The sequence below is a fragment of the Acomys russatus genome, chromosome 31, assembly GCF_903995435.1.
Source record: "Acomys russatus chromosome 31, mAcoRus1.1, whole genome shotgun sequence".
Classification (NCBI taxonomy): domain Eukaryota; kingdom Metazoa; phylum Chordata; class Mammalia; order Rodentia; family Muridae; genus Acomys; species Acomys russatus.
This window is the reverse complement of record NC_067167.1, coordinates 27,115,556-27,259,734: the sequence shown is the minus strand read 5'-3', so window position 1 is coordinate 27,259,734 and position 144,179 is coordinate 27,115,556. Positions and strand designations below refer to the sequence as shown.

Below are 144,179 nucleotides of genomic sequence, written 5' to 3'. Positions count from 1 at the left end.
CCAAGGATAACAACCGAATATGCAATCAGAATAGGCACAAACCCTCATATCAGGGCTTGGAGAAATCACTTGTATTTTTTTTTAATTCTTAAGTGTTCAAGGAACTTGTACAGAAAATATGCCATAATATCAAATTTCTTTTATCAGGGAACAATACTAGGTTGAGTATCTTTAAGGATGTCAAGGTAAGACTAAGGATGGACTATTGGCACAGGGGAAACCGTTGAGTCAGTAAAGTGTTTGTTGTGCAAACATGAGCACCTGAGTTTCTTCCCCAGCACACATGCAAAAGCTGTTCTTAGTGGCATATGCCTGTATTTCCAGTGCTTCACAGCCAAACATAGGAGAATCCCTGAGACTCTCTGACTAGCAAGAGTGAACTTACCTACTTGGCCAGTTCCATACCAGTGAGAGACTTGCCTCCAAAAAACAAGGGTGGGTCGTTCATGAAGAATAACACTCAATATTGATCTCTGGATTTCACAGTCACACACATACATGCTAAACACATACGTGCAAACCCTTGGCTAAAATAAGATCCAGCATGTGCATGTCCCCAGGCAAGATAAATTTGAGTCTTCATGAGGAGAAGGGCAATAAGAACAACTGAACCTTACACACACACACACACACACACACACACACACACACACACACACACACACATGATAATAATAATAGTATATTTCTATATATTCTCTTAATTTTATTTGCTACATTTTGCTAAAGGCAATGAAAGAGAGACTGGAAAAAAAACTCTCATGGCCCTGGCATGCACAACATAAATTAAAGGCAGAATAAGAGTATTATATAGCCTTAAAGTGGTTGTTCACAGTACCTGACTACTAAAATTATTTGCAAATGGACATGTAAACTTAGAAGTGTGTCCTTAAGTTTCTATGCATAGAAACTTAAAGGTATAATATGTGGCTGTAACTATATCATACATAGTTTATAGCAATATAATTTAAAATGCCTGGTGACTGAAACATAACTTACTTTTAATATGGCACCAAGAGCCTTTCTCTCTGTCTAAGAGTCTAATAATGGGCTCAGGAAGTTGATCATATAATAAGTTAGCATTGCATTATTGCTGTGCATTGAATAAGCCTGATTTGAAAAGACATAACCCAATGCTACTTCCTAGTCCTTGATATACTTAAGTAGGAACTTCTCGACTTGTAACTCAGTAGAGTGGACCCATTCAGAATCCTTGTGTATTTAGTATTTAGTGCCATAGACTATAACCCAGTCTTATTGACATTTTTTAAGCACTCAGCTGCTCAAGTGCTCCAATTAATGTATTGACCTATTTGCAGAAAGTTTTCCCAAAGACCTTGGGCTTAACTTGAAGTATTATTGAAAGTACTTCATTAAATATATGCTTTCTGCATGTGTATGCGGTTTTTAATCTTCACATTGCAAAAAAAAAACAATGAAAGTACTCATTGTCTTAATTTAGGTTATATTAAACAAAAGCATATTAATGTGTTTCTGAATGTAATACATTTAACATGCCAGAGTTTATTTCTTGCTCACACACCAGGCTCTTTGCTCTACGTGCGGTCATCCAAGACCAAGTTTTCTCCCATCTTCTGGCTTTATCATTTGGATAAACCTATGTTGGCATTCAGAAATAGAGGGTGATACAAAAAGCCAGACCACACTTGTAGAAGCCATGAATGAGAATGACACATTCCGTTTATTTCACTTGTGTAGCCAACTGTCACTTTAAACCACATAGTATAAATATATTTATTGCGATAACCATTTTGATACAAAAGGAAAGGGTGGAATTTTGAGGAAAATTAAAATGTATCTCACATTTAAACAAAACTGAAACATTATAAAAATCATATTAATGATATTTAAAAAATGAAATTTTAAAAAATCAATACCACCCCTCAAAGATAACTACAGTGACCATGTGATGGTAAAGGACTGCAAATGGGTTTCACCTCCTTTTCCCTCAATGCACAACAGCCATGTGATCTTTTCCTTTGTTGTAAGGATATTATCATTTGTTTTGCAGTTTTCGCTACCCAAAGCCTCTCAGATTCATAGCAGGATAAGAACCTTCATATTCTTCATAACCCATCTCCTGTTATCTCATCATAGAAGTCTTTCTTCGCTACTTTTTTCCCTGTATTTTCTATATTGTGGTAACTGCAATCCCCAAAGTAGAGTAGTAGCACCGCAACGGTTCAGCAATGGACTTTCCGTACAGCAACTCTATCTCATGGGTATTCTTTGTTTTCTAAATTTGCATCTACTGGGTTGAAAGCTTTTTTTCACCAGGAGTTAATATAATATTTTGAGAATAAGTAATAAAGGGATCTTTTATAGGAATTGCATCTTAAGCAACATTTTTTTCTAAGAATATGGACCTTATATTTTTTTTGTCTGGCACCATTTGTCCAGGAAAACAAAACACATTTCTTGGTGTCTGTGTATGTATGGTACAGGAACTGAAAATTATTACAGTTATATTTAGAGATCTTGTACCTCTCTCTCTCAATAACTGTATTAGGAGTTTTGGAGGAGGTGATTTAATTTGCTTTGGTTTGGGGTGTGTTTGTTTGTTTCCTTGTTTGTTTGTATTCATTTTTGTTTTTGTTGTGAGGGGATTATTTCATCTTACAGTTTACAGGTCCATCATGAAGAAAAGTCAGGGTAGGAATTCAAGGCAGGAACCTAGAGGCAGGGAATGAAATTCAAGCCATGAAAGAAAGACCCCCTACTGGTGTCAGGATTTAGTCAGTTAATCACTAATAAAGAAATAATAGTTGAGAGTAGAACAAGAAAATGTTTTATAGGGACTAGACATGAAACACTTAGGGAAGTAACTGAAACTTTGGATTCATTAAAGAGGCATTGGAGGTTCAGAAAAAAAAATCATCAACCTTTAGTGTGAGGAGGCAGGGAGAGCAGCTATGAAAACAGGACCATGGAAGGAGAAGAGTTGGGAAAACTTACCAGGAGCTGGTATCTCTGATCATCCACATCCAAGGAACTTGGGGTGGACCTGCAGCCAGAATGACCCATCCAGAAGCAAGGCCCAGCTAGAAGCCACAGTGTCCACAGCCATTTCATTTGGGTTTGAAGATGGCACTGCTCAGAAAGGACAACAGCAAGAGCCAGAACTGTGGTAGGAGAGAACGGGGCATGGTAGGGTCCAGCAGGCACCTCTGTATCACTCCTCTCAGATAATCATGGCAGCCTTCAGAAAGAGAAGTCTTCCAGATTCTTCTTTTTACCAACGCTAACCTGGAACCATACATAAAATGGGTTGAAAAAGCATAATTAAACTGCCACTACAGAAAATACAAAAGTATACTTATGATTTTTTTATTATTCAATGGAAGTTGGAAATCCTTCCAAGTCCATCCATATAAATCTTCAGTTATTATTTAAGATGTGTAGGATTCACTAGACACCAACTTCCTACCTGATGGCTTCCCATGGGTTTCAAATAAATATTTCACACAGAACACTGAAAAAATAGAAGTTCTTACCCTAATCCTACCCCAAGTACAACTGAACACATTCCCACCATTTAACCTAAAACAGCATTCTAAACTGTAAATAAAATCGAAACTGCAAATTGTAAACTGCTTCATGTCCCATTAGAGCTTTAACATTGGTTCCCATCATACCTAGGAAAAAAAGTTCATATCCTTGCCACAATTTACAAAGGATGTTGTATGCTCCATAGTCCTTTTAACCCTCTCTGCCATTAACTGATAGTCCCTACACTCCATGGCCCTGTATGCTCCATCAACATTGGCCTTCTTTATAGCTTCATACCAAATATTTTCAAGTTGTCATCTGCAGATATTGCTTCTGACCTTTACGGAACTTGCCCTTTTCTTAGTCTTCTCATTTCAGACATTTGGCACCTCCGAGGCAGGCCATCCCTACACATTATATACCATGAACTTCTATATCCACTGGGATTGCATAGTATTTGCTTAAATACTTGGGTGCTTGCTTTGCACTAATAAGTTCCATGAGATCAGGGATGCTGTCATCTAGGCTCCTATCTTAAAGAACATGAATGTACACTGTAAGAATTTATCAAATACATAAACACATCATCCCTCTTGAGCAAAGAAAACCCAGTGCAAAACATTTTGAGTGGGGGCAGGGAATGAAATGAATAATAATCACTTTTCCCAAAAAAGCATATGCTACAATATATTGAGTCAGTGAGTGTTTATTAAATTGTTAACTAAAGCCTGTCTAGAAAACAGTCAAAACGCTTGGCGTGATCTTAATATCAAATGACTGCACGTTTAGATACAGAGACAATTGTACAGGTAGGAAGCAAAGTGGGTGTCAAGTGGCCAGTGGTAGATTCCAGAGAATGGCTATCACACAAAAGTAATAACTGTTTAAAGATTCAAATGTATGTATTTCTCAGGACAGCTATGGAAACATTTATTTTTGCTTCTACCATCATAGCCATGTAATTGCATTTTTAAAGATATAGATGTGAGAAAATCTTTTTTAAAAATGTTAGTCAATTTAAGAACAACAAAGTGAAAAATGTAAATGACTTTCTCAGAGAAAAAATATTTTGGGCAGAGAAAAGGTCTAGTGTTGTGAGCAGAATTGGGCTTATCTGGGTGTTATAATATGGACATTTGGGGAATTATTTGAAAGCTACTCGTGTTTTATAGTTGTAATTTTAGAAAAAGAAGCTCATTGTCTATTTCCAGTTACTGAGATTTGTGAGACCAGTGCCATTTTTCAAAGCTATTAAAATTCTTCCTTTGATGTAACTCTCTGTAGTCAGAAATTCTGAGTTGAGCCGCCACAACACAATACAAATATACCAGTTTGATTTTTTTTTTAAAGCACTGTGTGAATGAGATTCACACATTCATTTATTCTTGTTAGAAGCACTGTGAGGCCAGCAGCTTTGAAAGATTCTGTGCTTGGGGAAAGGTCACAGAAAAGAAAAGTGTGAAAAAGAACCAGCCTAAACATCAACCAATAAAAAATGTATTTAATTATGTTTAAAAGAAATGGCAGGGAGGGTGAAACTTAAGGAAAGCTTATCAGCAAAAGACAATTCTCTATTCTTCTCTCACTCCCTCCTCTACCCACAGCATAACCCCCCCCCACACACACACACACATATACACACACAAAACCTCTGCAAGATATAGTCTTGAAGTCATTCTATATGGTCATATCACCATGGTAACCTACAACTCAAGCTAGGGTATATATCTGTAGAGCAGTAAGAACATTCCTTTACAAAGCAAAGAATGCATGTAGGTCACACACAGTGGGAGAGAATATGACTCAAAAAGAAAAGATTCATTTACCAAGATGGGCAAGCCGGATGTTGCAGGCATGAAACACTTGAACAATAAAACCTGTTGAGCCTCTTATTATAAGAAAGCATACACAATTTTAACCCCAGCTATTAAAACTAGAAGTGTTTCTGATGTAGTAAGAAAGAAAAATAAACAAACAATATAAAAAGCTTAGTTAGAGAGGATGCCTTTCCTAGCTACCTAACACAGAAAGTTGTTTTTTTTTTTTTTTTTTTTCCTCATTTAAAACCAAAGAGGAAGATACTTCACTTGCCCCCCACCAAAAGTACAAAAACTTTTGAATGATGATGGGGGGGTAGGGGTAGGGTACACATGTGTGTGTAAGATTTGTGTGCAAGAGGAGTGAGTACATGCGCATATGTGCTTATGTGTTTGGGGGCCAGAGGTCAGCTTTGAGTGTTGTTCTTTGGCAACCATCAGTCTTGTTTTCTGGGACAGGATCTCTCCCTTGGCCTTGGCATTTCTCCCTAGGCTAGATTGGCTGGCCAGTTAGGCCCACATGGTTCTATCTCCCCAACACGGGGATTACAAGCATGCACCACTGTAGCCAGCTTATTTCCTGGGTGCTGAGAATCAAACTCAGGTGTATATGCTTACACAGACCAACAAAACATCTTCTTAGATGCCATGAACATCTTTTTTTCAGATGTTACATAGAAGGCATTGGTGAAATTTGTTCACACAAAGGAAAGCTGCACTTCACTAAATCTTAAAAAAAAATTTAAAAAAACATGCATCTGTGTGAGAAAATAAGCACAATAACTAAAGCAATACAATTAAAAACTTATATAAAATTTGTTTTTTTTTTTAATTTTTATTAATTTATTCTTGTTACATCTCAATGGTGGTTATCTCATCCCTTGTATCCTCCAATTCTTCCCTCCCTCCCATTTTCCCCTTATTCCTCTCCCCTATGACTGTGACTGAGGGGGATTTCCTCCCCCTGTATATGCTCATAGGGTATCAAGTCTCTTCTTGGCACTCAGAGGAAGGATAAGATTTGTTTTATAGACTTTTATATGTGTTTGCTTTCTTAATCCTTCTGTCAACTTTGACATATACATACTATTTTCTTTTTCTTTTCTTTTTTTTTTTTTCAGTGAAAAAAACCAAAGCACAAATATGTTCACCAAATTCTCCCAGGGCACACTGCTAATATATGTCACACACAGAGTGCAAAGTGACAGATGGGATCCAGAGTTTGTGCTGTCATCTCCTGTCCTGAGACACAACTATGTTACCAGCACATATGATAAAGTATCCCAAGTTGGCCGCTGCTACTGCTGCTGCCATGTTAGTCACCTGTCATCTGTTACAAATGGCTTAGATGATAAGTGTTTATCATTTCTATGGCCAGCAATTGAAGAGTAGCACCATTCTGCCCCACTCAGATTCCTTGTGAAATTGTAATTAGAATCTTAGCTGTAACATCTGTCATTAGAACTTGACTTGGCCTGAGAACTTTGCTTCTGAACTGGCTCCTTGCTTGGTGTTGGCACAGGGCCTCCATTCCCTGATACTAAGGGTCCTGAATAAGACTGTTGGTGTGGCCTTACAAACCTGTGCCTGGCTTTTTCTAAAGTTAGACTTTCTCTGAGGTGTGTTAAAAGAGGGCAACAGCCGAATAATCATGTAGCACCACCTCAGACATTTGTTGAGCACACAAAGTGCCATATGTTTTATGAATACTGTGTGCAAAGATGAGGACCAGTGGGCATTGCCTGGGAGACCATTATCATGGCTGTACTTTGGATTACCTAGGAAAGGGTGGGGCAAGTAAGAATGAATTTAGCAGCCCAGAGATTGGGTGCCTTTTGGATTTTGTGTCCTGGGGTTCTTGCTTGTTAAAAACAATCCCCAACCCTGCCACAAAGAATAAGCACATCTCTCAACACTTTCCTTTACCATTCATACATGTGTGCATTATTTTTATAAAGTCAGTCATTACCTACTAAAGGCTCTACCATGATATTAGGCGGTTATCTTTACATTCTGAACATATTAAGCACATCTTCTAGTCATAAACTTAAAAAGTGTGCTCTTAACATGGGTTTTCCTGAAGTCCGCAACATGCCTCTAAGGAACTAGAACGAAAATAATTTTCAGCACTGGATTCTCACAGGCATGTTCCCTGGATTCTCATTGGGAAGAGAATGCCCATGAAATTCCTAGCACGGATTTTATTTTAGAGACAGGGTTTGATATTATAACCCAGGCTGTCCTGTCAGCCATTCTGATGACACTGAACTTCCAGCAGTGTGTCAGTTAGAAGCAAGGTTTCTCTACCACAGTTCCCCTGGTGACTTCTGCTTGGTGACTTTACTGGTCTTGTCTCTCCAGTTTCAGGTGGTTTGCTCTGTGCATTTGTTTGATTATGATCTAGGAAGAGTGCTTTCTCAAATTGTTCAGGATGGAGTAGTGACTTCTATGCTCTTTTCCAGAACACAATGTGTTACTCATCTAATTTTTCCTGGATGTAAATGCAATGTGGGGGCGGGGGTAGGAGGGTAGAGGGGTGTGTGCATGTGCATGCACACTGCTTAAAATGCAGCACTGAAAAGGAAAGTTTTTAAATTTCACTAGTATGAATTTATCACCCAATGCAACATACTACTTTAAGGACCAACCAAAGATAATTGATTACTGCCAGGTTTGGCTATTTGAATTCTGCTTTAAAATATCATTTATAATATTTTAAGTTATTCCTTAATTCTTAGAAATAAGTAATCTATTTGGAAGTCATCCAATATCTCACTATGAATTAATCTCTCTCCCTCTGCAATCATGTTATTTAATCAAAAATTAATATCCTCCCAGAGTAACTTGTTAAGGATTTACTAATTTTGATTTTCTTTTCTGTGGCATAATTGAACTCAGCAGTCAACCGCTCCTCTCTTCAAGTTTGTGATAACAAAGTATATTTTTTTAATCACACCTTCCCTGGATTTATCATTTTTCAGACTTGCGCTGTTTTTCTTTTAAAATTGCTTTTTTTTTTTTCCTATGGGGATTAAAGCAATTAAAAAGGATAAACGACTCACCATTGGGTAAGTATTCCTGAAGTTTTTCTACTTTTAAATATTACAATGATTTCCCATCTCTTCTAATAGACTTCTGTGGTGGTTAAAAATATTATAATGTGTGTCTTATTTTGAAAATGAAATGTAAGCTTCAGTTTCGTGTTTTGAAGGCTTGGTCTATAGCTAGCAGTCCCAGACTGGGAGGTGGTGGAAACTCTAAGAATTGTCTACAACCTAGAAGCCAAAGGGGGTGCATGTTTTATGGGTGTCTTATCCAGGGTCCCTTCCTGTCTCTCATTCTGGCTACTTGCTGGAAACAATAAAGTAGGCTTCCTCCTCCACATTCTTCTACCTCCATTCTAGAATGCTCACTTCAGGCCTAAAGAGATGGAGCCAGCCAACCATGGTCTCAACCTCTGGAACTATGAACCAAAGCAAACCTCTCTTCCAGTAACTTTGATGGTCTAGTGTCTTGGGCATCTCAGTGCTATGTGCCTTCTTTTTCCTGTTGTTAGCTGTGGTCCATGAGAAATGCCCTTCAAGGATGATATTGATGCTACCCAAAGGTAAAGCAGATATGTAGTGAAAGTCACTTGCAGAATTGCAAAAAGTTTTTTTTAAGATTACAGTCAACTATTTAAGCTCACTACTTAAGGAAGTGTGGAGGGGTCAAGCTTATGTCAATGAAATCGATGGAAGATGTTGATAAGGGTGGAGGCTAGATGATTCCTACAGGGAGTTTACTGCATCACTCTCCCAGTAGATATACATGAGTGAAATGTCATAAAATGACAATAAAAGAGGAGCTACAAAATGAAAAGTTTAATAATTACACAGCAAGGTGCATAGAGGGGTATTTAGGATACAAAGGAAAACCAAGTATACCTGCACATGGTTCATTATAATTAAACCACAACTTGGATGAAATTGGTTTTTAAAAAAAAATAACATGATATGTTAGACCAAGGAACATTTTTCCATATACTACTGTCTTTGTTTTAGGTTTTTTTAAAATTCCTTTTCCAAGACAAGGTTTCTCTGTGTAGCCTTGGCTGTCCTAGACACACTTTGTAGACCAGGGTGGCCTCGAACTCACAGAGATCTCCCTGCCTCTGCCTCTGCTTCCCTGAGTGCTGGGATTAAATGCATGCACCACCACATTTAGCTCTGTCCTTGTTTTATATTATCACTTATATAACAAATAAAATCAAGTTAAACTTATGCATCCTAATCTTCAGTCTTACTGTTAAGCAACAATTAGTAATATAAAGCAACATTCACCTGTTTAGAAAGGACAAGTGACACTAGAGGTACAGCACAGTGGTAGAGTAATAAATAACCTAGTATATGTGAGGCCCTTAGTTCAGTCTCCAGTATTTAAAAAAAAATTTTTTTTGAAAAAAACAAAAGGATTATGGTGAGGTCTTTCACTTAACATCCTCTCCTAGTTGCCAACAAATATGTTTTTATACTTCACCGTCATCTAGAGTTTGTGCTACTGTTGTTGAAGACAGGTGAATGGCCACCCAGACTGAAACTAAACCAGATCTTGCCTGAGTCTAATAGCTCTAATAGGCATAAGGGCCTACTCTGTCTCAAGGGTAAAAAAAATGAGGCACATATCCATGGCCACTGGGGATGCACATCTGTGCCTAGTGCTGAGACAGTTCTACAAATCAGTCTGATTTGAGAATAGTTGGGCCACCCAAAGTTGAGAAGTGGGCAGTAGAGTAAGCCCCTTGGCTGGAGTAGTTGACTGTAAGTTGAGCCATCCCTGCTCTTCATAGCCACAGGGTTATGCACAGTCTCTGCAAAGGATTGAGAATGTCAGGTACCCGAACCTCCCTTTACGGTTCAAGCAGTCTAGGGACTTCTCTGGTGATGTCTGGCCTGTGTCCAGAATCTTAATTTCTACCAGATTCTGGAACACTGCAATGAACCTGTTGTTCCTTTGGGACAGAACTCTGTGCTATCTTCCATAAGTGGCTGGTGGAAACAATCATTCCCTGTCCTATATGCAATTTCAGTAGCTCTGTATGTAGGTATTGACCTTGGGGCATGGCTCTTATAAAAGCCAACTCTTTTATATACATTTTTCTTTATTCTTTAACGGGGTAAGTTCTTTTCTCCTTTATTTTTTGGTTGGGTTTTTGTTGTTCTTACTGGTTTTGGTTTTCCATATTACTTAACTTTTATTTCCTGAAGCTCAAATAACTGCTAGTGGTCGGGGGGAGGGGGTGCTACAAAATGGTATTTCCACTATCCACTATGGAAAACAGACTGGGAGTGTCACATACAAATAAACATTTTTAACATCCGAAGCCAGCAATCACACTTCTTAGTATTTCCCCAAATATAAACATGTTCTCATGATAAAATGCATATGAATATTAACAACAGCATTATGTACAACTGCCAAAACATGGAGGCAACCAACATGCCTTCCAGTAGATGAATAAAAAATCTGTAGTACAGACAGAAAGTGCAATATTACTCATAACTAAAAGTAAATGAGCTAGCAGTCTATGAAAATATACAGAGAATACTTAAATGCGCACAAAGCCAAACAAAATCTGAAAAGGCAATAAGACATGATTCCAAGACTGAAAGATGGACATGACTGCACCAAGGTAAGGTTGAGGATTATTGTAGATAGGAGAGTACAGCTAGCAGCATCTGGGAGAGTCCAAAGCAGGAAGAGAATGTAGTACATTAAACATGACCAGCAGACCCAACCAGCTCATGAGACAAGGAAGAGTGAGTGGGAGAGCAAGAAAGGAAGAGAACAGAGAGAGGAGAGAGTCGGGAGAAGGGACCAAGAGGGCAAAGAGGGCTTATTGGTGAAATGTCAGGGTTATATAGGATTGAGAAGCTAGAAGGGAAAACCATGAGCTGGAGAAGTTTGGGGTGGGGCAGCGATGAGAAGAGCTGAGAGAAGCCAAAGGTACTGAGTTGGACTGAGGGCCACAGACACTTTGATATGCTAATAGGAACCATAGTTAGCCAATGCCCCCAGCTTCTTTTAGACGTGACACAAACTACATGGAATTCTGGGGAAATCAGTAACATAGAGACAATTAAACTATCAGGAGTTATGGAAAAAAGAATGTTGAGCACATTGGGCATAGAAGATTGTAGGACAGTGAAACTATCCTTTATGGTGTGATGGTAGCCACAGGTCATGTTACATGGGCTCAAAGCTATAGGATGTGCAACACAAAGCATGATATGCTAATATAAACTGTGAAGTCCATGTAATTATGTTATGGCTGTGTAGAGTCATTACTTGTAAACTATATACCACTCCAATGGGGCTGTTGACAGTGAAAGAAATGAATGACAGAGGTCAGAGGATAGATAGAAACTCTGTACTTCATAAATTCTTCCATGAATCAAAACTGCTCTGTCAATTAAAAATTTATTAATATATAAAGAAAGAATACTGGGTCAATTGCCAAATGATTTCAATTCATTCTCTACGTGCTCATGTATTTGGGTAACAAAATACTTGAACCTCTAGCATGTAAAGTGTGCATGCATAATATTTCAAATGTAGATCTTCTGAAATATCCATTAAAATATTTTTGATCCCCTATGGTATCAAAGCTCTTACCTAACTAAGCATAAGGTATAAAAGTCATGTATGTCACTGTGCAGGAATATTACTGTTTGTATGATGTTACCCCCAACATGTTTTATTCCAAACAATGAGAACAAACAAAAATATAAACACCATAAATCATTCTAGTAGTTTTCAAATTATTTTTTTCTTTAAATGATTTTCTTTTAAACCTATATAAAAACCTCAATATGCATTATACTGTAAGTACAATTAATATTCTCCATTTGAGATGCAAATGATTGTGTCTAGCCCATATCATTTGAGATATTTTGAGACAGTGATTATTTAATATATAGTCTGAATAAGAGATGAAAAATATTGTAAATCAATTCTCTAACTCTGCTCTTTGGATCAGCAATCTAATAACTTCCAGTATTTCTAACTCTGTGCCTAATTAATCAATTATTCTGGGAATACAGCCATATAATCTGTTTCTTAAAGCCCTTCAGCTTCTTTTGAGCCCTACTAAAGTTTGGGAAATTATATTATGAATATTTTATGTGATAATACATTTAAGGGGCTAGGGAGATGGCTCAGTTTTTTTTTTAATGTTTGCAAATCTTCAGAGGCCCTTAATTAATTTGGTTCCCAGCACCCATGTTGGTCACTTCACAACTACCTGTAACTCGAGTTCAAGGAAATCCAATGCCCTCTTCTAGTCTTTATGAGTATATTCACATACATGCAGACACACAGAATTGCACATAAACACAGAAATAAAAATAAAATATAAAAATACATCCAATATAGTCCAGACACTTATGATAATACTGAGAAGGTTGCAAGAACAAGCATTGAAAAACAGATACAGAAATAAACAGTATGTACAATAAATATGGAGTGCCAGGATGCTTAAATCAAACCACCATGTGATGGCTATTCTTCATTGTCAACTTGTCTGCATCTTGGATTAATTAAATCCACAAAATGGAGTGCACACCTGTAAGATACTTTTTTTTTTTTAACTTTAAAGTAGGAAGATCCACTTCCCATCTAGATCTTTGAGGAGGAAGACATGTCTTTAATCTAGATCTTTTGAGCTGGGTAAACATACTTCAAATCAGAGCGATGCCTTCTGATGAAAGTCTATATTTGGACATATGGAAGAAGGAAGCTTTTGTTCTTTGTCGGCTAGCAAGCCCATTCTTTCACTAGCATTAGAGCCTACTTCTCCAGAATTCCAGAATATACCCAATACCAGATGAGACATCCAGTGTCAAGGAATGAACAACTACTGTATTCTTGGACTTTCTGCACATAACTCCCCATTGTTGGATTAGCTGGACCACAGCCTGTAGTTCCTTCTAGTAAATTCCATTTATTCACTCACACACACACACACACACACACACACACACACACACACACACACTATCAATCATATGTATGTGTGTGCACTTGTACAGAGAGAGAGAATGACAGAGACAGGGAGACAAAAAGAATCCACGTGTTCTATTCCTCTAGAGAACCTGAGTAATACATACCATTACTGTCTTGCAGGTATGTACATCTCAACACCAAAACCAGAGAGAAAACCTAAGAATCAGCAACAAACAGACGTTACACTGTCATGCAAATTTCTCATCAAATTTAGCAAAGAGGGAAGAGGCAAAGGTCTAGCCTATCTCACAAATCTCCTCACTTCATTTGGTTGATAACAGAGTAAAACCAGAAGTAAAGCTGCTATTAGTGGACATTCAGGGAACAACATAAATAAATAAGCATGTAGACATGGTCCATTCTGTTTTGAAATAGCTACAACCATCATTTTTATCCAAAGCTGTATTCAGGGGTAGCTTTTAAAAAAATAATTAAGAAAACAAAGGGTCTAGTAGCAACTGTAAAAATTTTAAAGTAATTATTACCAATGTTGTAAACTGCTATATGGCCACATGGCCAATAAATGAGACAAAGAATATGTGTCTTCTAACTCCTGGGTCAATGCTTATTCCAACATGTTTAATCGCTTGCATATGTCTTCTAAGGATACTAACACCAACACAGCATGATTGAACAAAATGGTACCACACTGGAGACAGGAAAGCAGTGGGAGTGAGTGGTAAACAGGGACAAGCATTGGCCAAAAGAGAGGTTTTAAATAACCATCACAGCCAACTGAAGATACCACGAGTCTAATGCAATTCCATGTATAAGTTAGTGGAAAAGGCTTGTCTGCACTAAGATAAACAGTACCAAATTCCCAGTGACTTAAACAATAAAGCTTTATTTCTTGCTCCATTGAGGGATGGATGTAGGCCTTAATTTCCCTTTTCTTCAATTCAGAACCAGAGCTAATGAAGCAGCTATTAGCTATAACATCACTGCTCATGACAGCAGAGGGAAAGCACACTCTGGAGAATCTCTTACTGCTATCTAAATGATCCACATCACTACTGCTCACACCTCATTGACCCAGATAAGGCATGTGGTCTCACCCAACCATAATACAGTTTGGAGGAACTATTCTATGATATGCATATGAAGTGGAAAGTAAAGCCTATAGTTGGTGAGTGACGTTACTGATGATGACAAAAAGCATCAAAGTTAAATTAGTAAAAAGGGCTTTTTGTTTTGTTTTATTTTTGGTTTGTTTGTTTTTGTTTGTTTGTTTAAGTTGGAATTGAAAGTAAGAGACAACCAGTTAGAATACACTGAGCAATGTTGGTATAAGTCGGTGTCTGCACGTAAGCAGGGATATGAAAAAGTAGAATTAGCCACTCTTCAACAACAACAACAAAAGGAAGCAGATATTAGGGGATGTCATCTTAGAATTTCTATTACCATGAAGAAACACCATAACCATGGCAACTCGGATAAAAGAAAACATTCAGTTGGGGCTGGCTTACAGCTTTGAAGCTTTGGTCCGTTATCCTCATGGCTAGACACATGGAACACGCAGGCAGACATAGTGCTGGAGACGAAGCTCAGAGTGCTACATCTTGAGCTGAAGGTGTCAGAAGGAGACTGAATGCCACACCAGATGTGTATCTTGTGCCACACTGAGCGTAGCTTGAGACTTCAAAGCCCACCTCCACAGTGACATCTTCCTCCACCAAGGCCACACCTCCTGATAGTGCCATTCCCTATGTCCCAAGCATTGAGACACATCATTCTGCCTCAAACCACCACAAGTGGTGAGATAGAGAAAAGGAACCAATTCTTCCTGGAATCTTAAAATCTTTTTTGATCTTGATTATAGTGGGAAACACCCTTTCTGCTCTGTAATGCCATTGGATAACTCAACATCTACCATTTAATTGTCATTTTCCCTTATACTCTTTGGGTTCATTTCCTATTATGTACAGTTATTAGTTTTAATTAAGATAATAACAGTATATCCTTACTATCTTTTTATTAAAGAAACTGAAATATAGATTCTAACACTGTATGTTAAATTGATTTCTTTTAAAACCAGTGGGTTGGAGACTGGGTGGGGTAATGCATATCTTTAATCCCAGCACTCAGAAGGCAGAGGATGGCAGATCTCTGAATTAAAGGCCAGCCTATTCTCCATTGTGAGTTCCAGAACATCCAGGACTTCATAAAGAGCCCTTGTCTCAAAAAGCAAACTCACAAGCCTTGTAGACTTCATTTTACTTCCCCTTTGTATAACACATTGAAATAAAAATTATGGGGGCTGGAGAAATGGCTCAGAGGTCCCGAGTTCAATTCCCAACAACCACATGGTGGCTCACAACCATCTATAATGAGATCAGGTGCCCTCTTCTGGCATACAGGCTCACATGCGGGCAGAATACTGCACAAACAGTAAATAAAATAAATCTTTTTTAAAAATTATTTTGAACTTTAAATAAGTATCACAATGTAGGAAATAGCAGCATGAAAGTATATAAAATTGTTTCTTAATAGCTAAAAATTTGAGTGCCATTAATGTAAGAAAATATTAGTAAAAATAGGATAAGTTTCTGTCTTAAACTGTTTTCTTATGAAAGCAAACAAACAAGCAAAAACTCAAACAAGCAAACTTGTAAAGACATTTAAAAACATAAAATGCTGATTAGCCAATCAACTGGCTTCTAAAGTTTAAAATATTACTTTAAAACTAACAGTGAGAGAACAATTTTATATGTATAATGACATTTAAACAGAAAATTCAAAAATAGAAATCTTTGCGTATTCAAATTGGTTAAGCAAAAGATAAATTTTTCACATTCAGAATGGAATTCCTATTACCTCTCTGAAATAAAATAGAATGCAAAAATAAGTCCTTAATATAATCCTTGAAAGAGTATTTCAGGTTACTGATACATGTCTTTGAACTCATTGAAAAATAGCAATTATGAGAAACAGCTCTTATTGCTAAAGTCATACAAAAGGAAACTATTTTGTATACACTATGAAAAAAAATCAGAGAACTATTGATGAAGGCTGTCAGACAAGCAAAATTGTTAGTTTGGATTCAACATTTCCCAAAGGAGGAAGAAATTTCACCAGAACTGCCAAAAATATGCCAACCACTTCAATGCATGCTTGAATAAACATGAAATAATATTTATATATATTCTAATTAAACATAAGATTTTGTAATAGATTAGAGATTTTATCCAAAACTGTTTTCTATTAGTAAATACTAAAACCTGCCTTTTAAAGAATGTAGCAAGAAAATATGATATTAATCACATAAATGGCATATTTAATGATCCAAAGAGATGCATATAATGCCTGCTATATAATTATGCTTTGATAATTTGTATCCTTCTGTAACCTTGTACTTTTCAGTAGCAAAACATATCTTTCCAGACACAGAATTTAAGCCTTTCCTTTTGTAATTACATATTGCTAAAATATAATAATCTTATTCCTGTTTTCTAGCTCAAGTAGGTCCACACACACAAACAGACAAGCCATAAACATTAGCAAACTGAATTCCTGTCGTGTGTGGTTCTCTGCAATAAGAGGGTATTGATTTGCTTTAAAAATAGTTGAGTGTCTCCTGGGTGCCAGACTTTATTTTAAGCATTTAAAATTCAGCTAGGGACATGGAAGACAAGTTCTCTGATTCATTAAATACTATTAACTAGTAGGAAAATATTTTATGTGGACAAATAAAGTTGTGACGTACATGCTATAAAGAACCATTAAGTCAGGTACTACGGAATAAATACAATGTAATTCCACTTGTGAGCAATCAGATTCCAACAACCTCTTTTAACCTTCCCTCATTACTTCAAGAAAATAACCTTCATTTATAACATTCATTTCTTTCTTTTTTTCCCCCATTTATTAACAGTTTTAATTCTACAAGAGAAGCTTGCATCTGGTGCCATTATTGGGGCTAAAAACGTATTGGAACAGCAGTCCTAAGACCTAGGAAATGCCTATTATTATTATTATTCTGGTAAATGGGTATGATATTAAGCTTCTCCTTTTGTCCTATTATTCATGTATCACTCAACCCCCACTGAGAAGTTTCTTTTAACAGAAGGTGGCAATTAACACAGCAACCCAGAACTAGTCAATGAGCAGAGGATAAAAGACTGTGAAGTCTCAGCCTTAAGTGGGGCATCTACACCACACCTCTTTCCAACAGGCTCAGGGATCATCATAGAAGAAGGATGTAAAGAGTGTAAGAGCCAGAGGCAGTGGTTGACTACAGTGAAACAGTTTTTCCAGAGACAGTGGGGAAGGCTCACAGCACTGTGACAGCACATACAAGACCTTTGTGATCATCAAGGCATACATAACAAAATTCCAGCATGGATGAATAAGGTGGCCATAAAAGCCTACCTGTAGCTAAAGAGCTATTTGTAATTGGTGGCTGATTTTCTTTAGCCATTGGTTTTCTTTAAGGATGTGAGCCCTGAGAGGCCACTGATGCTCCAGTAGACAGACCTAGACCTAGACACATTCAGGCAGCAATAAGTGTATTCTATGAGGGGAAAAAACAGAGCATAACAAAACAAAGGAACAAAAGCTATGACGTTGGGAGGTGGTGGGGAGAATAAAAGAAGCATGAAGGGAAAAAAACTGGGAGTAAACTTGATCAAAGCATGTACAAAAATAATCAAACAATACAAAGATCATTGTTTTAAATAACAAGGCTCATTGGTCTCAATATTCTATGCAGCAGCAATGGTACTTCTTTGAAATCTAACAGAAAAACAATAAACAAGGAAGCCAAGAGAGAAGCCTGGAAATGTGTCTGAGACATTGTGCATTGTGTCAGACTTTCCTATTGCTTTGGTGATTCCTTCACTTCCTAAAGTCATCAGAGGTAGGCTTAAAATTTAATCTTCAGCAGGGCGATGGTGACACACACCTGTCATTCTCAGCACTTGGGAGGCAGAGGCAGGCAGATCTTTGTGAGTTTGAGGCCAGTGTGGTCTACAAAGCGAGTCCAGAACAGCCAAGGCTACACAGAGACACTCTCTCTTGAAACAAACAAACAACAACAACAAAGTAATCTTTTGTTTATACTTATTAAATGCTATCTATAATGGTTATTCTTGATTGTGAACTTGGTAGGAAGAAAATCACCATGGAAACATATTTCCAGGTATATTTGTGAGATTGCTTGAACAGTTCATGGAGAAAATAAGAGTCTATCTGCATGTGGAAAATACCATCCACTTAGGCTTGGATATAAGCCTAAATAAAAAAAAAAAAAAGAGATGAACGTGGCATTTATCTCCCTCTGCTTCTGGACTATAAACACATGTAATCAGTTGCCTCAGACTCCTACCACTGTGATTTCCCTACCATGATAGAATATACTCTAAAATCGTGGGTCAAAATAAACCCTTCCTCAAGTTGTCCTGGTCAAGGAATTATTGAACTTGGGAGTTATAGCCCATGCCACAAACCAAGTTTTATCACCCTTCTTCAACAAGGCAAATTAAAAGAGCCAAGTTAAGCCAGATGTGATGGTGTATGCCTTTAACCCCAGGACTTGAGAGGCACAGGCAGGCAACTCTCTAAGTTCGAGGCTAGCCTGGTCTACAAAGTGAGTTTCAGGACAGCCAGTGCTACACAGAGAAACCCTGTCTAGAAAAACAAAACACAAAACAAACAAACAACAAAGAGCCAAGTTAATAGAGAAAAACAGAAGAAGATTTATACACTTTGGGAAGAGGGACAGAGAGACTCAGAGACTCCACAATGTCCTTCTATGGTGGAGGCCATAAAGTGAGATTAAAGCTTAAATATAGGGGCTAAATTGACAGCTTGGCCATTGAGAAGACTTGTTGCTCTTTCAGAGAAGCCTGGTCCAGTTCTCAGCATCCACTTGGTGTCTTGCAACCATCTATAACTCCAGTTTCAGGGCATTGATGTCCTTTTATTATTACTTCTGCAGGTGTCAGGCATGCACATGGTGCACCTACATACATGCAGGCAAAACATGCACGCACATAAAGTAAGATAAATGAATCTAAAGCTTAAATATAGGGCCAAGGATATGTACACAGGGGAGCAGCCAGGACCAAGGTGTGGCATTGCCCACTACTGATCCAGCACTTGGTATTAGATTCATCATGTAAAGTGATCTGAGTGATCTGTGAGAAAAATCTCTTTCCAGGAGACAATTCTCCCCCTGACCAGAGCCTTTTCCTCCTCCTAATGTGGGATTCTCATGGAAATGTCCACTTGTCTGCTTCCCATTGTTTCAGTAGTCTGATAGAAAGAGAGACATGGTGCATGGTGTCTCTGGAATATCTTCGTTTCTGCCAGGCCAGTTCTAAGGGTGTTTGATGAAGGCAATGAGAAACGTAACTGACATGCTATGTAAGGCAAAGATCTGGACTAAACAATGAGGCCAAGTGAAAAAAATTGTTAGGGCCTTTCTTGTTTTTCTCATAGATGATCTACATTGCCATATTTGAAGTCTCAGAAATAGGGCTAGATTTCCCACAATCCCTGTTGTCATCAACAGTTGTATGGAGCATCAAGTACAAGAGGGGGAAGGGACCTTTTTTTCACCAACTTAAGTGAGATCTCATAAAAGTGGATTCTTGAGATCACTGAAGTGCTGCTAAAAGGCTTTCAGAGAATTGAACTCAACTAATTGAAAAACAACCCAATAGATTTCCCTAGAGGTACACCGGATAGACTTGAAATGTAAAGGGTTGTTGAATTCCTAGAGGTATCATCTTTTGAATGAACTTCAAAATGGAAGTGTTCATGTTAGTGCTAAAAGGCCTAATACTGCCCAATGTCCACAGCAGGACAGAACAATTAGGAAACTGCTTCTAAGACTATACTTCTAAGACCAAAGGGAATATTTGCATAGCAAGTTATTTCTTGTTTAAGTGAATTGATAGTTATTAATAAATATAATTTCAAAGGATATTATACTGCAGGGAGATCTCTTTCATGTATAGCACTCATTACAAATTGCTTATAACAACATTCAATCATCAAACATAAAATATTAAAAGGGAAACCTCTCACTAATTTTTCATTTCTACTCCCTAGCTCTACCATCTTGCCAGAATTATCTAACAGATATAGCCAACTACCTCGAAGAATGTACCAAATATTCCTCTGCAGTTTTCTTTGTGTATAGAAGTGCGGTAAACAGGGTTTAAGAAAATGGGTTCAAAAACCCAAGAATCTCTATAACATAAATATTCACAATTGGTTCCAGTGCTTCCATGAAGTTAGTCCCTGTGCCAACCAGGTCCCATCGGGAAGCCCTGTGCTCAGAAGAAACAGACAAGGTTCTCTGTTAAGCCAGCTCAGAAGGGAGACTGATACTTCATAGAGCCATTACAAGCCCCCAGCACAACTTGTGCGAGCTCCTGTCCTTACACTCAACAACTACAGGTCCAAGGTTTAGATACAAGCTCACTGGTTAAGACAAGAAGAGAAAACATAAAGAGGTGATGGGGGGGGGGGGTTTGATAATTACTAAATTAATTGGGAGAAAAGAAAGTGGAAGAATAAGAAAAGGGATTACAGTGATGTTGTTTAAGCAGCAAGCGAAAGAGTCAGTTCAACCAATAATAATATCAACTTTAAATGCCTTTGATGAATCACAAAATGGGAAGTATGCCCAATGTGACACTCATAAGACCCCAGGGAGTCCCAGAGTCTCTGCATGACTCCGTGTTCTCAGAAAGGTGGATTTTCAAACTACCCAAACAAATAGGTCTCTCGTCTTCTCCAGAACATTCTCTAGAGGCAAATGATTCCATATCTCCTAAAGCAGATTGGCATAAAAATTACATGAGAATAAACCTGACAGTGTTGAGATAATTAATCACGGTGTCATTTTCAAACATATTTTCCAACAAGTAATTTATAATGGATATTTCTACTTATTTTTTATTTTTCTTGTTGTAAGGAGACTACAGGATGCTGTATAAAATTAAAATCTATTGTCTTTCTAGAGGTTTTAGAAGACAATGGAGATAAAGGAATGAGACTCCAAGATGGCGGCAAGCAGCATGGACCGTGTTTAGAAGCTGCAGTAAACGATTCAGGGAATTGCATGGAATTCTTAACCAGGAACACCAAGCTCCCCACCCAACTACAGCAGGAGTATCCACAATTCGAAAGGATCAAAATACAGAAAACCTGCGTAGCCCTGCACACAGGAAAAGCACAGGTGTTCTCGGACCAGAGCGGTAGCGGCAGCAGCTGAGGTTGGCAGCTGGGAACCCTCCAGCAGAGGTGATTATCGTGGTGACCTGTGGGAATTGCTGCAGGAGAGGGGCCTCTGCAATATTTGGGCCCCAGACCCTGGCAGAGCTCGGTGCACGGTTTGGGCCCAGAAACCCTGCCTGACCTCGGAGGGCTATTTGGCCGCTGAGACTCTAGCTGAGCTGAGTGCGCAGTTTGGGTCCTGAGACGCTGACTGAGCTCAGCGCATGGTTTGGGCCACGCAACCCTAGCTGAACTCAGCACGCACTTTGGGCTCTATGACCCTAGCTCAACTCAGCGTGTGGTTCAGGCCCTGAGACCCAAACTGGACTCAGCACGCGGTTCGGGCTCTGAGACCCTATGTGAGCTCAGCGTGTGGTTTGGGCCTAAGACCCTGACTGAGCTCAGCATTAACTGGACTAAGCGCGTGGATTAGGCCCCAAGACCCATTTGAGTCCACAGATACAAACTGGACTCAACGCTCAGGTTCGGTCCAGAACACTAACTGGACTCAGTGTGTATGTGGTCTGGGCCCCGTGACACTAACCTGCACTCTGCGAGCAGTCTGGGTCCTGAAACACTACTGGAAACCACAGACCAGCAGAGCATCAGAGCTCCAGGACTAGGAAAATCTCTGGGAGACAGGGAGTAGAGTGGCCAGCAGACCCCCTCCGCCCGGCCTGTATCAGTTTCAGGAGAGGTCCGGTACCACGAGGGGACCTAGAAGGCCTGATCCAGTGCGCATTCTGAGACTTGATACCCTATGAGCATATACAGGGGGAAGAGGTCCCCCTCAATCACAGTCATAGGTGGAGGGGGAGTAAGGGTAAAGTGACAGGGAGGGAGGAGTGGGAGGATACAAGGGATGGGATAACAATTGAGATGTAATATGAATAATATATATATATATATATATATCAAAAAAGAAAAGGAATGACATACTTCTTCTAATATGGATTCCACTATAGGACTTTTGGTATATTAGCCCTATGTACTATAATATTTTGTGGAAGAGAAGGTGAAAAGTTTGTAATTATCACTGGGAATGGAATGCACAAAGGAAACAAGGCCATCCAGAGACAAAAAAATTTGATATGCATATGAACTCACAGAGACTGCGGTAGCAAGCACTACGCCTATACAGGTCCAAACGAGATGGGGTCCTAATGTCGAGAGAGGAACTGGACATGAGCCGCAATCCCTAAGCCAGAAGCTTTCTCCAACTGATAACTGCTCACAAAGGAAAACTCAGCTTTCTCCAATAAAATCTCATTGGGTATATAAGCCACAGTTGAGGGCAGCCCCAGTGCCCAGCAGTAACCAGCCAACACAAAATGAACTCATTGGTGCTTTGTGGGATGATCTCATAATATTTTGGTTTGGTGCTTTTTTTTTTTTTTTTTTTTCATCCTACATGTCTTTTGTTTATCTGTTATAGTTTTGTGTTTTTCTGGATTCCATGTGTGTGCATTTATGCATGTCTCTCTGTGTATACTTGTTTCTCATGCTTTTCCTTTATTTTCTGCATATTTGCTTTATTTTATTCTTATTTGTTCACTTTTTTTATTTGCCTGTTAGTTTTCTGAAGAGAGAGAGAGAGAGAGAGAGAGAGAGAGAGAGAGAGAGAGAGAGAGAGAGAAAAGGCATAGAGTTAAACGGATGGGGTGGTGGCGAGGCTCAGGGAGGGGAAGAGAGAAGGGAAGGAAAAACATGATCAGAATATACTCTATAAATGTATTTTCAATAAAAATGTATGTGTTTTGTGTGTGAACAGATATATACACATATCTAAACACACATCTACAAACAAGTAAATGTAGTTAGCATTGCCTTTTCATAGGTAAAAGCATCATATCATGAACATTATCTATAAACTTAAACAGTAATAGCCTTTTAGTGGGTTGAGTTCTGACTCCTTCCTCCCACACCCTATGGAAACTGTGAATGTGACCTTACTTGGGAAAACATTCTTTGCATGCATAAATAAACATCTGATCTCCAATAAGAGATCACAGTGAGTGATTGAAATGGCTCCAAATAAAGAACTAAACATCCTTATGCAAGTGAAAAGTGTGTAAAGATGCAGAGCAGTACTCTGAAGATTTCAGGGCTGCACGCAGGACTAACCGCCACCAGAAGTTCCGTGGCGCTGAGCTGACTGCTGATGGGTTTCACAACGAAGAAGCCTGCCAGTATCCCACAGTCAGACTGCTGGACTTCAAGCCTGTGGGAGAACACATTTCTGTTAAACTACTCACATTTGGTTAATCATAACAGTCCCCACGAAAAGTAATATGCAGCATTTTTCAATAACAAAGGAAGATTTCCTTTTTTTTTTTTATTTTTGCTGTTATAAATTATCCTAAAATGCAGACCATTGATATTTAGCCATTCAGTGTGTTTTTTGACATAAACAAATAGGCAGTGATTCTCCTGGATAAATTAGAATCAGGGAGTGAGAAACAAGACAAAGCTTTCAAGACTATCTTTGTTGAGTTTGCACTCCACTAAAAAAAAAAAAAAAAAAAAAAAAAAAGACAAAAAAAATCACCTTCACATGATAAATACATAAATTATAAGTATGCTAGACAATGTTAAGTACTATGAAATAAAGAAAAAGGAACAGAATAATAATAATGAGAGAAATTGGTTTAGAAGAACAGAAGTTCCAATTTAAGTAAGTTGCTTGGGGATACCATATTGAATCCTTGATGTTTGTCTGGGTGAAGATAGATGACAAAGTAATGAAGTGAGCCACATAATTATCCAAAAAAGAACTTTCAAACAAAGGAAAAGTCAGTGTGAAATGCCAAAGAATATGTTTTCACAACAAAGTCTCAGAAATGTAATTAGCAGGTCACACAGTGTGAATATTTTTAAATGTCTTCATAAATCTTTCAGTGCCTGCGATTATGTATATTGAAAGTAAGCATGAACCAGCAAGGGTGGGGTAGACTTATAAGCCCAGTTACATGTGAAACTGAGGGAGGAGATTTGAGGCTCTGGGGCCAACCCATGCAACTCATGAAATTCTGTTTCAAAATAAAGGTTGTTTAAAAGGCCTTAAGAGAGGGCAGTGTTAGAGCACTGGCCTTGCATGTGCTATGATCTCTGTGAAGTCTTTGGTACTGCAAAAGAAGAGAAAGCTCAGGTCAGTAACTGCTTCTCAAATTTCAACATTAATATTATCAGCCTCCTCCCTCATCAACTCAAAGCCAAGTTCATCTATTTGAATTTCCATTTTCTAGAGAGAATGTACCTTTTCATACTTTAGTAATCATTCTTATGTATTCTGTTAATAAATACCCGTGTTGTGAAATGTATGTGTTTTATTCTTAGATTCTGAACTGGGAGAGCCTATCTTATGAATTAGAGAGGTTTATGCTGTGACTTATGATTTGTAACACATTATAAAAATATCTTATCAGTTTTGACCCTGTCTGCTAGGTCTGATGAGTTTTATTTGATGTGCAAAAACATTTGTATGTTCTTGTGCTAAAATACGCCCAATTTTTATTTGATTCACTTTGGTTATTTCTCAGCTCTAGAAAAACATGGATAATCAGACACATATGCAAAGTTACAAACATATATGTATACATGTGTGTGTTCTGCATGTGTGAGAGTTTGTGTGCATGTGTGTGCACTAGTGTGTGATGGCCTGATATTGATATCAGATGTTTTCCTTTATCACTCTCTACCTTATATATTAAAGCAGGGTCTTATGTCAGTTCAGACCTCACTGCTTCAGCCAGTCTAATAAACCAGTTTGCTTCAGGATGCCCACCTCTGCATCCAGGGTTCTAAAATTACAAGTAGGCTGCTATGCCTCCCCAGCACTTACATTATTGTTATTGTTGGGGATAAGTTCTGGTCCCTATGTCTTGTGGTTTGAATAGGAATGCCCCCTATAGACTCATGGGTTTGAATGCTTGGCCCATAGGGAGCGGCACTATTAGGAGGTGTGGCCTTATTGGAGTAGGTGTGGCCTTGGTGGAGGAAGATGTCACTGTGGAGGCGGGCTCAATCTACACCCAGTGTCGCACATAATCTTCTTCTGCTGCCTGAGGATCAGCTCTTTTTCTCGTACTATGTCTGCCTATATGCACCATGCTTCTCACCATGACGATAATGGACTAAACTTCTGAAATGGTAAGCCAGCCCCAATTAACTGTTTTCTTTTACAAGTGTTGCTGTGGTCATAGTGTCTCTTCATAGCTATAGAAACCCTAACCAAGACACCCTATTTGCCTGACAGCAGGTTCTGAGGCCCCCCCAATATATATGTGTGTGTGTGTGTGTGTGTGTGTGTGTGTGTGTGTGTGTGTGTGTGCACGAATGTGTGTATGTGTGTGTATTTGTCTTTTATTTCACATGATTATTTTCAAACGAACATATTTTATAAGAATATTAAGTTTTAATGATTTGTAATTCCATTTGTGTGTGTGTGTGTGTGTGTGTGTGTGTGTGTGTGTGTGTGTGTGTGCGCGCGTATGGGTGTGCACTGGCCTGCATTGAGAATTGAATCTAGGGCTTGACACATGGTAAGCAAATGCTTTAAAACTGAGCTGTGTTTACAGACAAAAAAAACAAAGTAGTAAGTACTGCAGTTAAATTTGTTTATGTTACCAAAGTGAAAATTAAATGCTCATATTATGTAAAATATTTTTAAGTAAAAACATGGACATCTCAGCAGTGGTAATAATTTAAGTATACTTTCTGGTTATTTATTTCAATTTTTTGAAGTTTTTCTATGCTACAAAATGCATTAGTTTAAGAAATTTTAGATGCAAAGTAAATGTTTAAGTCACTAAATATTTTATTGTCCCTATTTAATTTTATGAATATCATCATTTGTAAATTGTATCAATGCATATTGATACATCATGATAGTGCTACATCCTAAAATATGTATACATAGTAATACAGCAGATACTGTATCTTGACAACAAAGCAGAACTAAATCAGGAACAAACATGAAATGGATACAGCAAACTCAGAGCAGTGGGGTGGTCCTGATGGAGCATTAACTTAACACTAGGCTTCATGAGTTAAAAACATCAACACAAGTCTGCCTGTGCTGTCACATAACAAACAAACAGCCCATAGGGTTTCTATGACCTTTGCTTGATTGAATTACTTACTGTCCCTGAGAGGTTCAATGGAGCGTTTCCTACTTCATAGCAGTCTCCACCATTCTAATATTTATAAATAGCAAAAAGCAGCAGGCCACAAATGAAAACAACATTGCAATGACAACGGTTTTCAAAATACCCAGCAATAGCCCATTTATAAATCTTCATTAAATTAACCCCATTTTAGCTTGTGGTGTTCACAGTGTCTTCAAGTTTCCCACAGTGTGTGTATATGAACATGTAATTTACAATCATCTATACATGTTATTCATGAAGGGCTGTTTTCTATGTCGAGTCTCGCATTAGAGCACTGCTCATCTTATGAAATGCATGATAGAAATAATATGTACTTATTATTCTACAATCACATGTAATTTTCCCTGGTTTTGATCTTCAGAAAAAACAACCCCTCATATACGTCATGCTGTTTCAATATCATGTTACTTTTGTTGCATGCATGATCTAAATTTATGCCCCAAATTCCTCCCTTTAAAAACGTCTAGGTTCATCCCTAAATTCAGTAATGTATGAAAGGCATTAAAATATTTAGGCAAGTTTTGGCTGTGTAGGAGAAACTTTGATCAATATAAATACCTAAAGAGTAAATATTTTGAATTCTTCAAATTTATTCCATAAATCAGTAAAATGATACATTTAGAAATTATTTTCAATACTCCACCAGCAAAACAGTGACTTGTCTGCCCTCTGCTGGTGTTATGGAAATAGTTCAACTTTACAAAGCATAATGTATTTGTGGAGTAGTTTATCACGGAAAAATGAGAAACACTTGCAAACACTTTAAATGTTATGCAGTTATTGGAGCTATAATTAAAACTCAAGAAAAAACTAAACATTCATATATTTTTCAGGCTTAAAGCACATCTTAGAATTATAGGCTGCAGAAAGTGAAAAGATATTAGTATGAAATCAAATCAATTGAAAGCATTTAAGCAGCCAGAGGGAGAGACTAAAAGATCCCCAAAAACAGAACATTCTTTTTTGTTGCTGTTCAAAATGAACTTAAATTTTTTACCTGAAATAATCTTTTTTAATTTTTATTAAGTTTTATACATATACATTTATATTACTACACATATATACAATAAACTACCTTCAGCAAGAAGAACCATGACACAATCAGGAATTATATGTGTTACATTCTTAGTGTTTTGGCTATTTGTATTTGGCAACCTTGAAGAAAATAGCTTTCCTATCTATCATATCTCATCATTATCAACTTAAAACATCTATTTAGACCTAAAAACATCTTAACCTCTAAACAACTAAGATTAATTGTAAAACTAAGCTATCTGGTCTTCAACCGCATCAGAAACTTGAGAAAGAATAAAATTGATTACCTGAGTATACCAGGAGTGCAGGTTAATAGCTTTCCAAATGAGAAGATGACAGAGATAGTTTGCTGCCTGAACAGTCATCCAAAACTCTCTATAATGTTGGAGCATCATATTCAGCTTTCTGTCCCAATATATCTGACAGACATATTTGTGAGGCAGGAACTGTTGAGGACTTGCTTACCCTGTCTTGGCAGTCTTGGCAGAGTTTGGCCGTCAACTCTGCCTGCATCCAAGCTTGCCCTTTTATGGGCAGAATTCTGTCTGTGGTAGAAACGAGAACATTTTGCCCAGTATCTCGTTTGCCACGTTTGAATCCATCTCCACAAAGAGGTTCTTTGATGCTCATCTTCTTTGAGGTAGGCTGGGTGTTTCCAGGATTTAACCTGTCTCATTGACAGTGAATCTTTAAAATAATAAAAACATTTTTAAATACCACATTCTGTATGCCTCTGAGATTTTTGAAGACCTCATATAACTATTTTACCTTATCTTGAACAAAACATTGTTTAGTAATTGAAAATAATATGAACTGAAGGAAAGAGTTAAGCAATTGTTAATAACTTATTATGAGATAATTGTTCATATTTTTAGAAGAAACCAGAGACCTCATCCACATACCTCTACAAGATTAAATCTTAGAAGTTTAAAACTGTAAATATAAAATTCATTTAAAGACTAGTAACTGTTTGAAGAATTGCATATCTTTAATAGAGAGTGTCAAAAGTAAAACACTTTTTAAAAAACCACAGAAGAAACAACAGTCACAGTTTACTACAAATGCATTTTTTTTTTTTTTTTTTTTTTTTTGGTATGAGGAACATTCAATAAAGGCTGAAGCAAAAATCAGTGTCAAAAACTGCAAGAGATATATGATATAAAGGCATGAATTCCAGGATATGCAAAGAGTGACAATAAATTGGTGAGAAAATAAAAGTAACTCAATGGAAAAAAAATATTTATTTTAAAGAAATTCCTAAAAAAAAAAAAAAAAAAAAAAAAAAAAAAAGCTAAGCTCAGCATGGTGATGCTCATCTGTAAGCCCAGCACACAGGAAGCTGTGGTAGGAAAACCGCAAGTTCAAAGGTAGCCTAAACTATTCAAGTTTCTCAAGGGGAAATGGGAATGTGGCAGAAGAGAGAAGAGCTAGAAAGAAACGTCCAACCCGTCAATAAGTGTGTAAAAGCTTTCTCCGCTTCATTAGTAATCAAGGAAAATAAAATAAATGTGAATATATAATGAAGGTTATAAATCACTGACAGGCTAGTTAGCTGGAGAGTGTGCTGACCAAAACTGGAAACAATGACATCACATGCACGCTGCTGCAAGAGTAATAATATGTTCTGGCACTAATTATAAGTTATTAACACATGCATGCACGTGCACAATTTTTGGTGATGTACTTCTACTAAGAACTTATCCAACAAAAATTTCAAAGGTGCAGTCCCCAAGGATATGCATATAGCAACACAAATTCAGTGTAGCAAAAATTAGAGAAATTCAAATTTCAAAGAAATATATGATTAAATTTTGGTAGAGTCATCCTATTATGCAATTATTGGTGGAAATATCTAATTAGATATATATGCACTCATCATAAAGAAGCATATATTGCGTGATGAATCATTCAGATGAATCATAATGAATCACTAAGAAATATAGATGATATACCGTTTATATATGACTTTCTCTTTCTTTCTGTGTGTGTGTGTGTGTGTGTGTGTGTGTGTGTGTGTAAGAGAAGCAGCAGGAAATGACTAGTACCTTTATATTAACTGACAAGAAGGTAGGTAGTGTGGAAGTGATTTTCAGCTTTATATTTACTTTTCATTCAAGAAAGTATTAATATGTTAATGACATCATAGCTTAATAAAGGACATGATGCTTGGAGAGTGAAGAGGAAACAGTCATATGCTACATTTTTGAGCATGTGTGGTCCAATCGCTTGGACGGTTTCTTGTACCTCTTCTTACCTGCAAGAGAAATAAAGTTAATCACCCGGCCCTGTGTATCCACGAGCTGCAGGTAGGGGGGCATGACGAGAACAACAGAGCCCTGAGCACACCCTGACATGGGAGAAGGCCCCAGTGGCTTTTGGATTCTGTCATCTTGCCCCGCCCCTACTTAGAGATTACAGATTAGCCATAATGAGCATCTCTCCACATGGCATTTCACATGATTTCCTTGTGGTTGGCTGTGATCACAGGTGCTGGCAACACTGATGGATTCCCAAAATAGTTTCCCAAATTATTCCAGGAAAAAAAAAAAACAGTGTAGTGATTCATTTTTGTTTTTGTTTTCCTTTCTTTCTTTTTTTGTTTTCTTCAGTCTTGGCTCCACACTAGAATCAACTAAGAAACAAACAAAACACCTTGCTTTGGCTGCACTGTCTTGGAGCTGGGGCTAGGTTCCTCTGTGGTGCTGTTTTTAGACAGCTCTCCAGGTGGTCCCGAAGCACAGTGAGGGTTTGGAATCACTGGCATGCCTTAAACCTGTGCTGGAGAGGTGCCCGGAGTCTGCCTGGAGCCTCAGCCAGGACACCTGAGGGGGAAGGCCAGAATAGTAGTACATAGGAGGAAAATGGAGATTTTTATGCTGGTGCTACACGCTCATGGCTGTATCCTTCAACCCCAATTTCACAATTTCTTAAAATGACTTTATTGAGTTAAATGTATGGGGATCTTCCCACTTCAGTATTTGCTTTGGTGAGTTATATAACTTTACGTTGTTGCACAACTCCCTGTATGTCCAGATGTGATGGCTCCCAGCTGCACAGTCCCACACTGTGGCTACCAATGTTACTGTTCTCGAAACCTGACCTCAAGAGTTCACGCCTACACATAGCACAACTCTAGTGACGTCATTATAGTGGTTAGCTTAGGGCGGGGCTTCTCACCCTTCCTAATGCTGTGACCCTTTAATACAGTTCCTCATGATATGGTGACCGCCCCCAACCATTCAATTGTTTCATTACTATCTCATAACTGTGATTTTGAGATTACTATGAATCATAATGTAAATGTTAGTGTTTCCTTATGGTCATAGACAACCCTTGTGAAAGGGCCATTCGACAACCCCCCGACCCCCACCAACAGACGTCACGACCCACAAAGTTGAGAACCACTGCCTTAGGTTATTAAAAGCCCCTAGAACTAAGAACTGGACAAGTCATTGAACAATTTCACTGACTAATGCCTGTACTTTCTCTTCTCTGGCTCTTCAGAGCTTCTCATCCTCCAGACTTGGTCCGCTGCCTTCTCTCTCCTCCTGCTCCCCATCCTTTCTATCCTTACTGCTCTCCAGAACTCATGGCCTGCCACCACTTGCCTATTAGCATTACTCTGTAACTCCCTCCACTACCTTCTCTCTATGTTCCTCTGCTAATGATAAGGATGAGAAATAAAAGACCTTTGAATAGAAGTTTTTTTATCCTAATGGTGCCTCATGAGGGAACAGTGCTGGAGTATAGCTGGCTCAAAAAAAGTCAGTCAGACATTCAAATAGAAGGTGTGGCAAGGGTATACGCCCATCACAATCCATCTGCAACCCGCCTGCATAGCTCTGAGGGATGATTTACATCTGTCTCAAAACTTCTACTAGGCAAAGGCGGATATGCTGCCTTTACACCTTTACATGCAAGGCAATGGAGTTTTCAAGGTCATAGCATTTGCTGAGGATTATCTTGCTTTGGGTGCTATTTTCTAAGACCAGCACAAGAAGCCTGGAAGATCTCTCCAGCTTCTGGAGTATCCTCAGAATGATTATAATGTGTCCAAAGCAGTGATGGTGGCAGTTCTCAGGAAAGGGCCTGCTTTGCTAGATGCTGGCAAAGGGGTCACTCTGTGGAGACCTTCACAGCTTTAGGACTTATCAGACAGGGGCAACGAGGAGTGAAGAAATGACAGACATACAGAAAGGCTGGGGTTAAGTGGGTCATTGGTTCTCACAGAGACTTGCCAAATCGGCCAGAAAAATTGGTGTGTTTGTACATAAAACCAAACAAGGAGTGGAGTTACCTTATCTCAGCGAAGAGATGTCTCTGAAGTGGAGCAGTCCCTGGCTGCGGGATGAGAAAGCCGTGGCTGATACTTTCTGCACACATTGTCAACATCCACACTCAGTCTATGGAAAGGCTTTACCATTGCTATGAGCCTGACTCCCTAACCGGGATGGTGTGTAGGGGTGGCGTGGGGCATGAGGGGTAGGCCTTCTCATTCCCATGGGTCTGAGGCATCAAAATCCTCCATATGGCCCATGTCAATAATACACATCCGCTAAGGGCTTTGTCCACTCTCTACATCACTCTAAGCACTCAGCCGTCCACAGAAACCATTTTAAAATTGTGTTTACAATAATGGCTTAATGAGCTCTCAGCTAGAACTAACAATTCCAATAGCATTCAGCAGAGTACCTTAGAGTAGTTAATGATGTTTAGCAGTATCGAACTCCTGCCTCCCAGCCCCAGGACTAGGTTTGTCTCTCTAGCAGGTTTAGATACCAGTTACTGAATTTGGGGGTCACTATATGTACTCCCAAGAAATCAGAAACCAATTAAAATACCAAATTAACTGTCTTTTCATCATCAGTCATTGGTTGTTCACTCCCTCAATCTCTGCCTGTATCCTTGCACTTCTTGTAAGCAGGAAAACTTGTGGTTTGAAGGTTTTGTGCTTGGGTTGGTGCCCCCTAGCTAAAGGAGGTGGCCTCTTTTGGATCCATATCCCCCACTGCTGGGGGTCTCAGCTTGGGTCACCTCCCTAGATTCTTGGGATCCACGCCCATCCCAGAGATGCCCCCCACCCCGATTTCCATGGTTATTTTTGAAGATCATATTTTTGTAGCATATCTAAGTAACCTTTCATAAACTAAACTAATTAAAGAATCCTATGTGTTTTCTTCCAGAGGTTTTTACAGCTCAAAGATTTATATTTAGGTTTATGGTTGTCTCACGTTTCATACAAAGCAAGATTGATGATCTTATGTTCTGTTTAGTTCTAGCAATGTATGAATACCCCCACTAAATCACTACCGTGTTTTGAAACAGTAATGATTTCCACACTGAACAACCTTGTCAAAAATGGGAAAATTGATCAATGTGTATGATCAGATCTATTTCTGGACATAATAAAATCCCATTTATATTTATGTCTATTTGTGTGTCAGCAGCACACCTTGTTAGATTTCTGCCACTAAGTAGAAGGTTTTGAAGTCAAACTGCTAAATTCTCTAAAAATGTTCCCTTCTTTTTCAAAGTTGTTTTGCCTTCTCCAAATATTTTGCTGTTTAAACTTTTTGTTTCAACAGTAGTTTCTGCTTTAACAGTTTAACAATATCCAAACCCAAAGGGAAAATGGAAATTGAAATAGACATGATATTCAACTTTGATAAACAATAAGAAGAGAGAGACCACAGAATATCTTGAACATTATGCACATGAAACTGGTTCACATGTATCCAGTAGGTTATTTTTTACTCATGGCATCAATGAATGGGAAGCTGGTTTTATTACCTGAAGGGTGACCATTCTTCCTTCTAATACTTTTAATTTTCTAACAATGTCCCTAAATGGAAGATGAATGGGCCTGGATATGTAGCTCAGCTGGCATCATGCTTGCATCGGGTTCTGGATTTGATCCCCAGCATCCCATAAACTGGGTAGATTGGCACATGCCTGTAGTCCCAGCACATAAAGATAGAGGTGGGAAAATCAGGAATTTAAGGTCATCCTTAGCCATGTAGAAAGTTCTGGACCAGCTTGATGGGAAACATAAGATCTTGCCTGGCCACAAAAAAAAAGTCTAATATTTGGTTGCTCTGATGAATAAAATGCTGGCTCTCAGTCCTTGAGGATACTAGAAACTTCTTTTTCATTTGTTCTGTTCAAAGGCTGTACTATATAACAATAAATGCAAAAAGTTAAATCAGTCTCAGATTCATTGAAAGGATTATACTAGATAGTCTTTCTAGGAATAAATTCGGAGTTCCAGGCTTTGGATATATGTTTCTAGGGCAACTTTCCCATGGCATCACAGGACTCAAGTATGATGTCCCAGAACCATTTAAGCTCAAGAACACATTTCAAAAGAGCAGATCCAAAAGAATAAGAATTAGTTTAACAGACTCAAGCATATGAATGAGGCATATATAAATGTAGTTACTGGGGGAGAGAGTATTGCTGTTAGTTTAAATGATTGATGTTTTGTGGATTTTTAAGTACTATATTCCTTGAGATTAAAATTTAGTAGCTTTTTATGACGTTTTCCAACTTACATAGTATATAATTGGCTAATAGTCACTGTATTTTCTAGTTTCCTCCTTTCATGGGTACCCTTTTTCCTTCTAAATACTCTTCCCTCCACACTGTTGGTGTGTGTGTGTGTGTGTGTGTGTGTGTGTGTGTGTGTGTGTGTGTGTGTGTGTGTGTGTTCTAGATTGCACATGTGAGAGGAAAACACAATAATTTCTCTTTCTGAGTTTGGCTGGCTGTAGTTAACACTGTGGAGTGCTAAGGATGCCTTCACTATTCTTATTAATCTATTACTAACATGTTTTAGCAGACTACAGTTTTACAAATAGATCCTTTTTCCAATGATCTGATTCTTCCTTTCAGAACTGAGGAACATGTACATTTATTCAGTCTTACCATTCATGGTAATCCTTTTACAGTATACAGCTGACAAATACCAGTGTGATATCAGAAAGTTATTCTTGTTTCTGCTTGTGTGTTTGTATCATTTCACTTAGCTTTGCTTTAAGTTGCTAGAGCTCTCTGTCAAGAAATAAATGTTTCATTCCACATATGGAACCATTACAGAAGACATGTGCATAGCAAACTCAACTGGAACCTAACATATGACTTCCACGATGCTATTTCCACTACAGACAGGGAACGTCCCTTCTGTGTGCTGTTGAGATGGCTCAGTATGTCAAAGTACTTGCCACCAAGCCTGACAGCCTGACTTTGATTGCCTAGGAGCCACACAGTAAAAGGAAGAATTGCATTTCTAAAAGTTGCCTTCTGACCTCCTCATGCATACTGTAGCATGCAAGCATCCTCTTCACTGCACAGTTACACAATAAATAGCTAAAATACTTGAGGCAAGGAAATGACATTTTTTAAAAGGCCAGAGATTTTAGATTCTTGTGATGATTTTGATGCGAAAGCATATAGCTCAAATTTAAAGATAATACCAAGAAGTCTGGTAAAAACGAGATTTGTCTTTGCATTTCTAGACTTGAGGGCCAGGCACTGTAGCATATCAGCATTTATCTGCAGTTCCAGCAGTTAGGGTCCTAAATAAGCAGCCACTAGGCAAAATGCCTTCGTTCCTGCCACAGACAGAGTTCTGCCTAAAATGGGCAGCTTGGATGCAGGCAGAGTTGAAGGCTGAACTCTGCCTAGCCAGGGTAAGCAAGTCCTCAATAGTTCCTGCCTTGTGGATAAGTCTGGCAGAGACATTGGGCCAGAAGGACAAAGATGATGCTCCAACATTACAGAGTGTTGAGTGACTGCTCAGGCAGTAAACTGTCTTAGTCATTTTTTTCACTTTGGAAGCCGCTAATCTACAATGCTGGTTCCCTTAGGAATTTAAGTCTTATTCCTTCTCAGGTCTCTGCGTGGTGTTGAAGAACAGATAGGTTAGTTCTACAATCAAGTTTAGTTGGTTAGGGGATAAGAACTTTTTAGATCAAGATAAAGGAATTAAGTTAATAGGGATGAAATATAATAGATATTGAATTTCATTCAGAAATTTAGACCCAACAAGACAGGAAAAATGTTTACTTCAAGCTGGACAAATGCAAATAGCCAAGTCACTACGAATGTAACATTTATAGAACTCATGGTTGTCACATGGTTCTCTCTGCTATATATAGTTTTTTATGCATGTGTAATAAAATAAATGTATATGAAAAAATAATAAGCCTTACTTAACATAAAATAAACGGAAGAGAATTTAAAAGTATATTGCTTCCAATTCATTAATAAATCATTATCTGACACATTTAAAAATAAAAAAGAGCATCCTTTCATCTCAGGACAGTATTGCTAACAAAACACAATGAGATAGAGAAGGAATGGTGGAAAGTCCCTGCCCAGTACAGCATCAAGGCTTGATGCTTAAAGTTAAAAAAAAAAATAAATAGTATAACACAGATTATTAATGCAAAGACCACAAGGAATGAAGGGGCAATAATAGGAAGAAGCAAGCCATGAAGGAACTCCTCTAATATAAGAGGTTAATTCCCCTTTGCTTTACACCGAAAGATAAAACAGGGATAGCATAGCCATTTGCGTCAATGTTAGTCTTGTTTTTGCAACGAATGCTCAGCTTGAGAAAATACATTAGCACACTCTAAGCCAAAGGTTGCGCATTTGAATATGTAGCAAGCCAGTTAAAACACCACAAAGAGAATTAGGAGAAAGGCGCTGTAAACACCCAACTGCAATTTAAGCAGCCTCACGCTGGGACTTGAGAGAAGGCAAATTTTATGTTCTCATCTCATTTTAGAGACCAAAACCATACTCTACAATTTCAATCTATATTATGGCCTAGAAATTACAGACCTCAACATAAATTAGGGAATGCATATATTGTTGGATTCTTTTTAAAGTACGATGTATACATATTTAATTTGTCTATTTAAAAAAGCATTAATTCTTTAAGATTTTTTGCACATGTTTTGATTGTGGTCACCCCTCTCCCAGCTCTTCCATATCCACTCCCTTCCCTACCCACCCAAATTTGTATGCTTGTCTTTGCGCTGCCCAAATATTCCTAAACATGTGGTCTTCCCCTGGAGTGTGACTGACTTATTCGGGACTACATTCTAAATCGTCACTCCTTCCAGCAGCTGTAAACAGTCAAATCTAGGGATGGAATTTCATGTGCATCTCCCATCTCTAGGCTGTGGTTTGCTCTAGCTTAGGTTTTACAGATCTTGAGCGTGCTGTCACAACTGCCATAAGGTCATACGTGCAGCTGCCCAGCTGTGTCCAGAGGACACTATTCCCTTGTAATTCACCTCTGGCTCTTACACTCTTTTCTCTGCCTTCACAATGATTGACCATCACCCCTGAGCCTTTGGAAGACGGGGTGCTTTATAAATGTTCCATTTAGGGGTAGGCATTTCATAACCTCTTATTCTCTGCACATTGGCCAATTATGAGTCCCTGTATTAATCATCATCTACTGAAAATAGAAGCTTCTTTGGTGAGAATTGAAAGATGTGTTGATATATTGGTACAATGATAAGCCATTAGGAGTTGGCTCAGTACTATATCCATTGAACCGAAGAATTTAATAGCTACTCCCTACGGCCTGTAACCTGTCCATTCATAGATATTTGTCCTAATAATGGTGCCAGGTATAGGATTTATCTTGGGGAGTGGGACTTAACCAATCAGAAAATGGTTGGTAACTCTCAGAAAGTATCTCAGGCCAATAAAGTTCATTCTCTGTCTCTCTCTGTCTCTATCTGACTCGCTCTGTGTGTGTGTGTGTGTGTGTGTGTGTGTGTGTGTGTGTGTGTGTGTGTGTGTGTGTAAAGTGGTGGAAGAAAATAAAGAAAAAGAAGACATACTTGTTGGGTACCCTCCAGAAATCTAACCAGTTTTCCTTCACACCCTCTCTTTCCTTCTCCTTTGTTCTCCTTCCTGCTCAGATGGGACTCATGAGCCCAGAAACCACACAGTTCTGAGGGAAGAAGCTATCCCCAGTGAAAATGTGACAGCTCTGGGGAAAGGTATTCTAGGACTCAGGAGCCCAGGAACCCCACAGCTCTAAGGTGGAACAGTGTCCCAAGGGAAGGGTATCCTGATACACGCAAGCTGAGGAAGCACACAGTTCTGAGAGGAGGCCTCCTCAGTAGAGTTGTTGCAGCTCCCAAGGCAGGGCATCCCCAACTGAGCTCAGGAGCTCCGGAGCCTCAGAGCTTCTCCTTCTTCAGTGTCTTCTCTTCTTGATGTCTTCTCTTTGCTTTTTGTCTTCAGTTTTTTCTTCTGATGAGAGTCACACCCGGCAGGGCAGTAAATCTCTTAAAAGAGATTTATTGGAGGAATGAATGCAGGAACAGAGGGAAAAATGAGTGGATGGCTGCCTCTGCTCCCCAGAAAATGCATCAGGGAACTGGGCAGACACTGCCTTTATATAGGATTTCTTAGGGGGTGGAGCTTTCTAGGGCAGAGATTTCCAAAGCAAAGATTGGTGTAATTTCAAAATCCTGAACTTGGGGAGCTCAGGGACTGGTGGCTTTTCCTATTCAGGGATTGGTGGGTCTTTGTGGGAAGTTCAGGGATTGGTGGCTTTTCCTGCTCAGTGATTGGTAGATTTTTTTTTTTTTTGTCCAGACTTTTCACCTCAAATGAGCACAATCTGAGATGGATCTTACTGAGGGGCTAGAGATGACCTTTGTGACAGTTACAGAGGTCTGGAAGAGGGGCTGGGCTTCTGGAGCTTCCTCAGGTAAGGGTCTGGTCACTTTCCTGACTTGGGGATTTACAAAGTTTGCCAAGGGAGTCCATGGCAAGGAAGCCTTTCCATGCAGTTTGAATAGCTGGCAGAGACTAGAGAGGAGGTATACTTCCTGTGATGGCAGTAGGCTGAGGCAGGAAAAGTCACCATGGGCAGCTCACCGACAAGGCATTGCTGCTTTGACAAGAGCCACCATTTTGTCTGTTTCTGTCTTGGCAGCCTGGGTAGGGAGGAGGGCTCTGACAGCCCTGGCAGGGTAGGGCTAAAGGCTTTTCAGCTCTTGGGGAGTGGGGCCTGCCCAGCTGTGGGCCCCTTTGATCACCGCCACAGTGGAAGCATTAGGACTACATCCCTCCTTTTGTTTTTTCTTTTCTCTGTATTGGGAACAGAAGCCAGGGATACATGCTGATAACCTTTAATTAAAAAAAAAAAGTTATCAAATGTTGCATTAACGTAAATGTATCTTTTATTTGCCTGAAGTAACTGTTGACTCATAGGCTTACTGCTGAATAAGTGTCCCTTTCTAGCTCTTTCTGAACAATGAGGGGTTGGTTCAGCTTGGCTGTTCTGACTTAAATGCCCCTCCAAGCTGACTGAGTCACTCTGGCTTCCCTTGGCTTCTCACTGGCATGCTCTGTTTGGAAAATCTGCCCTGATCTCTAAGAACTGAACTGTGCCAAACTGAACTCCACTGCACTCACTCCCAACTGACTGCTCAACTCACTCCACTGCACTGAACTGATTGATCTACACTGAACTGCCAGAACTGACTGAACTACACTCAATTCTCTCTCCCTGGGCTGCTCTTCAGTAAACTCTCTTTCTTTTCTGGTCTCCAGAGAGTTTGACCTATCCTATCTCTGACTCATTTTGTCAAATCTTTTGTTAGGGCTCAGGAATAGCGACGCACTGACCACTTGAACACCAGACGCAGATTGACAGAAGTTTATCTGAACACTCAACAAAACCTGACAGGTCAGGGCCGCAGCCTGAATTTGGAGACCAGACTGTGAACCCAGGACATTCCTAAGGCAGGCATTTTGCAGCTTTATTCATAATAGTCAGAATCTGGAAACAACCTAGATGTCCCTCAGCCAAATAGTGGATAAAGAAACTGTGGTTCATTTACACAGTGGAAAACTTACTCAGCTATTTACAAGGAAACCTTGAAATTTTCAGGCAGATGGGTAGAACTAGAAATGGTCATCCTAAGTGAGGTAACCCAGACCCAGAAAGACACACATGGTATATACTCACTTATAACTGGTATTAGCCCCACATAGATGTCCTCTGAGAGACTCCCCCCAGAGGAGGAATGGGACAGATGCTGGAACTGTCAGCTGGAATCTTGGTAGAGTATTGAGAGTGGTATGGAAGGGCGGGGAAATGGAAGAGATCCCATAGGGTTTAGGAGCTGCACCAGGAGATCGTCAAGGACGGCAGATCTGGACCCAGGTGGGCCTGCCCAAACTGTTGCACTAACCAAGGATAATGAATGCAGTGAACCTAAAGCCAACAGACAGCTCATTCTTCATGATTGTGGGGACTCCCTCTGAAATGAACTCTAGTTTCCCCAACTTGATCACTTCTCCCTTGGTAAGGAGGCCCTTTGGGCACACAGATGAAGGGGATGCAGGCTAGACCTGATAGGCTGTGGTTATATGGTGTGGGAGAAGAGCCTCTTCTGTCAGAGGTCTAGGGGAGGGGAATAGGGTGGAAGATGGAGGGAAGGTGGGAATGGGAAGATACAAGCAAGAGGATAACAATTCGCATGTAATATGAATAAATCATAATAAAAAAATTTAAAAACAACATAACCAGGTAACAACCAGATAATCAGGTAGGAAGCAAGGGGGTAGGGCAACAGTGCATCATTTTAATTACATAAACACAATAGTTTACTTTTTTCTTAGAATAATGTACCCAGGTGGCTAACAAAGCATTTTAAGCTGATTGTCTGGGATTTAGAGTAGAGGAATGCTTGGGAGATTTCCAGCTCTCTGGAAGTAAGGAACAGAGCAGGATGGTCCAGTCTTAACTCTAGTGGAACATCATTTCTCTCTAACCCAAGCAGCACATGTGTTTATCATCTATTGTTTTATTCCAGCCAGCAAGCATCGAACCTTCCTGGTTTCCGGCACGTAGGGCCTGAGAATTTGAACTTAGTCTCACCTTATTATCAAAGTGGAGACTCAGGAGTAAAACAGCTTCGTCTGACTTGTCACTTTGTGCCACTCCATGTCCACGTCTCCCCCTCAGGATATCCAGGCCCACTGTGCACTAGACAGGGCTGGAGGGAGGAAAGCTTAACTAAAGTGGGTGTGTGGATGGAAGCAGGATCTTGGTCTGTACAGTGAATGGCCTGGCAAAGAACACAAGCCCTGGAACATCTTTGAGAACTGTTCATTATTGAGGGAAAGGAGTATTCATGGCCCTGGAGAGATGGGCAGGGTCTCTGGGGCAGGGTTTATGTAGCCAAGTACAATTGACCTGGACATGGGGTATTGGAAGATACTCAGGGGCTAGGGGCTGCGAGTAAGAAAAAGCTTATAAGGTCAAAAAAGGAGTGAGACCTGATAACTTAGTAGTGAATTCTTCCTAGGGTTGATAGTGGGTAGCTGACTTGGTGCCAGGTTGGGAGGGAGGAAGCCAATTCCTGCTGTCCTCATGTGCAGTATCCAGGGTTGAAGCTCTCCTCCCTTCTTCCCTAAGCCTGGGCTATTATGGTTTCCACAGCCTTGTCTGCCCTTCAATTAGATGTCACTTTCAAACATGGCTGCTTCCTGTACAAACTCACCTTACCTTCCTTGTTTGGGATTAAAGGTGTGTACTAAGGGTGTGTCTGTATTCCAGCCATAAGGATTAAAGGTGTGTCATTCCAGGCCGATAACACAGCCCTTGAAGGTCTTCCAATGTGCACCCTTGCCGAAGCAGCCATGTTGCTGGCTTAAATTTCCTCTACACATTAGGAAGAGTGTAATAATGTATTACATTTTCATATTCCCCAGATCATTTTGGTTATTCACAGATAGGAACAGTGTAAAAGTAACTTTTATTCCCCTGGCTCATTTGTAGTCTTGGAGGCTCACTGCCTCCTTCTGTTAACCTAGGCCTAGTTCTGGAAGCTTCTAGTCTCCATACAATCTAACCAAGGCCTAGAATGTTTTCAGCCTCTGGGACTTACTGCTTAATGAGCTCACCCTTATTTTTCTTTCTGAGCTCTGGGCTGACTGGTTCAACTCAGCTGTTCTGGCTCAAACTCTTCTCCCAGTTGACTTATTTAATCTGGCTTCTCTCTAGGCCCAGAATTGCTTGGCTTCAAACTAATTCAGCAATCTCTTCTAATCTTTTGGTTTGTTCTAGTTTTCTGGCTTGTTTCATCTTCACCTGAGTTTTCTCTCTGCGGCCTATCTCTCTACTACTGTCCTGGTAAAACTGCCTCCTTTCTCTGAAAAACTGCCTCTTAAGTAGCTTCCCTTTCCTCTCTATTCTTATGAAAGTTGGGTATATCTTATTCTGTCAAATCTTCTCTGATTTGTTACCTTTTTCGCCACTCAGTTAGACATCATTTTCAAACTTGGGGGCTTCTTTCTACCCCCAAGTTTACCTTTGTTAGGGATTAAAGGCATGGTCCGTGCCTGGACCTAAGCTTCTCTTACTTGATACCTGCTCTATACCAGGCTGGCCTTGAACTCATTTCTGTTCGTCTCTGTCTCCTGGATTAAAGACATATTTGTATTGCTGCCAGATCACACAGACCTAGAAGATCTTCGGCTGTCATCTCTTGCCAGACCAGCCATGTTCTGAATTAGCATTCCTCCATAGAACAGAACTGTAGAGCATCCACTTAGCAAAATCATCCAGACACATAATTTAATTTGCTACATCTGTGCTTTCTCTCTCTTAAAGCCTTTGATATTTTTGACATTTAGGTTTTTCCCCTTAGGACACAGATTTTTGTCAGTAAACCAGGCAAACTCATCCAAGACATATTTGGTGTATAATAGCTAATTTATGCTATGTCCTGTTAAATAAAATTATTATTAAAGCAAATAATAACATCTCAAAAAGTTCAAGATGCACAATGTTATAATACTAGGTAATATATAAGACCGAGCTACTCTTCTAGGAACCTTATATAATCCATATCTTATTCAAGATATTATGTGATGTTCATATTATCCCAGATCTACTGTCTCCATCCAACCATTTTGAAAGCCCCATTTGGCTTTATTTTTCTCACATGACAGAAATCTAACCTGAACTGATTAATGCCTTCTATCTCTCTCCAACTACTATAATAATTTATTATAAAACAAGAAAAGTTTGCAGCAATTTCCTAAAATTCCAAGAGTTCTGGATTCTGAACACCCCATGTTCATCCAAAATATTTAAAAGTAACTTATAAGCCACTTTCTTCGTTATGTCAAAGACAAATAAACGGCACAGAGATAAAGTAGATAATCATACAAAATCATATAACTTGTAAGCAGTTAAAATGTGAATTATTTCCATGTAAATATGTACCAAAAATCTAAAAGGCTCTCCCATCCTTTCTCCTTTTCCATGACTCCAACATTTTGAGGGTGGACTGTTAGATACATACATTGACTGTCATTAAAATTAAAAAGCTAGGCTAGGCATGGTGGCACATGTCTTTAATTCCAGCATTTGGGAGGCAGAGGCAAGTGGATTGCTGTGAATTTGAGGCCAGCCTGGTCTACAAAATGAGTCCAGGGCAGCCAAGATAATAACATAAGAGAAACCCTGTCTTGAAAAACAAAAATATAAACAAATTATAAAGCTAGATAAAATTGCTGTTCCTAATGTTGCTAGGTAAGAAATAATGTTGTCCTCTAGAGAGGGAGACAAACTGGTTACTCAGATGATTCAGTGGAGAAATATTAAGTTATCTGAGTGTGTGTGTCTTGCTTATTCTAATAGGACGGCAAATGCTGTGTCATCATGGACAGTCCAAAAACCTGCTGCAAATTACTATATAATAATCAGCTTAAGGTATGAAATTACAGAGCAAGCAAAGCTTTTCAAGGGCTGAAATATATCTGCCTTGATTGAAATTTCACAGATGCAATTTCTAGAGCCATCATCCAGCAGCTTGAGATGGATGTTGGGAAACTGAGTTTCTGTTTCTAACTCAAAAGTAAAATGGCATGTGGCCTTGATTCAGTAACTAAGCAGGATTTTTCCATCACATATTTCCACTCTTAAGATCGAAATCATATTTAAAAATTCAGTTTTCATGAGCCGTACGTGGAATTAACTGGGCATGAGTGCAGTTAATTGAGCTATTTTTAGAAAGGCCTCCAAGTGTCATTGATCGTTTCAGTGTCTAATCCTGAGAGCCGTGTGTCCTAGTTTCACAGCAGCGAATATTTGTCATCTGCAGTAATGTCCCAAGACAGAACTTCAACTCAAAGACTTTCATAGCTGTTAAAATGGTCCGTAACTTCATAATCAGGACTCCAAATACAGAAGCCATAAGTAGTAAAATTAGACACGTGGAAGGTAATAATCGTTGAAGCATTTCTATCACACTCCATACAAATCCTCAGTGATGCTTCAGAATTTCAGTAATTGTTGGGGCAGTAAAACATTGCAAGCAGAGAAATAATTTCAATCAAGAACAATGATCAATGCTCACCTTTTATATATACTGGATTAATGATTTATAGAGCAGTCTATATTCTATGCAACTGAAAGTTCTGTGTAAACAGAGGGATTTTTTGCACATGGCTCATGTGGATACTCCACTTACTAGGCGTAAAACCATTCTTATGAAAGTAAAGAATTTAGTTAATTCTTTTTAGTTATGGGAATAATATACACCATGTAAGAATGTATCAATATCAATCATAATTATTTGTATCACATATTTTTAAGTGACTAATCATGTCTTGCTATAAAGTGTCAGTCTCTATGCTCCGATTCAAGACACTGATTTTCAAATTTGTTTTCATATTATGCTATTAATAAATCATTTAAAAATACAAATTTCCTTTGTAAACATAGTTTGGGCATAAAACATAATAAATCGACAGTAGTTTATCCCTTTTTACTTCAAACAACTTTTGTACAAGTTTATAACTTAATATGCCACATTAACATGGACACTAAATTGTAAACTGATCTGCACTAAAGATTTCAGACCACAGTTCTCAACATACAGGTATAAAATGTAAGGCAAGATAAACGTTAAAGTTTTAACAATGAAATCTTATTTTGGTCTAAAATTGATAGTATAAAAACTAACCTTGAACAGTCATAGGGGAGGGGATTAATGGGAAAATGGGAGGGAGGGAAGAATGGGAGGATACAAGGGATGGAATAAACATTGAGATGTAACAAGAATAAATTAATAAAAAAATTTAAAAAATTAACCTTGAAAACCGAACAGTAATTAACTTACAAAGAATTTCTGAGGTCTTTTTCTAAGAATAGAAAGAGGGAATTTATGGCATCAAAGATATACTTTTATAGATGTGAGGACATCCTACTGAGACTCTAGGTAAGAGAAATATAGGAGATGGGGAAATAGAAGGACCCAGAGGGTCCTAGAACATCTTGACGGGTGGATTGGGGTCCAGGGGGCTCTGCTCAACTATTGCACTAATCAAGGACAATACAATAGTAAACATTGAACCCCTACTCTGATCTACCCAATGGACAGGACATCCTCCACATTTCTATAGTTCTGAGCCACCTGGTGTATTAGAAACTAATACAATCTGTCTTCTAAAAGACCTTGGGCTGAAGGTCATGCTTGGCTTTATTATTTTTTCTTCAGATCTGGCTCCTGACTTACAAGTGAGTACAGTCACTTGGGCTCTGATTGTTAGAGTGCTCATTTAGGGGACTGTGTGGTTACTAATGTTAATAGAAACATTTAAAACAGGTCAAATGCTGTATTCATGAAAACTTGGACCATATCATTTCTAGTGTCTCAGTTACTCTTTTCTTTATGACTACCGTGACACTGTGTGGGAGGTGTGTGTGTGTGTGTGTGTGTGTGTGTGTGTGTGTGTGTGTGTGTGTATTTACTGGAAGGATCTAACAGTTTCTCTTTAACCGTGCCCATAAAATGCATTCTTTTATCAGAAGTATGGTATTTCATGGTATTATACCAGTGAGAGGACTAAATGGACAGCCATCTATGCAGTCACATATCTTATCAATTATAAAATTATAACAATAAAAAGTACTAGGCAGTTATATTATGAGCAGTCACGCACCAGATTGGCTGTTTGCAGCTTTCTGAAGGACATAAAATAAGTTTACAGAGGTTGGCAGAGTTCAAAGAACCTTTGTCCAAGGCAAAATAGGAGTCAGAATACACTACTAGCGAGAACAACAATGGTTCCCTTGAATGAGAGCACTTAAGTGCCCCAAATACTATTGGGCTTCCTTAAAAGGGAGCTGAACAGGGGTTGTCTTAGGGTTTCTACCACTGTGATGAAATACCATGACCAAAGAAACTTGCAGAGGAAAGGTCTTCATCAGTGTATAATTTCACATCACTGTTCATCATTAGAGGATGTCAGGACAAGTACTAAAACAGAGCAGGAACCTGGAGGCAGGAGCAGATGCATAGGCCATGGAGGGGTGCTGCTTACTGGTTTGCTTCCCATGGCTTGCTTAGCCTGCTTTCTTACAGAATCCAGGACCACCAGCCCAGGGATGACACCATCCACAATGGGCTGGGCCATTTGCCATTGTTCACTAATTACGAAAATGCCCTTTAGCCTTGCCTACTGCCTGATCTTCATGGAGGCATTTTCTCAACTGAAGCTCCCTCTTCTGTTGACTCTAGCTTGTGTCAAGTTGACATAAAATTAGTGAGTACAGGCCTCAAGAGTAGGAAAGATTTCATTGCAAGTAGTGGCTCTCAATTTTGATGGACTTAAGGTATATACCACTGCAATATATCTGAGTTTAATCATCCACATGTTCAGTTGTGCATAGGCTTAAGATGGTAACAGAGATTATCCCTAAAAGTTTACATAGAGGACTCAGTCCACATTAGGGTTGTGTAACCACCACCCGTTCAGGCCAAATTAGCTCACAATTCTTGGTTTTCAATGTGTTCCCTAATATCTTTAGTGGATTGAATGATAATGCCCCACATAGGGGTATTCCAAGTCCCCAGTTTCAGTTGTTAAGCAAGGATGAAGCACTATGGCCTTTTTGGAATAGGTGTGGCCTTCCTAGAGGAGGAGGTGTGTCACTGGGGTGGGCTCTGAGGTTTCAAAAGCCCAGGCCACAGACCCAATGCTTCTCTCGTTCTCTCCCCCTGCTTCCTATGCATCAGTACGTAGAGCTCTTAGCTCCTCCCCCAGCACCATGTTGGTCTACATGCTGCCACACTCCTTGCCATGATGATAAAAGACTACCCCTCAGACACTGCAAGCGAACACCCAACTCAATGATTTCTTTTGTAAGAGTTGCCTTGGCCATGGTAGGAGAACAGTGACTGAGACATGCTAAAATGGGAAAAAGAATTTTCTGAGGGCACACAACTTATCTCCACTGTTAAAAACAGGTATACAGTCTGATCAGATGGGGTCCTAGGTCTCCAAAATGTTGTTAGGCATATCATGTGGCAAGGAGTGTATGGGCATAGAGCATGCAAATAAGAATCTCAGGCTGCCAAGTATATTAGTATAAGAGGGTGTGTGCATACCCCAAAGGAAGGAGAGCCCCAGGTTGCTAAACTGTTCCTTGTGACTTATTTGTGCTAAGCCCACTTGAGATCCTGCCAAAGAAGTTAGAACCATGTCTCACGCTTCCACTTTTCCCAGGCTTACGTTAGTTTCCCACTACCACGAATACAAAGCTATTCTTCAGTTCTATATCTTGGAAAATCAAAATAATTTCATGAAAACCAGATCCCTGTTTGGCATATTTTATGTAGAGATGTTGAACTTCTTGATGTTAGTCAGGCTGCTTAAACTGGGTCTATTACTCTCCTGAAGGTTTGGTAGTTTTACATATTAATTAGGAAACAACTCGTTAATTTTGTAAATGACAATGCTATTCATTTAACATGTAACGACACAAGGGCGCTGACTTTGGATTTTTGTCTATATGAGTTCTTTTTAAATTTTCACTTTTTAAATTACCTTTTCAGGTAAAAGGCTTCCCTGTGGAGTTTACACTCATAGCTCCTAACCTTCATAGCCAGCCCTTGTCCCTCCATCTCCCTGGTCCCACTTTTCCATTTACTCTTTTACCTCAAGTATTCTATCTTCATAAACTTGAATGTTTAATAACTTCTAACTATTGATCTTTTCTACTGGCAATCAAAAAGTATGAAGGAGTCTTGAATCCTTTCAGTTTTCATCATATATCAAAATGACGAGCAGTTCTTACAGCATATCTATCTACTCTTTCATCTTTTATCTTTTGTGCCAATACAGGTTTGAGTCAGGGCTATTAATTCAGCCACCTGGTAGGATTGAACACCATAGAATGGAGCTGTCTGGACGACCTCGTTTTCGATGAATACAACAAAAGACGATGATATTGTCACCTTTGAGAGTAAAATTCATCAAATGCCTATCTTTAATAATCTGACTTCGGTGTGCCAAACTTTTGAATTATTGCTCAGTGTATTTTCATTATAAAGAGGAAATCCAGTTTTTGGAGTGAGATTTGAACAATGCTAAACAATGACAGTTAACAGATGATACAATTTGCTCTGTAGCACGGACAGGCCTTCAGTTTCCAAGCTTGCTGCCTGAGCTACCTGAGTAGCTAGGACTGCAAGCCCAGATCACCAAGCCCTACTGCCAACGCCATATTAACAGAAGCTTCAGTTTAACTGTAGCTATCTCTTGCAAACATGATACATAGATTTTCCGTACCCCCCTCCCCACTTTGGTTTTTCAAATACAGGGTTTCTCTACGTAGCCTTGGCTGTCCTAGACTTGCTTTGTAGACCAGGCTGGCCTTGAACTTATAGCAATCTGCCTGCCTCTGCTTTTCTGAGTCCTGAGATTACAGGTATGTGCCACTGTGCCTGTATGTATACCTTTGTGTGTGTGTGTGTGTGTGTGTGTGTGTGTGTGTGTGTGTGTGTGTGTGTGTGTGAAGGAATATACTATAAGAGTCAACAGAGAGCTTCTGCTGGGTTATTCCTCACAATGTACCTTCTTAACAAAAGAGACACTCAAGTTTGAAGTTTTTGAAGAGGAAAACAAAAGAGGAAAAGGCTTCTTCCACCTATATATCCATAAGAAGGCTTAGGAAGTACACTCTTAGGAAGTTCCTGGGCTTTAGCCCAGGACCTTGACATGCTCGGCAAGCATTCGCCCATTAACTCGTAACCTCAGCCTACAGAATGAATTATTAGACATTACATTGTTCAGAAAACAGGCCTTTTTCTTGTTCTGAGTCTATCCCACTCTTATCCCTTCTCAATAGAATTTGTTTTGATAATTTGTGAGAATGGTAACCAAGAGTAGGTGTATTCTGGTCCACTATGCTGACAGGGGCCTTCAGTACTTCTAACAGCTTGGGATGTGTAAGATCAAGAGCCTAGGAGTTGAGGCTGGCTGGGGCAAAAATAGCATGAGAACCCATTGCAAAAGAAGATGGCTCAGTCACTAAAGCAACTGCTGTGCTGTCCAAGCAGATCGAGGGGAGTTGGGATCCCCTACCATTAACCCTGGTACTGGAGGGGCAGAGTCAGGAAGACCCTAGGTTAGTGAGAAATACTATCTCAAAAAATAAGGTTGTGAATGACTGACAAACACATCCGTTAGCCTCCAAACACATGCCCACACATACGTACATGTACATATAAACATATATGCAAAAGGGTGGGTTAGGATAGGGAGACTATATGTACTTTAAACCAGCCTGTGTGCTTTCAAACTTAAAAGGTGCAATACTGCCCCAAGGCAGAACAAGTCAACCAATACCGAGACAATGACATTTGCTCTGCATGTGAGGAACCATTAGGAATACAGGGGAAACATCCCCACGGCCAGTAACTGTTTTTATATACTTCACTACATCCTAACTCCTTTTTGCTTTGTAATTTTCCATCTGCTCTATTTGTCTCTAGTTTTTGCAACCTTGAAGACTTTTCTTAAGCATTTTACCCATAACAAATTATTCTCTCTCTACGTGACCTAGGCTGATACAACTCATCCCTCTGACGTTAGATTTTTGTCTCAGTTCTACAACCAGCTTCCTTACTTCTTTGGTAAGTGCGGCGTAAGAATCAACAGCCATTGCTGACGCTGTGGCTACTATTCAAATCTTGGGATAGAGCTTTCAGGTAAACTGTGTGAGTTTTTTCTACCACATGCAAGTCTGAACCTTTGATTTGAACCCAACCTTGATTGCTTTCTGCCCTACAGCATCTCTGGATGCAAACAAAACAAAAACAAGCAAACGAACCAAACCCAAAAACCAAACCAAACCCAAAAGAGCCCTCAACATAGCCCTCTCCTCATCAATGTTGGAAAACGTACTTAATCTTGTTTTTTGCTCATATCTTAAAAGGATCAAATCTCCATGTTTTAGGAGGAAGAATCTAGAATGCAGATGTGAGTAAAGGAATTCAATGAAGTCATTTTCTGTGTACACTTCCTTAATCAGATTTTGGCTTTTTCGGTCTGTTCAAGTGCAATAGCATACTGCAAGCCTCTAAGCATTATTTTTCTATGCAGTTACGTTTAGCGTTTTTTCAGGATCTGTTATTGCATGTTTAAAAACAAGATGGAGGAGGACTCCAAGATGGCAGCAAGCAGCGTGGACTGTGTTTAGAAGCTCCCGTAAATGATTCAGGGAACTGCACGGAATTCTGAACCAGAAACACCAAGCTCCCCACCCCACTGGCTGTGAGAGACCCAAACTACGGGACTGACCTCCTGCCATCCAGAGCAGTGAAGCATCAGAGCTTCCGGCCCAGGGAAATCATGAGAAAACGGGTGAACCTATCCCCAGACTACCTCCACCCAACTCCAGAAGCTATCTCCCAAAAACAGATGGCAAGATAACTAAAGGACAGTGTAAAATCATATGGGGAAAAAAAAAAAAAAAAAAAAAAGACCAAAACAAATTAAATGGAGAGATACTCAAGGAAATTCCTCTAAAATCGGGAACAGGGCAAGGCTGCCCACTCTCTCCATATCTCAATATAATACTAGAAGTTCTAGCCAGAGCAATAAGACAACAAAAGGAGATCAAGGGGATCCAAATGGGAAAGGAGAAAGTCAAATTATCCCTATTTGCAGATGATATGATAGTGTACATAAATGACCCCCCAAAATTCTACCAGAGAACTCCTACAGCTGATAAACACCTTCAGCAAATAGGCTGGATACAAAATTAACTCAAACGACTATATACAAATGACAATCATGCAGAGGAAGAAATTAGGAAAACTACACCCTTCACGTTAGCCACAAGCAATATAAAATATTTAGGAGTTACTCTAACTAAGCAAGTGAAGGACTTGTTTGAAAAAAAATTTCAAAACTCTGAAGAAAGAGATTGAAGATGACATGAGAAGATGGAATGATCTTCCTTGCTAGTGGATTGGGAGAATTGACATAGTAAAAATGGCCATCTTACCAAAAGCAATTTACAGATTCAATGCAATCCCTATCAAAATACCTACACAATTTTTAAAACATATTGAAAGTTCAATTTTCAACTTCATATGGAAAAACAAAAAACCCAGAATAGCTAAAACAATCTTGTACAATAAAAGATCCTCCTGAGGAATCTCTATACCTGATCTCAAGCTGTACTATAAAGCAACAGTAATTAAAACAGCATGGTACTGAAACAGCAATAGGCTTACTGATCAGTGGAATCGAATCGAAGACCCAGATAGAGTCCTATTGGGACTCTAGGTGAGAGAAGCAAGGGAGGATGGGAAAACAGAAGGATCCAGAGGGTCCTAGAAACCTACAAGAAGAACATTATGATGGGCGGATCTGGGCCCAGGGGTCCTGCTCAAACTATGGCACCAGCCAAGGACAATACGTGCAGTAAACTTCAAACCCCTACCCAGATCTAGCCAATGGAGTGGACATTCTCCACAGTTGGAGTGGAGTGGGGTCTGACTTTCACACAAACTCTGGCACTCCATATTTGAGCACATCCCCTGGATGGGGAGGCCTGACGGCACTCAGAGGAAGGATAGCAGGCTATCAAGAAGAGACTTGATACCCTATGAGCATATACAGGGGGAGAAGGTCCCCCTCAGCCAGTCATAGGAGAGGGGAGTAAGGTGAAAATGGGAGGATACAAGGGATGGGATAACAATTGAGATGTAATATGAATTAATAAAATATATTTTTAAAAAAACAAGATGAAGGCTGTAGCATGCAAAGCTTCTCTAAACCCTTAACACAATTTTAGAATGTATTTGCTACTATTTCTAAAGCATCCAGCTTTACTGCACTATTGGGTAATCTTTTTGCTTACAATGTCAAGGCTTTCCTACTCTGTTGCAACTGAAGGCAGAACAGATCTCTCAGCTCACAAAGGTACTGGACAATATTACATATTGACAATACTCTTCAAAGTGTAGGGTCCCTCCCAAAGATCTGGAGAGCGTCATTATTACTGTGAAAAGCTGGGCTTCTACCAACATTAGAAGTGCTTCCTCTTAGCAGAATGCTTTGATGAAACTCAATTCATAAATCAAATTTCTTTAACAGGTCTACCTTATTACAGAGGTGCAAACTACTATAAGGTACTTTCAGGTAGCCTAGAAAATCCACTTTCCTGTACCATGTACTAAAAATCAGTAACTAAAAACTCCAAGAAGAGTCATTCCTTCCCTTATCAGTACATTTAATCTATCAGGCATGGTGGTGCAGGTCTGAAATCCTAGCCCTCCTCACAGAGGCAAGAGAATCACAAGACCAGCCTGAAAATACAAGCTGCACTGAAACCCTATCTCAGAACTCCCAGGGGCTACAATGTAGTTCACTGGTAGTGTATCTGCCAAGCTAGTGTGAGGACACAGGTTCAATTCCCAATAACCAACCCCCTAAATACTATGGCTGATTACCGTATAAAAACATGTTCGCGTAATTGAAATGCTTCACTGTGAGCTCAGGCCTATTTCAAAACAGTTTATTTCATACAAATTCCACTGGAGGTTTTTAAATATCTTCAGGATAAAGCCATTCTTTGTGGAGAATATATATACAGGTATTTCTTGTATAAAAGAAAAAGAAAAATAATTCACCAATCCATTTGATATCAACAAATTGGGCAGTTAGGAGGCTCCCAATACACATACAGAAGGATGCAAGGAGTCAGTAGCAGTTTAGTCCTTAAGGACAAAATGTCTACTTTAACTGTTTTCCTGTATTTTCTGAAGAAGATACTCCATCTGTAAATTCAGATTCGGCTGGCCCTTTTTAGTCTTTTTGCTCAGTATTTTAAAAGCTTCCATTTTCTTCTTTTTGTAGAGCCTTTGAGCTTCTTCTCTCTCTTGCTTTCTCATTTCAAATTCCTGCAGTCATAAACACACATGATGCTCATTAGTCACAAACAGGAAATACAGGCCAGAAATTGTTCTGAAATTGCTATCGTTCTGCAAATCTTCATATTTTCTTTTATATTGTGTAAAATGGGCAGTTTTCCACAACTGAAATAGTATGTCCTCTTTGCTTTCATACCACCATAGAATAACAGTCACTGCAGCATTTTATGCATTTGTATGTAAATAAAAGAGAAGTCAATTATTTATCTAACAATTCCACAATTTAATCCACTAAAGAATTAAAGGGACCTTTACAGAAGTGAACTAATCTCATATCCCGGTAACCTGAGAAGTTCATTTCCAGAAAGGTGTTATCTTGGTTTTTGTTTCTGTTTTTTTTTTTTTAATCACTTAACTAATTTACAGATTTAATTTAGGAAATGCTGACTACCTACTTACTATCTGAATGCAAAACATTCTGCTAGACATGAGTTTCACCATTTATGGATGCTCATTTGACTTGCTATGATGAAAACTCAAGTCGAAGTATACAGGGCTATAATTCAAAATGATAAATAGTTCTAAAGATCCATTATTCAAAAAGTATGCCAAAATTCTAACATCAACAAGACAGCTGAAAAGAGCTGTGCTGTAATACGTGTGCTCTTCATCTCTGGTCCAGGGAGCCTCAAGATGATACATGACGCAAACATTAGATTTAAACTTTTTTGTAACTACAAGTAACTATAATTAACAAAGAATCTTAGATGCAATTGGTGAAACTGCAGCACATTCCATTCTTCTAAAAATTTACATAGTTTATTTTGTTAGTCTTACATACAAGGATTAAGCTCAGTGATAAGAAGTGACTTGCCGGGGACCACTCTGTGCCAGAGCTTGGTTTAGAAACAGATTCTCAAGTACTGTCATGCTTCATCACATTACCTAAAACCATGTGACTATGCGGTACAGTATTTATTTTAATAAGTACATAAAGATCAGAAGCTGGCTATGGTGGTGCACGTCTTTAATCCCAGCAGTGAGGAGACAGAGGCAGGTGGATTTGACCTCCAGACCAGTCAGAGCTATACTGCAAAACCTTAAAATTATCCATGAGTCTTGATACATGGCCTGGTTTATCTCTATGGTATTACTCTTACTTAACATCCTTACTCTCAACTAGGGGTCTATATTTAACTAGTGCTTAACATTTTTGATCTCATGGGTAAAGTGTCACTGGCTTTTGTATTAACATTGGCGATCATATCTGCCTGTTACCGGTTGAAGAATAATCTTAAGCACCGTAGATATGAAACTCTGAATTTCCTTAACTACTCACATTCTAACAAGTATAAATGCAATTTTACCAGTACTATCTTTGGGAATATATTGATGAACAGATAAATTAATTAAGCTTTAGTACAAAACAAACCAATAAAAATCTAAAATCCCCAATCCTTAAAATTGGCCATTACTATTCTGCATAGCTGCAGTTTTTAAGGTCACAGATCAAGTAAAGGGCAAAAAGACATCCTTGGGGAGATATCTAAGCTTCGTTTCTATTTTATCCCAACACTTCTCCTTTGGCTTTTACTGCAGTGTAAAATTAAGAAAATCATCACATTTCTTTCGTCTCAACTGCTCAAATTTACAGCACATAAGATTACTCCGAGGACCTTGCTAGAGACCCAAGTTTCTAGGCTATAGTCTGAGAAACATCATCACAGCCGATCATACTACTAACCAATCAGCAATGTTTTTGCTGTTATTGTTTTGGGGTTTTTTTGAAATCTTATTACTGACTTACTAGTATTGTCCAAACCAATGAAGAACTTTGAATATTGTACAATTCTACAGAGTATTGCATAGAATAAGTATTGACGTCAACAACATTTTTGCCAACACTAAGATGCGTAAACTAAATAATTAAAAAGTAGAACTTACAAATTTCTTAGCAGCACGTTTTGCTTGTACTTGTTCATACTCTTCTTGTGCCTTTTGGTTTGAAGTTTTCTTTTTCTTTTTCTTTGGAATAGTCACAGAACTTAAGAGATAAAGTAAGACAAATAAGTTAAATCATTCAAAAATGATTTAGCCAAAATTGTGTAACTGTGTCAAATACAGTATTTACATACAAAAACGTCACTAATACAAACCGAAGAAAGCATGAAGAGAAACAACAATGACGACAAAAGGAAAATGCCCAAATAAGGCATTAAAACTATAGTTGTATTTATGATTACAGATCAAAGGACGGCAAATGGACATTTTGGAGAAATATTTAACCAGAGAAGGCAAACTAAGGATGGACACTAAAATGCTAAAAACAGATGGAAATGTGAACTAAAGGATGCAACCCAAGTTATGGTATAAATGAACTTCAATCTGACCTCTTTCTTGTCTTTGTTTGATCCTCTTATCCACTGATCACCAATCCTCAGATATGGTCTTCATTTATACGCCTTCTAGCTTGAAGCACTCTGAGCTCTCTGAAGGTAAGTCACTAGGATGTCACTTAGCAACATCCTTCCTGCTCCCTGTGTCTCACCTTCTCATGTAATAACTACAGGGTATTTCGGCAGCTGCCTAGTTAAAAATAAGTCTATTACCAAAGTCTATGTCCTGGCCGGCTAATCTTGTTCTTAACTTTTCATTAACAAATTTCTACACAAAGAATAACCTACAATCATCCCTTCCCATTCGCTCCCTGCCTCTCTGACATGTGATTTTTGCTCCATCATTCCAAACTGTCCTTACCAAGACAGCACTGATGTCCTAGTCCAAATGCCCAATAGACTTTTTGCTTTCTTCCATTCTCTACTTCTGAAATTCTCAGAGTTAGAGTTAGAGTGTCAATCTTCACTTCTAATTCTTTTGGTGCCTGTGAGTGTTCTTGTAGGTTAGGGCATATGTGTGCAGACATGCATGAAGTTGGGGGACTGTTCACCACTTCATTTGACGCAAGGTCTATCAACAAACCAGGGGGCTGACCAATAAGCTGCAGGGACCTTCCTGACTTATCTACTACTTGAGGACAGAAGAATCTACTGAAAACAAAACACAACTCTCATTTCTCCCTTTATCCCCAACTATATACTTTGTTCTTATTTGCAACACAAATAATGCTCAATTTTATTATTTTTCTAAAAAAAAAAAAAAAAAAAAAAAAACTTGAAAATTATATATATTCACATACAAATCTACCCACCATTTCTTCTCCAATTCCTTCCCCATGCTTTAGTCCTCTATGCCACTTCTCCCTAACCTCATGTGCTTCTTCTGTATTTGTATAAACTCACTGAGTCCACTTACTGCTTCAGTATGCGCATGTGCGCGGGTGTGGGGCCATCTACTGGAGCATGGGTAGCCTCTCAGGCCTGTATCTCTGGAGAAGATTGACAGGCCCAAGCCGTCAATTGCTAACATCTCCTAAGTGACTCCCTCTTCAATCCATCCTGGGACTCTGTTTGTCTTGATCTGCGTATGTCTTGTGCATGCAATCCTTGCCCCAGCTTTCAAAGATAAAATTTTAGTTTAAAAAAATAAAAAAGGCTAAGATACAAAGTGATGCTTTGCTATTTACATGCTAATGTACTTTTACTTGCGAGTTTTAGAAACAGCCTCTTATAAAATCGTAGTAGAGAGGGCGCTAAGATAGGTCTTCTAAAGCAGGGTAAGCTGGCCTGACATTGGTCATCTAGTCCACTTTGGCCTCAAACTGGGAAATCTTGCAGTGTTAAGCCACCTCAGTACTAGGACTAACAGGGATTGGTCGCCACACATCCAGCAAAAAGTCCTCATGTTCAGTACATTCAAACGTTTTTGCTGTTTCACAAGATAGAATCTAACCATGTAGCACAAGCTAGCTTTCAATTAAGAGCAATCTTCCACTCCAGCCTTCTGAGAAGATCACAGGCACATAGAACCATGTCTTGCTTGGTTTTTGTTAATTACAACTTATTTCCTGCACCCTTTGCAGAAAATGCAAAATAAAATCTGGATAATAGCAGTTAGTCTTCATAAACTTACCAAATATCAAACATGTTTTAAAATGCTTGATATAAATTACCATGACAAAATGTCATGAAATATAATACTTAAGGAACACCATTGACCTGAGAAAATGATCCAGTTTGAGGCTGTGAACATGGTGCACATGGTGGGTCTCAAATACTTTCATACTATCCCTTCCCACCATGAGTAAAGTCTGGCTCTATAACCAAGTGTGTAGCCAATGACTACATGCTTGTATTATTTTTCTAGTATCTGGTTATAATGCCCATGCTGGCCTGGAACTTGTTATCGTCTGGGCTCAACATCTGTTGGCTCAAGCATCTGCTCGGCTTACAAATATACATCAAGCCCAGCCTAAAAATTTTAAGACACACACACACACACACACACACAAACAGACACATTAATAACTGGGCTTAATTATGGCCCAGTTAAGTTACTCGTTCTTGAGAGACTGCAATTCAAAACTCATACCTCCTAATTCTCATTTTGTATTTTCACCAATCCTCAACTAGCCCATTTCAGTCATTTGACACTTGTTGGGGGTTGGTGTGGTGTGCTCAGCATTCAGAAGCTGATTTCTGTGCCCCAGGATCTGGTGACAGTCTGGACACGAGCCTTGCCTTTTCTATGAAGAATCTCCTGTATCAATGTTGTGTAGACATTGTTCCCCACTTATCTCTGGTTGGTTAATAAAGATGCTGAGAGCCAGTGACTGGGCAGAGGAGATAAAAAGGATGGAATTTCAATCCAGTGTGGTGGTCGTGGGTAGAGGCCTCAAGGTAGAGAGATAAAGTAGAAGGAAGAAGAGAAAGGAAGTGGTCATTAAGAGGAGGCCATGAGGACTCACCTGATGAAACAGAACAAGCCCAGGTAGGACCAATATGGCAAGTGATTGGGGGCATGTGGCTGGGAAGTAGCCAGACGAGTGTAGAAGGCTAAAATAGATGGATACCTGGCCAGTTCTAGTGCTTTATAGCTTGTTGAATAAACCTCATAGGTCTTGTCTTATTATTTGAGAGCAAGAGTAGGTTACTAGAAAAAGCCCTCCAAAATACCTTATCTTCACAAACACTAAAAAGGGAGACTCCATGAATATCACATGACTTGAAAACCGTGTTAAGAGATTCTAACTCTTACACAGGTTGCTCTTCATCTTTTATAAAACATTTACATTTAAGGTGAAGAATTTCAAAAGAAGAAAGTACGTACTTTACTGTACTCAGCTGTTCTGGCTGAGGCTGGTAAACACTAGACTGTTCTTCAGACAGAGTCGGCTCAGTGTCGCCCTCTTCTCCAGGCAAAGGACAGTCAACTTCCTCTGACAAAGGCAGGACAACTTTTCTCTGCTGTTTCCTGAGCCTCTCTTCTTCAGCCAGATAGAGGTGTTTCAGGTGCTCTGGGTAACGATCCGTGAACTGGGATTCCTGGGACGCTGGTGCCTTGTTTACTTTCCACAGCAATTTCTTGTAATTTTGCTGGATCTTCAGTTTTCTCCGAAATGCAAAACCTTGTCCTAACGTTGAAGGATTTCAGTCACAATTACTTTAACAGAAAGTGAAAAATAAAGCTACTTGAAATGAAGGGGCTTCTCCCGCCCCCCTTTTACATTCTATTCAAATGACAGTATTACTTGGCTTTGTTTTAAAGGCTAGTTTAGGGAACACATTTAACGATGTGCTGAGTAACATGTTGGCCCTTTACCGTAATACAACGCTAACATTTATCAGACATCACCTAAAAGCTTCCAAGTACAACTAAGCAGTAAAGTAAACTTTGCTGCTCAACTTGAATTTATAATCGTAGTCACAAATTAAAATTTCTTCAAGTCATATAAAACATCACCTCGGTCTAAAGTGAATACTTAAAAAATTGGGTGAGGGAATTTACCAATCACTATTTTTCCAAAATAAAGCAAAACAACAAAAGGTGGGATACTGTACAACTTTCTGAACACCTGACAGCTGTTCTTAGATGGAATAAAATACTTAGCCATTTGACCAGCAATAAAAACGTTAAGTATGAACCTGGAGGGCCACTGTGGCTTTTTTCTTTTTAAATCAAGGCTTTGCGCCAGTGGATTTTTAACCCCATCTTTCTCTCATTCCTTTTTCTGTAATACAGATGCCTAAATAATACATAATACAGGTACCTATGTTACATACAGTATGTCTATGTGATACATAGGCAAGCGGACCCCTAGACGCTTCGTGCTGATTGAAGGAAAGAGCTACGTTAAACGTTAACAGCACCGTCTCGTTCTCCCATGCAAAGGACTGAGAAGCTCACGGGTTCGGAGGGCTTAGGGATGTTTTCTCCGATCTCAAGCCAGACCGAGTCTGCGTCCTAGAGCCTTTTTCCAAGCTGGGACCCAGCATGCACCCTCGCACCCCAGGGGCCGGAAGACAACTCCACGGCTGCCTTCTTACATACCCTCGCGCACGCTCCCCAGAAAGGCTTGCTGGTGGTTAGGCCGCCAGGTCCTGCGTTTCCCATTCTGTTTCCCGGATCCGACCTGAGGATCCCTTTCCCCACGCTCCGCAAATCCTCCGGTCCGCCACTTGGAAGGCGGCCTCCCCGACGCCATCTTGCGCCTCCTGGGTTGACCGACCCACAATGGGGCGCTGACATAAGACGTCACCAGGCCGAAGCCATCAATCGCCCAAACTAAGCGCATGCTCGGAGCTCGACCGCTTCAGCCTGTGCAGTTTCCGGGGAAGAGAGCCGGGTCGCGCGGCCATTGTTGGCGCCACCTGCAGCCTTGGAGGGCGAGCGTCATGGCGGCGCCCGGCCCTCTCCCCAGAACCCCTGACCTGCCCACCCTGCACGCCAAGTTACAGGCCTTGCTGCGCTTCCTCAGGGGCGCCCTGCCCATTTCCAGCGCGCATACGGTGAACTTCTACACCGAGTCGGTGTGGCGGGAGCTGGTCGACCTGCCTCCCGCGAGCGTGCTGGCGGCGCTGAGGAAGGTGGCGGCGATGGAGGAGGAGGAGGCCGAGCCCGGTGAGGCGCTTCCCCTGAGAGAAGCAGAGGCGACATCAGGTGAATGGCTGGATGCCTAGCGGAGCGCCCCCTCGTGGCACTCGGCGGAAGTGCGGCGTCCCTGGAAGATGGGTTGGAAAAGAGGGACCGGAATGGGGAGGGTGGGCGGAGTCCCCGGGAGGGTGGGTGGGTTCTCGTTTTTTGCTAGTGTAGTTGCACAGTGTAAGGTAATCCAGAGAAACAGGGAAGAGGCCTCCGTTCACGTAAAGATTCGACAGTTACGTTTTGAAAACATAAAACGATTATTTGACACAAAGTTCAGTGTTGAAGTGAGCATGGGAGACCAGATAAGAACTTGTTTCTAATCAATACGAGGGAGGTTGTATCCTGGATCAGGATGGTGATAGTAAAAGTCTTGACTTCTCGCTGGTTCATTTTAAAACTATGTTCTTTGAATATCAGTCATGTGCCATGAAGTGTTATAGTTTCATTTCTTCAAGAAACTTAGTTTTTTTTTTTTTTAAACCGAGTTTCTGTTATGGAAATAGACAAAGTAGCTATTGGAATTGCTTCTGCTTTGCTTCCAGGCTTTCCAGGTGTTGTCAATGTTAGTGAACTTCATCCCCCAAGCATCCTCTGAATGCAAAGTACATTTACAGGGGATCGGGGTGTTTTTATGATAGAACTTAATAAATGTTGGTTCTTTCAGATCGTTCTTGGTTGTGGGAAAATTAGGCACTCCTTCAGTTTGCTCTCATAATATTCTGCGTTGGTAATTTGTAGGTAACCTTGTAAAACACAGGAACCATATTTGCCTTAACAACGGATGAATTCCTTGGGTTTTTTATTCTTATTTGTTCCCATAAGTAATAATTTTAGGAGTGTTTTGTCCATTGCGGTAGAATAATATGGAAAAATATTTGGCATGTATCAAGTGCTCCATAAATTGAATGAATGGTTCGTGATGCCTTTCAAATAATAAAGACAGTACAAGGAAACGACCTTTAAGGGCAGACCAAAACTTTCATTTGTGTTTCACTTTGTCTCTACCTGATGAGATTATATTACCTTATGTATACTAATAGCTGTATTAATTGGTGCCTATTGTAGGTCCTATAGGGCCCTCCCTCTCTGTCTTTCTCTATTTCTCTCTCTCTCTCTCTCTCTCTCTCTCTCTCTCTCTCTCTTTCTCTCTGTCTGTCTCCCCCTCCTCCCCCCACCTCTGTGTATACCTGCCTGTCCTCATGTGGAAGGCCGGAGGTCAGCTTCCAGTATTATTTCTCAGAAGCTCTGCACTTACCTTTTAAGGCGGGGCTCACCAATTAGCTTGCCAGTGAGCTTTAGGAACGTACCTGAAGGATTATTCTGACGGTGACCCACCACCCTCCACCACTAGAATTATAAGCCCCCTGGCTTTTAATGTGGCTACTTAGGCCCCAGTGCTTGTAAGGCAAACATTTTACCTCCCAGCCCCTATTTTCTCTTAATCTTTATATTATATTGCAAGTTGGATTCTTTAATTTCTGATTTGTGATTTTGCAGCTTAAATTAATTTTCCAGAGATGCAGGTTTTAGTGGAAGGTTTAGACTGTCAATTTTGCATCATCTGATTCCACAGTATGAGCTTTTCATGTCCATATTCAAATCTGATGATTTTTTGTTGTTGTTGTTTAGTGAGTAATTACTAAGTCAGTTTTCCACCAGAATCATTGCATAATAGTCCTAATGCCTGCTCAGTGTACATGTTTAATAGGTATTGGCAGACTGTAACTGAACATCTCAGTAATGCCACTTGTTTGCTTTCTTAGGCTAATAATGGATGTGTGTGTGTGTGTGTGTGTGTGTGTGTGTGTGTGTGTGTGTTGTGTTCAATATAGAACTCCCAATTATACAGATTCTCAGTTGCTTTCGGACCTGATTTATTGGAAGCATGACTTAGGATTTTCTCATCTAGCCCTGTCTTAGTTTGGGTGTTCTTGCTGTGAAGAGACAGCATGGCAGCCTGCAGGCAGACATGATGCTGGCGAAGGAGCTGAGAGTTCTTCATCTGCATCCTAAGGCCACAGAAGAGACTGAGCCGTTAGGCTTCTGAGACCTCAGAGCCCACTCCCTAATGACACACCTCCTACAATGAAGCCACACCTACTCCAACAAAGCCACACCTCCTAATAGTGCCAATCCCTATAGCCAAACATTCTATGGGGGCCTTTCCTATTCAAATTATCACAAGCTCTAAACTTGTAGGGAAATCCAGGAGTGGAACAAGATAAACAGATTTTACATAAGGAGATCACAGACATCAGTAATTGTATAAAACAAGGGAGGAAAGGAAATACTCCTTCTAACTGAACTTTTATTCTCATTTCAACAGCCTAAGAGTTGAAATATACTTTTGTAGATGAATATAAGAAAGTTCTATGCATTGAGCATTGCCCAGAGGATACTTTTGAGTGTGTGTGTGTGTGTGTGTGTGTGTGTGTGTGTGTGTGTGTGAGAGAGAGAGAGAGAGAGAGAGAGAGAGAGAGAGAGAGAAGAGAGAAGAGAAGAGAGAAGAGAGAAGAGAAAAGAGAGAGGGGAGAGAGACTGACTTTAGTTAGGGTTGCTTGTATAAGTATGGATGTAAAGTGACTTACTAGAACAGGGGCGACTTGCCATTGGCTATACCACTGAGGAAAATGTATCCTCTTCTCCCAGCAACCATCAACTGCCAATAGCTCCTTGAGGGATTTTTATTCTTACAACATAAAAACATGTATGCATCTCAGCTGTTATGTTGCTCTCTAGTTAATTTCTCAAATTCTATAGAATAAAATTTTTATTCTTTGCCCCCTTACAGTCAAGCTGTTCCTCACTAAAAAGTTTTTTTTTTTTTTTTTTTTTTTTTTTTTTTGGCACATGTTTGTATGCTTGTGTGGTGTGTGTGCGTGTGCATATGTATGTCTTTGTGAAGGATGCATATGCATGTGTGTTAAGACCTGAGATTTATGTCCAGTGTCTTCCTTGATTGCTCTCCACATTATATAGTGAGACAGGATCTCATGTTGAACTTGAAGCTTGCCATTTTGGCCAGTCTGACTAGCCAGCCTCTCTGAGGATTCCTTTTCTCTCCCTCCCACAAGCTGGGATTATAGGAAATGTGTTGATTAGTTCTGTCACTTTGATACAAGCTAGAATTACTTGGGAAAAGGATACTGTAATTGAGCAGGTACACCCATTAAACTGGCCTGTGGGTAAGTCTGTGGGGGATGTTTTCTTTATGATGTGGGCAGTGCTACCCTCAGGCACATAGCGGGTTATGGGTTGTATAAAGCAGGCTGAAGGAGCCCTTGAGAGCAAGCCAGCAAGCTGCATTTCTCCATGGTATCTGCTTCAGTTTCTGCCTCCAGGGACCTACTCTGCTGACATTGCTGCCTTGGTTTCCCTTGGTATTGGACTGTGAACGGGACATGTAAGCCAAATAAACCTTTCCTTTTCCAAGTTATTTTTGGCCTGGTCTTTATCACCACAGTAGAAAGTAAACTAAGGCAGGGAGGCCACTGTATTCATTCACCTGAGTTTAGGGATCCTAACAGTGGTCCTCAGGATTAGTTGGAAAGCATTTACCCATGGGACTTTCTCTCCAACCCTGTTCTGTGTTTTTTGATGGTCTTCATGGCATTTTAGTGAAAATTTATGCAGTCTGCCACAACTACTATTTCACAGTAGTATATACGCCTGAATTAGTTTGCTTTTATGTATTCTTTCAATTTAGCAAATGCGTTTTTTAATTTGCAGCATTATATAATATACTTGTGAACAAATTAAGCTATGTAAAGAATGTCTAAATTAAAATATTATGGTTAATTCTCCTAGTTTTACATTTAATTTCATTTCATAAGTAATGCAGTTCAATGTTAAAATGTTTTTGGAGTGGTTGACTATATTCATGCATTCATTATGGTGTTAATATTGGCATGGTAAGGACCACATGTCAGCCCTCCTCAATATGTAATTTTTCATCCAAAAGCATGGTTTGCCTGTTTAAGTAACATTTTTTTTTTTCATTTTATCTGCAACTATAAATTAAGCTAGAGTTATTTAAGCAGAAAAAGAAAAAGAAAAAAAAATCCTAGCGCATAATTGGATCATGTAATTGATTCATTTTAAAAGTAACAATATGTATTGTATTTGTTTCCTTGGTACATTACAATATAATGATTGATATGTGCAAACCATATTTAGTTTTCAAAGTTTAGTAAGACAGACATAATGTTTAGCTATTAATCAACAATTAACTCCGTAGTCAAGTATTGCAGAAGCCAAAACCATAAAAACTTTTATTAAATTTTCATGGGATAAAATTTTCCTTTTCAGAAAAACACCCTCAGCTCATCCAACACTTAGAAAATGTGTGCTTTTTATCCAAAACAAAACTACCACGAGACTTTTGTGGTGGTGCTGAACTAATGGAGATTGAGCCACACAGTGATGGGCTGGGTTTCCTTATGAAAGACTGCTACAGAGTATTTGATCCCATTGTGAGCCCTGAGATTGTGAACTGTAAAAACCTGTTTCTTGTTTGGTGTGGACTTTCTTCTGTTTATTGTAAACAGTTGATTATAGTGTGGCTCAGCCTTAGCACACACCTTTAATCCTAGAGGTTTCTGTACACAGGAGTTAATAAAGTTAACCATAGGTAAAGAGGTGGAGAAAGAAACCAGATGACAAGGATTAAGTAGATAGTCGTGGAGAGAAGGTTATTTAAGACAATGTGGCAAAGGAGGAGATCTTTATCTTTTTAGCTCTTTGGCTCTTAGCTTTTGGCTTTTTCCTCCTGGGCTGTCTGGTGAGCTAGCAAGCTCTTGGCCTTGAGCTTTCGCCTCGGGCTTTTGGCCTTGGGCTTTGGCCTTGAGCTTTTGGCCTTGAGCTTTTGGCCTTGAGCTTTGGCCTTGAGCTCTTGGCCTTGAGCTTTGGCCTTGAGCTTTTGGCCTTGAGCTTTTGGCCTTGAGCTTTGGCCTTGGACTTTTGGCCTTGAGCTTTTGGCCTTGAGCTTTGGTCTTGAGCTTTTGGCCTTGAGCTTTGGCCTTGAGCTTTGGCCTTGGGCTTTTGTCCTTGGGCTTTTGTCCTTGAGCTTTGGCCTTGAACTTTTCGCCTTGGACTTTGGCCTTGGGCTTTTCGCCTTGAGCTTTTGGCCCTGAGCTTTGGCCTTGATCTTTTGGCCTTAGGTTTGGCCTTGAGCTTTTAGCCTTAGGCTTTGGTCTTTGTCATTTGGCCTTGAGCTTTTGGCCTTTGAGCTTTGACCTTGAGCTTTTGGCCTTGAGCTTTTGGCCTTGGACGTTTGGCCTTGAGCTTTTGGTTTTGGGCTTTTGGCCTTGAGCTTTGGCCTTGCTTTTTCCTTCTTTGACTTGAGCTGAATAGGAGGGTCAGCTGGATGCTTTCTCTGCCTCTCTGTGCTAGGAAACCTTTACTCCAGCATCTCGCACCTGAGTCTTGGTAAAACTGAATTATTTGGTATTTTCTTTCATTATAACAACAAAGACAGTATTACATCAGAATTGATGGCTAGCTGGACATGAATTGAAGGCTCACAGTACATGAAAGATACTATAAAGATTTTTAAATTTAATAGTGAATGAAGTGGTATTGATCAATACAGGAAGTTGGAAAAAAGAAAATGTGTCAGGAATAAGAATATTTGTAAAAATGAATAAAAAATATTTTATATCCTTGTGAAGATAATGATCAGGAAGGCATTATTATCACTATCTTTAATATTCTGGTCTGTTGGCTGTGTGATAAACAGTTTTCCCAACTCCTAAAATGAAGTTATGTCTATTACCTTAGTACATATTTGTATCTTATACTGTATTCTGTATATTCTAAGTCACTGTCTCACCCTAAGATTGCAAGCATTCAGGCTGAAATGAGGTTTTATGCTTCCCTAACAGGCTGAGTGGTGCCATTGAAGTCCTTGTAGTGGCCTCAGTGATTACCACTACTACGGAGGCTTAGGAGAATTCCGTAGTTGATGATGCTACCATAGTAAGTGTGTTGAAATATGCTGTCGTTCATGCATGCATGCATCCATCCATCACCCATTCATTCATTCTGTGTGCAAAGTACTTTTGCTTTACAACTGGATGTGGAACAGTAATAATACTTGGTTTCTAGTATATACCACAGAATCTTATACAGATATTTTATTCCTTTTCAGAGACATTAATTATTTCATATATCCAAATTACATTTTAATTTCTGGAACCAACATCACTTCTGGTGGAGAGGGAGATATTAAGAGGAGTAAAGAGAGTGGTTACAAAACTAAGCAAGTGTATAATATCTTAATATACCACTATAGATTGATGTCTACCAGAGAGGGTGCAAGACCCGATTCTGATAGTCAGCTTCATTAATATCCACTGTTATTTTATTGGCTGTGGCATGCCAATGGAACATTGGGATTAAGAACAAAGTGCAAAGTTAGACTGCCCTGACACTTCTCCGTGCACATTTGAATCATATACAGCCTTGTTAAGTTGTAGATTTTTCCTCTGCAAATGAGATAAGAGCAAGGATTAACTTGCTTACAGGACAGGTGAAGGTGTAACATCGTGCCTGGCCTGTGGTATTCAGCACTCTGCCTCTCAGCAGGGGGCCAGGGACGTATTGCGAAGCCTGAGAAAGCATATTTCCTTAGAGTCTTACAGGACACTCAAGGTCCATAACAGGTAAGTAGTTCTGATACTTACTAGTTATGAACAGACATCTGTTGGTTTATTTCTAGTTCTAAAACTGCATTTTTCTTTGAAGACTCTTATATTCTGTGTGTTTGGCTTTTTTGTTTTCCTGTGTACATTGGTATCTGGTAGAAAAATTAGAAGCAGGTTCGATATATCTTGGTATCAGTGTTTATCAAAAATGACTTCTCCTGCCTCTTTTCCATTTTATTTTCAATGTTATTATTTTAAATCTTATTTTATTTATTGTTGTGTGTATATGAAATATTCATGATTTGTTAGTGTGGGTGCCTGCATGGCATACTTTGGTGGGTCTGTGGAGGTCAGAGAACAATTTGCCCAGGTCAGTTTTAGCCTTTAATCTCGTGGGTCCTGAGGGAAGATTGGTGGTGCCTTCCCCCATTAAGCCAGTACAGGCTCTCCAGCTAGTCTGGTTTGCATACTGTATTGTAGCCTCCCTTACAAGAATCTGTGGTGGGATAGTGCTATAGGTTGCTCAGACAAAACCAGTGGAGCAGACACTGAAGGAAAATCCAGAACTTCCAGGAGAGGGAGTTGCAGGCTAAACAATCAAGCCACAGAATATTCAGGTGCAGCAGGCAGCAGATTTTAGAAATGCAATTTTTCTTGTGGGGAAGAATATCTGCACCCAACTAAGAAGTAACTAAAGCTCAGCAGCGCTGCGGCCAGCTGCCAGTCCCAAACTGATTATCCAGACACCCAGCCTCCAAGACGGGTGCTGCGAGGGGCTAAGCTTTGCCATTGCCCTGCGACCTTCTCATGTGCTAGGATACAGAAGTAGAGATCACTGCCCTCTAGTTCTCTATGAATCTCTAAAAGCAGCAAAATGTGGCTGTTACAGACTGAATCAGTCAATGAAAAAAAAATTACCTCAGCTGTACTTCTGTGATTAAAAAAAAATTTAATTGTGAAACTCTGGACCTAGCAAGCAAACTGGTTTTAACTATAGATATAAACTATGAGATTGAATCAGAATATATAATCCTTTAAAAGTTCACTCTTGTTGAAAATAAGATGCCATTTTAACTTAGGTCTCCAGTACCTGAAATTTCTGGGGTACTCATAATTAAAAGCAAATTAATACCATTTAGTTGGTATTGGAAATTTTTTCAAGAATTTTCAGTATGATATCTAAGTTCATTCAAACATTTACTTTTCCAACAAAAACATAACATGTTTTTCTGTTGGCAACATGCCCTCTAACTGACGATTGGAATGGCTCCTCTGCTCATTGCAGTTTAATACTCTCATTGTATCACACTCTAAGAAACTGCTCCCCTGGAACCAGTGGACATTGAAGCTGCTCTTAAACCTGAAAGTCTCACTTCATAGTTGACTGAGCCTCCCCACCCCACCCCCTCCAGATCATGTCTAAATATTTTGATGTAGATTTTATTACTTTTGGCTGCATCAGTAAATTCAGCTTGTAAAATGTCCCAAAATCTATATTAAATAAATTCACCATAGTAACCTTGTGATTTAATTGATTCGAAAGTTGAAGTCACACATCTCTGCTGTTTTCTTTTTGATAATAAATTTAGCACACATTATGCCACCAGCTTAAGAGATACTGGTTTTAAAAGAAAGCATACACACCCACACACACACACACACACAAACGCAGAAGCATATAGTTCTATTTAGAATTTGAAAATATCAGTTCCATTGTTTTCAGGTTTTGTCAGAAAGCAAGTTTTCTTTGTGTTTAAATAGATTTTTAGTAGAAAAGATGTCATGACATACATTGTGACGTTATTTGGTTTTGGCAAGTCACTGTTGTTTCCTAGATTGTATGCTTCCTGAAGGTGAGCGCTTAGAGCGAACCTGCTTGACACTTGTGAACTTGTTTATATTTTGTTACTCTTTGATTTAGCTTTTAAAATCCTTTTTTCTTCATGAATGGGCTTCCTTGGACTGCTTTATCCATTAAGATTTTATGAACTGCTATGAACAAATTGGTATGAAAAGACTAAACCTTAGAAACAAATTGACAACCCTTAACAATGGCATAGAAGAATAAGACTGCAATACTGCTCAACAGGAACAAGGAATAACAGCATTGCAAAGACTGGCACCTTAAAATGTACAATTTTAGGTCAGAAAAAACAGTTTATAAATTACATATATTACTCTTCTGAGTTAAAACTAATGCTGTTGTTACTCCTGGAAAACACAAAGACCAAATTTTAATTTGATTTTAAAAGACACAATTGGAGAAAATACTAAAACCAGAGTTTGAAGTGCTGACAGCTTAAACAACAAATGCAAAGGAGCCATTAGGAACAGCGCCAAGATTGAAAGTTAAAATGTTTTAAGTTGCTGTAAAATCCTAATTGTTCATGTGCTGTTTTAAAATCTCAAACAGTTTCTATATTTACTATTATAAACTTTCCTTTGTATTGGATTTTTTTTTAGGTTTTATTGATCTCCCCAAAATATTTTGTGAAACTTCTCAGAAGCTGTTGAACGTGGAAGACTTTGCTCTAGCTGCAAAACACTATTCTGTGCAAAACTTGGAACTGTGCACTCCTTTTGAGCAGTTGCTTACAGCCCTCCGAGGAGACACAGAACAGAGAACTGGTGTGTGTGATTGTAATGTGTTCTTATGCTTTTTAGGTACTTTAAAGCGGTATATAGCTCATATTCGTATGTCTGTCCATTATAGTCTTAGTTCTTAGTTGTTTGTTGGACATAATCAGCCCTGATTAGTTAGTTAGCTTATACTGAGAAGAACAGATTCTCTTATCCCATATTAAGAACACACGCAGATCTCTACGCTTTTTCCTCTGTTAGCCCCTGAGTGTCTTTACCACAGTTGGTTTCAGACTCTTACACACATATTGTATTGTGCTACTACAGATGGCAAAAGTCTTTGTATTAACTTTTATTGCAGTAGCATAATGGTATCTATGGCTGGTTCTTTGGGATGAATATGAGGAACTTGGAGGATGGTTGCTGGGGAAGCAGGAAATGTAGGTATCAGAAAGTGGGGTTGGCACAAATTAAAACTAGTGGCAGAATAGATTAAAACTCACATTCATAGTTATGCCCAATGTCAGTAGACACCCCATTTAAAGGTAGGGGTCAGGAGGCTGTGGCTTTAAAACCTGGTCGTGATCCATGCTGAGCAACCAGCTTTCGTAGGTTAAGTAATAATTACATCAATGAAAAAACAATGACTACGTGACCTTTGCAGTTTCCTAAGGTCTTTATTTTCTGTTATTTCATTTGGCCCGCATTATTTCTCCAGCTTTTCTTGTTGTTTTAGAAAGCTATAAATTTATGGAAATATTGCTTGAATATTACTGTGAATCCCAGACACGACTGACCTGTTTTTGCCATGTTAAAAATCTTCCCTATTTGCTATAAGCATGCTACACAAATACTTTTTAAAAATCTGCGTCCTTTGCCCATCAGTCACAAGTACCATATTACCTGCAAGTATTTTAGCACACGCACATAAGAACTAGGATATATTCCTACTTATCCTGAGGCATGTTGGGTCATTCAGGGCTTTTAACTTTGCTTTACTAGCACTGTCTAATAAGCAGGCTATATTCAAATTTGTTTTAGTGTTGCACAAATTACTTATAGCTTCTTTTTTCTTTAGATTTATTTTATGTGTATGAATGTTTTGCTTATATGCGTTTCTGTGTGTACAATTATTTGCCTTGTGGGTGTCAGGGAATTGGCCCAGTGTCCTCCGTGATACCAACCCCTACTCTTACCTGCTGAGTCATCTCTCCAGCCTTCTTTTTCTTAGGATAGTTGTCCGTCCAGGCTCATGTGTGATATTTAGATGTTGTGTTTAAATCCCTTCCATCTGGAATTTTTCCTCGGTCTTTTTTCTTCTTGTTTATCCTGAAACTGGTAACTTGACACATATAGGAAGGTTTGTTTGATCCCCCCTCCCACCCATGATTAAGTCCAGTTTTACAGTGTTAACAAGAAGTCTAATTAAAGGATTGCTTTTACGTGCACGTCTCTAAGAGGCATATGTACTTTTGTCCTATTACTAGTGATTAGTGTTGGGAGGCAAAAGTGGACCCACAGAAGCTCTTCTCAGCCTTCTAGTATGATTTTTCATTATTATTTTTTTCTTTTATCTCTAAGTATTTTAATCAAAATTCTTTAAGCATGTTTGCATATTTCACACGTTGGAGCAAATTATATAGGACGTTGAAAAATCGTGGCTGGGGTAAAGGCATTCTAACTGGCCATACTGAGTGAACCTCTCATTTAGGATGCTCTGGCTAGCCTTCCATCTGCCTTCTAAAAGTTAAGTACTATGTATAGAGTATCAAGGTAAACAAGAGTAGCATATATGATAGCAAGATCTAGGTGGGTGTTGTCTTATACCAATAACAGAAAGTTGACATCACAGTGTAGAGATACAAGCTAGTAACAGCTGTCCATGGAGGGCATTTCCTCTCCCTCCCAGACATGTCTGTTTTCTAGGCTGATATCTATCAGCAGAATGCCATTGTATAACAACCATCTACTCCTGGAAACACTTTACTACTAAATGTTTACATTTTCCCATTGAAGAAAGAAAAGGTTCAGCCTGCGTAGGCATATCACGTGTGAGCACTGCCATGCCATAGTAGATTGATTTCTAGCCCAGCCCTACATTTCCCCTTACCACCACCCAATTCCCACCTGTCTGATCATGTTGACCACCTTGTTCTGTGTGCTTTATGTTCCAGAATACACAGTGTGTACTCTGAAGGGCTGTGGTGTAAAATGTTCTGTAATATGTTGCTATGCACTATATAATAGCAACTAGCTACCTGTGGATGGAAAAACTTCAAATGTGGCTAGCATAGCTTGGAAGCTGAATTTGCTTTTCGACTTCGGTAATTTTAAGTGTGAGTGTAAATAATCCCATGGTTGATAAGTAAATAATGACACAGTGGATATGTACATATCTACTGTGCTGGACAATACAGTTAACAAAATTTGCCTACTCTGGTAGTGGGCACTGTTTTTCTTATTGATATACAGAGTTGGTTTTATTTTCATATGTGTGTGTGTATTAGAATGTCTACTTCCAGTTCATTGCTTGCTTACTCTTTATTCTGTTAAAGCTGTTCTTTGATGAAACACGGTTTTTTTGTACAGTTTTGTCACATCTAGTTAGCTATTTGTTATATCAAGGAATAGTTTTAATAATCTGTGGATTTTTAATTATTAGTTCAGTCTGCATCATAACTGTTAAGCTAATTAAATCACACAGATATCACAATAGAATTTATGCTGATTTAATGTTTAATTTAAAAGTAGTATATATCAGGTGACAACTCATTAAAATTCTCTTTAATAGCTGCATTTTAATTTTCTGTATTCTTGTTCAGGTGAAAATGTGAAGGCAACTGAGTTTATGAATACAAAAAAATCTCATGAGGTTCAGGCAATGTCAGAGTTAATTTGCAGTATTGCTGATTACTGTGGCTTAAAGCAGGTAAGAGAATTTCTGGGCTGTTGGTCCCTACCCGATCTTCCTCTTTTAAACTTTACTTTCAGTGTTAATGTTACTTGCCAAGTAGATCTCATACAGTACTTAAGTCTTCCTTGAAAGATCTGCCACTGAGCTACACCAAACTAGAATAAACAAAAGCCTATTTATTGTATAGTGTCTTTCAAAGCTGTATCCATTTGTATTTATTTTGTATTTATATGAAATACTTTGTACACCAGTATTGTGGTTTGAATATGAGAAGCCATCCACAGGCCCATGTGTCTGAACTCTCGGTCCTGAATTGGTGGTGCCATTTTGAAGGTTACGGAACTTTTTTAGGATGTGGAGCCTTGCCGGAGGAAATAAGTCTCTGCTAATGGGCTTGAGGTTTACAGCATGACCTCACTTCCCGTTCTCTCTCTTACCCTGCTTCCTGTGAGTGAATGAAATATGAGCTCGCTGCTTCTTGATTACCAGTCAGCACACCCTCCCTGGGGCTCCTGCTGCCACACCTCCCTCCCACGAGAGAGTTTATAGCCTCTGGAAGTGTAAGCCCAAATACAGGCATTGTCCCCAAAGTTTCTTTTTGTGAGAATATTTTACCACAGCCACAGAAAAGTAACTAATACAAGAATTATCAGGACTGTATCAGGAGTAGGGCCATTACTGTGGTCATCCTTACCCTGGAGCTTTTGTGCCTATGTAGGCTTCAAGCAGAAGACATGGCTCAGATTAGAGGTGGGTCTTCTACCTCAAAGATCTCCATGAGAAATGGATCATTCCACTTCAAATTAAGCAAAAATCCCTCACAGAGGTGCCTCCCCATTTTGGGGTTTTAATTTCAGATGCAGACAAGTTGACAATCAAGATTAGCCATCACAGGTACCTAGAGGGCAGGACTCTATACCCCTTAAACTCAAACTTGTGAAAGGAAAGAGTCAAAGTGGCTCCCTACTCCTGGAAGACAAATACCTAGGAAAGCCACCATCTTCAGCATAGAGAAGCTATTGAGACTGTTGTCCAAATGGGGCGGGCTCCATCCTAAGCTGACATTTGGATTTGACCTTGTTGTCCATATGGTACTGGTTTTGGAGACATTAGAGATGGAAGACTGAGGGGGTTATGTTTTTTTCCTCCATGATTCAGAGAGCCATTGAGACCTAGCAACACGTGGCACAGTCAAAGTCCCTATGAGGAAATTCAAAGAGGCCATTGTGAAGGTGAGGCCTGGTTTACCCTGGACACCCTGAGGTGTTGGAATGTCAGAGCCGTGGGAAGTCTGCCAAGGAAGGGCTGCATACAGGGAGTGCAATCAGTCTAAGAGAGAGATGTCTGTTGCGGGTAGCAAAGTTGGAAGAGTGGAACTACCTAAGCCCTTCTACCCTGCAGCCCAGATGCTGGGCATGGAGCTACAAAGTTTAGTGTTTCCTCCTGATGTCTTTCAGTGTGCCTTTGGTCCGGTCTTTGGTCACTATGTCCCCATCCTCCTTTTTGAGTGACAGTGTATACTGTGTATTGGAAGTATGTAATTTAAATCACCCCTACTCATCCTCCCAATGTTGTATCCTCTTTTTTTTTATTACCCTAGTCCAGTTGGTGCTGCCCATGCATTCATGGATGTAGAGTTATCCACTGGAGCATGGTTGACCTGCTTGGGCCATGCCCTTAAAGACAACTGACTCTCCCTTCCCTGTCCACCATCAGTTGTCAGTAGCCCCTGGCCAGGGGTGGAGGCTTCTTAGCCCCCTCCCTAATCCATTCAGCCATGTTTTTTTAAGTGTATAGAGGCTGGCAAGATGATGCAGCAGAGATAGCACTTACTCCAAGCCTGACAACCTGAGTTTAACCTCTGGGTGGAAGGAGATACAAGGAATCATACACACAATATTAAATAAAAACAAAAAATTTAAAATATATATCATTTTTCTAAACTTAAATTGTATTTTTGAATATTATGTTTTATTTTTAATGGAAAATATTTAACTTTGTTGTTCATGCATTTGTGTCCCATGTACAAAATGTTTCCTTATCCCTATATCACAAAGGTTATTTTTCATGCTTTCTTCCAAAGTATATTATTTTTACTATTACATTTAGACCTGTGATCCATTTTTAATATTTGTTTCCTATGTGACAGGCATAGTTTATTTTCCCCCACTTCGCTACTTAGTTATCACAGTATTATTTATTGAAAGAATATTTTATCCTTGGACAGTCTGTCTAAAACTTGTTGATGATTTAAATATAGTCTGTTTCTAGAATCTTTCCCCCCTGGCTTGTCTGTTCTTTCAGCACCATTAAACTGTTTTGATCACTGTTTATGTTAATTCTTTTTTGCATGTGTACTTGTGTGTGGTATGCTTCCATGTGTGTATGCATATTCACACATGCATTGGATGTCCATATGGGTGTGCGCTTGTGGCAGCTCAAAGCCCATATCAGGTTAATGTACCTTGATGACACTCCACTTTATTGATTGAAGCATTGTTTCTTGTCGAACCTTGCCAAGTCAGATTGCTGGAAGGATCCTGTCTCTGCTTCCTGGTACTTGGAGTGCAGATGGCTCTCATGTCTGCTATGGCAATCCAAATCTGGGTCCGCATGCTTGCAAGACCAAGCTCTGTATCCACTGAGCCTTCTCAGAAGCCCATTATGTTAATTATTGAACTAGTAATAGCTTATCGTTATTCTTCCCAGAAACTGTTTTGTTATTCTTAGGTGGTTTGCATTCCCATTTATGCTGGAGTGTATGCTTTTCAGTGGCTTTAGAAAGCCTCCATGTTTTGATTAGGATTGTGTTGATCTGTGTGACAATTTAAAGAAAAGACTTGCGGAGCAGTCGTGCTGCACGCTTTCAATCCCAGCATTCAGGAGGCAGAAGCAGATGGATCGCTGTGAGTTCGAGGCCAGCCTGGTCTACAAAGCGAGTCCAGGACAGTCAAGGCTACACAGAGAAACCCTGTCTCGAAAAACCAAAATAAGATAAAATAAAATAAAAAGAAGACTTGCCATCTTAGTATTGAGGTTATAAGTTCAGGACATGAGCTCTCTCTGCTTAACCTTTCAGGTTTTTTTGTGACATTTTATAGTTTTCAGTGTGTGGGACATCCACTCTTTGTTAAACTTATTACTAGGAATTTTTATGTTGTCTTGTTTTAAAACTTTTCATAATGCTCATTGCTACTGTGTTGTATATGTTCTGATGGATCATTGTTAATTTCTGTTTCCTTTGTGCCTTGGCACATTGCTTAGTAGAACGTTTGTTGACTTTAAATACATTCTTTGAAATTTTCTAAGGAGACAATCATGCCATGTATTATCTTCCTCGCTTCCAATATTATGTCTATTCCCCAGTTGTCCTTGGACTTAACTGTACTAGCCCCAACTGGAAAATCCTGAATAAAAATAATCAGGGATTGATTTTTAATATAAGTCAAAACATTCAAATAACAAATACAACAAATTATATAAATGATCTATTCGTTTGTTTACTCATCTTTTTTTTTCTTCTTTTTTTTATTAATTTATTCTTGTTACATCTCAATGGTTATCCCATCCCTTGTATCCTCCCATTCTTCCCTCCCTCCCATTTTCCCCTTATTCCCCTCCCCTATGACTGTTCCTGAGGGGGATTACCTCCCCCTGTATCTGCTCATAGGGTATCAAGTCTCTTCTTGGTAACCTGCTGTCCTTCCTCTGAGTGCCACCAGGTCTCCCCCTCCAGGGGACATGGTCAAATGTGAGGCACCAGAGTACGTGAGAAAGTCATATCCCACTCTCCACTCAACTGTGGAGAATATTGTGACCATTGGCTAGATCTGGGTAGGGGTTTAAAGTTTACCGCCTGTATTGTCCTTGGCTGGTGCCTTAGTTTGAGCGGGACCCCTGGGCCCAAATCTGCCTATCATAATGTTCTACTTGTAGATTTCTAGGACCCTCTGGATCCTTCTACTTTGCTATTCTCCCATGCTTCTCTCACCTCAGAAAACTGGGAATAGGGCTTCCTCAAGACCCAGCTATTCCACTCCTTGGAATATACCCAGAAGATGCTCCAGCATACAACAAGAAAATTTGCTCAACCATGTTCATAGCAGCCTTATTCATAATAGCCAGAACATGGAAACAGCCTAAGTGTCCATCAGTAGAAGAATGGATAAATAAACTATGGTACATATATGCTATGGAATACTACTCAGCTATTAAAAACAAGGAATTCCCGAAATTTGTGGATAAATGGATTGAGCTAGAAATGATCATAATGAGTGAGTTAATCCAGAAGCAGAGTCAAATGGTATATACTCACTTATATCTGCATACTAGTCCAAGGGGCATGTCCCACGAAAGCTTTCACTTACCAGGAAACTGGGACAGAGGGGAGGACATCCTATTGGGACTCTAGATGTTTACTCATCTTAATAAACTATCTGGAATGTGTTTACTACCAACTGATTAAAATTTTGAATTCATTCTTTTTTGTTTTCTTCAGATAATTGATGTGGGTTCTGGAAAAGGCTACCTGAGCTCCTTTTTGTCCTTAAAGTATGGCTTAAATGTTTATGGCATCGATTCCTCAAATACTAATACTCATGGAGCTAAGGAGCGAAACAGGAAGCTGAAGAAACATTGGAACCTGTACCAGCCTCAGTCAAGACTAGATGTCAATGGACTGACATTAAAAATGCCAAAAGAAATGACAGTGCGGAAGGAAGGAAAGTGTAGGGAAGACTTGGAGAGTGTGCCGAAGAACAGTCTTGTGAAGCAACAGATGTCTGCTGAGGTCTTGCCAGATTTTTCAGAGGCTGCAGTTTCAGTCATCAGAAAACAGCAAGCAAATCTACATGTTGAGCCACCTGAAGAAGAAAATTTGTGTTTTGAAAATGGTTTTTCTCTCATAGAGTTTTTGCCTATTGATGCCATTGAACCTACTTCATCACAGGTGTATAACACAGAAATGTCTGAAGTGAGGAGAGAGAGAAGAAATGTGACATCCAAACCAAGTGACTCAAGTATATATTCGCCACTAACGTCTTTTATCACTGCTGATTCAGAATTGCACGACATTATTAAAGATCTGGAGGTGATTCTACTTTTGAATTCTTTAGTTTGCAAAAATGCTGTTGGCATAGAATGTAATTTGAATAGCTTGTTACTGGATTCCTATGATCTTATTTAGCGCATTAATTCTAAATACCAAGAATAAAATCCTAAGCTGGCTTTCACTGTGTCCACAACTGTCAAAATTTAATAAGGAATATTATAGAATACCAAACCCTCTACTCATTCCACTTCTGAATAGAAGAGCTAGCACAAATGCTAGTCAGTAAGCCAAATTATCCTGTCCATGATTTAGAGATTGTTAAAGTTCTAATTCAGGAAACATCTTAAGTGTTTTCATAATTTTTATTGTTTTGAATTGGCACTTGTAGTAATTACAGATGTTCATGGAGTGTAGCATGGTGTTTTTACCCACACACACTTGATGATTGAATCAGGACAGTGAGAACAGAGAAAGAGGTAATTAGCATAAGATTTTTTGACAAACAATTTCCTAAAGCAAGAGGAGCCTATGACTATCCTTTAAGGCTTTAATGTTTTCTAAGTTGTCGAGTTAATATAAGTGAAAGACAATACATATCAAATTCACTATTATATATTAAAACAGCATTATATAGAAGTTTCTAGAGGTTATTTAGCATAACTCCTTTAGAAGACAAAATGTCTTTTGAGGTTACTATTATTCTATCTTTATTAGTTTTAAAAAACTTCCTTAAAGAAATGGCAAAACAAAGATACTGAAATTCTTTAGACATTTAAATCTTTGCTTGATACAATTTTTTAAAAAGGGTTTCCCTCATGTAGATCTTTAAAAAGATTTTATACTTATTTTTAAATTATGTGTATGTTTGTATCTCTGGGTGGGTTTGTGCTTATGAGTGCAGGAGAGAGGGGAGATGCCATGGATGTAGTTATGGAAGGATAAGGCACCCAACCTGAGTGCTAGGAACCAAGCTTCAATTCTTTGCAAGAGTAATCCATGTTCTTAACCACTGAGCTATGTCTCCAGTGCCAACCCCCCAAACCCCCTCGGCTGCCAGGTACTTATAAACGGTACCAATTGAATGAAACCTTAGTCCTCGTGCATTTAAAAGTAGTAATTAGGTTATCCCTAATAATTTTTTAGAGTTAAAATTTTAGTTTATTTTTTCACTTAAGGTTTTCAAAATATTCTTGCAATTATACTGTTAGAACTGTGTGCAAGCTGAGCATGGTGGCACATACCTGTCGATAGAATAACAACTGAGCAGAGGATCCTGAATTCAAGGACAGCCTGGACTACATAGGGAGACAATATTGTAAGGAATCTATAACAAACTGAAAAGTTAAATACATTTGCAAAATCACGTTTTTAACAAAGTAGACTCTAAACCTAGCTGTTTCTCAAGTTTATGTTCTTAGTGATGTTGATATATTTCATTTGTATAATTAGACTTATTGATAATTAATGAGTGCTTTAATAGTTCATAAGCACAAGGTCATCAGTATTTAATTTTGTTTTGTTTTGTTTTGAAAGCATCTTGCTATATGAGCCTGGCTAGCCTATAATGCATTATGTAGCCCAGACTAGCCTCCAAGTCATGGCAATCCTCTTAGGTCAGTATCCTAAGTGCTGGGACTGTAGTCGTGTTACTACCATGTCTGTCTTTATTCGTACCGTTAAAAGTAATTATAATTTCTATCTAAGAATTGAGCTGTTAGGTGAGTAATTCTTTACATAGCATTTGGGGGATATGACAGAGCCGTGTGTGTCTGTGTGTGTGTGTGTGTGTGTGTGTGGTATTGTTGGTTAAATACCTGAGAAATTGCTACAGCTCTATTCAAATCATAAATCTAATAATGTGGCCCATGGGATATCCATGTTTAAGGATATCTTCTTACAAACTCAAAAGCTAAGATAACTTCCCTGGAAGGCTTTGGCTCCAAGTAACAAATGTATATGGAGACATTTTCTACATAAAAGTTCTCTTTTGCTCCTGTTTGATTCTTCTATGATTCATGTTAAACAAAGCAATAATAAATTAAACTTAAGTATGATTGATACATTGACAAAACTCTATGCATACATACATTTGTACTCAATTAATTGTGAGTACATTTAAATTAGGATTTCAGTAATTGAAAAAAGTTCATAAGACAATTTGTATATAACAATCATGTTAGAAAATTGAGACCAAAACTATTTATCTTGATTTTTATTTTTAAAGATTTGGTCAGTGGATAAACTAAGTAAACATGTTAGCATTTTGTTCAAAACAGTAGCTGTGTCTCATTTCTGTTTCTTGTAACCATGTTTTACAAGGTAGGTAGCCTGAAGAAGTTCAGTCAGTAAAAGAAATTTGGCTAGTACAGTTGTAGAGTCACACACCATCTCAAATCTCAGGGTTACTGGAGCAGCTGCATTTCTTATCTAACCTTAACCTTTAATTTACAGTATCTAACTGTTAAGCAGACATTAGTTGTAAAGGAGATGAGAGAAAATACAAATGAAGAAATTAAAAGAACAAACAAAAACAAAACAAAAAAACACAGAAGCTGTAGCAAAGTATAGCCATTTTGCCTAAAAGGAACAATTATTCATTTTGAGTATAAAATGAGTAATACTTTTTAGGTAGAATTGATCATTTAAAAGGTTCACATAATTGAAAAGACACTTAATACCATCACCTGTATAGTTTTTAACTCCCCTTATCCCCCTTGTCTCTGAAGGACTGTTTAATGGTGGGTCTTCACACTTGTGGTGATCTTGCACCAAATACTCTGCGGATATTTGCATCCAAGTCTGAGGTCAAGGGGGTTTGCAGTGTGGGTTGTTGCTACCATCTCTTATCTGAGGAATTTGAAAACCAGCATAAAGGTAATAAGCATTCTATGTATTTGTAATTTTTGTTCGGTTATTGTAGGTATTTTCTATTTCTCTTTTGGCCATTATTGTGACTTGATTGTTTTGTTATGTTTGTGAGAAAGGCCCTCACTGTATAGTCTTGGTGTCCTGAAGCTACCTATAAAGACTAGCCTGGCTGTGAACTTACAGAGATCCATCTGCTTCTCCCTCCTGAGTTCTGGGATAAGAGCAGTGGTTCTCAACCTTCCTAATGCTACCTAATACAACCCTTTAATACAGTTCCTCATGTTGTGGTGACCCTCCCGCCCCCCAACCTCCAACCATAAAATTATATTCATTGCTGCGTCATGACTGCAATTTTGCTACCGTTATGAATCATAATGTTAATATCTGCTGTGCAGGATATCTGATATGTGACATCTGTGAAAGCATCATTCAGCCCTCAAAGCAGCTCTGGCTCACAGGTTGAGAATTCTGGATTAGAGGCTTGTGCCACCATGCCCAGCCATTATTGTGACTTGAATTCACATTTAAATTATATCTAATTTTTTCTAATTTAATATTAATAGCATTAATGAAATTAGATACACCATCACTTTTATATTTTATAATCATTTCTTTGGCCATAAAAGGACTTAATGAAGACTGAATAATTTTGCAAATATTTGAAAATTCTCTAATATACAATGTATATTTTATAGGACTTATATTTATAAATACTTGTAGGCGTTGCTTTGATTGTGATAGTAAAGATGTTTTTTCATAAATACAAAAAATTATTCTCATTTCCAAAGTGTTCTCCATTTCTGAAGAATTATATTTTTTTAAAGGAAAATCAACATACTTAGATTTTTACGAGTTTAGAAAGCTTTAGTACAGTTATTTTATTAAAATAGTAACATTCAACTAGTGCTCTCTGGACTCTGCTGCAAAGCAAAAGGAGAAATGTTTTGGCAACTTCTAATAGAGCATTTGCTTGGTGATTTTTATATGATAAATTCTCCATAAGATGTAGCTTCACAACTGCTATTCAAATTTGTTTCAAAATAGTTTTTAAGCTATTAATAGTAGCTCTCCTCTTATATATAAGTAGCATATTGATTGAATGAATTTGAATTAGACATTGTAGGGCTTTGAATCAGAATGGTCTCCATAATCTCATAGGCTTGAAGGCTTGGTCATTACGGAGTGGCACTACTTGACAGGGACTAGGAGGTGTGGCCTTCTTGGAGTAGATGTGGCCTGGTTGGAAGAAGCGTGTCACTTGGGTAGGCTTTGGGGTTTCAAATGCTGAAGCTAGTATCTCTGCTGCCTGCAGATCCAGATGTAGAGCTCTCAGCTCCTCTCCAGCACCATGTCTGCCTGCATGCCGCCATGCTTTTCACTATGCTGATAATGGACTAAAATTCTGAAACTGTAAGCCAGCCCCAATTAAATGTCTTCTTTATAAGATTTGTTGTGGTCACGGTGTCTCTTCACAGCAGTTGTACACTGGCTGGTATCTAACAAGACAGACATGTTAGAAAAGCCTGTCGGCTTCAGGACAACTGGTGTGCCCATGTGCTTACTCACTCCCCTTTCTTTTTTCATGTCTTAGTGACTTTCATAGCTGTAAAAACACCATGACCATAGCAACCTACAGAAGAAAGGATTTCATCTGAGGGTGTCTCATGGTTCCATAGGTTTAGAGTCCATGGCCATCATGTCAGAGAATGTGGCAGGAGGTAGGCAGTGTGAGACTGGAGCAGTAGACGAAAGCTTACATCTCAGTAACACCAGGCCGACTGCAAATGGTTTTGACTTTTCAAACCTCAAAGCCCACTTCTAGAGACAAACCTCCTCCAATAAGACCATACCCCTAATCATTCCCAATGAGTTCTATGACCTTAAAAAAAAAAAAAAAAAAAAAAAAAGAGTTCTCTCACCCAGGGACCAAGCATTCAAATACATGAGCCTATAGGGGCCATTCTGATTCAGAATGGGAAGACTCACCCCAAATGTGGATGGGGCCATTTCATGAAGGCAAGACAAGGACAAACATTTGCTGCTTGCTACATCCGCTGTGGATGCCGTGTGACAGCTGCCTCAGGCCCTGCTGCCAAGGTTCCCACACCCTGAGGAACTGTACCCTTGAACCATGAGCCAGAATAAGCAGTTTCCTCACAAGGAGAGGACAAGTAACTAATAGTATCCAAAAGAACATTGACAGTTTAAGAGCGTGTGTGTGTGTGTGTGTGTGTGTATGTGTGTGTGTGTGTGTGTGTGTGTGTGTGTGTGTGTGTGTGTGTTTAGCAGCCAATGGAGTATACATGCAACCTTTCTTTGTATACGTAATGTACACAGTATGATCCTAGTATTCCTTTTAAATTGTTTTAGTTTGTTTCTTCTGTTTTTAACGTGTAGGAGTGTTTTACCTGCATGTATGTTTGTGCATCATGTGCCTGCAGTGGTCAGAGGAGGACATCAGATTCTCTGAGACTGCACTCATCAGTGATTCTGAGCCACACCGTGGATGCTGGGGACCAAACCTCGGTCCTCCACTGTAGAATGATTATTAATGTGATATAAACAGAAAATTAGTGTGGCAGCAGTTTATTTTTAGCCAGCTATTTACCCAAGTAACGGCAAATGGAAACGATGATTATGTAATTAGCCGTGAGCACAATACTGAGCAATTATTACGCCATCCTAGTCTAGCTTCCTCCCACCCAAAGTCCCCATCATACTTGGATTTCTAATTATCTCCTGGCTCCAGTTCACGTCTCCTGCTTCTGGTCCTCTCTGCGTGACTCAATCCCTTACTTCCTCTCTCTTTTCCTCCCCTCGCTGGACCAACCCTGTTCTCTCTGTCTCTCAACATTGACTGGTCAGTGTTTTACTAGCAGAACAGAAAGCAAATGGTGGGCATGTTTACACAAACTTGAGAGAGGAGACACTTAGAATAAACATCACAATGCGGTAACCTGATTGAAACCAGATAGATAGTGGGGTAGAGAAATCAGCCTTTGAATGAACAAGGGTAAACTTCACAGTGCACAATAGCTTATGCCAGCACTTTGCAAGAGCAACCAGGTTTTCTACCACTGAACCAGCTCTCCAGCCTTGACGCTAGTATTCTGGACAAAAATAGAAATATGTTACTATATAGTGTGGCCATTATATTAAAACAGCTGACTTGCCAAGGCAAGTGGTTTATATGCACAAAGCTATCATAATTCCTGTCATATATCAAGCTCTGGGTTCCATGGAATTCTGTCCCAGAAGAGACAAATATGTAATGTGGCCCTCACCTCATATCTTACACACTTGACCCTGTATCCTCACTTTGTTTGAACAGCTGCTTTGAAGTTTGAGTTGGGGTGTAAATTTGAGTTGTTAATGGCCTTTACAGTTTAGTAAAAAATTCTGGTATGTACACTGCAACTTTTTGTGATTATATTGGCTATGTAAACAATATGTGTCTTGGATAAATGTATTTACCCCATAACACTGTGGTATACAGTAAAGGTGGTCTATCATAAATGGGAGTTTTCAAAAAAAATATCCCCAATGTTCTGCAAGTCATTATGATACTAAATTTATACCATATGTTTTAAAAGTGCTTTTAGATACTTTACATTACAAGCTAGTAGCCCCCAGGTGAACATTAAGTATCAGAAACAGTACTATTGCACTGCATTACAGAATAATTATTTTCCAAAGCTTAACTAATGTTTTAATATTTTCTCTTCATATTGATTATTACCACAATTAAGTTGAAGTTGTCATATTATTTCTTCTAGAAGGAGTAGTTTTATCCGTTTTTTTTTTTAAACATCTCAATGCAGCCTGTTTTTTTATTTTTATTTTTTCCATACAAATGGAAAGGATGGGATGAGACATACCTGAAGTGATCTTTTCTTGATAAGGGACCAGGTATCATTTATCATGGAAATTAAGCCCTTCTCTTTCTATAACCTTAGAACTAAGCAAATTTCATTTTTCTAAATTACAGCCGTGATTGTTAGTGGTGAAGTGTGAGAGCACGGCTTCTAGGGAGAGTTTCTGGCTGGCCTGTGGTTTGAGTTTGGTTTAGTTGCTCTTATTTTCTTTTTAACTTCATTATAAGTTAGGGGCGGCTAGAGGATGCCATGGCTTGTGTGTGGTGTGTGAATGTCAGAAGGTAACTTTGTGGATTCCATTCTGATTTGCCACCTTCCCATGAGTTCTGAGGGTTGAACTCCGGTTGCAAGGCTTTAGCAGCAATCGTGCTTACCAGCTCAGCCATCTTACTGATCATCTTGTTGTTCTTAAAGCTATCAGAAACTCAGATTGTCTGCCATGTTTTGTATTTGTCTTGTATATGTCTTTGTTCAGCCTAACAGAGTGGTCTGCATCTGTCTACTATCGCATTAAAATGTATCCTTAGAAATTATCAGTGCTCTGAATGAGTGTCTCATGTCAGTCTGAGGGATGGAAGGTAAGTTCTTTAAATTTATGTGACTATCTCACTGCTTTGGGAGTGCTGGGGGTGTAGAAAAGGGGCGGTACTCTAGAGAGTCAGATAGGTTCATAGCCCTTCTTCCCTGGGTTTATTAGGAACAGCTCTGGTCAAGGAAGTAATCCATGCAGTCCTTCCCTCTATTCCTCCCTACCACTGGCAGTCAAACAGCCTGGCTGGGACTTGCCTTCAGTCTATAATGTGTTACAGGCTTCCTCACTACCATGTCTTCACTTCACTTTCACTTCACTTATTAATCTCTCTGGTTACTTGGTTACTTGTTGCAGACACCTTTTGGAAGCATCTTTCATACCAATACTTACTTATTTTTCAAACAAACATTACCAAAGGTGAATGAAAGCTAGATTACTTTGTTTGATCCACTGTTTGGGGTTTAAGAGTTGGTTCCATCAGATGCTGAGACTCAGAGCCAAAAATTGGGCAAAGCACAGAGAGTTTAGAGGAAAAGTGGGGGGAAGAAAAGGACCTGGAGGTGACAGGAGCTCCACAAGAAGACCAACAGGGCCAACTAGTGTGTGTGTGTGTGTGTGTGTGTGTGTGTGTGTGTATAACAGATGTCTACTTAGATTAAGATTTTGTCAGAGTAACATGATTTTAATTGACATATCCAGGAAGTTTCTTGCTTTGTTTTGAGACACGATCTCACTATATAATCCTACTTCGTGTGGAACTCATGAGTGGCCCCAAACACAGAAATCTCCCTACCCCTGTCTCCCAAGTGCTAAGATTAAAGGTATGTACTACCATGCCCCAGCTGGTATATCCACTTTTAATTTCTCTGCTCTCTCTTTTTTATTGTAGCCTAGATTGATTTTCTTTTCTGTTTTGTTACCGTTGGTGTGGTAGTACGAGCTGTAAGAGAAGAGGTAGAAAAGCTCGGGATTTCCAGATACTCGGCTCCTGACAAGCCCCGTCTCTGAAGGCAAGGCCATATCTTTAATGTTTAGCACTGACCATGATCTGTGGTACACAGCAAGCATTCAGCATAGCACCTCACTTCCAGCGATGATGAGAAGGAATTAACCCTCTCAGTCTGTAACCAAGCCCCAGTTAAAAGCTGTCTTTCAGAAGACTTGCTTTGTTCATGGTATTTTTTCACAGCGATAGAGCAGTAACTAAGACAAACCAGCACAGGAAATAAAACTACAGATTTCAAATAACTGATTCAATATGAAACTATAGATATTTGGTAAGAGAGTTCCTAAGGAGAAATAACCAAGTTGACCAAATATAACTCATACTTATTTATTATGTTTTGTTTTGTTTTGTTTCCATACTTAACTTTAAATGGTTGGTTCTGATTCTTTTCTGTTTATAAACTATAGTTTCCTTTTTCAGTATTTCTTGAGAAGAAAGAAAAGGGTCCACTGTTCTGAAAACTCCAAAATTTCTATCCCTTTCCCAATCTGTGGCCTTTAACCAGCAAAACATATGATGTAAAGCATATTTATGGATGAAAATTACATATTTTTTTAATAAGAGTAGCACAGTCACACATTTTGGCTAAGATCACCTAAAGAAATACATTTTAGGGTTGTGATGCATGTCATCCATGATAGGAATAGAGATGTCAGCATAGTAGAGCCCTGGACTCTACTCTCCAGCATGTGCACACGTGCTTGCATGTGCACGCATGCACACACACACACACACACACACACACACACACACACACACACACACACTACAATCTAGAATATATATAAATATTATAGAAGCATAAAAGAAATGCTTTAATTTCACATAAAGTACCTTTTTCTTTGTGGTTATCTTTATATATTAATAAATCCTTAATGCAACACTGTGGTGTAGATTGACTTTTTTCTACTATGCTCTTGTAAATCTTATAAAATGCTAATGACAATTCACCAAATTCATTTTATAACATCAGTGGGTTGTGGCTAGATGCGTGCTGCTAAACAGTTGCCTTATTAAAACCATTTTATAATATATTATGTACATATGTATATTATTTTGTCTTGTATAATTATATGTAAATATAATATTTTATATAATAACTACAAATATATAATATATATTAAACTAAAACAGTGGTGACCAGTATGCCAGGTGCTCTAATATCTCAGTGTAACTGATGTGTCAGGGTATTAAACATTATGTGCCTTACACCTCATCTTTATTCTTTTTTTTTCCCGTTGCTATAATAAAATACCCTGATAAAAGGAACTTAAGGGAGAAAGGACTTGTTTTGCTTATAGTTGTAGAGGGATAGTATCCATCAGGCAGCAGGCAGGGGAGGCTTGGCAGCAAGAGCATATGCTGGCTGGCTGGCTGGTCACATTGCATTCATGCTTGGGAAGCAATTAGTGTACAGCAAGAGGGGCCAGGTTTTAAAGCCTCAAGTCCCACCCAAGCGGCCCACTTCATCCTTTAAGGCTCCTCTTCCAGAAGGTTTCACGTTCTGAAACAATGCCACCAGCTGGAATAAGTATTCAAGCACGTGAACCTACATAGGCCATTCCATCCACTGTACCTTCTCACAGTGTGGTATTGGAGCTAGGTAAAAATTTGCATTAGAAGCATACAAGATGGAAGCCTCTAAATGTCCACAGGAATGCAGAAACACTGTTCAGCAGAGACAGGTCAACTAACTAGACATCCCACTATGCATCTGTAGTGTATCTTTGAGTAAATCAGGTTGCCTCTGTAGCTCTTCTGCAAATTGGTGAAAGAAAAGGAGTTAACTTTGATGAGCTTTCTCTTTTAGCTGAAATGATATTGGTATTTGATTTTAATACAACTTCTCAAAGCAGATTTGTTATTTAAAGTTAGCTTATTTTTATCTAACATTTTGACTTAGTTTTGTCTCATCTTCTTAATTATATTGTCTTTACATAACCAAATATTCTGATTTCCTGCTGTGATTCTTCATTTAGTGATTCTGGGAAATTTAAAAATAAATCTGTACCAGGGTTACAGTGCCCGTACATTTTCTGTTTCTCAAAGTTCTTATGAATGGTTTCTAAAAGTCTGTCTAGCAGTAATTCATCGTAAATACATTTTTAAACCTTCATTTTCTTAATCAGCAATATTAAGTTTACTAGTTAGTTAACAATTAGAATGTGTCAGGACCTGTCTCACATTGAAAGATACAGTTCTTTGCAAGCTAAAGCAGGTAGGTAAATTGTACTGCCATGCTTGAGAGTTCCTGTTTACAGGGATTTTCTTATGTAGCACATCGCTTTAACTTTTAAAGCTGGACCTGTGTCACAGAAAACTTTCTGGCAGTTTGCATGGGGTCAGGGCAGATATTTGTATATGTATTTGGTGTTCATTGTGCAGTTTCTTCACAGTGACAGCTGTATCTGATCTTCAGTCAGCTGTGTGTTTTTTAGAATTTGGCACTGATTTATCTTTTTGCCCTGGGGCATCATTTAACTGTCTAGCACTTTTTAGAAATGGATCTTTAATATAGTTTCTCTGATTAATATGAAGTGTTTTTGAAGTTTATGTAAGTTGGCTTTATTCAGCACAAAAAGGGTCCATCTTATATTTGTTTATAGTAAATAAAAGAAGCCAAGAATATGAATAAGTAAACCTAAAACAAAAATTAATGTATCCACTCAGAATTAGTGAAGGGAGGCGTGCAGAGGTGGCTTAGTTGTTCAGGTGTTTGCCACACAAGCATGAAGGCACGAGTGTGACCCCAGTGTGCACAAGCCAGGGGTGGTGGCAAGCACTTGTAATATAGGATGGGGGCAGAGACACTAGGATTCTTCTGGCTCATTAGTCAGAGCCTAGCCTAATCAAGGGAGCGCAGGTCTCAGCGAGGGATCTATTGCAAAAAGACTGCAAAGTGACAGGCTCCTGAGGGATACCCAACTTGATCTCTGGCCCCTATAAGTGTGTACCTGGACACACGTGAGCACCTATACACACAGGCACCCAAAACACAAACAGCAGTAAAGAGAAATAATTTCAAGTCTCGGTATCTGTTTCGATCCATTGCTGGGTGTAACCTCTTAGGACAGCCATGCTAGGCTGCTGTCTGCAAGCATAGCAGAGTGTCATTAAAAGTGTCTCGAGTTGGCTCTCTCCCATGGTGCGGGTCTCAGGTTGGGTCAGACATTGGTTGGACATTCCCTCTTTTTTTTTTTTTTTTTTTTAAGATTTATTTATTTATTATTACGTATACAGTGCTCTGCCTGCATGTACAGCTACATGCCAGAAGAGGACATCAGATCACATTATAGATGGTTGTGAGCCACCATGTGGTTGCTGAGAATTGAACTCAGGACCTTTGGAAGAGCAGTCAGTGCTCTTAACCTCTGAGCTATCTCTCCAGCCCTCTCTACTCTATCTTTACCTCTGTACATCTTATAGACAGGATACATTTTGGGTTAAAGTTTCTGTGGGTGGGTTGGTGAGCACAGGGAGCCTTATGAAAGAGTGGAGGTAAGGATAGAAGGACTGGGAGGGGACAGGAGCTCCAAAAGAAGACCAACTTGGGCCCAGGGGGGCTTATGGAGACTGAAACACCAACCACGAACCATGCATGGACTGGACCTAGGCCCTCTACACAGAGGTAGCCCATGTGAGCCCTCTAGTAAGTGAAGTGGGGGCTGTCTCTGACATGGACTCTGTTGCATGCTTTTTGATCACTTCCCCCTGGTGGGGCTGCCTCACCAGGCCACCATGGAAGAGGATGTGCTCAGTCCTGATGGGACTTGATGTGTTGGGGTGGGTAAGTAATGGGGGCCTCCCCTTTTCTGAGGAGTAGAGGAGGGAGGATGGAGGAAGAGGGAGGGAGGGAGGGTTGTATGTGAGGAGAGGAGGGAGAGGGCTGAGATTGGGTCATAGAGAGAATAACTAAATAAAAATTTAAAAACAAATAATTTGAACTGTGAATATAAACAGATATTAAAAGTTAATAGAGTTGGCTGGTAGGCCTGAACAGAAACTAGTTTACAGTATGCTGTGCTTATATGCAGATCTGGATTTGGATACCTTAGAGAAAAAGCTCTTGAGTATATTTGTTAAAAATTCCTTGCACTTGTTTTTTGTTTTGTTTTGTTTTGTTTTTGAGATATGCATATTGAGATTTAAAAAATTGGTTTACATGATTGTAGACACTGACAAGTCCCCCATTATAAAGGACATGGACACTAAAAGGGCAGTTTTCAGAAATGAGGATGGGACTGAAGACTGGGAGGAGGAGGATGGGCTGGGATCAGGCTGTAAAGTGATTAAATAATTAACTAAAAGGCCAATTGTGTACATCCTGATAAGTCTGAAGATCTGAGAACTGGCAATGCCGATGGCAGAAATCTGAGTCCAGAGGCAGGAGAGCATTGGTGTTCTGCTCAAGCAGTCAAGGAGAAAAGGACAGTCTAGCACGTCCCACCTCCCAGTTCTGGCTACCAGGGTGTTGGATGGTTCCTCCTCACACAAGGGATGGGAGTTTTCATTTGCACATTCTTTCTGTTTAAATTTCAGTCTCTCACCAAAGCTCTATTATAGACATATCCAGAAATAATGTTTAAGCACACATAGGCACATCTTGTAGCAGTGAAGGTAGCATAAACTAGACATTTTTCAAGGAGAAAGAAATTAGAAACAGTAATTTATTGTTTTACTATTATCCTGATGGTAAAGTGACCATTTTGTCATTGCAGATATTGCCTTTTAAATATTCCTTGAAGCAAAAGCATGTTTTTGGAACCTGTGTTTTAGGGACCAAAAGTACTTAACACATTTACAGAATGAACACATAATATTGAGCATGTGACCCTCAATCTGTCCTGAGTTCTAGGGCCTTTGTCGACCTTTACAACTTGAATCATTTTTAGCATTTGCATTTAAAGTGTCTTTTAAACAGATCAAACGTTTTAATGCATTTTTCACGAGATAGTCAAACTGCTTTTTAAACTTTATGTGGTTTTTCATCTGTGGTTATATAAGATTTATTCTTATATTTTATTATATTCTTTACATTACTATAGAATATAGATATGATATAGACTGTATTTTTAATTTTTATTTAAGTAATTTATTCAGATTACATCTAAATTGTTAACCCCTCACTTGTATCTTCCCGTTACCCCTCCCTCCCTCTTTCATCCTGTTCCCCTCTTCTAGGTCTGTGACAAAAGAGGACCTCATCCACTACTGTAAGATCACAACCTATCAGGTCTCTTACTGATAGCCTGCTTACTCCTTCTCTGAGTGTCACCAGATCTCCCCACCAAGGGGAAATGGTCAAATAGGGAGCACCAGAGTTCATGTCCGAATCAGTCCCTGCTCTCCACATAATTGTGGAGAATGTGGTGTCCATTGGCTAGATCTGGACAGAGGGTCTGGGTTTATTGTATGTATTGTCCTTAGTTGGTACACTAGTTTGAGCTGACCCACCTGGATCCAGATCCACCAGCCTTAGCGGTCTTCTTGTAGGATTCTAGGACCCTCTGGAGCCTTTTATTTAACCCATTCTTCCTTACCTCTCACACCTAGAGTCCCAATAGGACTTCCCAGTATCTGTCCCAGTCTCTGGGTAAGTGAAGATTTTCAGGGGACATCTCTGTTGGGCTAGTGTACAATTATAAGTGAGTATATACCATGTGTATCTTTCTAGGTCTGGAGTAACTTGCTCAGGATGATCATTTCTAGTTCCATCCATTTGTCCACAGATTTCAGGATTTCTTTGTTTTTAATAGCTGAGTAGTATTCCATAGTGTAAATGTACCACAGTTTCTTTATCCATTCTTCAGCTGAGGAACATCTAGGTTGTTTCCAGGTTCTGGCTATTATGAATAAGGCTGCTATGAACAGGGTTGAGCATATGACCTTGTGTGCTGGAGCATCTTCTGGGTATGTTCCAAGGAGTGGAATAGCTGGATCTTGAGGTAGCCCTATTCCCAGTTTTCTGAGAAAGTGCCAGATTGATTTCCAAAGGGGCTGTACAAGTTTGCACTCCCACCATCAATGAAGGAATGTTCCCCTTTCTCCACATCCTCACCAGCATATGCTGTCACTTGAGTTTTTGATCTTAGCCATTCTGAGGGGGTGTAAGATGGAATCTCAGATTTGTTTTGATTTGCATTTCTCTGATGACTAATGATGTTGAGCACTTCTTTAGGTGTTTCTCAGCCATTTGACATTCCTCTATTGAGAATTCTCTGTTTAGTTCTGAGCCCCATTTCTTAATTGGGTTATTTGGTTTGGTGGTGTTTAATTTCTTGAGCTCTTTATATATTTTGGATATTAGACCTTTGTCAGATGTAGGGTTGGTGAAGATCTTTTCCCAGAATATAGACTTAACTGTGATTTGATTCTTTTAGTTTTAATATATTTGAAAGAGCAGTAGCTTATTATTTCTTCAGAAATCTTAGCAGTCTTTATATTAAATTTGTTTTTTGGTAATATTTCCAGTGCTGTTTGAAACAGCCTTATTAATAAGCTGAAATAATTTAATGCAGGTAGAAAAAAATAAAACAGCTGTAGGAGGTATTAGGACTAAGCTATGGGAACATTTGGCACAAGTTAGAAAATAATTAGTCAGCAAGAGGATATGAAGAGAATTAAGCCCACAAATAAGAGACAGTGGTATTATAGAAGCCAGATACCAAGACTGCTTCAAGAGGAGAGTTTTATGGAGCTTTAGAAAGCTCCTGAAAACTTCTTGTAAGAATCAGTCATTGAAATTAGGACTCATCCATAATATAATGTCCTATTAGCTAACTAATTTGCAAAGACCCAGTTGTGGGACTGGGGAAGTCTACAGTGGTTAAAAGTGCGTGCTTCTCTTATGGAGGAACCAACCCAGGGTTCCCATTATTATCTCAGGCAATTCACAGTTGCTGGTACTGCCAGTTCCAGGGGCTCCAGCTCTCCCTTTTGGCTTCCTTGGGCACCTACAGACATCTGTATGCATTTGGCATACACACAACACACATGCACGCGTGCACGTGCACACACACACACACACACACACACACACACACAAATAAATAAATAAATAAAAATTACAATAATTCTTGGCGGGGGAAAGGCTCAGTTTCTAGTGAATTTATCTCATATATGACAGTGATAAGAAAAAAGTGTTGAAGTGGGCTAGCTAGGTGTATAGGGTTTTGTTTGTTTATTTGTTTGTTTCATTTTTTTCAAGACAGGGTTTCTCTATGTAGCCTTCGCTGTCCTGGACTTTGTAGACCAGGCTGGCCACAAACTTGTGGAGATCTGCCTGCCTCCATTTCCATGAGTGCTGGGATTACAGAAGCCTGGGGCACTGTGCCTGACAGTGTGTGTTTTCTAGATAATATTACCCTTACCCTTACGATAAGCAAGACTGGAAGGAAGTAAACAGTGGTTTTACTGTAAGAAGTGAGTAGATATGACATATGTTAGTCAAGAGCTAATGAAGATGGGGAAGTAATCTCTGAATTTGGAGATTAAAGAAGGAAGCAATAGAAAATTATTCTAAATTGCAAGCATGTTTAATGAAATGGGTAGGGTCTGTTTACACAGGGAAAAAATGACTAATAGAATCAATACCGGAAGAGATTCCTAAATGTCAAAAGCCTATATAAGTAGTAGTATTAAGGACTTATAGTGTGAAAGAAAAGTGAAGGACTTTGCTTGGAATTATTATTTTAAGATAGCACGGACATAGTAAAGGCAACATGAGCCACTGGCAAAGTTTACAGATGTCCAGCTTGACTCGAGTAGAGTGATACAAGAACATGGTTAATAGAAACAGCAAATCCTGGCTTTCATTCAAGAAAGAAGAGACCTCCTCCTTCACTGGAGTCTGGGGGAATCTGATGAATGATTTCCAAAGATAAAATTGAATGTTTACACAGAAGACCATGACAGATCTTCAGTTATTTCCACGTACTCTGTTCAAAGAGCTGAGCTGTCATGGCACTGTGATCTCAGCTAGAAAGGAGACTGAGGTAAGTAACTTAAGACCATTTCACAATGTGGCCAATGTGGCCCAGTCAGTTAAAGGGATATGGTTTCACAGAACCTCAGTCAGAGATGACAGGCCCATAGGCGGCCTTTAGGAACCTCAAGTTTGTAAAGGCTTTAGGTGTGGATTCAGGGAGCCAGGCCGTGCATTGATGTGTGGAGGTGGGGGTGGTGCACTAATTTTAACTGTTCACACATGACATGAGAAGGATGTTTGAATTTGCCTTGGGGAATAGTCTGGTGTGGGTGGCCCTGGTCCCTGCTTTGTGGCCCTGGACTGTGTAAGAGCAGAGAATAAAGGATAGTTGAGTACTGAGTTCACAGGCGTCATAGGTACATTTGATTGGGTCTGTTCTTGGCGGTGGCTGTGGCATGACTTACTGCTTGAGTTGCTGTGTTTGCTGCCATCAGTGATGGTCTGTGATTTAGAAGTGTAAAGTATATAAACCCCCTCTTTCAGCAAGTTGCTTTTGATCATAGTGTTTTATCACAGCCACAGAAGTGAAAATAGTCTACATGCTTTAAGATGAGACTGTATTACATGCCGGTTGAATTACCTGTGATTAGCCTTCATTGTGATAGCACTAACTTTATGCATTCTAAGAATGAATATATCTTTCCTCTGCTCTCATTGCCATCATCCGCGCAAGTTAGGCAACATGTGTGAAGTAAGACCGTTCTTTATTGGCCTCTGCTTTTCCAGTGACGGATGGGTATGATGGATGTGTGACTGCTCTCTTACTGGTTATCATGCCAAATCATCTAGGGACCAGGCTAATTATGTGTATGCCTCACAAGTCTTTCCTTTATGACCAGAAGTTACTTGAGAAATCCCAGAATTCTGTTTTCTCAAGAAAAGTACCTTCTCTATATTACAAGACTGCCTCTTTACTGTCTACCTCAGGAGTAATTCCATCGTACCCTATATCCCATCACACACTTTACCAAGTCATCCTTACTAGGGTGCAGTGGCTCACCTTTAATCTCAGCGTTTAGGAGGCTGAGGCAGGCGAGTCTCTGCAAATTCAATGCAAGAATGATAGCCAGAACCATATAATGAGACTTTGTCTCAAAAACACCCCCCCAAAACCAAGCCAAAACAAGCAAAACACACACACACACACACACACACACACACACACACACACACACACACACATATATACACACACACACACATACACACACGAAGGAGTAAACCCCTCAAGCAGCAATTCACTGCTTATTTTTAGGACTCTACTGAATAACTTTGTGTCCTTGGTTTTAGCCCTGTATTCCACCACTCTTCAATTGCAAAGTCATACGACTAGTCTTACAGTTTCTCAAATTCAGACAATTCAGAACTGAACATGTGTGTAACATCTGCTCTAATGGTCTTTTTTTTCTTATATACTGAAAATGTGACCTCTCCTCCATAAAGAAATACACTTTCTGTAGCAGTACCTACTCTCTATCTCATATCTGTTGCTTATGATAATTATGCGCCCTCGAGGCACAAGAGTGGCCAGCCTTCTCCCCTGAGGATCTCCATCCTCTATGTTCCACCCACAGGACACTCTTAAGTGCTGAGCTGTCCAGTGACCCAGCCCCTGACCTATAGATGTAAATGTCCTGTGTGAGGTATGTTATGCAGTGTGACTCTGTGGTGTTCTTGCCCCAGATTGCCAGGATACCTTTCCCCTCACAGCTGCAGCACTTAATGACCTTTTTATACTGAGATTATTTCTGAGCCCTAAAGCTGTAGGAAATCAACGCTGAGTCTTCTTGTTTACAGCAACAGTAATTTATTATTTCTCACAATTCCTGCAGTTAAGAGATTAGAAAATAACCTGGCCATAAGTTTCTTACTATTAATTTTTCTTGGTAATGATATACCTCTTGCAACGTAAGATTTTTTTTCAGAAATTCAATATTTCTTTTAATCTAGTATTAAGTAATTTTTTTCAGTCTAAATTTTCTTTATCAGTCTAGGAATGTCTGTTTGCCTATTTCTATGCAGGTAAACATACTTTTTTTCTTGCAGTATGAGATACATTTCAGTACAGTTATGCCTTTCATTATAAATTCACTTTTGGGGGGTTAGGGTTTCTTTTTGGTTTTGTTTGTTTGTTTGGTTGGTTGGTTTTTGTTTGTTTCTGTTGTTGTTTTGTTTTTAGTAGATATGTACTTTTTCCATTTACTGAAAAATACCTTTTTATGTAAAATATTCTGATTATAGGTTTTTCTTCATGTATTCCTCCCAGATTTTACCCCTCTCTACTCCCATCTGGGTCTACTCCGTTTCTGTCTCTAATTAGAAAACAAATAGGTTTCTAAGGGATGATAAAATAAATACCATAAGATAAAACACAAACTATCACATTGGAATATATAGATGAAGAGACCCACTTGTTCACATCCCCAGGAATCCCATAAAAACCATCATAAATTATAAGCCATGCCTATACACAAATGACTTTATGGTAAAAGGATGTATGTGTGTGTGTTAAAAAAAAAAAATAAGAAAGAATGAGAAGGGGGTGGCCTTGACACATTATGAGACAAGGAACTTCCAAAGATACTTTTGAGTTTGTTTTCCGTTGGCCATCTACTACTGGGCATGCAGCCTGCCTTTAAGAGTACTTTGTTTCCCCAGTAAGACTCCCTTAGAGAAAGCTAAATTTTCATTTGCAAGTAGTTATCAATTGGAGATTACTTCTGAGTTAGTGTCCACGTCTCCTTTCAGCTCTAGAACCTCATCTGGTGTAGAACTGTGTAAGCATTGTGCATGCTGCCTCAGTTTCCATAAGTTCATATGTGCATGGATCCTGTTCATTTAGATGGCCTTGTTTTCGTGATAGTCTCCATCTCCTCTGGCTCTCACACTCTTTCTGCCTCCGCTTTCTTTACTTGGAACTCCCTGACCCCCGAGGAAAGAGATTTGATGGAGACATCCCATTTAGGGCTGAGTGTTCCAAGGCCCTACTCTCTACATAATGTCTATCTGTGGATCTCCATATTTGTTCACATCTGCTGCAAGAAAAAGCTTCCGTCATGGTGACTGAGCAAGACTCTGATCTTTGAGTAAAGCAGAATGTCCTTAGGAGTTGCTTTGTTGTTCCTCTTTTTAAGAGCAGTAGTATTTGGTTTCATCCTCGGTCCCCAGGTATCTATCTAGACTCAGGGTCTTGGTCATCCAAGCGTTGTGTTGCTTGGGTTCCATCTCATGGAGTGGATCTTAAGTGAAAGCAGATCTTGGTTACTCCTACAGGCTTTGTGCCACCGTTGCCCTAGCATATCTCGTAAGCAGGACATCATCATAGATCAAAGGATTTGTGGCTGGGTTGGTGTTTATATTTCTCCTTTGGTAATATGCAGAGTGACTTCTCCTGGGAATTGGGGTAGAGAGTGAGGAGAGGCCACAAGAGGCTGCAGAGCTAGAAATAAGACTGGAGGCTTGCCTATGGAGGCGAGGAGGGAGAGTGAAAGTCTGAAGCTCACCTCTCCGCTTCACTGGCCTACTTCTTTCATTGACATAGTATCAATAATGGAGCCCAAACACATCTGACACTATATTAAAAAATATGTTTTGGTGATGTGAATGCCACAGAGTAGGCTGAAATAAAGTGATGAGTGAAGAGAAGGAAGCTTGAAGGAGAAAATCTGTGTGATCCACAGGGAGGTAGGCGAGAGACAGAGAGTGTGAGTCTGCAACAGCTGGTCTGCTACAGAGTTGGGAATGAGAGTGGGAGAATGGACTTGGAGGAAAAGAGGGAAAGGTAAAGATTTGCAGTTAGCCTACCTGCCCTCTTTGGGGGCTGGAGGGCGGCTGTGGTGGTTGTTTTGGGTTTTCTTTTGTTTCATGTAAAAAGAATTTGTGTTGTGTTCTTGAGTAAATGAGTTGACTTTCATATACTGTTTTTCAGTAGAACAACGTTTGCTTATAAGTATTTGGTTAGGACTATTTTTGATTTTTGAGTTGTTAAGAAGGTTTTCAGTTGTGTGTGTAGGATATCTTTAGAAACATAGGGCGTTTTGTTTGCTTGTGGTATTTCATTGAGTCATCCCTCATACTGTTGTCTCTCAGTTTCTGCAGGGCATTGTTTACAGGCTCCTTAAGAGCTACACAGAGATGCTGTTGTCCTAGTTCTTCATAGAAAGTCAGATAGTGTCTTTACACAATCTACATAGACGAGACATTTCTTAGAATATACTTCAGTTGCATTTTAAAGTATTTTTTCAAGTTTGTATGTTTTTCATTTTTGTTTGTTTGTTTGTTTGTTTTACAAGACTTTTCTCTGTAGCTTTGGTTGTCCTGGATTCCCTTTGTAGACCAGGCTGATCTTGAACTCATAGAGATCTACCTGCTTCTGCCTCACAAGTGCTGGCATTAAAGGCATGTGCCATCATACCCAGCTTTTGTATGCGTTTCTTAATCTAACAACAATATGTTTATCTCAATTTTCAATTATTTGTCACAATCTTAATAACATTAACATCTGTTTCTGAAACTTCAAGTTAAAATATCAATGATTTCTTTGCTTTCCTAAACCATAGTGGTTAATATTTCTACATAAGATGTTTGAACCATAACAAGTTGTGTAAGTCTAATTAGTTGGCAGTAGAAATGTTGATTTTTGTCATTATTTGAGCTCTAAGTGCACTTGAGCCAATTGGCAGTGCAACAGAAAAACAGTACAGCTTCTTAAAGCAATGAAGAAAACAAGAGCCTGTGCAGCTGTCCCATTCCAGAAAAGAGATCACAGTGACAGGAAAAAATGGGATTTCAGTGCTGTTAGGAATGAACTCATACTGGTCTTTAATAAATTGCCAGCTGTTGTACTTTTTTTTCTCTTAGAAAGTTGGGACAACAATAAATGTCTAGTATGTCATTAATTGTCTCCTATGGTTACACTAAACAGGAAGACGGTTGAATTTTATGTTGCTGTTGCTAAATCTTACATAAATTGTGTTTGGCAAATTGGTTAATATCAGATCTGGAGCTTAAACATGAGGTAGCTGTGGTTGAGCAAGTATATTTGAATGTGAACAAGCTGTCAGTTGACAAACTTGGAATGCACTGTTAAACATCTTTTCACTCCTTCATTTTTTATCACTGTTTGACTGCCTCAATGACTGGTTTGTGCTCTCAGTACATTATTTATTGTAACTGCAAGAGGAAGAATTTTATTTAAATAATCCTTATTTTTCCCCATTTGCAGAATATGCTCAAGAAAACTGGGGATTTCCAATGTGCCGCTATCTGAAAGAGGAGCGATGGTGCTGTGGCCGTAATGCAAGAATGTCGGCATGTTTGGTACGGCTGTGTTTCCTAGAAAACATGAGAACTTTATCCAGATGTTACACAATTCATTATTTTTGGCAAAGATTGTTTAATAACCATTAGTGTTAATGTAATTTGTCAAAAACATAATGGTAAAAATAGCCATCCATTTTCTATGCAGCATCTGGAAAAATTTCCATGTGACTGTTTTATTTATGATTTGAAATGCATCAACTACCAAGTTTTAAACACAAAATTATTCAGTCCGTTATATATGGCTTGATAATGTCTGTATATTTGTAAAAGTCATTTTATCTTCTAATTTCTTATGGAATGGGAAAATATTAAACTCTTGTTTGAAATAATTAGTCAAAAACTTTATTTGTTTGATATGACTAGTGTCTCTAAATATAGAACACTTTATCCCTTGGCATTTTTTGTCCATGTTACCATGTGAATTTAAAGGGCAAGCTAAATATTATGGGTGAATATTTATTATCAGAAAGCTTAAATGTTGCAGTTAATTTAGAAGAATGATCCTAGAAAACTAAATTATGGAACGAAAGCCATGAATGAAATTATAGTATTATGTCTTAAATATTCCAAGTATAGTGTTCTTACCACATATAGTCAAAAAGAAAAAAATAATGGAGATGTGAAATTGCTTACCTATGTTAATCATTTCACTATGTATACTCGGACATCACAGCATGTTGGTTTATTTAAACAGAGTAACTTTTAAAAATAAAATACAGTTGATTGAACAATTTGTTTAATGTGCAACCATTAGATAAATGACTGTTTTGGAAGTCCATTGTCCCGATGTTTCTGGTCTGTGTGCATATAAGTAACCACAGAGGTTTCTGTATCTAATGTATAGCTTAGAGATCCACTTATTCCCAAATAATCATTGTCATATGTTGCATATTTAATATACTTCTCTGGAAATTTCTCTTCTTCATTTTATGAGTAAATAAAACATACTTAGAATTTTGCTACAATAACAGTCATTCTTGGAATGTTGTCATCACAGCACACTGCTTGCCATACTTATGCTGTAAAGACAAGAAGCTGAAGTAGAGTTTTTAGGGGAGTTAACTTGATGTACATTTGTCCTGTAATATACATAGAAGCACGTTTTTGTACAGTGAGCATCCACTCACCCTCACCCTCATCTGTGAGGGTGTGTGGCATGAGGAAAAGAGATATAAATAAAGGGTCAAAGAACAGGTTTCCCTTATGATGAATTACTAACTAACCACAGTTTCAGGTAAGCTACTGACCATGATCATGCCAGTGATCTTATACGTATGTAAAAATTTCACTTAAACAAGATAGTCTGTACAGTATATTTTGATTGTAAAAACTGTTTCAGCTATAGTTAAAACTTATTTATGGAAACCTAGAAACCTAAAGCAAAAGAGATATTTAAAATCTGAGTAGCAAGCTCATGCAGATCAATTATACTTTATCCACCTTATGTTTGGAACATTTCTAATTAAATTTTAAAAACAACTTTAATAAATTCTTAACATCCAATAAATGTAGAAATGTATGTCTAAGAAATGAAAAGTTTTCTAAAGCCTTATTCCATAAATATTATATAAATATTATATGTTCAATATGATTATTAAAAGTGTTAGGAAATTTTAAAATTGTAAAAATGTGTTACAGTGCTCTATTAGTTACATTTGTGTCACTGTGACTATATTACTTAACAGTGACAATGTAAGAAAGCTTGATTTTGGCTCACAGTTTCAGGGAGCCTCAGTTCATTGTGGCAGGGAAGTCAGAGTGAGGCAGCCCAGTCATGGCACTGAGGGCATAGTATTCACATCTGCACAACTGCAAGAAGAGCCACCATGAGTAGCCATAGACTACCTATGACCTCAGAAGTCTACCACCAGTAACTGATTTCCACCAACTAGACTGTCTCTTACATGTTCTACAGCCTCCTAAAGAAAGCATCAAAACATGTGTAACATGTCCTTTTTCCTCTAATGCTAGATCATATGAAAATATGCTTTACATTCCATGCAGATTTTATTTTCCCCTAAAATACTCTTCCACCTACAATGTGTTCATGTTTGCTTGCTAAAAGATGAAATTAATAAATCGGGGGATAGCTTACTGGTAGAACACCTGCATAGTTAATAACAAGAACCTGGGTTTAATTCTCAACACCGGAGGAAAACTAAAAAGATGAAATTACAAGTTCCATAAGCTATAAAATACCAAAAAGAAGTTTATAAGCACATCTATGACTGTACTATACATAAGAACAGCTTTGGATTATCTAGCCCCAGTAAATATAAGTCAGATTCTGCCATTTTTCCTTCTAATTCCTTCTACAATTCACAGAGTATACAATCAGAATATGAATGTGTTTGTGTATATTACAGTTTTCATTATAAATTAGTCCTAAACTATGCAAGCATATGAGGTGACATTCTTTAGTAATATTAATACTTTTGGCTATGTAAACTTATACGTTATCACTTAGTCAATCTTTTTGATTGTCACTATTGCAAATCTGTACAGAATCTATTTATAAACCTCATAAGACTAAATGTGTCAACAATCTTTGTCTTGTTTCTTTCTTCTTTAAGGCATTGGAACGGGTCGCAGTTGGCCAAGGGGTAAGTGAGAGTGTTTAATGTAGCTAATGGTGGAGATAGTTTTTCTCTCAAGACCTCTTCAAGTTTGACCTGCTGTTGAACTTGAAACCTGGTGAATTTTAATAAATATCACCTGCTTGTCACTGCTACGCACTCAAGTATATACATGCTGTGTATGTTTAAAGTAAAGTGAACTTTCAGAGCAATACATTAAGGTTTGAGAAAGTTTCCACATTATGCTCTTATGGTAACCCCCCATTTCTTCATATTGTATTAACAATCTGTAAATATTTCTGATGAACATTGTAGCTGACAGTAAGGCTTTTATGGAGTTAGTTCAAGCAAAGAAAATGGAGTAACATGTAATGAATTATTTAAGTGTAATCCTAATCATGTTTCATTTGGCTATTTGATAGCTTTTAAAAACTTAATCATTAGTTAAAATAGCTAGTCAGACTTGCAATATAAATACAAGTTTGATATGTCCCCAAATATCCATATAATGTATTATCTTCCACTGTATTCATGAAACATAGGAATTTTAAAGAGCATATTTGAAAGTTTTTATAAAATTATTCTGTTGAATCTACATTTTAAAAAAAAAATCTATTGTTTCTTTTTCAAGGAATGCTAATGTTAATTATATTTCAAAATAATAACAGCAACAACAAGTATTACATACTATTGGTCAATTACTTTGATAAGTACTTTGGTGGTGGTAGCAGTTGCAATTTTTTCAGGGTTATTCATTTTGCCTATCTAAGGCGCCCATGGAGAATGAAGTGAGAGAAATAGGTAAAATGTTTCAAATATATAGAAAGTTCTCAGTAAATATCAGCCACCATCACCATTATGGGTAATAATTATTATCTTGAAAATAATAACAAAGTCTGATATAGAGCATTCCAACATAGTGTTCAGACTTCTTGTCAGTTGTGATAATAGATGCCTAGGACTGTGAGTTATGCATCATCATTATGCCCTGATATGCAGGAGGCAACTGTAAGATAGCAAATTCTAGGATTTCAATCTCTATCTCCTAGATTTTGACTTCTACAGTGTTACCCACCTTAGTGGTTCCTTAGGGTCTGGGAAAGTGAGGAGCCTTTATCATATTGTCTCTATTAGTGGATTGTTTCTCATACTTTTCAGGGTTTTGTTCATGCTTCCATTCAGTCTGAGGAGTTGGGTCTTACTTCAGCCTACATAAGAACACAATACTCCGCAGGAGTTTAATGGCATAGGGTAGTGTCCTTAATTAATTGCAGAGCACTAACTTGTAGCTTATACCTGTTGCCATAGTCCTGTGCGTAGCATGCACAGTACATGTGTCAGGAGGGACACATGTTTGTTCCTGGTTTTAAAGTGCACTAAAAGTGTTAGGTGGATTTATTACTTGTGAAGGAAGAAAAGCCAATTCTAAGCCACATTCAGTTTTTTCCTAGAACAGCCAGGCACAGGCTGCTGGGAAGAGGTTGACTGTCTCCCCCTCCCTCCCCAGTCTGCACTGGCCAGGATGGATCAGCCTAGTTACTCCGAGAATGAGCACTTTATAGTGCCTTGTACTTCATGCCTCTTAGGACGCAACTGTAAAGCTTTTATTTGCTCAGGGTAACGTTGGAATGAGAATTGATTTTGTCCTGTTATTCTCTGTGCATTTTTATATGTATTATCTTGTTTAAAATGCAAATGCGTCTCATATAGTCTATCAGTACTTTCTCATTCTGCTCTTTGTTTTTACAAAGTATACATATACTTACAAAGTATCTGTTTTATAATATATTACATTAATATCACTATGCAATTCTTCAAAAGCATAAGAAGTTTTAACTACTTCAAGAGTTTAACATAAAGCAAAAACTGCCATCTACTTTGTAGTTATTGCCAGTAAAAGCAGCTTGTAACTAACAATATTTCAAACAAGAGTCAACTACCAAAAGACTTGGCATTTCAGTAGGACACTATAAAGCCCTCCTGTCTATTAAACAGTAAAACTGGGCTTATAACGTTTACCAGACCCCAGGTCTCTAGTATTAATTTTGTTTCTGGCCTTCATTTATTATTCTTGTACATATATCTGATTTTTTTCAGCTGCCTACCGAATCACTGTTCTATCGTGCCGTTCTTCAGAGCATTATTAAAGATTATTATGGCATCAGCAAATGGTATGAGAATTTTATTTTGTAAATTTTCTGGGGCCCAGAGGTAGATAGTTTTACCTAGGACATGATATATTTTTGGTTCAACACCAAGCAACCAAACAATGAATAAATAAATAAAATAGCTGTGTTATATTGTTAGATTTTTAAAATAAGTGTTTGGGTAAATCTGTAAAGGATAAATTATAATTAGTTTTGTTCGTTTATTAGGTCTTTGAAAAAATATTTTTGGAGAACATCGAGTTCACTAATGACTACTCAAGGATAATCATTGTGGCCCAGAATTGGCCCAAGCAAAGAGGAGTAGGGGTATCCCTAAGCTTGGGTACATGTTACCTTCTGCAGCAGTGGAATACAGTGCCAGCCTCAATGGGTTTTCCAGAAGCAAGTAGTATGACCATGAAAGTAAATGGTACAATGTCTGGCAGTCAGTTGGAAGTGAGGAGATGCTGGTCTCTCCATTAATAAAAGCAGCTTGATCTTTAATATTAAAGGGCTTGAATAATCCCTCTAATGAGCTTTGTAACTAATGCAGAAATTTCCATCTCCCTTGACTGTGACACACTGACACTCAGATATTACATGAGAGTCCATCAGAAACCTAAGAAATCCCTGTTTCAACTGGGCTCAAACCAGGGTATTCAGTCTCCAACTAGAAACACTTTTGAATGCAAATACCCAGGTTTACAAGCTTACACTAAGTGGATTTTAAATTGGACAGGGCATCTTGTAAACATGTGGCTGAACTCATGGAACAGTAGAACAGAAAGATTCAATGATGAAAACTAGGGCCTAGAGGTTGGAGGGTATACTTTCTTAGTGTCAGGGAAGAGTATACAATGAGTTTTGAACATATTCAACAGCGGTCTTCCTTATTCCACACCCAACTTCCCCCCTCCACCTTTTTCCCCATCAAAGTTAATTTGTTCTGCACCAAATATTCTTGGATGTATGTCCTTACACTGGAGTATACCTGACTTATCAGACAGAGACTACACTAACTAACCCTTCCTTTTCCAGCAAGGAACAAGTACTAATAGTCCTCAGTTATGGGTGGAACTTGGTGCCCAGCTCCCCTTTCCATACTAGAATTTAGTCTGGCATGGGCTTCATGGTCCTGAGCATGCTGTCACAACTGCTCTCAGTTCTTCTGTGCAAGACACTGCTTCCTTGGAGTCCTCTACCTCCTCTGGCTCCTAAACTCTTTCTGCCCCTCTTCTGCATGGCAGTCCTGTTGATTAAGGCTGAATAGGAAACTGACACTCTAATCTCCAGTAATAAGAAGCACTTATCACTAACAACTTAGTCGTACAGAGACCACATGAGAAACTTGACTTCCTTCCTGTCAAGCTACCCAGCACTGATTAATTGCCCAGCAAACACAGTATAATAAAGAATCAGAGTCTTTTTCTTCCATGTTATGAACCTCAGTAGGCGGATTGTGCTAACCATTCCTGAAAAGAAGGGCCAGCCCAGCTGCACACATGAAAACATATTTCCTACAGTAATAAGGTCACACTGGAAGGAAAAGAACTAAGGTACTGTAGAGTCACACTAGAAGAAAAAGAACTAAGGAGAGTAAAATAAAGAAATCCACATACTAAAAAAAAAAAGTCAGAAAGGACACTGCTTCTCAGCAAAGTCAGTGGAGACCACGTGTGGTCATAGTAGTAACAAGGACAGAGTCCATCCACCAAGCATGTAGAGTAGCCATAGAGACTGACTCTACAGGTGTTCATAGCACTTTATTCCTAGATACACAAACTGAAGAAAGCAAACAGCTGCCCATCAGTAGATCTGCTCCTATCAGAGACTACTCACTGGGCAACAAAACAATGAAATTTTGATAAATATAACATCCTGCCTGACTCTCCAGAGAACTGTGTTGGATGAAAAAAATCCAACTATAAAAGCATATATACTGTGTAATTCTGTTTTCACAATCTTGGGAATGGAAACAAAGCTCAGTGGATGCTTCTAATATGCACAAGGCCATGGTTTCCTCCCACTACTATGACAGGGCAAGGTATGGGGCACAAAAGGGTAGACCCATTCCAACACGTTCTTAAAAATGACAGAGTTACAGAAGATGCAAGATACTACTGAATTCTGGAAGAAAGAAGGTGAAATGAGAAGGAGTGGGTGTGATGTAAACAGCAAAACCAGCGATCCTTAACATAATGGAAATGCTTTCATGACTGGTAGAATCAGTGTCCACTGCTTTACCCTCTTGAGACATGGAGAGCTACAAAACATGATACATTTAGGCCTCTTCTTTCTTACAACTTTGTGGGATCTTACACTTTATGGTAAAACATTTAATAAAAGCAGTGGGAAACAGAACATACAACAATGGCCCAAACAGAAATTCTAGACTTAAATAATAAAATAATAGCAAATTACCAAAAATTTATAAAGAGGTAGAGGGAATATGACTTTGAAGGAGAGAGAGAAGGATTATACATGGGAGGGTGTAGAGAGAAGAGGGAAGGGAGAAATGATATAAATAAATTATAATATAAAAATAATAATGTAGGGTAAATCATTGTGAAGGCCAGAAGCTCCTAAGCAAATGTTACCATTATAGCCAAAATAACACAGTCTCTGATATTTTTCTTGTTTCTCTTTTTAAATAAAATGTATGGAGCAGAAAAAAATACATAAAATCTATAAAGTACTAAATAGAAGATCTTAGGATGGTAGTCAGATTTTCAGAGAGGTGGTTCTTTACCCAGGCATTATAAAAAAGCTTATTTTTAAAGTATTACTAGAATTTTAACTAAAAAAATTAGCCTTATCTAAACCTGGGCATGGTCAAACACAATGTAATCTCAGGTAATCAGCATGCTGAGGCTAGACTACCAAAGTTTCAGGCCAACCTAGGCCATATAGGGAGATTCTGTCCAAATGACCAAAAGAGAGAAAGAAAAATGTTATGTCTAATGATAAACCTAACTACGGTAATTTAAGACATTTATGAGGAGTACAATACAAAAATGCTGAAGAACTAAAAATGTCTGTATTGAAAACCTAAAATGTAAGCTCTTGAGGTGATTACAAGATCCCTGTGATCCAGGCCTTTAACACATATTCCTGAGTATCCATGTGTTGGTGCATACATAGCATTCACCAAAATGTATACAAGAGAGCTGAAAACCAAATAAAGCTAAGGCAGTCCTGAGAGGGAGGGAGATGGATATTGTCCTCATGGTAGAACCTTTGCACAAGGGAAGGAATCAGATGGCGAGATGGTATGACAGTTTAGAAGAGGGTCTTATTCTCTTTAAATCCTTAGACAGTTTTATACATGCCTGTAATTCTGTGAGTCAGTAATTATGCATAGTCACCCTTCATTGGCCACTTATATTCCTAATCATCCTCCCTTGTACCCCTTCTTAAGTTCTCTCTCCTACTCCTATTCCTTTAGTGTATTATGACCCCTGAGTTACCTGGGGTTGCTTGCATGAGCGTGGATATGGGGTTATTCACTGGCACATGGATAACCTTCCAGTTGTAAGACCACTAAAAAAAAAAAAAAAAAAAATGGCTCCCGCTTCCCAGTAGCCCTTACTGCCAGCATCTCCTGGTCTAAGACTAGGACCTCATAAGTTCTTCCTAGAAAGGAGTCTTAAAAACAACTCATCTTTGTTAAAACTGAAGGCCTCATAGTACCCATCTTAATCATTTGCAAAGACATCCTATGTGTCTACAAGCTCCTCTTGTGCTCCATCTCTTAAGGGCCCACTGCCTCTTACATCATCCTGAAAGATGCCAAGCTTCCATTCCCTGATCTCTAGTGTCTGAGCCATCCAGACAATAGCATGTGCTTAAGTTAATTGAAATCTACACAGAAGTTTTTGGAATGCAAAAAACAGGAAAATATTATGACTTAATCCTTTTATATTTTGTTCAGTTTTGTTAACTCAATTAAATGGTCCTCGGGTGATAACCTGTTATAGAATGCCTGCAGCGTTATTCTGTAAGCTTCTCTGTGTAAGACTATATAAGCTTATACCATCTTAAGATGAGAAGTCACTGTTTTTTGTGGACTTAACCATGCATTTTATCCTATTATAGTTTTGGTTTAACACTCAATACACTTAAAAGTCAACAATTCATAGAAAATCCTTTATTTCATAATTAGTCATTCTCTGCAAAGTTCCTAAGGGAATAAAGCACAAAAGAAGAAATTTCACAAGGTTTAAATTCTTATTTTTGCTGTATTGGGATGAGCCCAAACATGCTAGGCAAACATATGACTACTGAACTACATCTCTACTGCCTTATCCATGTTATTCTATTCTGTAATGAGAACCTTACCCAACTATAGAACAAACACTTTTTCTGTGGTAATTATGAGTTACCAAGTTTAATTTTTTTTTTAGTATGACCAAATAGTAAAATGAAAACCCAAAGCTTTAAAACTTTCTCACAGAATTACAGCAGATTTTTTAACTTGAAATGTGTGGACAAGATAAAATTAAAAGGACTATACCATTTAAACTAAAATGTAATTTAAAGATTTTGCAAAGGTTGGTCTCTTAAATGGTGTTTGAAGTTCAGTGTGTGTTAGCATGTAAGAGGGACAAGGTAAGTTCATGGCTCTCCTATGGTGCTGGGGAAGCTGAGCTTCGGCACATTCTATGTTTGTGTGCTTGCTTTCATTTCTTTTGGGTACATATGCTCCATCGTGTCTTAAAATCTGCACAGCGGTTGGTTGGAGGGTGCTGTGTGCCGGCACCAAATTCTTATGGTTGAGTTTTTGGAAAAGCATGTGGGTCCTGCTGGATTGCCTTGAGTAGAATTTGAATTAGATCAAGTGTATTCACTTGTATTAAAAAAAAAAAGAAAGAAAGAAAGAAAGGATACGATTCCTCTTTAGCACGCTGGCCATGCTGTATTCTCACATGGGGCCTTTTCATCTGCTCTTAGTTTCCCATCATTTTTCTTTCAGAAAATCATTGCATTTTTTTTTAACTTATTGAAAGTATTTGATAATTCTTCACTTTTATATACCCAAACTAAAAGATCTACATTGTCGAATTCAAGGCCACTTCTAATCTGTCCAAACATTCTTTCCACTTAATATCTTCTTTGCTCTCTGAGCAGCTGCCCAGGCACTCTGGCTGCACTATATTATTGCATTTCTTATGTAACTAGTTTTGTGTCCTCTATGCTTTCTGGAACTCTTTTATCTACCAGGTATATTCTCTTACCCATTTGTGTTTCTTCTTTACCCTAGAGCACGTAGCACATGAAATCCTTAGTGTCCTTTAAACTCCACACAGGAGGAAGAGTTGTTGTTGTTGTTGTTTTTGTTGTTGTTGTTGTTTAACCTTCTTTGCTCCCATAACGCTTAAACTGTAATTACTAGGGTTTATTTAATTAAGTTTGTTTATTTTTAATTTATTCACTTTATATCTCAATTGTACACCCCCTTCTTCATTTCCCCCTTCCTCATCCCCTCCCCCCTCCCCCTGTTCCTCAGAAATGAGGAGCCTTCCTCCCCTACCATCTAACTGCATCCTGTCAGGTCTCATCAGGACTACCTGTATCCTCTTCCTCTGTGGGCTGGCAAGGCCACCCTGCCACAGGGGGTGTGATCAAGGAGTGGGCAACAAGGTCATGTCAGAGGCAGCCCCTACTCCCCATATTGTGGGGCGCACATGGAGACTGTTCTGCCTATCAGCTACATCTGAGTAGGGGTTCTGGGTCCTCTCCATGCATGGTCTTTGGTTGGTACATTAGTCGCTGTAGGCCCCCTGGGTCCAGATTTGTTGGCTCTGTTGTTCTCCTTGCAGAGCTTTGTCCTTTTCAGGTCTTTCTATCCCCCAACTCTTGCCTAAGTCACCCTGAAATCTGCCCCAAAGTTTGGCTGTGAGTCTCAGCACCTGCTTTGTTCCCCTGCTGGGTGGAGTCTTTCAGAGGACCTCTGTGGTAGGCGCCATCCTGTTCCCTCTCTTCAACTACTTATGGGGTCTATTCTAGTTGCCCTTCTGAATGAGCATTAAGCATCCTCCCTAGGGTCCTCCCAGTTACCCAGCTTCTTAAGGTCTGTGGATTGTAGTGTGGTTATCCTGTATTATGTGGACAATATCTGCCTATGAGTGAGTATATACCATGTGTGTCTTTCTAGGTCTGGGTCACCCCACTCAGGATGATCTTCTCTAGTTCCATCCGTTTGCCTGCAAATTTCAAGATTTCTTTGTTTTTAAATGGTTGAGTAGTATTCCATTATGTAAATGTACTACAGTTTCTTTATCCATTCTTTAGTTGAGGGACATCTAGGTTGTTTCCAGACTCTGGCTATCATGAATAAGGCTGCTATGAACATAGTTGAGCACATGCCCTTGTTTTATGGTGGAGCATCTTTTGGGTATATGCCCAGGAGTGGTATAGATCAGTCTTGAGGTGGCATAATCCTAATTTTCTAAGAAAGCACTACATTGATTTTCAAAGTGGTTGTACAAGTTCACATTCCCACCAGCAATGGAGGAGTGTTGCTCTTCTTCCACATCCTCATCGGCATGTGCTGTCACTTGAGTTTTTGATCTTAGCCATTCTGAGGGGTGTAGGATGGAATCTCAGAGTCCTTTTGATTTGCATTTCCCTGATGACTAAGGAAACTGAGCATTTCTTTAAGTGTTCCTCAGCCTTTCAGTATTCCTCTGTTGAGAATTCTCTGTTTAATTCTATATCCCATTTTTAATTGGATTATTTTGTTTGGTGTTTTTTAATTTCTTGAGTTCTTTATATATTTTGGATATTAGCTCTTGGTCAGATGTAAGGTTGGTGAAGATCTTTTCCCACTCTGTAGGTGGTCGCTTTGTTCTGTTAACAGTATCATTTGCCTTACAGAAGCTTTTCAGTTTAATGAGGTCCCATTTATTAATTGTTGATCTTAGAGCCTGGGCTGTTGGTGTTCTATTCAGGAAGTTGTCTCCTGTGCCATGCAATTACTGGTTTTTAATAATATTCATAGTAAAATAGTTTGTTTTTCTACTCAACCACCTGTGATCTCCTTACTGGCTACAGTCCTGTTAAATGAAAAGTTCTCTTGGAACCACATTTTTCTCTTGTTGATCAACTCCCAACTTAGTTGTGGTCTTATATGCTTCCTTTTCTTTACAAATAAATAAATAAATAAATAAATAAATAAATAAATAAATAAATAAATACAATTATTACTTTTTTCTTGCCTTGAATATATTCTGCTGTTTTACTTCTCCCACTGGAGCAAATCACTCTTTTCAGGAGCCTTATTGTCTCCATGTTGCTGAGTACTGTGGGGCTGGGCAAGGATGAGGTCAAGGTATGTCCAAACTCAGAAAATCTCTTGAGACTTGCAGGAGTAGGATCATTCCTTCCCTGACCTAGGCCTGCATGTCCAGGAACATGTAGCCTTACAACCCTCACCTCTGCCATACTGAGGTGGTCAAGTAGCCTGGTGGCCTGGTTACAGGTAAAACTTACTCTGGCCTTATAAGGTCATGTCCAGCAAGCACCTGGAATTGCTCTTCATGCAAATAAGGAATTCCCATAACCTTGGCCTCAGCCAATGACATATGTATTCACCTCAAAAGCCTGTGAATACTCTCCAAAGCTTTAAATAGCCTTTGCCCCCCCCCACTCCCTCACCTTTCTATCTTCATTAAATGAGCTATATCACTGAAGCTTGCCTCCCAGGAAGTCTGTTTCTCCTGTCTTCCCGATCCAAGATCCATTGGTTGTGATCTCGGGTGATTATGCTGTTAAGGGTGAGGAAGTGGGGCCAGGAATGGTAGAATATCACAGTCATTTTTTCGGTCTTAATCTTCCTTTGCCTCGGATCAGTGGGCAACACAATTTTTTTGCTTTTATATTTTTTATGCATTGCTCTGTGTTGAAGCATGCTTCTCTCCTATTCTAGTGAAACACTGGTTGCCTTGATGTTTCTTGAAAATGCCAGAACAGCTAGGGCTTTGCATCTTAAACTCCCTGATTGGAATGCTCACACCTACCTACGCCAGGCACTGGTGTGGCTTGCACCACACTTGCTTCCTTTCCTTCTCTCACTTGCTAAACATCTGCCAGTCACCCTCACTCAGTCCTCACTTTGCTTTTCCTCCCCAGTTTCTCATTGCTGATCCCTGTTGCACCTACATTGTTGATCATCTTGTAATTCTTATCATTGTTTTTTTTTTTTCTTGGTTTTCTTCAGTATAAGTGGTGGGACCTGATACCTGCCTCCAGAGTATTTCTTAAAGCTTTTGGAAAATGATAAATTGGACGTTGTTCAATGTAGGTTGATGCCCTCCATATTGTCATTTCAAAGTGGTCTTATAAAAATCCTTTAGAAAAGTTATTAATATAAGTTTATGATTCATCTGATGTCCCCTGCCTAGATTCCTACTGCACACTCATATTTTAAAGACTATGTAATTAGATGAGAGACAGCAGAGTCACCATTAAAAAAAAGGGGGGGGGGGCATTTTGGGATGGCAAAGACAAGAAGATTGCCATTTCATAGCTAGTTTGAACAACTTTGTGAGATTCTGTCTCAAAAATAAGAAGATAAAGAGAAAACAAGAGAGATTGTGGGCAACGTAGCTCTGTGCCTTAGGCACTAACACCATGCCCATTGTTATCACAGAGATGGCTTGAGTGCTTCTGAGTCCTTGCTCTCCATTTTCCTGTTTGTAGAGTGAGATTGATAATGACACCCTAAAGGGGGACTGTGAAAGTTCAGGCACTGCTCCACACAGTGCTTGAGATACAGTGTTTATTAGGTTTCTAATAAATGTCTTTGTTGAAATCATCTCTCAAAGAATGTACACACAAATATTCTTTCAGTGCTTTTTGAAACAAACTCTGCGATACGCCAACAAATCATGAAAAGAATTCTCCTGACCCTTCTGAGGACCTCCATTGCTGTTTAAGTCAGTATTCACTCAAAGGCACTAACAACAGCAAAATAAAGTGCAAATGTTAGAAATATTTGTGAACAACTGTAAGGTGCCAAGATTCTTATTAAATGGGACTGTGCACATTAATATTTTCTATTAGCTATAGTAAGTATAGGTACATTTTAAATTTTGGAAGTTTTGCGCAACTTTTTTCATTGGCTGACTGGTCTTTGCCGTCCTTTATAGTTTAGTCCATCTGTCTAGAAGCCTGCAACTATTTATGACAGTTTCTTCATGATATTATTTTTCTTTATATCAAAAAATTCTTATCTGAAATATTCTGTAATACTTTAAATGATATGCCAAGCAAATATTACTTAATTCATGCAATTTCAAGTGCATGAAACTCGTCTCTATTTTTTGTTCAGGTGACATATAGCATATAATAAATAATTTGGGGATACCAGTTTAGAGGACAGATTAGTAGTAGTAGTAGAAGAAGAAGAAGACGACAACAGGGACAACGACTACTTCTTCTTCTTCTTCTTCTTCTTCTTCTTCTTCTTCTTCTTCTTCTTCTTCTTCTTCTTCTTCTTCTTCTTCTTGCTTGGTTTTTTCCAGAAATAAAAAAATTGAGTGTGTGTGTGTGTCTATGTTGTGTATGCCTGTTAAGTGTCATGGAGGTCAGTGATTAGTGTCTTGTCCTTCCTTGATAACTCTCTTTTGTAACAGAATCTTTCACTAAACCTGACGTTCATGATTTGTCTTGGCTGGTTGTCCATCAGACTACAGGGATCCACCTATGTCCACTTCTCCAGCTTTCCTGATCTGGGGTTAAAGGCACAAACCCTCTGCCTCCATTTTTACCTCAGGTTTAGGCATTGGAACCCAGGTCCTCATGCTTGAACACCAGACACTAACCAGCTAGACACCTACACAATCCCTTTAACATTCTGGTTTTTCCAGCGTGCAGGCTTTAAGTTTTTGTGTGCCTGATTCCAAGTTTGGGGGATGCTACCCATGTGTCAGTGCAGCTATGAGGAGGTCAAAGGACAGCTTGTAGGAGGCAGTTCTTTCCTTCCACCACGTGATTCCTGGGAATAGGTCAGATCATGAGACGTGGGGGCAAGTGCTCTTAACTTGTTGAGCCATCCCACCCATCCCTCTAGAATATTTTCATATGATGAAAATAAAGAGCCCGAGTAGAGAATTACAGAAAGGGGCTGGAGGTGAGCCAGTGGTTAAGAGCACTTGTCCTTTCACAGGACCAGAGTGAGTTGACAGCACCTGTATTGGGCTATGAACTTGATTTGTAAATTCTAGCTCTAAGAAAGCTTACATCTGCTGCTGCCACCTCTCTTGCATCTAACATGCACACATAGACACATGTGTGCCTTCAAATGAACAAATAATAGAAACAAAAAGGTTTCAAAGGTAAAGAAAGGAAAGAAAAAGATAACATTCACATCTTTAATCCTATATATTTTCTGGCAGAAAATATTACCTAAATAATTAATAGAAAGCTTTCTATTTTATTGAAATATTTCAACATAAATTAAGGCAGTGAATATGGTATAAGTAATAAAATTATCTAAACAGACTTTAAATACATCTTGTTTCCTAATGAAAAATGGGATTAGCACTTTATATTTTAGGCTGTTATATTCTGAAGTTATTTAGGAAGATTCCATTGTTATAACTGATGGTTATAAAATGAGGGTGCAGACTAGTCACATCAAGGTCTCACAAAAATCACTGACATTACTGAACATAGTACATCCATATTCTATTCGTATATGTACTTATTCCACTCTTTTCTGTAATTTAATTCTTGAAGGCCTTGGGCATGACTTTTTTTCTCATGTTAACCAACAAATTCAGTACTTATCCTTACAACCATAGATCCTTCTAAATACTGGTCTATAATCCTTTTCTTGCACCTACAAAAGCCTAGGTCATATTCTACATCAGAAAGTCTCATAACTCCTTTTCCTTATGTGTGACAAGAGGGTTGGTTAACTATTCTATAAGGACACAGGTATCGAAAGGTGTCCTGGAATACAGCTCAGGTTACCTTCAGCTCAAAGGTGACCACTCTTCATCTGCATCTTAGTAACATAAAGCCTGAGTCCCCTCCATGCTCTCTTTGGTGTGGAGTTACTAACAGAAGTGTTCAAAACAGGCATCAGGCAGCTTCCTAAACCTCTCCGCGCTGTTTTTCTTAATGGCCTTAGTAATAAGATCTACTGCATGGAGCTGTTTGAGTGTAAATGAGTTAAAAAAACAGATTCTTTACTTTACACTTTGCATTATGATGTAATTTAATAGTTTTCACTATGTACTAATTTATTCTTGTTTATATAGTTAAGCTTGCCTTTTTTTTTAACCTGAGTACAATAAATAGACCTGTTTTCTCTAGTAATACATCTTCCTCTTATTGTGCAACAAGACTTGTTCTGGCAAAACCTTATTTGATAGTGGTCAGATCCGCTATTGAGATCCTGCCGTGTACTCCTACTTACTATGCTAGGCACTAGCTATATGGCCATGAGCAAAGCAGTAAAAGCTTTTCTTCAGCTGTGTAGAGTAGTGATCACAGACATAATTTTAAATAGTGTGTCTTTGTAAATAGTTATAAATATGCACATAAAATGAATACTTGTTTGTGATATGCTAGTGTATAACTTTTACAATGAGCTTAAAATTTAGAATTAAAAAAATCAAAAAGAAATATTAAAGTTATAATCTCTTCCCTTTGGAAAAGCCTACTAGCTTAAAATATCAAGAGAAGAATAATCAGAAAATAAGAATATGTGAAAGAAATACTTGTATCGGGAGTCCAATTTCATCTGGAGTGCCAGAGAAGGCATTTATCATTAGAGAAGCAGTGTTCGAGGTAGGTTTTGAAGGGAGTTTGGGCTTCCAAGGACAAGACTTGAAAGTGGAATGAAAGTTCCAAGAATAGTGTTTATAGTTAAAAGAAAGTGCACTTAAAAAGCTGTAAAAATGCCAGTGTTGCTGAGGAGACTGTGTCACAATACAGTGTTGGAAAGCTCAGAGAGAACCACATAGCAGGCTTATTCACTCAATGAAGGGGTCACATCTTACTCTTAAGATTCAAAAGTCATACGACACTCTTGAAGAATTTAAAAAGCAAGAGTGACCCAAGCAATCATCTTGCTAGTTCTATTTGGCTTATAGCTACTTCCTGTTATTGCTAAAGATAAATAATAATACTGATAATAAAAAGTTTCAAATGTCTTATGCAAGAAATTACTGTATAAATACTGAAAGTAGTCTTAACAATAACTATACTGTGAGATTTTAGAACAATAAAACTATTAAGTTAAAATTGAAAATGTTTCTCTTATTTTTAAGCAGCCTAAAATATAAAACACAGGAATCTGACCAGTCCACCTATACTTACATTCTGACGTTAGCCTGCAGTGGCATCTAAATCTGGTTCTTTTGATGTTTCTTAACCAACTTATAGCTGAGAAACTGTTGGCAGTTGATAGCTATTAGCAGAGAGAGAGTTTTCTTTAAGATGCTGGCCTCTGGTAGCTGACACATGCCACTGGAAGTCTAGCTATCCAAGAATAAGTGGGAAGCACAAATTGGATTTTTTTTTTTTTTTTTAAGGACACAAAAGTTGGGTGGAGAAGAGGGGTGGATCTGGGAGGAGTTGGAGAAGAATGGGTAACCTCAAATTAAGTGTGAAATTCTCAAAGGGGAAAAATTAAATAAAAAGTTTAAAAGATTACCTAACATACATGAATACAGGCTGACTATAAAAATGTTAATAAAATATTTTCCCCGGTTAAAAACTTTTTCAGGAGCGTAGAGGATAATTCATTGGGTAAAATGCTTCCTGCACACGCCTTAGGACCTGAGTTGGGATCTTATGCACCCACATAAAACCACACCCATAATAAAAGTCATCACAGGCCCAGAGCACAGTAGCAAAGTAAGAGAGCCTTGAGGCTTGCTGGCCAGCCAGTCCAGCTAAAATGTTGAGTTCCAGATCAGCGAGAGACCCTGTCTGAAAAAATAAAGTAGAAAAGAAAAGAGCTATAGATAGCCAAAGCCATGCTCTGGCCTACAACACCCAGACACCCAGACACACACACACACACACACACACACACACTTTTAATTATTCTAGTTCTACCATCTACTAGCATTATCATAATACCATAGTATTTAACTTTTAGAGATACTGCAAGGATTACCATGGGTAATACATGTACAGTGCTTAGAACAGACATGATACTAGCTGTCTCTTTACATACTATTTTTTCATTTTAAAACTACATTTGTTTTGTGTGTGAGAGCGTGGGCATGCATGGTGCCTGTATGGACCCCAGTACACAGCTTGCAAGAGCCTGTATACTCTTACTCTATTATGTGGCCCAGGATTGAACTCAGGTCATCAGGCTCTGGAGCAAGCACTTTTACCCAGTGAGCCATCTTTCTGGCTCCATTAAAATCAAAACCATTCCTGAATTCAGAAGTTTGGGTTCATGTGAGTGTGGTCTGCTTCCTCAGACAGCATCTACTCAAATGCCTTTTCATTCAAGATAGTGATAAAATAACAAATTGAATGAAAAGATATTAAGGGCTATAAAAATTCAGAATAAGCAGATTGTTAACTATTTGATAAAAAAGAGTGGGTGCGCATGAGGCTTTCTGTGTGAATGACTAGAATAACTAAAGAGAGTGGAGCGTCGCCTCCCCTATTCAGACATGATCAGTTGCATAGATAAAACAAGGAAGAGTGTTGCAGACCATCCAGACCAGTAAGCAAACATCTTAAAAGGCTAGCATGTAATAAATGGTATGTGAAAAGGTGGAGAAACATTATAAGTGTGGGCCCTTTTTTTAATAACTAAGGAGTCTTTCCTATTTTAATGGAATTCACAGCTGTTGCGGTAAAGAGACAAAACAGATCTAAAAAATATCTAAATATCTACATATCTAAATATGTAAACAGAAATGAAGATTTCAAGGATAGGGGATGTTGGTGGTATGTTGGGGGAAGGAGGAATAATGGGACAGGAAGGGTCAAATGGGACAAGATATGGGAGAGAAGCGAGTATAGGGAAAGGTAATTGACACTAAAGAGCTTTGAAAAGCTTATAGAGCATTATAGAAACTGTAAACGCTTCCAAAAGTACAAAAATATACATAGAAAAAAGGAGTTTAAATTGTGTTACCCTGTTAAAGAGAGCAGTCCTCCCGGATACCATAGGTCGTTAAATAAAAAGCACAGGAAATTTCTTCTCTTTGAATTATTGGCCAGTAAGGTACTATAACCCACTCACCCCAAAAATGTTTCAAGCTATTGCCATTTATCTTGGTTACCTCTCAGACTTGATAGAAAAATCCTATTTTTTAAAGACATCACATACTAGAGTTGTAGGATATGGAAAAATCATGTTGCTACTTACTTCGAAGCTCTATCACTGGCTACTTTTCATGGTTCTGGAAGGTTCTATGAGTGCTAATGGGGGAGAAAAATCATCAAAAGTCTTATTTGTGAACACTGGAAACTATGATAACAATTGGTAAGATATGCCCATTGGTGTAGCAGTGGCACAGATGTTATGGGACTAACCGGCAACATTCTGCCTGCACTTAAAGCCCATGCCACAAGATGGAATTCATGCCCAGTATTGTTAACTGGGCCAAAATCCCAACTGGCTAGGTTATAGATTCTAGGGGACAACCTAATACTATTATTCCTCTAAGTGGACATAGAAATACACTGTCCCCTATGTTTTTATTCTTTTAACCATAGATTAGTGTATTTCTCAGTCCTTATCAGAGACACTGCTTTTTACGTAGATGAGTAATATGGAGATTGACAACTGATCAACCTGCAGATAAGAGACTGTGTGGTGCTTAATTCTAAATGAGGCATCTGTATCATACCTCTTCACCCAAGGTTCAGGAATCACTGCAGTAGAGATGGTGAAAAACCTTGTTAAAGCCAGGGATAGTGGACTTTTGTAGTAAAGCCGTATTTGTCAGACATGATAGCATCATTGAACACATAAGGTAATGACTACATGCATAATATATCATACCAGCCAGAATACAAATATGAATGAGGGAGGGTTCAGGGAATCTCACCCCGAGCTGAAGAGTTATTAGCAGTTGGTGGAGACAGGGGCACGGAGAGCCAGTTTTTAGTAAGACCCTGAGACACTACCCATGTTCTAACACATGTTCTTATACCCAGGCACACACACACACAGCACTTAGTGGACTTTGTGGGTTTGGGAAGGAAAGATGATGGGGAATCAAGGGGGATTAGGGGAGAAATGAGGAAGAAATAGAGGTGGGTTTGACCAAGGTATCCTATGCCTATGTCCATGTGCAAAATTCTCAAACAGTAACTTTAAAAACAACTAAGGAAATATTTGGAATTGCAATTATATGACATACTAAGTAGAATTAAGGCTGCTTTCTTAAGTATAGCTGAAGGAATCTAAGATACATTGCAAAGGTAGAATAGAACGGATTATCCAATCATGGTTTAATGCTCTGTCATGGGTAAATGAGACTTGCATTATTTATCGCTTTTGATAATGCAGGTTCAGATTTTTTTATGCCTCTAATTTTTATATTATGCTCAAGTTGTAGCCAAAATTGAGAAATGTGATAATTTAAATTGAAAACTATTTCCTGATATTTTGCTTAAATTGTAATGAAAATATGCGAGGCATAAATGATAGCAGACCCCAGTTGGCTGTTAGTGCTTGGTAGTTCTCTTTGAATAGCTGCCGAAGTATCACCCCTGTTAGAACGTATTGCAATGAAATGTGCAATGTAGTGTCAAACTAATATAAGTAAAATGTGTTTTGAGCATAGTGGAAACTTTTGAGGACCTGTTCCTAACTGAACTGAGATTTTTTAATAGTATAAGTTTAAAACGTCTCTTACATTGTATTGTTTGCAAAATATTATCTTCCACTGATGTATGTTCCAGGAATTCTCAGAAGCAGATCTTGATATAATGTTACTTACAAATGTCATAGAAGTATTACTTCATTTGTATCACATCTGGATTTTGTGCCATATATATGGAAGATATTTTAAAATATTTCATGTTGAAATTTAAAACTATCTACACTTGAATTTGGAAAAACTAAAAAGGCATTCACTTTTTGTTTTGCAGCGATCGGCACGTTGGTAAAATTTATTCCAAATGCTCTTCCTTTCTGGATTATGTCAGAATGTCTCTTAAGAAGCTTGGATTAGATGAGTCCAAGGTCAGTGTCCAATTACCTTTTATTCTCACAGCATGCAAGCAGCAGCAGGTGGAGGCAATACAAAATCATGTGCTTCCTACTGTCTCCCGCCTATAAAACTCTAAATTACATTGAAATTAGGCCTCTATTCCCTTTTTTGCAGTTCACTGTCCCTGTCAAATGTATAGACAGTTTATTATTGTGTATCAGCAAAAAGACTCCCTTCGGGTTTTTGTTTTAAAAGTATGTGATGTCACTAAATAAAATCAGGTTAAAAAGCAGAACACTGTAGATGGAAATTAGAAAGAAGCAAAGAAGAAATGATTACTTTTAAATTATTTGCAGTTTTGTGGCTAATTATACGTTTCGGTATTAAATTCAGCTTGCCTAGAAGTGTGAGCATTCTGTTAAGTTGTAACATCACAGTAGCTCTGAGCTAACATTGTTGATAACATTGTTAAAAGTAAATAGTAAGCTAGTTGGCTCTCAGGAAGAAAACTCAGCATAATTCAAATTAATCATTCACTAAAAATTAAAATCAATTGCTGTTACTCCTGCACATTATGTTGATTATAAATCAGAAAACTGTATCTCTCCGTGTCTCTTCTGTCTGACTTATGAGATAAAATACTCTAACGAAAGCTTTAGGAAAGAAAGGTTTTTTTGTTTTTGTTTTTGTTTTTAGCTCACGACTAGGTTGCATCCTTCCAGAACTGGGAAATCACAGCAGTAGAAGCTTAAGGGAGTTGGTCATGTCATATCCATATTCAAGTACAGAGAGCAAGGAATACATCAGCTCACTTTGCCCACTATTTCGTAGTTCAGCGTCCTGTCCCATAACTAGGAAATAGGGCTACACACAGTGAGTGGGTCTTTCCACCTCAAATTTTTAATGTAATCAATAAAATCCACCATAGACATGCTCACGGACCGTCATGACGCAGACAGTCCTACTCTGAGATTCTTCCCACGTGGTGCTAGATTATGCCCACTTGATCATTGAAACTGCCTGTCACAGTGTGAAGGAGAAAACTTCCACAGACATAACCATATTCTACTGAAGTTAAAGGGTCTGACTGTCATTGTGGTACTTTTTTGTTTACTTAATAAAGCAGCTAGACTAGTAGTAGTTTGGGGTTTTTTGTTTTTGTTTATTTGTTTCTTTTTGCTGTATCCCCTATCAGATAGTTAAGAAAGAACTGTTAAATTTAGGAATAAATAAATGAAAAGATACATCTAAAACTCACCCAGTATTTGTACATAATTGCTGGCTGCATGCCGCTACTTACTGTTTACCTCTATTTGTATATTATTAGTAAAGACGTAATTAGTGTAATTCCCACAAATATTTTTACTTCATAAAATGAAGCCACTTTTTCTTTTGTGTGAATGATTCTGCATATACACTGTGTCATACTCAAACTGAAAACATACTGTCCTTTTCCAAAAACGATACACACTAACAAAAAGAAAAAAATCATAAGGATAATATTTATTCTTCCTTCTGTCTTGTCTTCTCAAGTTTATTATTGTGAATAGTAACCACAGTAAAAGTTGTTTCATACATCTATTAATATGTAATTAATAGAATGTTATGATTAACATTTACTAAGAATTTACTATGTGATAAATGCTATAAGAATATGCGATTGTCTCATTTACCCTTCACAAAAACATTTACAATTGACAATTGGAACCATAAGGCAAACCCCTGATTCCCCCAAAACTGGAGAGATACAGGAGACCGGATATATAGGAGCAAGAAAACCTGGCAACGTATCAGAGGCTCAGTGTGGACACTTCTGAGAGTGAACATCTAGACACTTCAGATGTTTGCCTCAGAAAAAAAGCCGGTTCTGGTGAACATTGTAGGAAAGACCCCTCATTCTTGTGGCAGGGGAAGCGAAAGAAGAACCATTTTTAAGTAATTAAGTACATTTTGTTCTTCTAAAGAGACAAATTTAATCAGAATATCACTACTAGAGTTTTATCCACACCCAACTGAACAGGGCACGGGAAGTATCCAGTATTAGACAGTTCTGTCAATTCTGTCCCACCCAGGAGGGTGTGAAATTAATTAGAAGCGCTGGTGAATTTCATAGTCCAGAAACAGGTTCAGTGACAGACAGATCCAAGCATAAGTGTATGAAATACTTCTTACCACCACACTAGTAATGGCATATTCAGAACAGTACTTTCTATGTGGTATGCTGTTTTTGAATACCAAAAATTTACAAGACATGCTAAAGACAATAAACAATTTGAAGAGATGGAAGTCATCACAGCCACACTGAGGTATGACAAGGACATTAGAAGTGGTAATCTCCAATTGTAAATAGAGAAATAAGCTAAAAGTCTGATTTAATAAATTGGACATCAGACAAGAGCAGATGGACATTATACGCAAAGAGATTTTGGACAGTCTTAGGTAAAATTACTAAAAAGATGTAAGAAATAGTTAAAAATATTATACCGAGGCAGAAAGATTATAAAACCCGAAGGTGGTAGATGACACCAGGGAAACAGAGCAGGCCTGATACACATAGAAACTCACACAGACTGACAGCACACAAGGTACAGGTCCCACCTAGAGAAAAATCCTTCCCACCGAGGAGAAGTGGCCCCAGTGTCTCACCTCTGACCAAGAAGCTACCAGTTGGGAAGGGAACAATCTCTCCAATGGGGTGTCAACCACAGTCTCCACAGGGAACATGCTTAGGAAAAGTTGCCCAACAAAAAACAGCCTCGGGGGCTTTTTGCTCTTTTGGTAGGGAAGAGGTATTGTCCAGAGGTTGGTGGCCTTTTTGTTCTTTTTTAATATTTTTCATCTTTTGTTTTTGTTTTTGTTTTGTTTGTTTTGTTTTGTTTGTTTCTGTTTTTGGAGACAAAAAGAGAGAACATGAGGTGCTAGGTGGTAACAAAATGGAGAGGGTCTGGAAGGAGTAATGGAAATGAGAAAAAAACAACAACAACAACATATTACATGGGGGAGGGGAATATTCCTGAGTAAGCAAGTGCATGAATGAATAAATATTACTATAAGCAGAAGGAAGAAAATTTTGCCACTTACTGGTATATAGAACACAGCAGAGGAAGGAACCTAAGAGGCTAAGGATATGTGTGTAGCAAACTCATAAAACTAACACTGAAAACAAAGGTAGGAAAAAAAAAAAAAAGCAAAGGAATCCAAGGACTGGAGAAACTAGATGAAATACAAAGACACGTTGTAATCTTATCAGAATGAAGAAAATAAAAGGAACAGAAGAAATACTTGAGTTGCTAGTGATGGAAATGTCTCCCATTGGCTAGATACCAAACCACAGATCCAGAAAACTGAGACCACCAAGCAAGACAAGTAACAGAAAACTGCATTGAGACAGATGCCTTTTTAATCAGCAGAAAGTTAAAGCTAAAGAAACAGAAGATAAAGATGTTCTTATTTTTTATCTATGGACAAACAAATAGAGAGTTCCACCTAAGTTCTCAGAAACCACACAAACGGTGAAAAAGGAAAGGAAATATTTTAAATGTTGAGAGAGGGGGCATCGACACATAGTTAATACCATGTAATGCGGCACAGCATAGTAACAGAATGCAAAAGCAAAATTACATAATCATATGGATGGATACTTTTCTAAAAAAAAAAAAAAATCATGGTAACCTTTATGGTAAAAAGCTCCAAAGAACCTATTTACAACACTACATTTAGTGCGAGAAACACAAAATTTTCTCTGTAAAATGAGAAACAAGATTTTTTTTTTTCCTTCATGCTTCTCAACATCATACTACTGGGTAGTTCAGTAAGGGACGGAAAGGAAGTGAATGGTATTCTGACTGGAAAGAAAGAAGGCTATTCTTGTTCAAGATAACATGATAATATTCTTTTTTAAACATCTAAAGAGATAATAAGCAACTAAAATAATACTAAACAAGGTAGGATATAAAAACAATATACAGAAAATTATTTTTCTATACCAACAATGAAATTAAGATACATCAGCATTTACTTACATACCCTCTCCCAAAGTGAAATATACAGATTTTTTTTCTAATAAAATACAAACAAAATGTCTCCAAGGTATAAAACTGAAAAATAAGTAAGAGGAGAGATAGTCTACGGGCATGGATAGGGTTATCCACTGTTCTCAAGATGCCAGTGCTTCCCAGCTTGGGTCTGCGTTTCAGTACAATCTCAGTCAATATTTCAGGAAATTATCTTGTAGATACAGAAGCGGTTTCTAAGTCTTTTGCAGAAAGGTAAAAGAATCAAAGGAAGGTTCCAGTATTAAATGAAAAGGAAGCTTTACAGTTGTTAGTGGGTGGCTTTAAGATACAGTATACTATAATGACAGGCTGGTATCTGCAGGCCAGTAAACAGGTGGATCAAGGAACAGCGTTGAGAGCCCAGACATAGGCTCACGCAAATGCAACCAAGTGCTCTTTGGCAAAGTGACAAAGACAGTACAAAAAAAAAAAAACAAAAACTTTGCCATGTAGTGTTCAGACAGATTTTCTATTACAATCACTTGAGCTACTTGGTTTTGTTTTGTGTTTTAAACATAAAGTGATTATGTTTAAGTAATAGAGGGAAAATGAAAGTATAAGCTAAATTATATTGGGAAAGAGGAGGGCCAACAAAGAATTAGGGTATAAAATAACGGTGTACTAGGGAAAAGAAACAAATTGATAAGAATACAAATTGATAAGAATACGTTTGTGGGTGAAGTGTTTTGATTTTAAGCAAAAGAAATTTCAGAAATAGTGTCTTTTAGGCCAGAATGTTTAGGAATAGGAAAAGTGTTAAAAACCCATTATATTTCTATTATTAAACAAATGCTTCATTTTACCTATACATGAAGGAGAGATAAACCTGTTTTTGTTATGATCCCAAGTGTGGGATCAGAACAGTCTTGTGTGAGAACAGGTGAGGTTAATCCACTACAAGACCAACCACCTCGTGCAGGAGCTTGATTGTTGCCAGCTGAAAAGATCCCGTGAACAGACTCTGGGAGGAGATACATAAATGAGCCCAGAACTGGAGGCGGGGCCTTTGAAGACTTGGAATAGTTTTGGCTGTTCATCGCTCCGCTCGTACATGATGAAATTGAAATGTTAAAATTAAAGATTTCACTACAACACAATAAATATTTATAACTATTTTGGAAAGAAATTTTCACATGAAACCCTAAATGCTTTGCAAATTTTTAATTTTTATTTATACCAAAAGAAAGCTTCGACTAAATTCATAATTGTTTATTAATAATTTTTCTGTATAAATGAATGGGTGGCACATTACTGGTATGCACTTAATAGTGCAGGCAAGTGAATCACCTAGAAAATTCCTACACTGTGCTTAACTTTGAGTCACAGGAAATTATATTAAACATGAAGGGAAAACTAAGATTCCTACCATGGTCTTTCCAAAGGACACCAAGTCTGCGTACTCTGGATGCACAGTGGCTCTCACAGCGGCAAGAGTTTCTCCAGGAGTCTGGAGTCAGTTGTGACAGTCAGCAGTGGACTTTGCTCTGAGAGCCTTTTTCCAACTCCACACCATTAGCATGAGGATCCTGATTTGTAAAGAGAGGCTGCTCTGTGCTCTCAGCAGCACCTCTGGCCTCTGTCCACTAGATGTCAGCAGTAGCACAATTATTTTTTTTTAAAAAAATGGCCATTCCCAAAATTGCCCCCTGATTTTGAGCTTTTTTGTTTGTTGCCTTTATAATTTCATCTGGGATCACCTAACAATCCCATAGTGTGTCTGTGTTTTAAACTGCTGCTTGTCATCAGGAAGTATGGAAAAGAAAAGGGACAATAATTATAGTATACTGTGTCTATTCTTAAAGACTTTTATTTAAAATGATCCTTATTTTGATCTTTAGTTTTTAATAATTGTAATATCCTTGGAGTGATGTTCATTTACCCCCTTCATAAAGTATGGCTTATTTTAAAGGTATATTTACTGTTATTCAGTTAAGTTAAGCCTAAATACGTACCTCTGAAAACAATGAACTGTGCTACAATGTCAGGTACCTTGTGGCAAATAGTACGATTCTCTTCTTTTGGGAGGCTGAGTAGCATTTCACTCTGTGTATGTGGTGTGTGTGTGTGTCTGTGTGTGTCTGTGTCTGTGACTGTGTGTGTCACACATGCACACAGATATCACAAGGGGTTGTTTGCTTGTTTTTATCCATTAGTCTGTCAATGAAACAATAGATTGTTAATATATCTTGGCTCTTATGAATAGTGCTGCAGTAAACAGGGGAGCATAGATATTTTTCCAAGATGGTGATTTCATTTCCTTTAGATATATGCCCAGAAGGAATGTGGAATCTCAAATCTCAATAATTTAATTCCAGATATGAACGAAGAGGAGAAAGAAGGAGGAATAGCCCCCATAGTTTACGGTTCATTTTTTAAAAAAATTCAAAACATCTATTTTAGTTAAAATTCAAATTCCCAAAGATTATTATGTACATAATTTTATGATTTCTAAAAGTAACATACACACACACACACACACACACACACACACACACACACACACACATGTTCTATCCTCTCTGTTTCTACAGAGGAACACAGTGTCGATAATCTTTTAAGAAATAGTATGGTAAGTTTCTTGGTCAGCCTAAGAATGCCATGGCCAATTGAGCCTCTTTCCGCTGGCTTTCTCTCTCCATATTTGACTGACAGGATTTAAGATATTATTAACCTTACCTCCAGAGCCACCTCTTTAAATGTTTTTTCTCTCCGTCTTTTGTGATTTATACAAGGAATGATTTTTGTTTCTTTTTGTTAGAATACATGTGTTATATAAGCAGTTTTAATAGTGCTTTTTGTTCAGTATGTTGTTCACTCCAGCACTGTCTTCTCTTGCACCCCCTCCTGTGTAGACTCCTTTCTCTTCTCAAATAACACCCCCCTTAATTTTCATGTCTCATCTGTCTTAAGTACAGGTGTGATGTCTGTTTATCTATGTTTGTCTGATAACTAGGTTTCATATCTGAGAAAAACATGTGATGTTTGTCTTTACGTGTCTAGCTTATTTTATTTATGATTACAAGTTCTGCTCAGTTTTTTGAGAATGACATCATTTCATTCTTCTTTATGTCTGAATAAAACTGCGTTACATTTTGATGCCACAGTTTATCTGTTTGTGTCTTGATGAACACTTAGGCTTATTCTATGACTTGGTTATTGTGACTTGTGTTCCAGTCGTCATGGTCGAACTCATTTCTCTTTAATAACCTATACTCCTATGCGTCATATAGCTAGATCAGATGCTAGTTCTGCTTTTAGTTTCAGGCACTGTTTTTAGAACCATACTATCTTCAGTATCTATTTGTCACCTATATCTTTTATTATTTGACGTATAGCTCTTCCACTTCTCCTAACCTCTTTAGTCTGTATGATGTTTCACACCTATTGATTTGTATATATTAAATTATGCTTGCTTCCCTCAAGTAAAATAAACTTGATTATAGAGTATGCTTTGTATAAGGTATTGTTGAATCCAGTTTGCAATCATTTTCTTAAGAGTTTTTATGGCTATTTGTGTTTCATTTTCATTTAGTTCTAAGAATTTTTTAGTTTCCTCCTGGATTTCTTCAGTGACCCTCCGCCCTGTCATTTAGGAGCACAATGCTTGGTTTCCATCTGTTTGTTGAGTTTCTATAGTTTCTCTTACTATTTCCTACCATTTTTATTGTATTTAATTGTTATTTCTTCTTGATGACCTGTACTCTTTAGTAATATGCAGTGACTTAATGATCTCTTTAGACTGTATTTATCTTCTTTCCTTTATGAGTTACAGTCTAGTTTCCTACTGTCATTCACTTGATGCACAGTACCACATGCGTTGGTTTTCTGTGGTAGCTTTATTGTTAAGCTGCATCTTTTATTTTTTTATTTTTTTATTTTTTGGCTTTTTTTTTTTTTCCCGAGACAAGGTTTCTCTGTGTAGCCTTGGCCTCGAACTTACAGCGATCTGCCTGCCTCTGCCTCCCAAGTGCTGGGATTAAAGGCGTGCACCACCACCGCCCAGCTAAGCTGCATCTTTTAAAACAAATGGCTGGATCTTCTGATTTGATGCCGTCAGCTAGTCTACATGGAGCATTGAGAACATTAACATCCATCAAAGTTAGTATTGAGATGCTTGCTGACTCCTCTTAACTACATTTCTAGTTGCTCTGATTCTGTCTTGTTGTTTTCTTTTTCTTTCTTCCTTTTTTTTTTTTTTTTTTTTTTTGTTTTTTTTGTTTTGGTTTTTTTTTTTTTTTTTTTTGTTTTTTTTTGAGACAGAGTTTCTCTGTGTAGCCTTGGCTGTCTTGGACCCGCTTTGTAGACCAGGCTGGCCTCGAACTCACAGTGATCCACCTACCGCTGCCTCCCGAGTGCTGGGATCAAAGGCGTGCGCCACCACGCCCGGCTCTTTCTTCCTTTTTATCTTAGACTGTGTTGATTACTGAATTGGGATTGCTAGAGTCTATCCTAGACCTCATTAAATAAAGAGATTTATCTTCATATGTGTGTGTTTATATGTGTTTATACATGGGGCCCCTGGAGGCCACAAGAGAATGTTGGATCCCTTGGATCTCTGTTACAGGCAGTTGAGTTGGCTAGCGTGGGTGCTGGGAGCTGAAATCTAGTCCTTTACAAGAACAACAAATGCTCTTAACCACTGAGCCCCATAATTCTCATTTCTTAATCTGTTCCTCGTGAACTGAATTCTTCCATATGCTCTTGTGTTGTGACTTTCTTCCTCCTGCGTGGAATTTCTTTAAGTATCTTCTGTAATGCATTCTTAGTGGCAGTGAATTGCTTTCATTTGTGCTTATCTTGGAAAGTATTTTAAGCTATATTTGTTAGATAAAATATAATCTATCTTGACAGTTATTTGCTTTCATGACCTGAACTGTATCTTCATCTGTTTCTGGTTTTTAAGCTTGTTTACATTTTATTTGTTATTATTGTGTGTGTGTGTACATATGGAGAGGGCTCATACCTTGGTGCACATGTGGCGATCAGAGAACAGCTTTGTACAGTCAGTTCTCCCCCTCCACATTTATGTGGGCTCCAGGGATTAAGTTCAGCACGTCAGGCAGCACCTTTACACTGCGCCACGTCTCATAGTGTTTAAGCTTTCTGCTAAGAGATAAAGCATTGTTCTGGTGTGTTTGACACAGGAAGCGGTGAGTTTATCTCTTGCCACTTTGTTTCTTTGTACTCTAGCTTTAATGTTGTAAAAATGTATGCCTCAGAGAGATTCTTTTCTGGCCATGTCTATTTGGGGTTCTAGATTGTTCTTGGTTATTCATTCCTTTATTCCCTACATTTGAAAGTTCTGTTATTATAACTGCAGCAAGTGAGTAGTTTTTACATTAACCTTAGTTCCTGAGCTACTTCTGTACTGGTCAGCGGTATCTCAGCAACGTTAGTCTCACCATCTGGGGATAGGAAACAGTTCCATTACTAAGCCGTCTGATCACGTGTGAAGTGGAAAGACCCTGTGAATTATCACAGCTCTTATGAATTCATGCAGGATTCCGTCTAAACTGTATTAAGGCCACTTTGCTACTCGTAAAGCATCTTTTTAAAAACAAAATAGATAAAAAGAGATAGATCTCCCTTGAAATATAATTTATGTAGGTATTTGTGTTCATTACTTTGCTATTGCTGTGATGAAACACCATGATCAAGGCAAACTGTAGACGGAAATGTCATTTGGCTTATGGTTCCAGATTCTGTCCTGGCAGCAGCAGGCATGGTAGCAAAAACAGTTGAGAGCTCATTTCCTGAATCTCAAGAGGAAATACAGAGCATAGACTGGGAATGGTGTGTGACTTTAAAATCCCAAAGCCTGTCCCAGTGGCATACTTCCTCCAGCAAGGCAGAATGACTAAACCTACCAAACAGCTTCACCAGCTGAGCACCAAGTACTCAAATACCTCAGTCTCTCGGGGGACATTCGCACTAAAACCACCACAATATTCTGTGCACAAAGACAGGAAGTGTAACTGTCAACTAATTAGGTGTGAGCAGTGCATGGTAACATTCTTCTGAAGAGTAGATGTTTATCAGTTGGCAAAGACCGTGCCCCCAAAAGAGGCAGTTCCTTTCCTAGTGGACAAACATCACCTGCTCTCTCACAAGTCTGTTTTCAGTGGAAAAATACCACACATCCTTGCACAAGTCTGTTTCACATCCCACACTTGGGATCAAACAAAAACATCCACTGCAAGAACTAGCGCTGTAGACCAGGCTGGCCTTGAACTCAGGGAGATCTTCCTGTCTCTGCCTTCTAATTTCTGGTATTAAAGGCATACACCACCACCACCACCAGGCTTCAAGTGGACTTCTAAAGACAAAATCTAGGTCAGTGGAGAGGGAGTATTCTAAGTTAAGCCAACTAACTTTGTAGCCTGTATCTTCCCATACTTACATATTGACAGGCGTTGTTCACATGAAGAATGTTTGTTGGGCATGTTGCCATCTCTGGCAGTTATCAAGTACACTGGCTGCAAAGGAAGAATAAAGGGGAAATCCATGTGTGCTAACAGATAAATTTATTTCTAAAGCAGACTAAACTTTAAGGTTTGAAATAAAGGCAGAAGAAATTACAAGTTACTGAACAGTTAACAGAAAGATGCTTCCATCTGAATCTTAACTCTTGAAAGTCTTCTAAACAGGATGAATATAATCAGGTGTACAAAATCCATTGGGAAATAACATATATTTTCTCTATGCATATATACTATACTAATATATAAGCTCAGATACAACCAGTATAATTCAACAAATTATAAGGAGGGTAGAATAAAGGGCCTGTGATAATTTTTTACTCACGGTTCTCACTCCAATTCTCTTTCGAACAGACCATTTCTTTAACCATAACCCATAGTCTTCACATACAGTTCAACTCATACTAAAAGCGTTTTCTAGAGTATGGAGATTGAACAGCAAGGAACAATAGAATTATTTTCAGTGTTTCCATCAGCCACTCACAGTGTACATGGATACAAGCATGGCATAGTTCATATTTAAAGTAATTTTATAACGTCCATTATTTGTCATTATATTTTTCTGAGTAATATATTCATACTATACTGCATTATACTTGGAGCCACTTTGTAGGTCATGTACAAGTCTGCATTCAACAGTCAAACTTTACAGTTAGTGAGTCAGTTGCTTGCAATTCTAAGCTTTTTAGTGCCAGTTATATTATCAGAATAACAATATAAATCATAAATAAATGATGATGAATAATCAAATTGAATACAAACAAAATTCTTTTTACAACGTGAATATCTTTATAAAGTACTAACTGAAAGGGAGTCGTCAGATGAAACTGCTGTCAAAGTACATGTGAAAACCAGGCATGCTGGTGTACCCTGGGATCCCAGCACTTGGGGGGGCCCAGGCAGGAGGACTACAGACCTAAGACCAGACTGGGCTACACATCAAGATCTTACCTCATGAAACAAACAAACAAAAAATCAACCAACCAAATATATAAAATACCTGTGTGATACTTTCAATGAGAACAGCCCCCATTGGCTCAGATAGGAATGCTTGATCCCCACTTGGTGAAACTGTTTGAAAGGATTAGGAGGTGTGGCCCTGTTAAATGTGTCACATGGGGTTTGAAGCTTGAAAAACCCATGCCTTTCCCATTAGCTCCCTGGCTGTTCCTTTTGGCTGTTTCACACTTGGCTCTCAGCTACTGTTCTAGTTCAAGGCCTACGTGCCTGCCTGTCTGTTGCTATGCTCCCTGCTGTGATAGCCATGGACCCACCCTCTAATAATGTTTTTCTTCTATAAGTTGCCTTTGTTATGGTATCTCATCACAACAGTAGAAAAATAACTAAGACAGCATTTCAAAGCAAGTGAAAGATGATAAGAGAAAAAAACTTGAAAAGATGTTAGGGGTTTTTTCATCCAGGTGCAAATGTATCTTCTCAAATTCTTCTATTGCTCTGATTCTAAATCTGAAAAGTGCAAAAGTGTATCGTGGCAGCAGAAGGCCTCATTTCACAAATGTGTTTGTTAGAATCACAACTATAACATATTTCTGCCCTGTGTCCTGAGATCAGCAGTTAGAGGACAGTGTGAATTCCCAATCTCTACACTGTTGATTTCTACAAGTATATGTTTTCTATGTGGCTCTGGATTCTCCGTGTTGCTTTCTCTTGGTGCCATTTGCAAAGAACCCATGACTGTGGGGTTTGTTGTTGTTGTTGCTGTTGTTGTTAGTTTGGTTTAGCTAGTGCTTGTTGATTTTGCTGCTGAGGAGACATAATGTTAGAGAACTGTGTTGTGCTGGCTTTGGGGGACCTGTGACCTAGGGCATGTCTTTGTTTCCTTGTATGTCACTCCATCATAGCTATTGTACTTTATGAGACACGTAATTTAAGATTTAAAATGCCCTTTAACATTGGTCAAAGAAGTACTTGTTTCTTACTATATTTGCTTATTTAAGATGTTCTGGAGATAAATGATGAGAAAATCATGTTTATTCTCTTATTAAAAAATAAGACTATTTATGTCAACCAAGGTTTGACATTAAAGAGTATACATTACTACAGGTACATGTGGTATTAAAAAAAAAAGTCAAGGTACAGCTTCATATGGTGAAATTATTGTTTTGCAAATTTATTGATAACTGACATATTTTGCCACAATACTGAACTTGGAAAAAGGTAACATAGTATTATTTATGAAATGGTGAATAACATCAGTTCAGAAGATTTGAATGAAAGAATTTTCTTATATTCACTTGCTTTAAGAGAGTTCTTTACACATGAGAGTTATCTTAAATTGGTATAATACTTGTTTTACTTTAGATTATGTTATAGGGGGTTTTATATTATTTAGCATTAACCATTGAAAAACTTATTGCTACTGTTTTTATTTCAAAGGTTTCTGAAGAAGTCATAATGGACTACTATGACAAATATAAGCCTAGAATGATTGAGCTGGAGGCATTTAATATGGTAAGTCATATATATATATATATATATATATATATATATATATACACACACACACACACACTGAATATGTTGCTAGACTCGAATATTATCACTAAATTTTAATATGGGCCAGCTCATCTGTTGGTGTGTGGTGTGTGTGTGTGAGAGAGTTTTGAGTGTGTGTGTGTGTGTGTGTGTGTGTTATATCTTTCTGTAGGAAAACTATTTGGGATCATTTCCTATTTCAGAACTATATTAGGTGTTAGTAATGTCATAAAATGAACACATGGTAGATTTCCTTTAAAGTGCATCATAAATGCATGGAGAGATGCTTCGGAGTCCTTTGAACACATGTTGATTTCCAGAGCAGTTACTTCCCAAGCGTTTCTTTTAATGAATTGCATTCTTAGGAGCCCTTTAAAAGTTTTCCATCCGTGATTGCTTCCTGGATTCCACCTCATGTCTCTTAGAGGGCATTCTTTTCCTATTATTAGTAAAGGAAAGCTTTTGATCTGTAGTATTCATTTTCTGAAGACGTACAGTGGGTATCGGGTATCTAACATATGTGAAGTTTTGTAGATACATTTTCTCAAGCATAAATGTTAAGCAAATAAACATTTAATGCGCCACCCCTTTTATGTTCCCTTGCAGTTGAAAGTTGTTCTGGCTCCTTGTGTAGAAACCCTGATTCTTCTTGACCGACTTTGTTACCTGAAGGAACAGGTAAGTTAGTCTATTTTTCAATACCTAGCAAATATAAGCAAAAGCTGGGATAAGTTATTTCACACAAATTAGTAAAACAATGTCTCATGCTCTAATATATTTAATATTCATTTTATTTTCTGCTTAAGAGATACACATATGTACAGCAGATGTCTTCAGGAAAATTACTCTAATAAACTTGATGTTCTTTTAATTATGTGATAGTTAATATTCATAGGCAGTGAATACAAGCAACCATATATGATTTTAGAGCCAAAATTAATTATGGCCAGACATTGGAGATCCTGTGCACACATTTCACTTTGTAAGACTTGAGCTTTTATGTGCTTTGGACATATGTGTTCTGTAATATGTCTTTCTAACCAGTGAAGAGTATTTGTCTCCCACAACCTTATTGTCTTATCTGTGTTGTGTCATCTGCTGAGCTGTGGTCAGTAATTGTTTTGAACTGTTGAATGCCCCTCATGGAATCAACTTATTGTCCACTACAAATCCTTTATTTTAACAATTTTATTTTTTTAAACAGTGCTTTTTCTTTTCAAAAGGCTTCTTGAAACAAATATGTTTTAAATGGTGGCTTTACATATTAAAGCAATTTTTAAGTATTTAAATAATATACCTTCCTTAGCCACAATTTAACCTAAAATCACTACAAAGCCTTGATCCTCAAATTGAGGGGTGAGATTTTCAATACTATTGTAGCAGGTACTCAGTTCCCATCTCAAAAAATACTATTGACCTAGGTCAACAGTTAAGTAAAATATTGTACAACAAAAGTAATAGGTCCAAATAAAATGATACAAGCATTTGATTATCATTTGAATATTTAAATATTTAAATACTATTTAAGAAATTAGTCATAAAATCTAAGCTATGGAATATAAAAAAAGTAAAAAGAGTAACAATCTTACTTTTGGACTTAATTATTAAATATTCAGTACATTTTATGAGGATGTCAAACACGTAGATTGTTTATGTACATGTGTGTGCAAATTATAATTTAAAACTATAATAATTGTTTAGTGTATATTTTTTATTTATATAGCATTTTCTCCCTCTCTGTACAAGGTAATGTTTCATTATAAAATTGTTTGTTTAAAATACAGTATTTGTTATTGGCCTTGTTCAGCTTTTCTATATTGAAACAAAGACTATTTTAGTAGTCAGTCTCTATAGTGTATATTTTTTTGACATAACTTCTTGAAAATGAAGTTGTAAATGTTAATTTTAATTTTAAAAATTTAGCCTTTGGTTTCTACTTACATTTTCTATTACAATGTATAGTCCAATTCATTTATGTAGTTTGACTCATCTTTATTTACTCAAAAGTGGTTGTATATATAAATTCCTTTTTAATTTTCAGGATGATATAGGATGGTCTGCCCTTGTGAAGTTGTTTGACCCTGTGCAGTCTCCCAGATGCTACGCTGTCATTGCTCTGAAGAAGCAGTGTGGTCGTAGCTGACACATGTTGTGAATCAATCTGTTAGTGACTCACTTCAAAGACTACTTATCATATTATGTAAACATTTTTAAACAATTTCTATATTTTAAATAATAAAATAATAGCTTAACTACATAAAATTATAATAGTTTTTCATTCTCAAAGCATACATTAATAAAGTAAGGGGAAAGAGACTAGACAGCAATAGTGATTGAAGAGAGGGAAAAAAGTAGGAGAGGGACTGTAGAGAGAAATAAGCGTAGAGATCAGACTTGGGGAGAGCAGGGACAGGAAGACAGGGCCTGCAGAGAAAAGAGAAATGGGGGGTGGAGAGGAACATCTCTATGACAAGCTGGAGACCTAAGTAGGCTTCTGGGAGGATATGAGGGGGAATCTAGCTGAGACTCCTTGTAGCAGGGGCCATGAAGACTGAAGAGAACACCTTCTAACTAGACAAGACTCGTAGAAGAAAGAAGAGAACACCAATTCACCCGCAAAATCTTCCACCCAAAATTTACCCTGCCTAAACAATGTGCAGGGATAAAGATAGAGTAGAGATTGAGGGAATGTCCAACCAATGCCTGGCCCAACCCAAGACCCACCCATGGAAGACAGCCAATCCCTGACACTATTAAATATTCTCTGCTATGCTTGTAGACAGGAGCTTCGCAGAGTTGTCTTCTGAGAAGCTCCACCTAGCAGTACCTTGAAACAGATGTTTAGACTCACAGCCAAACAGTAGGAGATATATAGGGAACTTGTTGAAAAGTGGGGGTAAGAAGAAAATGACAGGAGCGCTACAAGAAGACCAACAGAGCCAACTAACCAAGGCCCAGGAGGGCTTGTGGAAACTGAAGCACCAACCAAGGACCATGTATGGACTGGACCTAGGACCTCTGCATAGATGTAGCCGATGGGCAACTCAGGCTTCATGTTGGTCCTCCAGTCAAGGGAGCAGGACTGTCTCGTCATGAACTCTCTTGCTTGCATTTTGATCACTTCTCCCTGTAGGGTCTACCTTGCCAGGCCACATGGGAGGAGGATGTGCTCAGTCCTGATGCAACTTGATGAGCTGGGATGGGTGGGTAAGGCGCTCCCCTTTTCTGAGGAATAGGAGAGGGGGCATGGGGGAAGAGGGAGGGAGGGTGGGACTTGGGGGGAGAGGTGGGAGGGGGCTATGGCTAGAATATAAGGACAATATATTAATTAATAATTAAAAACTAAGAATTTATGAGAATAAGACCAGCATTCCTGAGTGTGTCAATAGAAGATTACAATTTGAATTTCTGTTCAATATTTGGGACCCTTAGTATTTACCACACATCACATCTTAAGCTTTATTTACTTAATAAAAGTAATGATAATCCCGAATGTAGGTGTTGTCAAATGCTGAGTATTATATGCACTTTTCAGAACACTGTGGAGTAGTTCTTCACTTTGCCATAAAAGGGAGATGTACATACAAAAAGACCCATGAGCAGGTCAGTTATAAAACATGTTTGATTAGAGCATATTTTGTACTGTTTTAATATAAAGTATGGATGGTGATAGTCTATGTTCTTAGGAAAATGTGCATCTTATGAGTAAGTATTCACTTGAACCAATCTTGAGGCTACTTATCATACTAAGATGAAGTGATTGGGAGATGTTTAGGGGAATTAAGTTGTGCTCTATAAAAAGCCAGCTTGAGTGAGGCCAGATTGAATGGGAGCCCTCTCCCAGCGCAGCACAGAACAAAAGATGAAGTTTCTCGTGTACACTACAGGGCTGGACAGCTGGGATAAGGCTTCCTCAGGCTGAGCCGGATGGCCCTCCTACACTCTCTAGAAAAGAGAAAGGAACTGCTTCTGTAAATGTTGGAGCTTCTCCTTATATGAGAAGGATTTTATGACTTTGGGGTTGTATGGAGTTTGCAGCTAATGTGTATGCAAATGATCAGGAACTGTTCACAGCTAGTACCTTCCTAGTGAGCTACTTAAAGCTACTTTTTATTTGATTAGCATTCAAGTGTCTGGAGGTGGCTAGTCAGTTTGAAAAATTCCTGTGTACTCGTTACATACTTTAATGATTATCAGTATTTTATCCATCCTACATCAGCTTTATGAATGAACACATAAACACACCTCCACTGAAACTTCCCCTACTAAAGAATTATAAAGAAAACCCCAGACAGCTTGGGATTTTTCTTTTCATGATTAATTTATTATCTATTTCTAAAACCTAGGAATCTCCTTCTATAATAACATTAAGGTGTTCTCATGCACATAACTTTGATTTGCTTAAAAAAAAAAAAGTCCTTATAGTGAAAATGATTAAGTTCAGGTTATTTTTTACAGGTCTGAGATTTTGCTGTTGTTGCACCTTTTTTTTCTTTTCTTATTTTTGGTGGGGGTGGGCGGGGCGCGGACTGGAGTGAATTGGTGCATGTATGCCACAGCAGTGTGTGCAGGTTAGGGGATGACTTGTGGGAGTCAGTTATATCTTTCCACAGTGTGAATTCCAAGAATCAAACTCAGGCTATCAGTCAACAGTGAGTGTCTTTGCTGTCTGAATCACTCACTGGCCTTTGCTTATGGGTTTCTTGGCATTTTGTTTTCTTAATCATAGTTAGTGACATGTGATTTCTAGTACATTAAGCCCACTTTGCTTTCCCACATTTGGTGCTCATAGGATTGATGAGCTCCCTGCAGTTGTGAGCCTAATGAACTAGTACAAACTTCCTCCTTCTACCTTCCTCTTAGTGGAGTGGTTGTGCCATATGTCATCCCTGAAAACACGTACAATTAAATTACGGCTGAGTAGGTTATATTTAGAAATACATGTGTATATGCATATACACATTCGAAAACAGTTAACAAAAATTAGAGGCTATGAATTTGAAAGAGAATAGAAAGGGCTATATGAGGTTTGGAGGGAAGAAAGGGAAAAGAGAAATGTTTTAATTATATTATAATATCAAAAACAAAAATAACCAATTAAAAATATGTGTATGCATACAGTGAATTCATTTGCCATATTTATACTGATAGGCTGAGAATGTTCACAGTTCTAACTTAACAGTTTATTTTATTATTTTTGCCAAAATGCCTTTTGTTTCAACATACTGTCACTTTATTTCCTCATATTGTTTGCAGTATGTAGCTATTGCAGAAGAAACAGAAAGTCTAGCTAGCCTTCTTTCTTTCCTTTTGTAATTTTACTTCTATAAAAATTTAACAACCTTCTTTGGCAACCAACTGTGCATTTAACACTCATCTCTCATGATACAAAGAGCTCACATGAAACCATTAGTGCATACAAACATGAACTACAACCATTATCAGTTAGAGTTTACAATAACTCACCTGTGTTTTAAGATACTAGCAGAAATAGAATTCATCAGTCTAGATGTACAGTAACAAAAGACAGTGTATGTGATCATATTGAGATAACATTCATGAGATTGCAACTTCGCATATATAAATCCACATTCCGGTGATTGTAGAGATCCATCTCATAAAAACAGTTCTTTCGGAGTTTACAGTTCGTTGAAGAGCAAGACGCATCAGTAAGAGCACCAGTCTGATACTCACTTTCTGGATAACCTAAACCAAGAGCCTTAATGTCTCCCAGCTCATTTGCAAAAAGGACCTTCATTTAATACTCACTTTGCAAATAGTTAGTGAATGCTTACCTTATGTCTGTGATGGACTCTTTGGGTTATTTTTCAGTGAATAAACAAAACTTCAAAAAGGGACTCAGTAATGCCACCAGTGTTCTCTATTCTAAACACTTGAGACCTGACATGTTCCATATTCTGTTTTCTCAGATTTTGTAATATTTGTATGTGCATCTGCAATGTCTTATGGAAAGGACTCAAGTATAAGCCTATAATTTATTTGTGATTGATATTATTGCATACAACCTGAGGATAAATTTTTCTCAATTTTTAATAATTGTGTCCATAAAACATTTATTTGGTATGGAATTTTCTATGTATGGCATTACTGTGTATGACAGAAAATGCTTTGAATTTCGGATCTTTTCAGGTTAAGAAAGCTCAACTAGAAGCACCACAGCTTAGAGTCCCATTTAAATCATGTAAGCAAAAATTATTTAAATTGGCTAAGTAGCTCAACTCTTCAGTGTACCTCAATTTTCTCACCTATTAATTCTTTCCCTCATAATGTTGTTATCATTTTTATGATCAGTTTCTTTAAAAAACCTTGTTAAAGTCTTCAAACCTAACAAAGGGAAATGGAGCTTTTGGAAAGTATTTAGGTCCTGAGAGCTCTGCTGTTGTAAATGAGGTTGGGGCGGGAGTAGGGGAGGCGGAGTTCATTCTTTGTTCTTTTGCCTTTCTTCATGGAAGACACAGTGAAAAGACCCACCCCAGCGTCCAACATCACAATGGACTGTCTGGCTTCCAGAACTATACAAGAATGGATTTGTATTGTATGTGAGTAACTCAGTCTCAGATATGTTCATAACAATTTAAAACAGGAAGACAGTTGTGAGGAATGTATTAATAAGTGCTACCAAATTCCAAGACAGCCATCAAAACATGAGATTAAGACCATTAGAACTCACTGTAGCAACAGAGATGGCCGCCTTGACAATCTTGTCAGTGTTATTGAAGGGGAAATTTGGGAGATTATTTATGGTATCTAAGTGTCTGGGCTCCATTGTGCAGAAGACTACCCTTTGTAAGTGTCTGGACATCATTGTCCAAGATAAATATACATAGCACTGCAAGGGTCTTGAAGAAAGTTTTGATAAGTACACCTGTTTGATAAGTGAGCTCTTTACCGAGGTAAGAAGATTACATTTCTGAGATAAGCTAATATGTAAGAATTGCCTCAAACAAAAACAGTGGTTATTTATTGCCCTACAGCCTTATCTTTCCCAGGCAAAGTTTTCCTGTAACAAACAAATAAATCATGGTGATGCAGGTGGTTTCAGTTCTTAGACCCAAGAGCTCCATCACACTGATGCAGGTGGTGCAATTCCAAGAGCAAAGCACTTACTTCCTGGCTCTGACTGCGTGCTATTTAATACTCTTATTAGTTAAGTGTCCTAGAGGGACAGAAATGGGAACTTACTCATGTTTATAGCATCGGATTAATAGGAAAAAGCATGCTCTAAATTCTAGTCAAACAACTTGCAAAGAAATTATCTACATTTAAAGGTGAAATATTATCAAATGAAAAGCAAAATTTTATAGCATTTTTGCTTGCTGAGATAATTTGTTCTCTTTTAATTAATCATTTGGGTTGGGGCTAGGGAATTAAACTCCGGGGCTTAAGTGTACTTTACCAGGTGCTGTACCATTGAGCTATATCTGAAGGTTAATTCTCATTTTATGTAAATTTCTATCTCCTATGTTCTATATTTTCTGTCTTAGTTGTTTATCTGTAGGCAAAAACAGAGACTTAACACACAAAAAAAGTTATCTTTATATTATATGCATCAATAGATTTTTCTTTGATTTGTAGTTCTAGCCCTAGCACAGAGGCAAATGATGGTGGTGGTGGTGATGACGATGGTGGCGGCGGTGGTGTATACTAGTACCCCTTTTAAGCTTCCATAATTAAGCCAGTATCTCTTTCATGAGGCGTGAAGTTTCATATTCCCCTAAATGGTTGTGAGTTTATGTTGACTATTCTTGGTGGTGGGGTTTCAAATTTTTGTTATTCTTTACTCTTCTGTGTTTCTTTTCAAAACATAAGAAAATATATTTTATTTAACTCTGCCCAACTTTAGTTCAGCCCTGCCACCCATTGCCATGTTGTCATATTGGGTTACATTCCCCAAAAGTTACTAGGAAATTTGATTACCAAAAAAAAAAAAAAAAAAAAAAAAGCACAAGACCCAAAGTACAATCTGCTCACAATGACAGTTTGCCAAATGAATATATTGTCTGCTTTAATCATTTACTAAATGTTATTGAAAGTAGTATTTGATAATATCACAATACCAGCAAATAAGCTTTGTTTAAACATCTCCAAAGCAGTATGTATGTATGTAAGTATGTATGTATGTATGTAAGTATGTATGTATGTATGTCTGTATATTATATTATATTATATATAACCTCTCATCCTGTTTAAAGTTCATTACCCCTATATATAGATGGGGACTGGTAGAAGTATATCTCTTACCTAATACACAAGTCTTGGCTTACATTAATCCCATAAACAACTTTGCAAATAAGTGCCCCCTAGCAAAAGTAACAACATGCAGACCAGCTAAAACAATATGGGAAACACAAACAGACACATGTGGCTTCCGTATCTTTCAATTCTGAAACAGTCAAGATACTTTCTGATGTTGTTCTGTATATTTAGTCTTTAACTGCAGTGTGATGTGAGGAGTTTCTTTACTGGTCTTGTCTACCTGATGTTTTTCATGCTGCTTGTATCTGCGTGGTAATGTCTTTTCTTGTTTGAGGAGGTTTTCATGCGTGATTTAGGTGAAGATCTGGTCTGTACCATTGATCTGGGATTCTTCTCCCTTATCTATGCCTATAATTCAAAGATTTGCTCTGTTCATGGTGTTCCAAAGTCCCTGCATAGTCATAGAAAACTGAATTTTTTCCATAATCTTTGCTTGTCCTGTCTAATTTCTCTACATTGTCTTCAAGGCTGGTATTCTGTTTTGTAATATAATTATTAGAAAAGAAATTCTGCAAATGAAAAAGTTGGCAATGAATAAACAATATCCACATAAACTGTTATCACTTAGATAACTAAGAAAATTGGTACAGCTTTGACACAACTAGATTTAAAAGAAAAGCCAAGTTGAATGTAAGGAATGAAAAAGAAAAGCGTTGCTGTAGATCCTACATGAATCAGAAAAAAATAGGAATAACTTTTACATGTGAAAGTTAAACATTATATAATTTTGTAGAAATGTTTCTTAAGAACAAATTACTTCAAGAAAAGCAAATCGTTAATTAGCATGTAGTCATTTAATTGAAGCTATAACCCTCTATTGAATCTCTACTCATCAATAAAAATACTATGTAAACATTGCATAATTTTTAACCACCGTTTGTATATTGGCTAGGGAAGAATCTAATACTGCTGCTCAGCTGAATTGACATAGCATCAAATTACCTTCTAACTTTCTGTGTTTATTCACACAGACAAAAGCTATTCTCAGCCTTAATCAGAGAAGCTTCTTGCAGTGATGCGGTGAATGCAGAGACCTACAACCACACAAGATGCTGGTAATAAAAGACGATTAAGTGCCCAGCTCTGACCAAGACTTTTATATCACCTCTAAAGGAAGGATCAGTGAACATGGCAGAAAAGGGAGAAGAAAAAGTGTAAGACCCAGAAGATAGGGAGAAAGGCAGAACAGTGCTAAGTTCTTAATACAGCATAGCCATCGCAATCGTGACGTCATCCCAGCTGTTCTACTGATACTGGACCCACAGAAGTTGGGCCCTCCTAACAGTCAGCTGTGTTGGAGACGGGACTGCCATGTACTTACTGCTGACCTCTTGTCACCTAGCAGATTCTCTGTGGAAGTGAGAGAAGTAGCATAGGATCCAGTTTTGTTCTACTAGTGATTCCACCAAACTCTGATGACTAATTCCAAACTCGAGGTCACATAAATGGCTCTAACCTTTATGGGATACAAATAAAACGTGATGAGTTTGGGAAAGAAATTAGTAAGTAAAAGACTGTCAGGAGTAAAGAGAAATAAAAACAATGCTAGTTATAAACATAGATGGCATTGTCTTAGGAACAAAAAGTATTAAATAAAGACTAAGCTTAACCCTAATGGTTGTAGAGAAGATGTGAAATCTGTGGTAGTTTTTGATCTTCAAGAGTTAATGATCTGATCACTGAGACACATACAATAAGTACATGAATTAAGATAATGGCTGGTCATTTCAGTAATGATCTTGGGGAGTCAAATGGGAAACATGCTTTATAAGCACACAGTACTTTACAATGAACTGTACACTGGAATACTTCACCTTACCCCATTTTGACTGTTACGTACTCTTCCCCGGTTGCTTTAAAATGTACTTCATAGAGTTGATTCTTTTATGAGGACTTGTAGTGAATAATCTGCTGTGTGAAATACCACTTTGCTAACTTATGACTAAGTCCCCAAGCCACCACAGATGGTTTGCACTTGGCCACTGACACTACTGTCTGCATTTACAGGAATTTATTAGTTGATGCATTGATCTCAGTGGGTTCCCTCATTAAATTTGCAGATGTTCTGTCAATGAAAACAACTTTTTCAAAATTTTTAGCATTTTTACTAGAATTTTCCGATGTATAATCCAGAATAAGAGTATTAGCAGATTTCAGCACAGAACAAAGTAGCATGCATTTAAATCTCATGGGAGGAAATGCCTTCAGCTTGTATTGAGGCAGTTAGGATGGAACATGTGCAATTGAGTTGCAGATTCCAGGCTAAATTTTACTACATTGCTTTCCTTTTGGCTGCCATGGGATTCTGTGTACCCTAATTTATCTTGCTGAATTCTGTGTTCAGCACCTGTATTCAGTGTGTGAGGCTCTCTCCAGAAAAAGCATTAGCCTTCCAATATTGCTGTTACACTTTAAACTAAAAACTACTTTGCAATCAAGCACAGCATCCTGAAATCACGTATTCAAGGAAAGATAGAACATTTTGATATCATTTGACCATAATCTATACCTGTCATTCCGGTGGCATCAGCATATTTTTAATTTTGGTGGATGATGTAACTTAGTACAAGCAGAACCACGGGCATAGAGCAGATAGACTCTGTTCGCATACAATATATCCTAATGCAGTGTCCCCTCCCTCTACTCCTCCCAAGCCCTCCCCACGTCCCCTCCCACCCAGATCCACTGTTTCTATCCCTGACTAGAAAAGAACAGACTTCTAAGCAATAACAACAAAACATAATGAAAGAAAACGTAATAAGATAAAACAAAAACCATTACATCAAGGTTGGACAAGGCAAATCAACAGAAAAAAGAAAAAAAAAAAAAGAGCCTCAAGAGCAGGCACAAGATTCAGAGACCCACTCATTCCTACTTGAGTCCCATAAAAATGCTCAACTGAAAGCTATAAAGTATATGCAGGGAACCTGATACAGACCCACGTAGTCTCTGTGCTTACTGCTTCATTGAGTCTCTGTGAGCTCTGCTGGGTTGATTGAGAGGCCCTTGTTCTCCGGGTGTCCTCCATCCCCTCTGGCTCTTAAACGATTTCCCCTTCTTCCAAAGGGTTCCCTAAGCTCTGAGAGGAGTGATTTGATGGAGGCATCCCATTTAGAGCTAAGTGGTGCAAGATCTCTCCCACCACATCTGCCTG

The 144,179-nt window shown here is 38.5% G+C and overlaps 2 protein-coding genes across 2 annotated transcripts; one reads left to right on the top strand and one right to left on the bottom strand.

Annotated features, from left to right (window-relative positions):
• Positions 1 to 52,838: 52,838 nt before the first annotated feature.
• On the bottom strand, positions 52,839 to 59,725 carry Ccdc59 (coiled-coil domain containing 59). The gene is made up of 4 exons (XM_051172771.1): positions 59,476 to 59,725; positions 58,255 to 58,558; positions 54,973 to 55,072; positions 52,839 to 53,058 (listed from the first exon to the last, which is right to left on the bottom strand). The coding sequence occupies exons 1-4, from the start codon at positions 59,717 to 59,719 to the stop codon at positions 52,897 to 52,899; spliced, it is 810 nt and encodes a 269-aa protein (XP_051028728.1). The 5' UTR covers positions 59,720 to 59,725; the 3' UTR covers positions 52,839 to 52,896.
• Positions 59,717 to 134,999, top strand: Mettl25 (methyltransferase like 25). Its single transcript, XM_051172772.1, has 12 exons — positions 59,717 to 60,084; positions 69,177 to 69,341; positions 72,116 to 72,222; positions 76,706 to 77,296; positions 79,984 to 80,131; positions 98,750 to 98,844; positions 101,421 to 101,450; positions 103,521 to 103,594; positions 119,657 to 119,750; positions 132,650 to 132,724; positions 133,355 to 133,426; positions 134,790 to 134,999. The coding sequence occupies exons 1-12, from the start codon at positions 59,718 to 59,720 to the stop codon at positions 134,889 to 134,891; spliced, it is 1,920 nt and encodes a 639-aa protein (XP_051028729.1). The 5' UTR covers position 59,717; the 3' UTR covers positions 134,892 to 134,999.
• The last annotated feature ends 9,180 nt before the right edge of the window (positions 135,000 to 144,179 follow it).

Coding starts and splice junctions, on each gene's coding strand:
- Mettl25 (XM_051172772.1), top strand. CDS start 59,718: ATGCTCGGAGCTCGACCGCTTCAGCCTGTGCAGTTTCCGGGGAAGAGA. Junction 77,297..79,983: donor ACATTATTAAAGATCTGGAG/GTGATTCTACTT, acceptor TTGTCTCTGAAG/GACTGTTTAATGGTGGGTCT. Junction 119,751..132,649: donor TTGGATTAGATGAGTCCAAG/GTCAGTGTCCAA, acceptor TTTATTTCAAAG/GTTTCTGAAGAAGTCATAAT.
- Ccdc59 (XM_051172771.1), bottom strand. CDS start 59,719: ATGCGCTTAGTTTGGGCGATTGATGGCTTCGGCCTGGTGACGTCTTAT. Junction 55,073..58,254: donor GAACAGCTGAGTACAGTAAA/GTACGTACTTTC, acceptor TTATCTCTTAAG/TTCTGTGACTATTCCAAAGA. Junction 53,059..54,972: donor AACGTGCTGCTAAGAAATTT/GTAAGTTCTACT, acceptor TTATGACTGCAG/GAATTTGAAATGAGAAAGCA.